The sequence below is a fragment of the Natator depressus genome, chromosome 5, assembly GCF_965152275.1.
Source record: "Natator depressus isolate rNatDep1 chromosome 5, rNatDep2.hap1, whole genome shotgun sequence".
NCBI lineage: Eukaryota > Metazoa > Chordata > Testudines > Cheloniidae > Natator > Natator depressus.
This window is the reverse complement of record NC_134238.1, coordinates 101,507,782-101,629,677: the sequence shown is the minus strand read 5'-3', so window position 1 is coordinate 101,629,677 and position 121,896 is coordinate 101,507,782. Positions and strand designations below refer to the sequence as shown.

At 40.7% G+C, this 121,896-nt stretch overlaps 1 protein-coding gene across 3 annotated transcripts; it reads right to left on the bottom strand.

The window, feature by feature from the left end:
- Nucleotides 1-1,361: 1,361 nt before the first annotated feature.
- RIC1 (RIC1 homolog, RAB6A GEF complex partner 1) lies at nt 1,362-80,858 on the bottom strand. 3 transcript variants are annotated; one of them, XM_074953322.1, is made up of 26 exons: nt 80,658-80,858; nt 74,562-74,669; nt 68,209-68,285; nt 44,589-44,696; nt 40,678-40,820; nt 40,273-40,406; nt 36,518-36,609; nt 33,692-33,780; nt 31,891-32,035; nt 31,297-31,345; nt 28,465-28,617; nt 27,868-28,071; nt 24,715-24,753; nt 24,305-24,415; nt 23,514-23,603; nt 21,296-21,456; nt 18,054-18,192; nt 15,038-15,154; nt 13,119-13,847; nt 12,603-12,761; nt 12,354-12,487; nt 6,791-7,077; nt 5,743-5,937; nt 4,283-4,460; nt 3,959-4,147; nt 1,362-3,298 (listed from the first exon to the last, which is right to left on the bottom strand). In XM_074953322.1, exons 1-26 carry the CDS (start codon nt 80,796-80,798, stop codon nt 3,013-3,015), a joined length of 4,257 nt encoding a protein of 1,418 aa, XP_074809423.1. In that variant the 5' UTR covers nt 80,799-80,858; the 3' UTR covers nt 1,362-3,012. The 3 variants fall into 3 exon arrangements, with proteins under 3 accessions (XP_074809423.1, XP_074809424.1, XP_074809422.1); XM_074953321.1 differs by having other exon boundaries at nt 1,363-3,298; nt 40,273-40,409; XM_074953323.1 differs by lacking the exon at nt 24,715-24,753 and having other exon boundaries at nt 40,273-40,409.
- Between the last annotated feature and the right edge of the window lie 41,038 nt (nt 80,859-121,896).

Sequence of the window (121,896 nt, the reverse complement as noted above, 5' to 3'; positions counted from 1 at the left end):
CTATGTTCATTGGGTATCTACTCTAACTTTTTAAGCCCAGATTTGTAAAACTATTGAGGCACATGAGTCTAAATTCCATTGTCATCTGATGGAATTCAGACTTACTGCTTTAATAGCTTTTGAAAGTAAGATCAATTAAGCATAGCAATGCTTAAGTAGCTTTAAAAATTTAAAAAGCCTTAAAAGTGATGATGTACCACATCACGTGCCTGAGAGAAGCCTACACTCAGCAAGTACTGCAATTTGGCACAAAATTAAGCTCTAGAAGTGGGTCCTCCACTAATAGCATTTAATACTTCCCTCTACAAGATACTATTTGAAATTACATTAAGATCCAATTAATTATTTTGCCTTTCCCTAGCCACATATCGCATTAACCAAGAATACTGTAAGTTTTTAGTATTGCTTTTACTAACAGGACAGCTAACTTGCTCAATTTTACAGTAATTTACTCTGTTCATTTCAGCAAAAGCTATGACATTGGTTAAGAAATAAATGTATGAAGGAAAAAACCTGTATGCTCTATTCCAAAAAAGTGTCCAGGTTGGCTTTTAAGTGTTTAAGATGCTTTGCATTAGTGAGATCACTGCAGATGATTATTGCAAGGCAATTTCTTCTATGTCTGTTCAAACTACATATAGAATAGCAGTTCTGTACATGTTGAAGGGCTTTACAATTTAGTGCTGTGAGGGGAAATCAAAAACTTTAGGAGGCTTATGGCAGTGATTCTCAACCAGGGGTACTTCAACTCAGATATTTGCCTAGTTTTACATAAATACTAGTAAAAAGTCAGTACAATGACTTGTTTGTACTGCTCTATGTATTATTTACACCGAGAGAAGGATAGCCATAGACACTGAAATTTCAGTACAGTATTTTACTATGGTAAACAAGAAAGTGAGGTGTAATTTGGGGGTACACAAGACATATCAGATTGCTGAATGGTTGAGAATCACTGGCTTATGGTGAAAAAAGTTACAGCACAAAGTTCTAATTATAGTAGTAGCTGCCATTTTCCTACAGTAGGAAAAGTCTTGAGTATAGTTTCAAGGGACTTCTGTTCAAACCTAGGGTGACCAGACAGCAAATGTGAAAAATTGGGACAGGGGATAATAGGAGCCTATATAAGACAGACCCAAAAATCAGGACATCTGGTCACCCTGTTCCAAGCTCACTTCAGGTGGGGGCAGATCTACCTTTCACTTCTGAAAAAGTTACAGGAGTAGAGTCTGAACTTCTGTTCAGACTTTTTCCAATCCATTAGTGCAGCACTCAATTTGTCATTTAAAACTGACAATTTATTTCTGGATGGTAAGTTGGATTTTATTTTTCACTTAATGTATACTAGTTCAGCCTGTTTTACTTGCAGCATTAAAGGCTTGCTTTCATTTGATTTTTCTTGCCTATGGAAAGTTTGACTGGCCATAGTCACAAAATTAAATTTGCAAGTTGACTGTATTCTTTAACAGATTTAAAAGTTCACCAAAAGCTTAATACAACTGTTTTAGTTTAATTTGGATGGAAGAACATACTTCAGATAACTGACATTAGTATGCTTTATTTACTAGGCAGGTATCTATCCCCCAAAACAGGATTTGAAGTTTTACTGCATGTAAGACAATTTAAAGCAATCAAAATTACACCTACAGCAGACACCATTATTAAACTCTTTAAAACATAAATAAGCAAGAAGTGCAACCAGCCACTTACTTCACCCTTGTGAAGAATAAATTTTCAGAATTTGAATAGGAACAGCAGCAGTGGGAGACTATTGATTTTTTTTTTACCAAGTGGTAGTTACAGCATAAAAATAAGCTAGTGGAATTTTGTATAAAATAAGTAATGGTGCATTATTTTATTCAGATTGCACAGTACAAACAAGCTAATACCTAAATTGTAATACTGTTACAGGTATTTAATATTACATATATTGGGGGACAGCAGCTAGGAAAATAAGCACCTCAAAGCAGCTATGAGACTTCCGCAGCCAGCTTTCATAACAGTGGCTGAAAGTTATAATAAAATCTTACACATTATAAAATGTTTGAAAAAATGTAAGTATGCACTGCTTACATATTACTAAAATTTAGTAACAGTACATAAGTGATTCTATTTACATAAAAAAATCCATTCTTGTGAAAGGAATTTACACATGAAATAAATAAGACCCTTCAGTAATCTTAAAATTAATTGTAGGTCAGAGTGGCCAAGGGTAAAAAAATCAAGCCACTTTTAAAATGTTACTCTAATGATAGGTCAGAGTAAAAGTATGCCACATCCAGAAGGAAGTGCAACTCTGCTTTAATTTTACCAGTTAGCTATAACCATGCAAAATACACAGGTACCTTAAAATATGGTACAACCCCAAGAGCATGAACAGCACACCCTTGAGAATATTTATACAAGAATATTCACAAAAACATACACTTTACAATTCTTTAATACAAAATATTTAGTGATATCCAACAGCATAAACACTTAGGCCATAACTTTTTAACTACCTTCATCTTACAATTTATATTAAGTCTGACAGGAAAAACAGGCAAGGTGTCGATGATTATAAAACTGAAGTCATCTCTTGCTTTCTCTCATTATATAGGAGATATTCAGAAGGTTGTCCAAATTAGGTGACACATACGGCAAAGGGACCCATGAAACGGATGTTAAAATAAAATAAAATCTGCATTGATGCCTATTGCTGTCCTTCTGCAATCAATATCCAGGACCAGAAGAGCAAGCTCAATTTAGAGAAGAAGGATAGAGGAAGAACAAGTCGTCTTCACAATAAGACCAACTCTTTTCACATAACGATTCTCTTGGTTTCAATTGTAGGTGTTGTGAGCTGCTTATCTGAGATCACCTTATACACATCCATGGATCTGACATTCTCTATTCAATGCTTGTAGAAATCAAACATTAATGTCCAACCCAGGGAAGCATGTCTGAAAGCTGGTTTGCTTCCTTACAATCCTGATAATTTGTGTACTTATCTCTCCAGCAACTAAAATCATGTTAGGATACAGTGCACTCATAACTTCCCTCCTGGAGAGGATCCTCCTCCTCTGCCCCAGACATGTCCTCTTCATGTCGACTCACACTGTTACTTCCACTATCGCTCTGAGGGCTAGTGCTATGGCAGGTCAAACTCCGGCTTTCCTCTGCCCTTGGGCTGGCTTGTTCAGTAACCTTACAAGGGTTCACTGGTTGAAAAGCTTCAGGCTGCACTTGCTCTTCTGACATCTCGCTTAGTTTCTGGAGCTGTGGCTTGATGACATTTAAAAATGGCTTGTACCCAGGGCTAAAGAACAAAGAAGGAAGAGGTAACTATGCAGTGAACTAAAAATAGCACTTCATTCACATTCTGCCCTGTAGGCACACCTATTTGAGCTCTTGCATAAAGCACATGGGGTCAAACAGTGACAGCAATTCAAATAGAGACCACTGTTTCAGGGGACTCTGCATTATAACAGACTGTTACAGAGCTGTCTTCCCTGTGGATTTCTTTAGGGAAGCGGCTAAGGTAAATTCTCTTTTGAGTGCCTAAACTCTTACTGAAGTCAATGTAAATGGAGACCCAAGTAGTGGAACCCTGTCAAAATACCAAATTATATATTGTAATAGGAGGGTCCCTTCATTTATTCAAAAGAATTTTAAAACTTACAAAGTAATAGTGGAAAACACAGCACTGTGTTCTGTAATTAGTAAAAATGGAAAGTGATAAGTTTCTAGTTGCACTGAAAATTTAATCAGTATATTGCAGTGGCACCGAAAAGCCTCAGACAGGATCAAGGCCCCAGTGTTCCAGGTCTTGTACAAACACACAGGAAGAAAAGAGATTGCAATCTAAAAAAAAATTAGTGAAAAACCTCACACTAGTAAATATAAACCCCAAATTGAACTACTTACAAATTCTATATTCAGCCATCTATCAAAACTAATCTGCTGCAATGACACTTACCAATCTGTGGAAGCCCATCTGTCTACAGCATGTAGCCCAGTCTTGATATTCTGCCAGATCTCTCCATCAGCATCAGAGGACTGCATTAAGGTAAAAACCTGGTTGATTATTGAAGATTCTCTGAGAATAAGGCCGATGATAATGCACCAGTCCAGACATCCTGCTTCCATGAAGATGTGTAGCAAATACCTATGAGAACAAAACAGTTCATGCAGTGGCACGCTTTTTCCCCTCAAAATTCAAAACAACGCTAGATCATACACATGCTAAAAGCAAGACTGAACATATTTTAGTCTCAAGTCATCTCATAATGATGTAACTTACCGTAGTTGGACCTGTGACTTGTGTGGCCCTTTACTAGCCAATTCCAGAGAGATATGTTCCAGCTCTGACTGTGTTAAACTTAGAGTGGAGATGTTTTCATCCACCATGGTCCAGTCACCATCCACAATAGAACTGGTTTCCGTCAGGTCTGTTGCTGAACCAATGCTGCATTCATCACCTACCAAAATATATTAAACAGGATATTTGGAAAGCCATCTATTAATTTATCAGCTGTCAATGTTTTCTTTTGCACTGCTTCCTCCAGAAACTGACTGGTGACATTTAATAGTTAAACATTTAAATACTAATGTAACTAGCTTTGCGATTCAGTAAGAGTGTTATTGGGTACTGAACGGCTAGTAGTTAGCCAGGAGCAATCTGAATTTAGGTATATTGTCCTAAGGATTTAAGGGCCTTGTTGGTGCATTGGATTAATATATACTTAAAGATAGACTTGCTTTTCTTGGTGCAAGCTATTTCTTCAGTAGCAATTCTTGTTAGTACCAGGTAAAGACAATCCTGCAGGATAAACTGGGTAGAAAGAGTAATATGTATACAACAGGTTCCCGAGGCACTCATACAGATCATTTGGAAAATAGTGAAGTACTATTGAGCTCTTGGACAGATGTAAAAATCTCCCAAATACTATTAGTAATCAAAATTACTACAGTGAACATCTTAAATTGACCCTAAAACTAAAAAGTCAGTGGAAATAGGTTACAAGGCAGTTCTTAGCATATGCCCCAGGTGGCACATGACCAGCACTCATCACCAAATTTCATCTGCTGGTTGGATCATTAGCTTCCCTGGGCACTGACAGGAAGCACAACATGAACGCTGATTCATGCCCCCAGTTAAAAGTTATTTCCAACAGACCTATAAGCCAAAGTAGTGCGCCTTTGATTCCTGCTCATCTTAGTATAAAAATCTGATCATCAGTATTGTCAGTTTTAGAGCATATAGTGAATGAAATGGGCATGATGGATACAAATAGGTCTGCAGAGCAGGAGTGGATTGGGATGTGTGAAACGGATTTAAAATTGACTAGTCTTTTTCCAAATGAAGCAAGATATAGAAAGGAAACTTTTAGTCAAATTTAGTTATTACAATAATCAGTTTTAATAGTTTCAGGTGCTACCAACACAGGTAAGGACCTTTTCTTTAAAAAAAAAATAGCATGAATTTTTACTTTCAATTCCTTTTAAATACAGCTGTTGCTTGCTTGGTTGTAGTCTTCAAATTTTGACTCAGCCATAAAGTTGTCAATGCACTTTTAAATGTTTTTAGTATACTTTTCCACTGACTGAGCCAATCTTTTCTGCATTAAGGTATCATCAGATAACAGGACAGCACCATACAGCAGTGATGTGCATTCGTGAGAAAGGATGAATACCTAGATGCAGTTTTCTGAGGGTGATGCAGAAAAGGATATGAGAGTGAGAGAATGAGAAATAACCTACCTTTATTAAATAAAGGGGAGAGGAATGCATCTTGCATATGAGGTCCATGGGATGAAACTGTGTCCATCTCTCTCTGGGAGGAATTGATGGTGCTAAGCCAGCTGTGACTCTGAGGTGCACTTGAGACCCCTGTGTCCATTTCCACATTTAAAAAACTGTCTGCAGACTGGGACTTGAGCAGCTGCTCTCCAACAGCTAGAAATAAGGAGGCATTTATAAAAAACAGACCCACCATACAAGTAGCCATTTATCTCCCAAACAACTTTTTACAGTTATAGCCAAGTCAAAATTCAAGTAATTAAGTCGCTGACAAACAAACAAATGCAAGGGAATGCAGATCTTATGGCTATTGCAAGACCCTTTGATCAGCCTCACTGTACCTAGACACTGGCACACAGTGAAAGTGCCATCTAATATGTTGCTGGCATAGCTGAGCTACCATGTAAACTCACTGTCTTGCACTCTTGAGACAGAAATTCAGTCTAGTTTATAGAATTAAAAGATGTTTTAAGATTGCAGTAAGATCCATGTGGTACTCTCTCAAAATAATATATGGAAAGATAACAGCAACATTGTAATACAGGTTTGAAAACTGCAGCACATTCTCACAATTTTAACTCTTCCATCTCACTACCACCACATTGCTAGCAAATTTCATCAGGTCACATGAAAAACAAAGCTTTAAAAATCAGATATAAAACCACATAACGTACTGATTTTAGTCACTTTCTTTGGCTGAAATTGTATAAAAAGTTGTGTCCAGACTGACCTGTAACAGAGATCTAGTTCTCTGATTTAATACAGCTAAAATATAACTTCTGAGAGAAAACAGGAAAACAGGAAACTACAACATAACTACTACAAAGACATGAGGTCTATGCTAAACAGAAGGGGTTCTGAACCCCTTCAAAACCATGCAAAGTAAGGAACTGTGCAGGTGATAAACGTCAACCTGTTCTTTGCTTGGCTGAACTGAGATTCAAACTGATGGAGGCAGGATTGCAGGAGAGAAACCTAGTCCACCAAAATAACTCAGATGGTACATCACCTGTCTTGTACTTTCCATTCTTGAAAGGTGAATTAACAGAGCAAGCTGGTATGACTGGAAACGGCCAGAGAAAATCCTTGTGTAGTCTCTTCAAGGCAATCACAAAATCCTCCACACGGGCAGCTCGGGCTCGCTCCTTACACAGCCAGCCAATCAGCTCAAAGCCTAGTTGTGCAGCAAAGCAGCCAAGGTCTTTAAGCCTGATTTCCTCCAGCAAGCGTCGAGCATGACGCCAGAGCATCATATCAATGTACATGTTCTCAGCACAGTCACTGTCTTTACTCCACCTGTGGACCAACACAAGTGAAGCGGTGATAGTAAGACTGTAGCTTAAAAGTCCTTTACCCAAGAGCCTTCACTATCACGATGATCTATGTGACAACAGGAATGTGGCAGATAGAAACTAGATAAAAAGAAAAGGAGTACTTGTGGCACCTTAGAGACTAACCAATTTATTTGAGCATAAGCTTTCGTGAGCTACAGCCCACTTCAATTTGAGCATAAGCTTTCGGATGCATTCCAATGAAGTGAGCTGTAGCTCACGAAAGCTTTATGCTCAAATAAATTGGTTAGTCTCTAAGGTGCCACAAATACTCCTTTTCTTTTTGCGAATATAGACTAACACAGCTGCTACTCTGAAACCAGAAACTAGATAGGCAGCACCAGCTGCAGGGGCTTAAAGTCTTAGCAGTAAAGGCAAAGCTACACATCACTAGGGAAGCAAGGAGCAGCCCCTCTTTCAAAGTGGCCTCTCAGAGAAAGCAAACTCCAGAAGACTGTAGCACTAGCAATTGCTCTCACAGACAAACACTCCTGCCAGTCTCTAAGCCCTCAGCTGGGGCTCCCCTGTTCAGCAGGGGGATGAGTCCCACCCGCTCTGCATCATCCCACTGAGCCCTAACCATCTTCACCTGGACCCCCCTGCAGAGTCCCATTGCCCCTGCATGCAGAACTTCCCCCCCATAAGCCCCTATGCACCTAGATTGCTCACTAAGCTGCCCACACCTGGACTGCCCCACACCAGGATCCTGCTAGCCTGAGCCTGCCTGCCCACACCTGGTGTGCCTGCCACAGAGGGGCAGAGCCCTGGGGTGTTTCTGGGGCAGCCTCACCACCGAGTCCCTGTCCTGGGGTGGGGGACTGTACGGTAATCTCTGATCTTCATGCAGCCAGTGACCTGTGCTCTCCACTGCCATGGTGGAGCCTCCACATTTATTTACTGAAATTAAAATTTGCAGATTTTTTTGGGGGGGGGGGGGGGGGAAGGGGGATGCAGAATATTTAGGCTTGGAATTCCCTCAGGAGTAGCAATGTCACTGTGCTGTGGCACCAGGAGTTAATTCAGGATAACTAGCTTTCAGCAAATGACTCTTCAGGAGATGGACATACATGAAAAATCATGGTAGTCTTGCAAGTTTTGGGAGAGGTGAGCTTTTCCCTGGGTCAATGTTTCATATAGGTACTGAGTGTCTAACATGAACTTTAAATACTGATCCAGGCAGTCGACTTTGTGCTGGTGGTGGAATAGTAGCAATCTTCAAACAGGAGAGGCCCGTGAAGTCCAAGAACCCACTGAAGAGGATAACAGAGGAAATGTGCTTCATATACAGTCAATGCAGATACCTACTCTGTTCCTTCCTACACCAAGCACCATATCTGCATGGGAGGGGGACACTGCCTTTAAAAACAAAAATGTGCAGTACTCTGGAACATAAATGTCTTACTGGATCAGACCAGGGTCCATCTAGTCCAGTACTTGGTCTCTAACAATGGCCAATACCAGCTGCTTTACAGAAAGGAAGGGAATAGAAGAAAAATAGCATAACCTACTCCCAATAAAGTTTGTCCTAACTTCCAATAGTTAGAGATTTCAGTAAATTCTGAAGCTTAATGTTTTTATCCCTTTATGTGATTGAAAGAGGTTGAACACCGTAATTTTCAAAATAAAAATACCACAAGAACAACTATCAAAACTGATACTTGGGAGAAACATTTAGATGGAATTCTTCTGGCAGATCAACACCAGATTCAGAGAAAGCTGGTCCATTCCACATAAGTATTTAGCACTCCCTGAGAGAGAGTGATTTTCTTCAAGTAGGAGTCTTTTACAAGAATCTTTGATCTGGCAGCTTAGGGAAAAAGATGTTTTCCTGGACAGAATCCTCCCACCAGGAAGACGACAACTGCACACTGAACAGAAGGAAGGGTGACAAATTCCACCTGCTCAGAAGCACAAAGATTTAGGAAATCAATGCTTATGGCTAAAAATTCCATAGGGAATTTCTGTGCTTGGGCTGGGAGGAATTCTTGATCCAACTACTAGAAATATCCTAAATTTAAATGGTACAAACAAGGAAAAAGAAAGTTTTAAAATAGCTTAAGATTGGAGAAAATTCTCCTAAGAACATACCTGAATTCAGTTTGCAGGACATGAATCTGACTTCACTGTAACTAAAATTGATTTGAACTACATGCTTTCACTTGTAATTGCCAGAATTATTGTTCACACCTGTCTGTGTAGTGCTAAGCTCACTTAACTTGCTTTACTATCTGTTGTATTGCTTAAAAGGACTAAACTTGAAACCTTTAGTTTCATGAGTATATAACTAAATCTCAGCATTTGCATGGCACTTTTGTAGCTGGCATTGCAAGGTATTTATGTGCCAGATATGCTAAACATTCATTCCAGAGGACATTCTTCCATACTGATGACGCTCATTAAAAAAATAATGCGTTAATTAAATGTGTGACTGAACTCGTTGGGGAAGAATTGTATAGGTCTGGCTCTATTTTTCCCCACATTCTGCCATATATTTCATGTTATAGTAGTCTCAGAAGATGACTCAGCATATGTTCATTTTAAGAACACTTTCGCTGCAGATTTGACAAAACGCAAAGAAGGTACCAACGTGAGATTTCTAAAGATAGCTACAGCACTGGACACAAGGTTTAAGTCTCTGAAGTGCCTTCCAAAATCTGAGACGGATGAGGTGTGGAGCGTGCTTTGAAAAGTCTTAAAGAGTAATGTACTCCGATGCGGAAACTATAGGACCCGAACCACGAAAAATGAAAATCAACCTTCTGACAGATGATGAAAAGGAATATGCATTGGTCCGCACTGCTTTGGATGGTTATCGAGCAGAACCAGTCATCAGCATGGACTCGTGTCCTCTGGAATGGGGATTGAAGCATGAGGGGACATATGAATCTTTAGCACATCGGAAATGTAAATATCTTGCGACACCGGCTACAACAGTGCCACGAGAACACCTGTTCTCACTTTTGTGAACAAGAAGTGGGCAGCATTATCTCCTGCATATGTAAACAAAACTGGTTTGTCTGAGCAATTGACTGAACAAGAAATAAGACTGATTGGACTGTAGGCTTTTTATATTTTTTACATTGTTTTATTTTTGAATGCAGATTTTTTTTTTTAACAATTCTACATTTGTAAGTTCAACTTTCATGATCGCACTACAGTGCTTGTAGTAGGTGAACTGAAAAGTACTATTTCTTTTGTTTTTTACAGTGCAAATATTTGTAATAAAAATATAAAGTGAGCACTATACACTTTGTATTCTGTTATAACTGAAATCAATATCTGAAAATGTAGAAAACATCCATAAATATTTAAATAAATGGTATTCTATTGTTTAATCGTGCGATTAAAAGCAATTAACTTTTTTAATTGCTTGACAGCTCTAAGAAGTTGAATTATAGTTGTTCCAATCCAGTTACTTCATTAAGTTTATACTTGGCTATTTGATATCCTGTCTCAGTTTAGTTGTTGAATTATGTTAAAAATGTTTAGTTACTAGTTAATTAGTTAATATTGATGCTGTTAGTATCTTAAAGTGACCACCACTGTGGTTAATGCTCAAAGGTTTTTGAATTTTATACTCAGCTTTATAACTAGGCCATTCAGTAAAGTAAATTAAAATATGGTTGGTTAACTATATATTTCAGAATTTCATGTTTTGTTTAGAGGTTATCTTAAGAGTTGCTACATTGTATCATTCATTTTATTTACTTGTTTATGTGGTGTATATCATTTGCATGATTTAATTGTTTATTGGTTTTATAATTTTTAATTACTTAAAAACACTCTATTTCAAAGTCAAGTTAATTGTTTATTTTGGGGCAGCAATGTGTAAAAGAATCTGTGTTAAGTTTTGCGGTGATGCACCCCCCCAGTGCAGTCTCATTAATAACCATAATCAGCTGTTACGAGCAGGACAGTGGGGTGGGAGGAAGTTTTGTTTCATGGTCTCTGTGTGTATATAATGTCTTCTGCAGTTTCCACAATATGCTATGCATCCGATGAAGTGAGCTGTAGCTCACGAAAGCTCATGCTCAAATAAACTGGTTAGTCTCTAAGGTGCCACAAGTACTCCTTTTCTTTTTACATAATCAGTAAGTCCAGCTTTTGATTTGGTTTTCCTGAACTAGTCATGTGAGGAGCAATTAATTAGATAAATAATTCTATCTAATTAATTGTTTCCCCAAAGTATTCATTTTGCTAATTGCTTGTTTCTTTTTGTAATTTTACTGGCATCCAACCCCTACCACACCAGGCCTTCAAAAGCTTTTGTTTCTTAATTTTATAATATTTACTGTAACAACTCTGGATATTCCTGTTATCCATTCCTGTTATCTGGATCCATTCCTGTTATCCATTATCTGGATATTCCTGTTATCCATGATATCCTGTTATCCAGACATTTCTGTTTTATTACATCTGCTAAGTTCTTGACCTTAGTACTATCTTACAGCATTTTATCTGAGTAAAAACACACACCATGGTCTGAAGGGTCGTTTTCCTCATCATTTTAAAAATACAATATTGGACAGTAACTTCCTATGGACAATTCTGGTTTGTGCTCCCTGCATTTTATCTTGTTTACCACTTCTAAGCAGAACAAATAACTTTAATATCAAAGTTACAGCTCATGCACATAAAAAGTTATGATAGATGGAAATCAAAGTAGCCAATATCTGCAGTAGAAGCAAAAGGAGAAATATTTCTTCTGCAGTATTAGGTGAGATGCTCTATTACAGCTGATGGACATGTGAGTGCTCACTGTATTCTGCTCCATCAGAACCTCCAGGGATCTATGGAATCTCACAGCACACAGAACACCTCTAAGGTTGCTGTCAGGGCCAAATTAAGACAATCTAGGGTCCTGGGCACTCCCCGACCCCCCTACCCATGCTATGGCCCAGACCCTTTCAGGACTAACAACAGGTTTCACACTGAAGATGAATGGCCCAGCTCTCACATCCCAGAGGTAGTTTCAGGCAAGCATCAGTTATACTTGGTTCACACTTTTCAACTTGTCTTTGCATCCATAAGGGCTAGAACCTTTTTTTTTTTTTTAATGGAAGCTGAAATCCTGATCTCACATAACTCCAGGAGTCATGAGTGCCCACGCCTTAATATAGCCCCATTGTATAACTTGTTACAATGTAAATAGTTTGGATGAGTGGGGCAGGGACTATTCTCTGTACAGTGGTCCAGCACAGTAGGGATCAATCATGAATTGTACTATGATATAAATGTTACCTTTTCCCAGATGGCCCAGAAGGCATGCTCAGTGTTTTCTGTAGATTAAATTTGTTAGGAGGATTCTCTGCTGATTGGGATAAACTAATGCTGCGATGTCTAAAGAACTCAAAGCCACCAGTTGAGCTGGGTTCCTACAACAAAGAAGCGTATGACCAACTAAAATAAAAACATGTTACATCTTGGGTATAAATGAGATTCATTATGTTTAGTGACTGATACACAAGATTTAGGATTTTCTTAACAAACCTGAGTTGTGGGTGTAGGCGGCGGAGTCTCTGATTCACCAGAACCAATGGCTTTAAGAAATCTGATCATGTGACGACAAAGGTCCCACTTCCCCTGCTCCAGGGCAGTGTTGAACAGAAGAGTGGCATGCTGCCTACTAACTGCTGGAACTTCCATGTTCTACAAGTAACAATGCACAATATAAAAATAATTTGCTTCTGAGACTCAAGAATACTTTTGGAAAAAGTCAAGCCCCTCCCCCAGCAGTACGCTCAAAAAATAGAGTTGTAGGTAAAAGCATATTTCACAGTTTTCCATTTTGTTAAGTGCTATTTTAGGGAGCTAGTCCTATTTAATTTGATCCCTAAACAGATATAATTGAGGTCAGGTGCCCACCAAAAAAAGCGTTAGCTGTTTTAAAAAAATAAATATATGCCAAACAAACATGCAACAAATTGTTTAAATAAAACAAAAAAAAAGGGACACTAAATAGTAACTTCACTTCTTTTTTGTAATCAAGTAGTAGGATACTATTACCTGTAAGATAATAAGGTAAGAGGCAGCTGTGTCTAAGTCCTGGGCCATTAAGCACTCCTCAAATAAGTCTTTTGGGTTTCCAACAGCAGCAAAAAGGTAATTCCACAGGGCATATTCTGTCTTCCTAGCACAATGCACAACTGTCTGCAGGAAAAGGGGGAACTCTGTAATGAACTTAGCCACAGTGGGAAGCAGAGGGTCGGGAATGGGCTCCCGCGAGGTAGCTTCTTCTTCCAGCACTTCATGAAGCATCAGTTCTAGCACATGAGGAAAGTAAGGTAATGTGGCACAGGAGTGGGCCAAAAGCAAGGCTTGTTCTCCTAGGTTCCTAACCAAAAGCTGGCGCAAAATGTGATGGAGGTAGATCTGAGAGGTTCTCTCAACAATACAGAAAGGAAAGAGGACCTCCAAATGTTGTCTAGCACTGCTGTGAGTGTATAAACAGTCATAGAGTACAGTGTCATTGACAGCACCAAGAACCAAGGCATCTTCAAACAGAACAGCCAAGGGGTATATGTTGATGTGGAAAGGCAGCATGATCCGTCTTGACAAAAAGGAATGTGGTTTGCGGTGATCCCTGGGAAACAAAGGAAGCCAGACTTTCATACCTGACCCACCACAGCTGAGCCAGAGTGCCTCCAGTAAGTGGCGCTTTTGTTTGTTTGCCCTGCAGGTAGTCCAAACATTTTCAACCGACTGGGCTAGCACAACTGGAGCACAAAAAGGCAGCTGGGGAAGAAAAGAAAAAAAAAATCTTAATACCCTTTTTATTTATGCCTCATCTCACTAGCATCCTTCCTTCAGCTGAAAGGGGCAACAGCATCTCCCTAGAAGTATATGATAGGAATTCACTATTGTAAAGACTTACGTATTTTTACTAGGCATTTCTAAAACTCTAGTCAGTGCAAGTACTCAAGAAAGCAATTCAACTTGTGTTTCCACCCCCACAAGCCTAAACCTAGCAAAGTACTGTATACCAGAGGTATTTATCAAATACTGCCTCCATCCATTTTAAAGGTTTTTTCACAAACACAGCTTGTCGTCACCCTGGGGTCATTACTTTTCTAAAAGTGAGGACTGCTAAGAAGTGCAATTCCTATGCAACTTAGTCTAGCTGTATTTTGGGCACCCAGAAAAAGCTCCAGTATTAATTAACCCACCAAGAGGGATCTCTTTCATTCCTCATCTACCAGCTGATGCCACTGACAATTCCAGTCAGAAAGCTGTTCAAATTGCCTATTTTTAGCACAGAGTGTAGGCTAGGGCTGATGGATTACTGTAAAAAATAATGTTTGCAAGCATTCATTTGAATCCAACCATGCTCATGCTCACGCTCACACATCTTTCTCTGCAATTTCGGAAGATTCACACACACATCATTACTACCAACGATAGTGAAATTGTTGCTCTTCATATGACTATCTACATATTGTCATAAGAACAAGGATAGTCATACATTAAAGAGTTCATTCATTAATTTCTCTGTTATCTCTTAAGAAGTTGGTCAAAAATGCCAGTATGTGCTCGAAGGGGACGACAAACCACAAGTATTCAGAGTGAACAGTTTAGGAATAGCCCACAGGTCAAAAACTGTTTGCCCAACCTATGTACAGCACCTACCACAGGGGGATCCTGACCTATGGTTGGGACCCCTATGTTACAGCAATACAAGTAGTAAATAATCTGGTTATCACAGATACTTGCAGAAACAAAAACTGGCTTGTAAATGATTTGTGAACAGAAAAGAGGACTGCACTTTTCAGGTAATTTATTCACAACAAATTAATTCAACCAGTTTTAGCACAGGCATTGAAGTGTAGCTAAACACTCGTTTCTAGGCCAAGATCAATCACCTTCACAACTTGCTGTGTCCTCACAACCTTTGAAAAGTCTGTGTAATCCCAAGTATGTTTACTCACAAGTTTCCTTTGGTTGGGACTGCTGTCCTTCTCTCTTATCTGGGGGCCAGACCGATCCCTTTGTACCATGATGAGTTGTCCTGCTAAGTTTAACATAATGCTTTCTGCCTCACAGGCCTGTGGGGAAAAAAGTATAAATTACTTCTCTCTAAACTTTCCTGAATTCATAATTTTTGCTTTGATATGTACAGTACAGTCTCTGTATAAACTCACAGCCAAACTAGTAAATTCAAAACACGGGCGCTCCCACTAAGCACATCTTTACAGGAGGCTAGTAAATACTAGCGTATGAATTCTAGATACAATTCTTTCTTCCAAACCAGCTTGCATATAAAGGAGGACAGATGCAAATGCTCATGGCTTTGATCTGTTTCTTAGGGAGGGACCTACCCAGTAAGCTCCCTAAAAGCTTTGCTCGTCTAGGAGTAAAACGTGTAAACTGGGGATATGTTGGAGGGAGGTGCTGGCCTTTTCCTGCTCTACTTCATTTTAATCAAACAGTTTAATTGTAAGCAGAGGTTTCAGTGTGCAACTTTCCTCAAAAAGCTTCTAAGGGTATGTCTACATTACAATTTAACACTTGCGGCTGGCCCACATCGGCTGACTTGGGCTTGGGCTGCGCTACTGTAAAATTGTAGTGCAGACTTTTGGGCTCAGACTGGAGCCTGGGCTCTGGGACTCTCCCGCCTCATGTTTGGGCTTCAGCACTAGCCCAAACATTTACACAGGAATTTTACAGCCCAATAGCCGAGCCTGAGCCCCAGCCTGGCCTGTGCCCCTTGCTTTTAAATCCACTTATTTGAGCTAGCATTGCTGCCAGTCTGTGCAAGTGCCATGTGGTGGAATTGGTTACGCCAGGGTCAAGCCTCTTAAAGAGCCTATTTAGTATAGGAAACAATCGGAAGGAACAAGCAGGGCTGGGCACCTATGGAAGGAAACATTTAAATGGGTCTACTGTAAAAGTGACTGTAAAAATGCCACCTCGTTCAACAGAACTGCTCCATGTCTATTCGTAGTTCTGCCTCACAACTTTAATTGTAAAGTAAGCTTTTTCTGCTTCTGTTCTGTTGACATTGAAGAGTCAATACTGCTACAGGAGAGGAAGGTGGATTCCATTGTGGCTCAGGCATCATCAATAGAATGGTTAATCAAGATTGATCGCAGGCACTTAATTGTTAATGCTAGGGCCAGAAAAGAACCCAGCTTAACTTTTATATTCAAGGTTGACTCGCAGAGATGGCAATTAGAGTAAACATCTTTTTACCTGTAAACTTCAAAAAATTGGATATGGAATTTCTGTAAAAGCAATCAGGAAACCCAATCTGTAGTGTAAATTTTCCCCTCCCAAATAAAAGTGCACTTAAAAACCTTAAACGTCTAATACTACACTGATACTTGGATCTCTGAAAAATGTTTATTTTGTTTTACATTTAAATCAACTGCCTGACAGCTTATGTGTATAAAGCCCACATCCAGTTTTTCCTATCAGGCTAGAAGGACCCGAATAGTAGATTCTCAACATCTGAGATGGAAGACAATGAATTTGATCCTTTGCTTATGAGCATTTTCTTGCAGCTAGCTAAGAATGGCAAGACTGTGCCCTACAGCTCATGATGATTTAGAGTCTGTAATGTAGCTTCAGCATTGGGCAGAGGAAGAACAGAATGCAAAACGCATCTCAGAACGAAGCAGGAAGTGAATCAATGAAAGCTCCAACCCCCCATCCACTGGATCAATTACACTTCTCACAGGCAACTAATCTCCCTTAAATAACCCAATAGGTAACAGTCCTCAGAAAGGAAGGATGGTCCAGAGGTTAAGGGCACTAGTCGTCCAATTCCCTGCTCCACCACATAATTCTTGTGCAACCTTGCGCAAGATACTGTGCCACTCTAGATACATCTACACTGCAATTGAGAGCATGCCTCCCAGCTCGAGCAGACAGACTTGCGCTAGTTCAAGGAGAGCTAGCATGCTAAACATAGTAATGTGGATGCTGTGGCATGGGCTAGTCACCCAAGTACAAACCCACCTGATCCTCTGGGTCCATACTCTGGTGGCTAGCCCATGCTGCAACATCCACATTGCTGTATTCAGGGTGCTAGCTCAAGCAGAGCTAGTGTCTTCATCTACCTGGGCTGGGAGGCATGCTCTGAGCTGCAATGTAGACATATCGTCTGTGCATCAGTTTCCCATCTGTATAATGGGAATAATAGCTTCCCTGCCTCACAAGGGTATTGTGAGGATAAGTACAGAAAACATTTGAGACACACTCCGGTACTACGGTAACAGGGCAATAAGTACTTAAGACAGAAAAGTTGGTCTAGGCCACAATGTTACATAAACAAATATTGCCCCTTTGCCAGGAATCAGCTGCTCTTTCGATGGATTCACTGCCTAATTGACTTAGGTGGGTAATACCAAAAAGATGCACCTTATGTGCGTCCAGGGGTCCTACATTATAGAAAAGAGTTCTATGCATGTTCTAGAACCGCTTGGAATTTTATGGGAATTGATCCAGAAGATGTATATTTCATACCCACAGCATTTAAATAGTTAAATGTAGCCAGGTCTTTTGTTTGCTTGCTTGCTTGTTTTTGTTTCGATTCTTTGGGCTTTGGCTCACATACTAAACAGAAGCATTTTATAAATATTTGAAAAGCATCTTCAAAAAGAACACTCTCTTGCTGCTGTCTGAGACTAAACCAGTGGTCTCTGAAGTTTTTGGATCGCGCACCCCCCACTGTGCCGCTGAAGAAAGGAGAGGGGAAGGCTTACCGCAGGCGAGCCGCCAAAGAAAGGAGGGAAGACCTGCCGCAGGTGTGCAGAGCTGCCGCCAAAGAAAAAAAAAAAAAACAGTGGAGTGCCGTCCGGCGGTGCTCCTCCTGCCACGCACCCCCTGGGAGCCTCTGGCGCACCCCACTTTGGAGACCACTGGACTAAACTGCCAACTCTAAGATTGTCAGTTACTTTTTATTAAACTTCAACAACTCTAAAGCACTGGATAGACTCATACCTGCTGTGGCATTTTCAAGCTGATACCAGTCTCTGTTCTCACCGACGTCAGAGTTACAGAAACTACAAGGAAAGGATGAGGAATGTAACGAGACATGGATACCTCCTGAAGAACGTGAATACTGGCAGTAGGGTTAGGACTGTAAGGGGAGGGAAAAAAAATAGTTGCTAAACATTTCTCCTCTAACAGTAATTAATGGACAATTACAGCTAGTTTCTAAATGCTTAATGATGCAAAATACTAATTTAACCATAGGAAGCAGAGCTCTTTCAAGAAACCAGAACAATTTCCCCTTAAATTGTGAAACTGTACCCAGGCCACACCTCTGAACTTGATAAAGTTATATTTAATAAACCCATTAGCCTGATTTGTTCCATCTTGATAATTTATGCGAACACAGGAGGAAAGCGCAAAGTGCTCAATGTAGCTCTCAATAGTGGTGATTTCAATCCGGGTTTCTCTGAACAAGGCATTGGAACTATTCTCCTCCAAGTTAGACAACAGCCATCTCCCTCCCTACTGATGAAGGTTCCTTCTCTTTGATTTCAATGCAGGCTACAATATTGTGGATAACTCCATCCATCTAGATTACTTCAATAAATTATGAACCCTCCCTTGTTCTGGTTCTAATCTTCCCCACCAAATGGTTCTGACTTCTGTGCTGGAACCTCCTCTACACTAGACTCCATGTAGGCGGAGTCTTAAAGGTTTACTTTTCACATCCCCTTGCTCTTTTTTACCTCGCTCCTCCTTTTCAGTCATCCTATCCTTCATCTCCCTTTAATCTTAATTTCCACTTTTATGGTTATGATTCTCAAGTGCACATATGTTTCAGTGTCTTTAATGACTCCTGTCCACATTGGTAAGATATAAGGCATTATTTCAAGTTCCTTCAGCTAAGTATCTGAGACAGGGCAGGAAGGGCATTCTCTGACATTTTGCTCTTCAATTTAAAACATACTTTTACTATTCACTTTCTGTAACCTTATCCTTGATTCAGAACTCACCTATTCCTGTTTACTATGCTGTAAATATGACCACCTCTATAACACTGACCACATTTGTTACCACTTTGATGCCATCTCCTCTAAAACCCTCATGGCCTTTTATCTTTTCTTCTCCTGACCGCTACCTTCTTTATGGCCTCCCATTTCTCAGCTTCGCCTGGGGGCATATAAAGAGTAATTCTGAACTCCATTCTCCAGGAGCTCCCATTTGTTTAGCAGAATCCTGAAACACTGAGTTGTTTTTAGAAGTCTCCATGGACCTGTTCTTGCCTGTCACATGGACTCATTATACTGTCTGAGTGCCCCATCCTTTTGCTATCAGGTACCTCATATCTCTCTGCAGCTCCTTCTAACCACGGAAATGCCTCACATATCATCTGGAACAGTCTTCCTGTATCCCTCAGCCACTCCTAGTTCACACTACAAATCTCCGGCAGGACTGGGGAACAGGAGGCACTAGTCCTGACCTCTACTGCTCTGCAGACATCTATCAGGGCCATTTTACATACAAGGCTGCATAAGGAAGGGTGAGAAATTAGAGCGGGAAAAGTAATAATGAACTGGAGCCCAAAGAGTTAGAAAACCTCTTCTCTATGGAAATCTTGTAGTGCCTTAAATATGCCTAACTAATCTTTTTCTGGACCCACTTTTAGGTCATGAATCCTGTATCTGTTGCAGAAACTACAACTCCAGCTGAGCATTCACAAACAGGACAAGTTTTTCTCCTTTACATTTACTTATTGACTCAACAGATGTTCAAGTATGTTCAAGCTTCTAAATAAAAGTCTGCACTGAAGAGAGGGATTCCATGTTATATGAAAAAATACCAAGTGGGCTAAAGTAGCAGCTACATAAGCTCTACAGAGTCTAGATTTTTACATAAGAGTAGGCCACCACTTAAAGCAACCCAGTACTGTGCCCTCAGGGACAAACTATAGAATTCATTGCAAAAATAAATAAAAACTCAATCTGTCTAAAGCCTGTTCTTATTAACAGTGTATGTCCATTCACAAAAAATATTTCATATCCTTCCTTGAGAAACATTTAGAACCCTTAGAATTATATTTCTAGACACACCAGTACTCTAAAGATTTTGTATCACTATTACAGCCTGTAAAGCAAAGTAATGTTGTGAATACAGATATTCACTCACTTAGGCAGTTGCTAGGGAGTGTAGAAGCAAGTTCCATTCTGACAAACTATTAAAAACAAGCACTTAGAATCTCTGATAAGGTATGTAGCTTCAACTTCTGAAGTCTTTATTGCCTTACTTTAGAAAGCTGTATTTAGGTAAGAAAACAAGACAAAAAAATTCCTCTGACTGATCTTTAAGTGCTATACCAATTAGTGACAAACCCTTGCTTCTCCAGCAGCTTACGTGTCAAAATGTACAACAGACTTCTGGCCCTGACCATTTCCTCTAATTTTCCATGGTGAATGGAATATGAAAGCTAAACGGACAGAACTAACTGTGGGTACAGTTAGATTTTTTTAAATTCTCTATTTAGAAAAGAACTTTACAGATTTTGTAAAGTTACTGATACCAGTTTAAATAATCACAGGTCTGCATGCAGGTTTTATAAATTATGGAAGTTGTGCACAGTTTTCACATACAGATTTATGCTAAAAATACAACATTTAAAAGCTACAATTTCAAAATCTAAGAAGTGGACTGGAACCCAACATGTCTGGAGATACAGAATTAGAATCAGCTAAGCAGTAATCATTGCAAATTTAATCAGTCAATCTTCCTCAAGTGTAATCTCCTCAATGTGTGATAAAAGTCCCAAGAGAAAACACCAGAAGCCCAGGTTACTTTCCCTACCAGCTAAAATGGCCCAAGTTTTCAAATGTGCCTCAATTCCGACACCTTTTTCACAAACACAAGTTTGTATGTGCACATTTCAGGCACTGTCACCTGCACACAAATTCTGTGTGAAAGTGACAGTGCTCAAAAAGTTTCTCTGGGTAAGCATGTGTGCATGCAAGCTTCCAAATATGCAAACCCTTGTATCCACATTTTGAGCACTATCATTTGCACACACAGGTGATAGAATGGCTACAAATGGATGCCACATTTTGAAAATTTGTCTCAATAAGTTATCAAAGCCTATGATTAATCTTAAGACTAACAGTTTATCAAAGGAAATTACCCATATAGAGGAGATATTTCTAAGTTAATTACTATCAAAATGTGGTAAAATAATTTCATAGACTTGCTTCAGTCGTACTCACCCATCAGGTTGTCTTTCAATACTATAAAGGCAAATAGAACAATCTGCTCTAAACAATATTACTATATCCCGGAAGACACTGAGTAGTAATGTTTCTGCCTGCACTTTGGTGACATGTGCAAATGCATTGTCCAGATTGGATGTTCGCAGGTAGATTCTTAGCTGTAAGGACAATTAATGGTTTAGACAAGAGTTCTCTTGCTGCAAACATCAATGTAACCTAAAAACTTCAACAGACCCATTAATACCTCATATGGATTTTTGTGTTATGACTATCTTGGATTCCTAGCAAAACATTTTAGGAAGCAATTTTAAATTGTATACTAAACTGACTGAGTGCTTAACTGGTAGTACTATTGTAGTTATCAACAGCAAAAGTAAAACAAAAAAAATTGAGAGAGAGTTCTAAAACTGCAAACCTTGAACAAAGGACAGTTTTTACCTTCCTCAAATATTTTTTAAACTGGGGAAAGTCATTCATCCAAATTCCTATTCACTCTGAGCCCCCTCCCAACTGAAGAGTTATACAAGATTCTCCCGAACTGCCTCTATATTTAGTAGGGCTGTCCAGTGACTAAAAAAAATTAATCGTGCAATAAATCGCACTGTTAAACAATAGAATATTTATTTAAATATTTTTGGATGTTTTCTACATTTTCAAATATACGGATTTCAATTACAACACAGAATACAAAGTGTACAGTGCTCACTTTATATTTAATTTTGATTACAAGTATTTGCTCTGTAAAAAACCAAAATAGTATTTCAATTCACCTAAGTACTGTAGTACAATCTCCATCATGAAAGTTGAACTTACAAATGTAGAATTATGTATAAAAAACTGCATTCAAAAATAAAACAATGTAAAATTTTAGAACCTGCAAGTCCACTCAGACCTACTTCCCGTTCAACCAATCGCTTACACCAACAAGTTTGTTTACATTTGCAGGAGATAATGCTGCCTGCTTCTTGTTTACAATGTCACCTGAAAGTGAGAACAGGCAATCGCATGGCACTGCTGTAGCCGGTGTCACAAGATATTTACATACCTGACGTGCTAAAGATTCATATGTCCCTTCATGCTTCAACCACCATTCCAGGGGACATACGTCCATGCTGAAGACAGGTTCTGCTCGATAACAATCCAAAGCAGTGCAGACTGACACATGTTCATTTTCATTATCTGAGTCAGATGCCACCAGCAGAAAGTTCATTTTCTTTTTGGTGGTTTGGGTTCTGTAGTTTCCACATCGGAGTGTTGCTCTTCTAAGACTTCTCAAAGCACGCTCCACACCTCGTCCCTCTCAGATTTTGGAAGGCACTTCAGATTCTTAAACCTTGGGTCGAGTTCTGTAGCGATCTTTAGAAATCTCACATTGGTACCTTCTTTGTGTTCTGTCAAATCTGCAGTGAAAGTGTTCTTAAAACAGCAGGTGCTGGGTCATCATCTGAGACTGCTATAACATGAAATATATGGCAGAATGCAGGTGTAAAAGAGCAGGGGACATATAATTCTCCCCCAAGGAGTTCAGTCACAAATTTAATTAACACTCATTTAAAGAAAAAAAAAAAAATCATCAGCAGCATGGAAGCATGTCCTCTGGTATGGTGGCCAAAACATGGAAAGGGCATAGGAATGTTTAGCATATCTGGCACGTAAATATCTTGCAATGCGGGCTACAAAAGTGCTATGCAAATGCCTGTTCTAATTTACAATGTCACCAGAAAGCAAGAAGTGGGCAGCATTATCTCCTGTAAATGTAAACAAACTTTTGTCTTAGCGATTGGCTGAACGAGAAGTAGGACTGAGAGGACTTGTAGGCTCTGAAGATTTACATTGTTTTGTTTCTGAGTGCAGTTATGTAACAAAAACTACATTTGTAAGTTGCACTTTCACAACAGTATTTGTGTGAGGTGAATTGAAAAATATAAAAGTCATTTTTACAGTGCAAATATTTGTACTAAAAAATACACACTTTGATGTCAATTACAACACCGAAAATATATGAAAAAGTAGAAAAACATCCAAAATATGTAATAAATTTCAATTGGTATTCTATCATTTAACATTGTGATTAAAACTGGGATTAAATTTTTAAATCACGATTATTTTTGAGTTAATCACATAAGTTAACTATGATTAATCGACAGCCCTAATATTTAGAAAACACAAAGAAGATAGCAACTGATTAGCTTGCTTGAAAAAACAAATGCCTTACCTCTTCTTGGCGGTCACTCAAATTATAACATGCAAGAACAATGAAATCATTCCACCAGGCTATGCCACCTGTTACAATCATATTTTGCTCCTTAAAATAAAATGGAAGATCAATCAAGTCAGCAAGGTTATAAGCTGCTTAGAAGTTTCCACAAATCACATAACTTATACACAAAAATAAAATACACAGAGAATTATACACACACTTAATACATATATAAGCCTCCTGTAGACTACATATAAAACAGCATCACTACTAATAGAGCAATCTTATTTGGGTATGACAATTTTTAAAAAATAAGTCTTCAAGGGTTTTCAGACGGATATGTGATACTCAAACACTATTCAACAAAGCCAAGTTCTACATATGGTTCATCAGTGAACACAGCAAATCTACATCTTTTTAAATTATAGTTGCTTTTTCACTAAAGGCCAAAATTTGCAATTCTGGGTGCCTAAAGTTAGGCTTCATACTTGATTTTCAGAGGTGCTGAGCATCTACAACTCCAATATAAGAGCTGAGACATGGATTTAGGAATCTCACTTTAGGCATCCAGGTTTACAATTTTTTTGCTATAATTCATATATTTTACTGTCAAGTTTGTTCCAAACTACACTACTTTTCATGTGTTTTATGGCAAGACATGCAAAACCAGCTTCCCTAATCTGCCTTCAAGAAATTCATTTGAAAACACATGATTTGGTAGAAAACTAAAAATATGTCCAAAATATTGTGATTATAATAAATCTGTTTGAACTGCACGCAAGCTTATAAAACTAGTCAGCACTCACCTGGGTAATGTTCCCAAACAACTTCCATTTTTTGGTGAGTAAAGAATAATGTGCAAAACCAAACTTGCCAACAACAGCTACATTCTGCCCCAGCTTGTCAATGGCTGAAAACTGTTCAGACGAAAATTGGGGGGGGGGGGGGGGGAAGAGAGAGAAACTATTGTTCAAAAATTGCATACTTCTATTCAAGATCAATACTTTAGCAATATTAATATACTCAACTTAAAACTTGAAAATTGTCTGAGTACGAATGTTCTCTACCATACTTTTAAATAAATGACATTTTTCTTTTAAATACATAAATTGCTTTGATTTAATATAGTGACAATCTCATCCTATACCAAGGACAATTATAAAAACCTAATGCTTGCATTTTTCATCAAGCACCAAGCTATTTTTAAGTAACTCACCCTTATAGGCCAGTTGCTCTCTAGATATGTACTGTGAATCTAAAAAAAGTAATATAATACAGATCACTATACTGAGAACAAATTGAAATGATAAAAATTCACACACTTTAAGGGACACGCACACAGTCAAAACGGTTTCTTTTATCTATTTTTAGTTCCAGAACATTCTGGTTTGTTCACAGCCATTGGAGTTTTTTCACCACCACAATTCTTCCCTCGCTCCACTCTTTCCAATACATTTTAGAATTATATAAACATTAAGTTTCAGTGGACTGGATGTGCTACATTTAACTACCATCTATCCAGAGTGCAACTCACTGGAAGCAGTAAGCTCCCTGATATTCAGAAACTTGCATTCAAAGTCTGATAATTAGAATTATACAATTCTATCATTTTCCTAGAAAACAATTTTAACATATTTTAAGCTTGTTTGCTGTTTTCTTTGCTTTGCTTCAAATATGTAAAAATCTAATAGGGAGTTACAGTGGCAAAATACTATTTTTTTAAGATTTTTTTCCCCCCTTAAAGCAGTTGATTTTTTCCATCAATTGAAGAGTTGTCAAGGGAAGATTCCATTCAGTAAAATCATCGGTTATGCATGGTTTCCTCAGTCCTCAACTCCAGAAATCAAATTTTCTTAGATTTGTACTGACATAACAATTGAGTCAGAAGAGTTTTTTTTTTTTTAAATTTGCCTTTTTTCACTCCTGTTTAATGGTTTTATTTTGCACAGAAGGTATATGCTAAGTTATGTTCTTCTCATGAAATGAACATGGTAAAATTCTATTAGTCTGTATACAAACTGCAGCACAGCAAACTAGTGGCAAGAAGCGTAACTAGAACTATGGCTATAGGGAAGGGAAGGATTTTGTTCTCCAATACAGTTGTCTGAAAATATCCGTAGTTTGATTTATGGTTTCAATGATTACATTTCTTGGTCAGTTACCTAGCTGTTTTAAATTGGCATCAACTTCTGCCACAGACAAAATTAGATTCAGTATGGAATATCAATAAGTTTCTTTTTGCTAAAACTCAAATTATTCTTCTTGGGGAATGAAGAGAAAGAGGAGAAGACTTCCATTCCCATCTGCAATTTATAAGGATATTAACCATAAATTTCAGCCAAATTTAGGATGTTTACTGTAACCCATCAAGTAAACATTTCACAAGACAACTACTTACTCAACCTAGGTTTGAGGTAAATTATAAGTTTCAGGGAACAAGTCTTCCAGACTTAAGATTTTAACTTCTGATTCTTTTGACATGAAAGTCCAAGGGTTTGGAAAGTGGCTGGCATTGAAATGAGAAAAAGGTTGGACTTAGGAAGATACTGAATTGATAACCAATGACAGCGAAAGCTAAAAGACTCAATGCAAGCAATTTATAAAAGCCTCCAGCTCCTTTCCAGATAGAGAGTTTACATACTCAGTATTCTGTTACTTGAATGATCCAAAGCCTTACCAAATTAATTTTTACTGTCCATAAGAAGATATAGTAGCTCTTTAAATAGAAACCAATCAAGGCTATTTTGCAGGACACAGTACTTCAAGGGAACTTTTCTCCTGTAAATTTTCAACTTGGATGAGTTTACGCAAGAGAAAAATGTATTTGGTTGAGGCACCAAATGAGATCATTCAATTGAAAGGAATCAAGGCCTGTATTTTTGTAACAAGTGAAACCATTAAGAGATTTCTCGAATATCAAGTATGCGGTCTGGTCTTCCCTACACTCTTTTCTACTCATTACCAACTGGCAGTTATGCCTCAGCATATAAACTAGGGCAATGGGGTGTAAAGACAGCAGTTGTCTGAGAATTCCTACCATTACCTGTGTGTAAAGGCCTATCAAACAGATCTCAGCCTAGATTGGTATTTATTCTACAGTTCTTCTCCTGTGTAACATTCCTTTTCATTTTTGAGTGCAATGGAGAAACAGAAGAAAAGGTGGGTCCAAATTCCTCTGTGCAAAGTCTGTTAGGACAGTGACTGGCGCTACTGCACATATCATATGAGCAACTAAACCATCAGCCACCATAATTCAAATGAAGCTGCTTGCCTAGATGAGGTAGTTTTCATTAAAGGCAAGCAGATACATTCTAAATTAGAGTCAGATTAGAAACCCACATAAAAAACTCTCCAGGTTCTGTAGATTTGTTTTAAAAGGCATCAGTTTGTAAAATATCATGGGTTAACGACTGTAATTAGTCATAAAAAGCCAAAAAGCCCGGAAAGATGTGAGGGGTGTAGAGGCTTTTTTTAAAATCAGACCTATGCTCTAATCTGTGGAAAGTACTGCATCAAAAACTTTCATAAAGATATTATACAAAATGGCATATGAAACAAAACACTAGGGCTAATGCTGGTATATGGATCTCTAAGGTTTGACAGCACCTGGAGCCTGGTATAGATGCCCGTGCCTAATAATCATGCTGATGCATACGCTGCACGTACAATAAGTTAAATCCTGATGTCTGTTTTACTAAAGTGTCATCCTCAGTTTTAGTGAAATCCATAAAGCAGATATGTAAGCAGGAAACTTTGTCTAAAATTATGGATTCAAAATTATCTACAATGTTCCTCACTGCTGGAATGAGTAAGCATGATGGCTTTGGACTTAACACCTTCTGGAAACACCACCTTCTTGCAAGACATGATACTATAAAGTCGTTTAATCTCCTCATCTAAACAAACAGCTTGCATGTATTGCCAAAACCCTGAAGTTGTCTGCAACAGACAAATCTTTAAATCATCTACATGGGCATTAGAAACTTCATATATTCTACAGAGTATTTCATACCTCCAACATCCCCAATGCTCCTTCCGGCAGGAGGGAAAAATTTGTATGTGGGAAAAAAATAGCTCTCTTGCTCTCTCTCATGAGGTTAGAAAAAGGCATTTAGCCCTATTAATCCCTTGACTGTCTAGGATACGAATCCACAGCTGGAGGAAAAAAGGACAGCCGGAATTCTTTTGGCCCTCAGGGAACAACAAGCTGTACCGTGGGAGCAAGCAATAGGAAACAAGAGGGCACAGATTTCACACTATACGAAACAAATACAATACTTGCAGAAGGGATGAAAAGAAAAACAGACACCACCAGGTTCAGGTGATAGCAAGTGCAAAAATACTATTTGAGTAACAAATGGAGAATTACCTGTACAACATGCCAATGCCTGTGTCCTAATAAAGTGCTTAAACCCTGAGAATCTAAACTGCCCTCCAAAAATGGGCCTCTTTCTCTGATGGGCTTATGATCAGAGTGTGCTGAAGCACTTCTGGGATTCTGGGCCTGTGTTGCATCCCCACAGTTCAAATACAAGCGATCTTCTCCTTGCAGGAGGACCTGCTCCTGGTTACTCTATATTTAAAAAAAAAAAAAAGACAAATAAAGGACGTTACTGCACAGAAAATAAAACAAACACAAAACACTTCATTTCGCAGAGTTCAACTTCAACAGTCAGCACAAAAATATGATTTAAGGCAGTTTTTCCATCTTTGAAGCACCAACATACTGCAGAGATACCAAACAGTGGATGATCATATACAGCAGTATTTTCAAAATATCTTCTATTTGACAAGGAGATTTTGCTTAATTAGAAAGATGCACTTAAGAGAAACATACACAAACATGACAATTTAATTATTGGAAAACACATCAGACTTCAGTTGATAAAGGAAGGAACACAAAAAAAGGTTCTCTGAAAACTGGGGATAATCTCTAAAATAGTAGGATCTATCTATGAACACGTACCATGCAAGTGTTAGCAGTGAGTGCACTCTTGATGAACTGAAATTGCAGAATACCAAGCTGATGAGCTTCATTCTTCGTATCTATATCACACCCTGCATTCAGAGAACAATTCCCATCGATCACCCATAGGTGATAGCCTTCTGAACCCCAGCTCTGAACACATGCAGGACAAAAAAATAAAAAAAAATCACTTAATTGATTTAGACCGTCAGAAAAACAAAAAACATACAGGAACTCTCTTTATAGAGGATCACCCCTTTTGGGCCCAGGGTCTTGGGCCAGCCATAAGACTGGCAGGGAACTCCCATAGCTTGCAGTTTTCAAGTCAGCTGCTCCAGCAGATATATCATAGCTACTCCTGGCAGGGAAGACACTTTAGTGCCCAGTTTAAATTCTTCTCTATGCAAAAGCTAGAAAATATAGAATTTGAAAAAATTAAAAAAGATTAAAGCACCCATAAATTATAACTTTAAGAGGAATATGTAGGTGAATGATTTGTTAAACTTATTCCTGTGAATATGAATTATATATTCATAGGTAAGTAATTTTATTTTGTACACAGTATTAGTTGTAGCAGATCAAGCCTTTCAAAAGCACTAAAAGCACTTCTAGAAAAGTAAAGATTAAAAAAATGGTACTGCAAGAGGCAACTGAAAAGCAGACAGCATAGGAACATACCATGACTCAAGGTCAATAACTGGACAGTCACCACCAGCATTTGATTTTGGGTGTTTTTTTGTTAAAAGTAAACCACCTATCTATCGATCTTTATGATAAAGCATATATAATACAGACAGTGATTAATGTTTGCAGAGCAATCTTTCTTTATTGTTTCCAGGCTCTTGTGTTTGATTTCTCAACCTCAATGCTGCATTAATACTAGTTATTTACATTTAAAATACACGCCGACTTCAAATGTTCTGCAGGAGACAGTAGAAAGACTATACAGAAGACTGGACATTTTCATTGCCCAAGTTAATTAGTAAACATGTGTCTAGACAGAAGGCACAACACAGCAATCAACCAATGGAAGATCTCCCATTATCAGCAGTAACAAAGGAACACTTAGTTGGCAGTGCTAAGAGCTGCTATGGTTTCACTACAGAGATGGTGCATGAAAAAACCTGCTGGACCCAGTGGCTTTAAGACTGAGCAGTGGGTGTTTTCCTGCTTGTGTCATGCTAGGAAGCACAAACCCAAGACTGGAAACCTGTTACAGGTAGGTACTTTTGGAGAAACAAATGTTTATCTCCACTTTAACTACTCTCAAACTCTGAAATGCTTTTTTAAAAATGGGCACCTTGCCAAAAATGGTACCAATATTAAAATTAACAGAAAGTATCTCTTGCATAAGCATCTTTATCCCACTTAGCTTAACCAATAGTCTGCAAAAGTCTGTCTAAGCACTATAAACAGAATGCCCCTTTGCTCTGAATGGCATCTTAGGCACTAGTTATGTTAGGTCCTTTTGAAGCAACGCATTTTCAAGATTTATCATTTTGAATTCTAAAATATATAGACGCCATATGATCTTTGTCAGTGGATCACCTCCATTGACAGGGGATGGAAACAGATGTATAGATCTTTTCCGTGTCTAAGTTCTATATTCCTATTTCATAAATATGAACAGTAAGCTGTAGTTAGAACTTCAAAGAACAAGTATATATGTAACATCTGCTAAATAGAAAACAAATTATTAAAGAAGTCCATATGTTAAAGGTTTCATAGGCAAAAAAAAACAAAACAAAAAACCCCACCCTGTTTAGGCCACTGGTTTAAATCCCTAATAAAAGCTAACGTAAAACTAACGGTAAAAACCTGGACCCATCAGAGTCAATGACAAAACTCCCACTGACTTCAGGATTTCATCCTAGACTTTCAGAAAACCCAGCTAGTATGTTATCTCCTCCTAACAATATATAGACGTTTATACCATTTTGTGATGTCTGCACATATCCCATGACCAACTCAGTTGTAGGGATGGCATTTTTATGAATTTTCAATGGGCAATTTTCATCCTTATGGTGCTGGTCTCCTCTCTAGGACTCCCATTTTATAGATGGGAATGAGGCAGAGAGAGGCTAAGTGACCTGCCCTAGCCACCAGTCATCCTCTTCCCCAACCATTTTGTGGTAAATATTCCAAAGCTACATACAAAAAGGAATATGAATTTTGATGGTGTTAAGACTTTAAACATAACTCAATACTTCAGTTAAATTGTACAAGATGTTCCACAGTTAGGGGAGAGGAGCCTTGCGATTTCATCAGCTCTTTTCTTTTCGCAAATGTTTGACTCAGACTGACAGAATTTCAGACCAATTCACAATACAAATACATCAAGAATTATTTTAACTGCTCTTGTTTTAACACAAACAGAAATTAAAACTACAGAAGTTACCACAGATAGTTTTGTAAAGAGCTTTAACGGAAAAATTAAAGTTATGGCCATGAAGCTTTCAGTCTCAATGTATTCTGACTAGAGAGGCTTATTTATTGTTCCAAGTTGCATGAAATAGCAAAGTTAAGCTACAGAGCTCATCCAGTTATCTTACTCATCCTTAATTTTAAGAGCAATACCAAAAGAAAGCCTTCCCCTTATGGTTAAGCATGCATACCAAAAATAGCCCAGTAATTAGTTTAAAACAAACTGAACAGTTGTGTGTGTTTTTTGGGTTGTGTGTGTGTTTGGTTTTGTTTTTTTTAAACAGTATAGCTACTTGTTACATTTACTGAAAAAACAGTTTAGGTTACCTGAATTTTTTTCTAATCAAAAGTACATAAATGAGACTCAACTAGACTTCTTACTGTGTTGCTATTTACAACTGTACTTACCATAGAACTGATTTTTAGAGGGTCTTTTTTGGTACCATCAGACCGATAACTAAAATAGAACACAATAAGATTGACTTGAAACTAAATTGATTCACAGTAAAAAAAAAAAAAAAAATCTTGCTATGTCAGCACTGTCTTAGTATTTATATTTTTACTCATGGAGCCGTACCGTCTATTTGATTCATGCTATGGCTTACATGCAAAGCCACTGCCACTTGTTTGTAATGCAAGAGCTCTCTAAGTTCATGCTTTGGGTTATACTGGATGCTATTAAAATGTAGCATGCCATTTACAGAAAGTAAAGGGGACTTTTTACTATTTTCCTTATAGTTTCTCTTCAGGGTGATGAGCTTTGCTGGTGACAAAGACTACCTCAAAAAAGGCAGTACTGTTATTTTCAAACCTTCCTCCTTGCTTAAATTGTGTCAGTATTTTCTGGCCTCTAGGGAAGCAAAAATAGCTTGAGAAAATGATCTAAAAACTACTAATTTATCACTTAAAGAATTGTCCAGTGACTGAAGTCAAATACAAAAGAATGCAGAGTTTTTTTTTGTCAAGGTACATCATTCTTGTACCTAGCTAATATTTACTCACGCAAAATCTCCTCCCAAAGTACAGATAAGCTGGGCACCAAAAACACTCCATAAGGACAAGCCTCCACAATCCCAGGTAACCATAACAACACAGTTATCAGGAGACCATCTCATCAGTTTTACAGGTCCTGTTTTGTTCCAAATATCTGTTAATAAACAGACAGGAAAACATACATGAAAAGCGTCAAAATAATGATTTAGCTGCTTTTACCATGTTGTGCACACAGTTTTGTATTAAATACAAGAATGCTGTGCTATTTTTTCTGATCTGCTGAGTTAGAATCTTTTTCTGCTTCACAAATCTCAGTGTGTTAAAAGGAATGAAAAACCTGGTATGAAGAACACAATATGAATTCTTCCCCAAGATTTGATCAAAATCATGGGAGTTCTATTGAAGTACATGACGGGTGGGAATACACCTACCCCCAAAGGAATATATATAATTCCCTACATTCTGACAAAAATATCTTGGGAAGCTAAGTTTACAGCTGCCCTTAGGCATCTTTAGCTTATACAATCAGTACTTAACTCATTAGATCATCCTGACCATGGCAGTATTACAAGGTTCATATCTTCACATGGATGACATGTTCTTGAAACATTTGTACTAGAACCGGTACAAATGTGCTCTTCAACATAAGGCATGCATATTTACCTCTTCATCTATCCCTCACCCCCAGGTCCGTTCATATTTGTTAGGTCTACTGTGAGGAAAATTACAGTGTCTAATATTCAAGTATCACCACAGAGCAGTCAACTAAAGTGCACTGGACTCCTACAGCATTTTTTGCTAGAATTTGGGAGAGCCTGTAAGATTTTCTATAGAACTACATAGAAATGTTGTGAATTGTCTTGAGTCCACTATGCAAATTCTTACCACTTGATTTACTCACTATGCATTTTGACGAAGAGTACTTCATGCCCCGCTTACAATATATCAGAGTAGCAACGGAAAAGAGGATTTTGTTCTGCATTTATATCAAAGGAGAACGAGGGAAGGGAAGTTTGATTCCCGTATTCAAAATCAGCATCCAAATACACTGGTCAAGCAAGACTAGAGTTTGGTATTGTTCAGGCTGTGTATCATGTAGCCAGTGCACCTTGCGCTGTTGTACAGACGATCCATAGGGAAGAATTAAGGAAGACCTAAGAACAGAAAGTAACTTTTCTACTACAATGAGTCCAGTGTTATTTCTCACTTGGCCAGCAGAGGGACTTAAAACCTAAGAAGAAAGTAATATGTAAACCTTGGTACTTTACACCTTTTAAAGGAAAGCACTAAAGCATTCCTATCTAAATTTTACTAAAGTAAGCTATTTAATAAGAGATCCACACCTCATCTGCAAACTTCTGACTTATTTCACAAGACACCTATATCCAAATCAGTCAATTAAAAGCACCCAGGAGACCAATGTAAGCACACAAGTAAAAGCATACTAAGAAAACCACTTGTTACTGTAAACAACAAACAGATGTTTACTAGCATTGGATAGTATGGGAAATATTCTTTAATTCCTGAAAAATGCAATAATGTGTAGATTCAAAACATGCAAGAACAAAATGAGGGTTTTTTTCAGATCACTGTGCCAAAAATCAATGTTCTATTTTAAATTGTGTGTGTTTGGAAATCACAGCATAAAGATCGTTAAAATTATTAATGGGCATCAAGTTGTGTTTTCAGAATATTTACAAGAAACATCATGACACTCAACACACAATTTAACATATTCCATAGAATCAGCACGATCTTCATAAAACACAACTGCAAACTCTGGTAAGAAAGTTAGTATATGAGAACTCACCAGGATATTGTTTTGGTGTCAGCTCCAATTTATGAGACAACTGCATGGCTCCCGTGGAGTTATCTATTGTGTAAACTTGCACAGAGCCGCTGGAAGAGATGAGACACATTTTATGCTCAAGCACTTTCAAAAAACTAAGTAACTCTTACAACACTTTTACAACATAAAAACTGGTATATAGGTAGTATAAAAGGGGTTCCTCAGTTCACAGAAGTGCCTGACTCATAATTCATAAACATCAATGTATTTAAAAGATTAAAAAAAGGCAGTTTCAAGTTTACATTGTATTTAATAGATTAAATTCTTATCACAAAGCAAAAATTATACAATTAAATTAGTAAAAGATTAATGTTTGTTAATACTAAAAATTCTTGATATTTAGAATTAAAATTTATCTTGAAGACTGGAGACTGATACACTGTCAGTTAACATTTAAAACAAGACAGATTTATGAAACTACCACTGCAATGAATACTATTTGGATCAATAAAAGCATCCTATATGTTGTAAATGTTCACATGGATTCCAAGTCCATAATAATCCCCATGGAAGACCTTTGGATTTAATGCACTATTTATTGTGTTGCCAGAAGTCTGTTTTGTACTAAATAAATAAAGGGTGCTTTATTATTCAAAAATAAAATAAAAAATAAGTACAAAATCATAAAAAGGAGTAGAACTAAAAGAATACAACAGTATTTAATTAAATATATGCCCAAAAGCAGACAGATAATTGGAAGACTAAAACACAGATGGCCCAAATTCTTATAATCTGCTCTGAAAATAGCTACCCCATGGGTGAGACAAATTAATAGCCGACAAGGAGAACTGAAATGGAGGGGCGAGAGAGTAGTTTAGCATAACAGAGTTTCTATATCTTCAGCTTTTCAGTGAAAAAAGATGCCCAGTCACCTAGCAAATTTGCTAAGTATCTCTTCCCAGCTTACATTCTATACTATACAACTGAGTATTCTGTCAATAGTAGCGGTAACGTGTGTTCTCTAGTCATGTGTTGCCCCTTTTTAAAATGGGTAGGGCTATCTCATTCCAAACCAACCCTGCTAGTTTGAGATTGGGAAGCCTGCTCCTGAAGCTTATTTAAAAAGTTTTAAAATTGGAAATGAAGTGGGAGTAAAGTGGCAGTTTCAAACATCAGAGTTCAACTGCTAGTTCACTGTCAGTGACTTCTCCTCTTCCCTCACACACTTTTCCTACAAACTGTTGCATTTATAAGTATAGAAGAAAATAGACAAATGTCTATAAATGGTAGGAAAACTACAGGAGTGGCAAAACCCCTTTCGTTTTAAAGAGCATTGTTTAATATTGGTTTAAAAAAGCATCAAAACAGGAGTTCAGATGTGATGGAAAAAGGTTCATACGGTTTCATCTCAGAGTGTTTGTCGAGAGCAAATCTGCACGTACATCCTAATGTCCATTAGCTGCACAGCTCAGAGTGTTACTCTGTGGTAGTTGCCTCAAAGGAAGTGATGTATTTATAGTAATACATGTAAAAATGTAAACTAAAATAATCTAAAAAAATACCAGAAACAAGAACCACATTAGTGAAGACACTTCCTTCGCTCAAAGAAGCTGCCAGTTGGAATAAGTCTCTCTACGGCTCTTTATAGTGGTGTACTTTTCAAAATGATTCAATGTTTACTGGGAGAAAAATAATAGACACAACAACTGTACTGAAACTATCCTGTCATATGTAAAATTGAGCACTTCAGTGGCAGTCCAGGATGCTGGGCATTTAACAAGATCAGATAATAGATCAGTAGAAAAATGGTACACTATAGCTTTCCATGGTATTTTTTCTAGTCGGGGGGGGGGGGGGGGGGACGACAATGAAAATGAATCGTTGGATGTTAAAAAAATGGTATAAAGTCCTTATTGTCCCCTCTAAACCTTGTCTTCACATTATTACATGGATATTCTGTTTCAAGTTTTAGCAGTACAGGCCACAAGGCTAAAAATAAATCAGGTTGGAGAAATTCTCTAAATAGCTTTCATTTGTATATTTGTATTTCCATTGTTAGTAACAAAAGTGCAGTCCCATCATTGGTTATAATTTTTTTAAGCCATAACTAGCTTAAATTTTCTACAACTACACAAAACTGCTTATTTAACTGTAGCAGCCAAAGGTTAAAAAAGCAAAACAGGCAATTGAGTCATTTAAATAAAAGAAAAAAAAAATCTCATCCCAGAAATATGAGGTACTATTTTTATCTTCAAAAACTTTATTGGTAAAAATATGTTTGCTCTTAAGATGCAGGGAGAAAGCAATAGTCACAGTGCACTCTGTTATAAAAACATGCCATGCCACTCAAATCCCAAGGGCAGCTCTGACAAGTGACAACTCAGGACAACAATTTTCTGAGAACAGAGTAAGAACAGAGAAAATGGAGAACCCTGGTGTCTCACCCAAAGTGACAAGAATTCAATTTAAACATTTATATAGCATATTACATTAAAGAAATACCATAACCAGTAACATTTCCCATATTTAGTCTATATCACTGTGGGGTATTTATATTTCAGAGTTTACTTTGTAACACACCCCTGGTATCCTCCTGTAAGCTTACAGCTTCATTTTTATTATAGAAAAAAATTAGCAAAAATACTTCACTTGTGGGGAATTGCTTCATTATATTGCAATTTAAGATATTTTGAAATTTCCTTACAAGCCAGAGCAAAAGTTCCACCTACAATGGAACACCTATTCATTAGTTTACAAGTTCCAGCAAAGCAACTTTATACTCTGTGTTTCATTAAAAAACCCCAAACCTTTCCCATCAGACCTTTGGAGTAGCAATATAGAACTTACTTGGCACATCCAAATGCCATTAATCTGTATTTGTTATTTACTGCCACACAAGTTCCATCAAAAACATCTTGTGCCCAAACACCATGGAGCTGCTGCAAGGGGAATGGGAAAAAAAAAAAGAAGGCTTCAAGAGATGTTATTTACGCAGCACATTAATTCATTTAAGTGGGCCCAACCTGCATCCCTCCATACACAGACCTCCCACTGAATTCACAGATGTGACCAATGACCACAGAAGACCAGGGGTGCTCAGAGTGAAGGAGCGACTGCTGCACCAGGCCAAGAGGAATTAAAACCTACATTTTAAAAAATTTTAAGATGTCCCCTCTTTTTCAAGATAAAAATTATGTTCAGATAAATTTCTTTTCAAGTGTATGCTATATCTTGATAGCCTGAAGCAAAGCATATCTGTCTTTTTCTTTTAAATATAGCAAAAGAACAGTACATACTGAGCCGTCACTCTTGTTAGTTTCTGAGTTACACCACTTGAGAGAGACAATGTTTTGTAACATTTTTTTAAATGTTGGTCTCCATATTTTAATGGAGGCATTCAGACACTTCAGAAAATGAGGATGTTGACAGAAATCCCAACTCAGATCTCTATTATTTTACCACAGCTGTTAGTAAAATAGAATCACACTTCTATAATGGAAGAGCCCAGATTATTTTTGAAGGCACTGATGTTCTAAAAGTTTTTATTTTAAATTACAGGAATCACAAATTATAAAACCACGTTGTGTCATTGCACTCTATATGATTTTATAAAAAATGTGTTAATGAGTGTGAATATAATGTAACTGGAATATGCTTCATGCAAAAGGTCTCTTGTAAGGTATCGTTACAAACCTTATAATTTACTGAATGTGTTCATCCTATTTGTATGAATGTATCGTTCTTGTATCTAAAACTAGAAATATAAAATAACTTTGAGGGCCTATTGTAATTATGCAAAGTGTGGGCCACTAATGGTGGTTCCGAATCTTAATGGCTCCCATAAACCAGGACAATTACCTGTAGATGGCTTTACCTGTGAGTCTTCCTGAGGGCTGGCAAGTGGGTAATGAAGTCTTACAGTGACATGTGATCATGTCACCTAAACTGGAATCCATCTTTAACCTGGTGCTTTTTCACTGAGAAGGAGGGTGGGAACCCAGAGGGACAAAGGATTTCTGCCTTATGCAAAAGATATATAAGTGGGCAGCCATCATGAAAAATCCCCTAGCTACCACCTGAGCTGGAACAAGGGCTGTACCAGGGAAAAGGATTGTGCCCAGACCAGGAAGGCATTCAGTCTGTGAAAGAAACTTATTGAAACATCTCTGAGGGTGAGATTTTATCTGTATTCAGTTTTATTACTGTACTAGACTTAGACTTGTGTGTTTTATTTTATTTTGCTTGGTAATTCACTTTGTTCCGTCTGTTACTCCCTGGAACCACATAAATCCTACTTTCTGTATTTAATAAAATCACTTTTTACTTATTAACCCAGAGTATGTATTAATGGGGGGGACGGACAGCTGTGCATCTCTCTATCAGTGTTATAGAGGGCGAACAATTTATAAGTTTACCCTGTTTAAGCTTTATACAGGGTAAAACTGATTTATTTAGGGTTTGGACCCCATTGGGAGTTAAGCATCTGAGTGTTAAAGGCAGGAACACTTCTTAAGTTGCTTTCAGCTAAGTCTGCAGCTTTGGGGCATGTGGTTCAGACCCTGAGTCTGTGTTGGAGCAGACTGGCGTGTCTGGCTCAGCAAGACAGGGTGCTGGAGTCTCACGTTGGCAGGGAAAGCAGGGGCAGAAGTCGTCTTGGCACATCAGTTGGCAGTTCAAGGGGGTTTCTGTGATCCAACCCACCACACACGTAACAAGTGCAGTTTGCCTCAAAAACAGACGACATTCTCCATTTTTGTAGGTGTCATAAATATAAAGGGAAGGCTAACCACTTTTAAATCCCTCCTGGCCAGAGGAAAAAACCCATTCACCTGTAAAGGGTTAAGAAGCTAAAGATAACCTCACTGGCACCTGACCAAAATTACCAATGAGGAGACAAGATACTTTCAAAGCTGGAGGGGAGGGCAGGGGAGCAAAGGGTTCTCTCTGTCTGTGTGTTGTTTTTGCCCGGACCAGAGCAGGAATGCAGGTTAGAACTCCTGTAAAGGGTTAATAAGCAATCTAGTTAGATATGCATTAGATTCTGTTTTGTTTAAATGGCTGATAAAATAAGCTGTGCTGAATGGAATGTATATTCCGGTTTTTGTGTCTTTTTGTAACTTAAGGTTTTGCCTAGAGGGATTCTCTATGTTTTGAATCGATTACCCTGTAAGGTATTTACCATCCTGATTTTACGGAGGTGATTCTTTTACTTTTTCTTTAATTAAAATTCTTCTTTTAAGAACCTGATTGCTTTTTCATTGTTCTTAAGATCCAAGGGTTTGGGTCTGTGTTCACCTATGCAAATTGGTGAGGACTTTTATCAAGCCTTCCCCAGGAAAGGGGGTGTAGGGTTTGGGAGGATTTTCGGGGGGAAAGACGTTTCCAAGCGGGCTCTTTCCCTGTTATATATTTATTAGACACTTGGTGGCAAAAGGTAAAATAGCGTGTACCTTGGGGAAGTTTTAACCTAAGGTGGCAAAAATAAGCTTAGGGGGTTTCTCATGCAGGTCCCCACATCTGTACCCTAGAGTTCAGAGTGGGGAAGGAACTTTGACAGTAGGGTTGGTGTAAAATTTAGTTAGGGCCATGAAATGTAAAAATGCTTGTGAAATTTTTGGGTTATGGGCTTTAATTTAATGAGAGTTCTGGTTAAGCAAAGTAAAACAGGTTTGTAACATTTATCGTAAATCACGTGCTTTTATGGCACTACAGAAAAATAAGTAGAATGTACCAAAAAAGGACTCAAGCAAATAAAGAGCATTACCAAATCCAAGCTGAAACTGATGGATCTAGGTAATACTAAAAATGTAAGCTATATAAAATCCAGGAAGCTGAAAAAGCCTTTTGTAGAGAATAAAAAAGTCAAGTAAGGAAATCTAACAATACAAAAGTCGAATATATTATTGAATATAGGTAAAAAGCCCCTAAATACCTGAATGTAAAGGAAAATAATTATTTTCCCCTGTATTGGTAGTTTATAGGTTAAATTAAAAGTGAAGAAAACATCTCAGAAGAGACCATAATTCTCTAATAGAAACATTAGAAATCATATCTATAAAAAAAGTGATAGGCACCTCTCAAAGCACTTAAATCAATGAATACCACCTCTGAGGTATTGCACAGCTGGGAAAATCACCCATTTTATTATTCCCTGTTTATAGCTGGTAACAGGAAACCAGTGGCAGAAACAGGAATAAAACCCCAGAACTGGGAACATAAACAAAGGGACAGATCTTGAGCTGTTATAAATTGTAACAGTTCCATCGACTTAAAGAGAAATATGACAATTTTCACCTGTTCTCTATCTGCCCCCAGATCTCTTAGCATCCTGTCCTGTGCTTTCCCACAAGGCCACACTTCCTGCCCTAAAAATAATTATTAATTCAAGTGATTTTTATGGACTACAGTAGCTTTATTTGTCCATATTACTAGCTATGTTAGTGGAAGTGGCTCTACAACTAATATTGAAGAATTCAGATGAACGTAAAGAACTCATTTAAAAATGAAAAATGAACGTCAAGAGACAGGGGAAAAACGAATAGTCGCAAAGACAAACTGTTACAAAGAAAAAATGCGTCATAAAAGCAGTAAGTAAACCGTACCTCAGCAGTGAATCTACTTGATACTGGTGTAATGAAACCAACTCTGCCATCATTAAAAACAGCAGCAAACCCATCAAGTGTGGCACAATATTCCATATCTTTAATGTGTATATCTTCAAAGCCCAAGAATGAACCTACTGATGAAACAAGAGCAATTGTTAAGAACCGTCGTCACAATCATATTGCTAGCCAGAGTTTGCAACCTTTGAAGTATTCTCTCTGTGCGTAATAGGATCTCAGTACAACAGGCTAGATTTTTTTTTTCCCCCTTCGGTAAATATAGACAAACTTCTCTCCTCTTCAGTTGTTAGAGCAGAAAAAGATATCAGACTTAGATTTTTGGCGTAGAAGGTATTTTTTCCATAGTATCTAACCAATAAACAGGGGATGGGGATGGTAAAGTACCTCGAGAAGACTGCAGGTCCACAGAAAATGGTACGGTAGATAGGTTGATGGCCTTCCTTCCATTTGTCATGCCATCCCAGTGAATAAGATGGAGCAATCCATCAGCAGTAGCAACCAGTAGATCCTCCAGCATGGACTGCAAACTGAGGAAAAGCAATTGTTACTCTCCAGAGATGTGTTGTCTAAACCAAACTCTGAGGACTATTCATGTAACAAAAACACTACTTTATAACACTGTAGATAACAGATGTCTGGAAGCAGTTACTCAAGTAAGTTACTCTGTGGACGATGTAGTATGCAGTTAAAAAGTTTATCAAGATATTGAACTAACAAAATATCAGCAGTGTTTCCACTTCTCCAAGAATTCAGAGTTGTTCATGAACACTGAATGGATAAATTAGCAGTGTTACTGATATCTGAACCCCTGATGAAGACTATTTTCTTTGAGAAAGTGAAAAATGTGTAAAATTATTTGCAAAAAGAAAAAGGAGTACTTGTGGCACCTTAGAGACTAACCAATTTGAGCATAAGCTTTCGTGAGCTACAGCTCACTTCATCGGATGCATACTGTGGAAAGTACAGAAGACATTTTTATACACACAAACCATGAAAAAATGGGTGATCATCACTACAAAAGGTTTTCTCTCTCCCCACCCCATTCTCCTGCTGGTAATAGCTTATGTAAAGTGATCACTCTCCTTACAATATGTATGATAATCAAGGTGGGCCATTTCCAGCACAAATCCAGGTTTTCTCCCCCACCCCCCAACACAGAATGGTTTTTGCTGGGGAGGGGTGTTGGGGGGAGGGGGGGGACACCTGGATTTGTGCTGGAAATGGCCCACCTTGATTATCATACACATTGTAAGGAGAGTGATCACTTTACATAAGCTATTACCAGCAGGAGAGTGGGGTGGGGGGAGAGAAAACCTTTTGTAGTGATAATCACCCATTTTTTCATGGTTTGTGTGTATAAAAACGTCTTCTGTACTTTCCACAGTATGCATCCGATGAAGTGAGCTGTAGCTCACAAAAGCTTATGCTCAAATAAATTGGTTAGTCTCTAAGGTGCCACAAGTACTCCTTTTCTTTTTGCAAATACAGACTAACACGGCTGTTACTCTGAAACCTGTAAAATTATTGAAAGTAACAATTACTTAATACCAGATTACTGATATTCAAAATTATAAAACCAGAAGGGACCACTGTGATCATCTCGTCTGAGCTCCTGTATAACAAAGGCCCTAGGACTTCCCTGAATTAATTCCTGTTTGAAGAGGCGTTTATCTTATTAAGGCTTTATGTGACAGCTGCTAATCTGAGACCTATACCTAGTGGCCAGAGTGAAAAATATCTGTTGTTGCTAAACCCCTCCCAAAAGCCAGGCTCCCTACAATTTAAAATGGTTAAGACCTGTATGCTGTATTACACACTGTACTGAATTTTCACTTGCATTTAAAAAAAAAAGTAACTTTTGTTACACTTTCTTTGCTTGTCTGGCTTCAGTTCAGTTTCTTTCCTATAGCAGAACATGGTCTCTTTCTACCCCTCCCCAAGTTATTTTCAGTGTTTTCTTCTTCTCCTTTTCTCACTCCCTATCACTCTAGGAGTGGTGGGTGAAATTCTGTGGCCTGCGTTGTGCAGGAGGTCAGACTAGATGATCATAATGGTCCCTTCTGACCTAAATATCTATGAATCTTCCTCCCAAAATCATGTATCCTATCTCCCTCAATCTTGTATTTCCTCTACAACCTTCTCATTCTTCTACCAATGCACACCCCTTAATTTTCATCCCCCTTCCACAAGGATTTAGGAATTACACCAGATACCTAAATAGCAAGAGGCTACGATGCAAAAGATCACAAAAATCTGGAGGGGTGCTCTTACCCACATCAAACACCCATTCAATGAGAAATCTCCTGCTGGGAAAAGAGACAATACCAGGATTCTGACCCAAGATGCTGTCCATGGACTATTTAGGCACTTGTAGGTGTTTGATAAAGCTGAGTGCCCATCCCTCCCTGCATCCAGAACCTCCTGGCTTTCTATAAAGGTGGGCAAAAGGGTATGTGCTACCCTACATCTCTCAGCCTCCATTCCTAGCCTCCTACACACTGAATGGTTCTCTTTTCTGCTACTGCTCTGTTTTCTTGCACTCCAGCCAAGTGAAGGTGACTAGATTCTTTTCAAATTCACTGCTGCTCACAGGATATCGAATGGCAGCAGCTAAAACTAACAAAACTCTGACCAGTTTGCACTCTGCTTCAGAGTTGCAAAGCTCTGAGGCAGATGTAACAGAACTGTTTGCATGCAGACATAGAAAGACATTTTATCAGTGTATACTCTGATTATGTGTGTTTCACTATCAACAGCCTAGAAACTTAATTTTCTCAAATGAAGTCCTAAAATCTGCAGAAGGTGAGGGTGCCTGGAAAGATTCCTTCTCATTGTGGAATTAACATATCATTCCACCTTATAAAGGCAAAGAATCACTCCAAAGATGTTTATTTTCTCCCAAACAAAATATTTTATATGCCCTCTGAACCCAGTGCCAAATTCTACATAGAAGCACACAAGCCGAATACACAATTTATACTGGAGACACTGAAATAATCTTTTGCTAAATTTATTGTGACTTCTAAGGCTATTTTTGAGTTTTCATAATCATGTGTATCAAAATTACTGTAGGTTTTATATTCAAATGTGTAATACATATACAGAGTTCAAAATTATTAATTTTTACACCTATTGTAAATATTTTTCAAAATTTCCCACAGAATTTTAAGTGGTGAGGGTAAAAACCATTCAAGCTACAACGTGAGAAAATCTGTGGTCAGTTGCTTGCTATAACTGAAGAAAAAAAAAAAACGCATCTGAAGCACCGCTACCTATTTAATTCCACAACACACGATTCATAACTTAGTAAAAATTAACACTGATGTGTTCCTTAAATATTTGCAGAATGAGTCAGAAATAGAGGTTTTCTTTCTACAAAACTATGCATATAGCATACATTATGTATATAGTTAATATATTTATATTTCCTCTCTCCATCTTTTCACTTATCATTTTTGTGCCTTCTTCCATGCCGTCCCTACACTTGGAACTTCCTTTTGCACATCTGTGAATCATGTAACCACTCTTTTCTTTCAAGTCCCATCTGAAAAAAATCACTTCCATAAAACCCACAGACACTACCCCACAGTAGTGCAGCTTTAGAAAAGTCACACCTATTATAAACAATCCAGACTGGATTTCTTTCCGAGTAACCCAGTGCGCTTAAATTTATGATGTTTGTTTAGACTGCGAGCCTCTCAGGGCAGGAAATAGGTTTTTCATCTTGTATTACTGCTGAGCACAGCGTGGACACTTCAATCTAGTACCTTTCAGCGTTTGGGGGGGGCAGGGAGGGAAGTGTGCTCATCAATGGAAGAAGGAAGCTTTCCCTGCACTTCACAGGTCAAGTTCTCCACTCAGCCTTTGTCTCTGCTCTAGCAGGTTTAGCAGATATGAGGAGTGGTACCACCGTTTACATATACCATACTACTCTGTATTTTGCATGAGCCAGATAGAATACAGAAAAGCTATTTGAAAAATAGCTAAGAGTTTCTAAAGGGTGTGCAGATGTGCAGCAGAAGTGCGAGTAATTTTTTTACACCTGTGCAGGATGCCTACATTAGATGTTTGTACTGATGCTGCTACACCAGGGCAAAAAATCCACACCATAGACAAGACCTGTAGACAAGCGCCAAGGCGAAATATTCATGCAAATAAGCTTCTACTTTCCAACTACCAATTAGCAACTTAGATTTTACTTTCTTTGATCTGTTTTTTTTTAATCTATTTTCTGGTTCCACTCTCCCCAACTCCCCCCCCCCTCAAATAGACACATGTATGATTATATACCACACCTGGTGATAGATGCTTGCAAATCCAGCACTTTCTTCATCTCTAGAGTTAAAGAAGGAGCACATTGCTCTTCCTTATAACGTGGTGTCCCTTTCACATGTGGGCTTCCTCTACAAGAAAAATCAAACATTAAATTGAAATAAGCTGCTTGTGTCCCAAGTGGTAATGATTATACAGATCCCCATTTCTCACTCAGTTTTTTCTCTTGAAGTATAACTACAGATGCTTACTTAAGAATAACTGACACCGGCAAAGTTAAATGTTTTGAATGCAGTTTTGATACATTCACACTAGATTTATTCTTAGTCATATGATCCTAGTCCAGCCTGAATATTAGAGATACTTGAGCCTTGATAATTTTCATTAATAACCTGAGTACCTGTCTGAATGCTGTTTATTAGTATGTGACCACACACTTTGTTCATACGTCAATTTTGATTCATCTCACACACAATGTGGTATATTTTAAAAATTAATGGTATCTTTCATACGAAACTTCTCTATAAAGTTTAGTACTAAATCTTTTCTGAGAGGTGAAGAGATTCCAATTCTCATGGAGATTCTGAAGAATGCAGTTTTGCAAACAATGACTTAGCAGGTCTCTGTTGTATTACAGAGGTTAACACATTAACAAGATACAAGCATTTCAACAATGCTTTTCAGAGGACTCAACATTTATCCCAACATTAATTCTGCATCACACCTCATGAGAAGCAGGAAAGCATTTATTCCTTCACACATGGGAAAATGTGAAGCATGCAGGTCCCACAATGAGTCAGTGCCAGAGCTAGTAGAACAAAGCAGTCCAACTACCAGTCCCCTGCTTTAAACAGCAGACCATCAGGTCTAGCACCCTCCAGATGTGAAATACTTCAATATTTTTTTTCAAGTTTCACATCCCCACTTCTTCCCTGCTAGCCATAAACTTGCAGTTATTTTAAACCTCAGCTCAATCCTGATGAAATGCAACACAAAATGCTATAATTTTCATATTGATCTACTACGTTGCAGGAGCACTTCTGCAAACCATCCAAAATCCAGAGTTTTGTGACGCTATCACAACAGAAACTAATTCAAGTACGGCCAAGTGTTAAGTAAATGTATAGTTATGATTCATAAACACAAAATTCTACGCAAAAAATAACCTCAGGTTTCTTTGAAAAAAGTCACAAGAGGAATAAAATTTGTCAGACAAGGTTAACATTACCACAACAGCCTAAACTTTACTCCACTGCTTAAGCATTGCAGAAAACGTTGTCCTTTGGGTGCGATACTCTCTCGATTACCACATTCTCTAGATTCACCTCACAGCTTTTGTTTATAAATATTATGCTGTGTTTTAACAAATGAAGGTAGTAAATACAGCATAGACCATCTCATAATTCACTGTTGTCTACCATTCCATTGGTTGTTCTTGTAATGTTAACTCACAGGAGTGCAGCTCTACATTAGTCTTCCAATGGCAGAGCTACATCTATAGCACAGCACTGGTTTTCAGCCAGGGTTAGCGTACCCCTGGGGTATGCAGAGCTCTTCCTGGGGGTACAACAACTCATCTAGATATCTGCCTAGTTTTACAACAGGCTACAGAAAAAAGCAGTAGTGAAGTCGTACAAGCTAAAGTTTTATACAGAGAATGACTTGCTTATACTGCTCTGTATACTATACACTGGAATGCAAGTTCAATATTTATATTCCAATTGATTTATTTTATAATTATATGGTGTCATAAATATAAAGGAAAGGGTAAACACCTTTAAATCTCTCCTGGCCAGAGGAAAAACCCTTTCACCTGTAAAGGGTTAAGAAGCTAAGACAACCTCACTGGCACCTGACCAAAATGACCAATGAGGAGACAAGATACTTTCAAAGCTGGAGGGGGGGAACAAAGGGTTCTCTGTTTTTTTGTTTGGCCAGGACCAGAGCAGGAATGCAGGTCAGAACTCCTGTAAAGGGTTAATAAGCAATCTAGTTAGATATGCATTAGATTCTGTTTTGTTTAAATGGCTGATAAAATAAGTTGTGCTGAATGGAATGTATATTCCTGTGTGTGTCTTTTTGTAACTTGAGGTTTTGCCTAGAGGGATTCTCTATGTTTTGAATCTGATTACCCTGTAAGGTATCTACCATCCTGATTTTACAGAAGTGATTCTTTTACTTTTTTCTTCAATTAAAATTCTTCTTTTAAGAACCTGATTGCTTTTCATTGTTCTTAAGATCCAAGGGTTTGGGTCTGTGTTCACCTACGCAACTTGGTGAGTATTTTTTTTTAATCAAGTCTTCCCCAGGAAAGGGGGTGTAGGGCTTGGGGGGATCTGGGGGGAAAAGACGTTTCCAAGTGGGCTCTTTCCCTGTTATATTTGTTAGACGCTTGGTGGTGGCAGCAATAAGGTCCAGGGACAAAAAGGTAAAATAGTTTGTACCTTGGGGAAGTTTTAACCTAAGCTGGTAAAAATAAGGTTAGGGGGTTTTTCATGCAGGTCCCCACATCTGTACCCTAGAGTTCAGAGTGGGGAAGGAACCTTGACATATGGTAAAAATGAGAAAGTGAGTGATTTTTCAGTAATAGTGTGCTGTGACTCTTGTATTTTTATGTCTGATTTTGTAATGGGTATTCAAGACAAATCAGAAAGGGGTACAATAGTCTGAAAGGTTGAGAGCCACTGAACTATAGTAAAGAGGAAATTTCAAGAAAAAGCTAGTATACACACAGTTTCTACCTATATAATGTTAACTCTGCTTAGCGAGGAAGTCTTTTGCAGCCCCCATAGAAGTACACAATACAAACACTGACATCTGGAGCCAGTTAATATGAATGCATTGTTTCTGCAGAACAGCAGATCTCTTAGAAGAGAATACAAATGATGCAGATTAAAAGAAAAAACACTGACGACATCATGGCTTGCTGGAAAAGGAACACGAAATCTCAGCTGGTGTTTGCAGACATAGCTCCTTTGAAAAACAAACAAATCTCATAAGCCACAAAGCACCTTTTTCAAAAAGATAAGTGATCATTGGTAAGTGATAATTTTGAACTGTATTTACCACTAATTCCGCTATTCTATTCACCACTAATTACCTCTCATTAATTAACTGCTGATTATAATTTTGCAAATAGAATGCATCTCCTATTATCCAAACACAAAGGGACACACAGATCGCAGTTTGATGAATTAAACAAAAATATTTTATAATGTTTTAAATTAACATTGTAATCTCTTCTTTGTGTTCATTGAAGAAATATTTCTAATTCTTACATGTCAGATTCTCTGTCTTAAAAGATAAATACTCTTTCTTGTGTAATACAAATGCAGTTTAAGGTGGTGTATTAAAATCCAGAAGTATACTGTGTTCAGAAATGACGGACATTTTCATGAGTCGGTTTTACTATTTAAATTACTTTGACCTTTAAACCATGAATGCATGTTGCTGACAGAAGCAGGAAGGAATGTTTCTGTGTTGCCACATCAGCAGCTACTGCACTTCTATTCAAATTCTAAGTAACTGCAATGATTTCATATAAGCTCTGAAGAGGGATGAAAACATTTTCCAAAAGCCAAAGAACTTGATGTCTAAGCGCTTATGAACACATTTTCTGCAGAACTCTACTTGCATTAAAATGTACAGGGAAAAAACTCTTGCTGAAGAAATAGGTTAATGGGGGGTTTTTTGGTTTTTTTTTTTTTTTTTGCTTCTTTATAAGGTAAGCAGAAGGCCCAAAAAGGTTTCTCCATTTGTTCCTCTCCACTGGGAATTCACATCTTGACTAGTGCCCTGGATGACTGAAGGCCTGGCAGAATTATGTCAGATGCCATGAAAGAAACCTAAGAGATAAAAATTGGGTTTTATTCACTATTTAAAACTCTGATTTTGGTTTTGTTAGTTAATTAATATAAGTACAGAATCATAGAAATGTAAGAGCAGAAGGGACCTCCAGAGGTCATCTAGTGAGTCCACCCCCGAGCTGAGCCAGGAACAAGTATATCTAGACCAACCCAGACAACTCATTCTTAAAACCCGCCAAAGCTGGGGACTCCACAACCTCCCCTGGTAATATAGTCAAGTACCTAAGTATACTTATAGTTAGATAGTTTTTCCTAATATCTAATCTAAAACTCCTTTGCAGCAAATAAGATTACTTCTTGCCCTACCTTCAGTGGACATGAAGAACAATTGATCACCATCCTCTTTATAACCACTCTTAACATATTTGAAGACTTATCAGGTCTCTCCCCCATCCCAGTCTTTTCTCAAGACTGAACATTCCCAAATTTCGTTTTTTGTTTTTTTTAAATCTTTCCTCATAGGTCAGATTTTCTAAACCTTTAAATCATTTTTGTTGGTCTCCTCTGGACTCTCTCTAATTTATCCACATCTGTCTTAAAATGTACTGCCTGAAACTGGACACAATACTCCAGCTAAGGACTCACCAACATCAGACAGAATGGGTCAGAATGGGTCCTCTCATGTCTTACATATGACCCTTATGTTAATACACACCATAATGATATTGGGACTTTTTTGCCACTGCATTACACTATTGGCTCATATTCAATTTGTGATTCACTATAACCTCTCGATCCTTTTCTGCAGTACTACCTAGCCATTTATTCCCCATTTTATATTTGTGCACTCAATTTTTCCTTCCTAAGTATAATACTTTGCACTTGTCTTTACCGAATTTCATCCTATTGATTACTGGCCAATTCTCCAATGTACCATGGTTATACTGAATTCTAAGCCTGTCCTCCAAAGTGCTTGCAAACCTTCCCAGTTTGGTGTCCTCTTCAAATTTTATTAGCATTCTCTCCACTCCATTAATGAAAATACTGATCAGTATTGGACCCAGGACAGACTCCTCAGGGACCCCACTAGATTCACCCTCCCAGTCTGACAAGTCATTGATAACTACTCTAAGTATGATTTTTCAACCAGCTGTGCACCCACCTTATAGTAATTCCATTTAGATCACATTTCCCTTGTTTTATTATGAGAATTTAATGTGGGATCGTGTCAAAAACCTCACTAAAAATAAAGATATAGCATGTCTACCACTTCCCCCATTCCTGTCAAAGAAGGAAATTAGGTGGTATTGCCTGATTTATTCTTGACAAATTTATGTTGCAATTATGTGTCACCTAGTATCCTTTAGGAGCTTCTACAAACTGATTGTTTAATAATTTGTTTCAGTATCTTTCCAGGTATCAAAGTTAGGCTGACTAGTTTATAATTCCCTGGGTCCTCATTGTTCCTCCTTCTAAAGGTAAGGATTGTGTTTGCCCTTCTCTAGTACTCCATGAGCTCTTGAAGATAATTGTTACTGGTTCTGAGACTGCTGCTCCAACTAGTTCCTTAAGTACTCTAGGCTGAATTTTGTCAAGCCCTGTCAACTTGAATAAATATAACTCATCTAAATATTCTTTAGCCTGTTCTTTCCCTGTTCTGGCTTGTGTTCCTTTCCTCCTCTTATTAATGCTAAGCTTGTTAAACATCCGCTCACAATTAACCCTCTTATTGAAGACTGAAGGAAAATAGGCATTAAACACCTCTGCCTGTCTGTTAAAGATTTAACATGGCTGATCATCAAAAGTGAAGACCTGAGAATACTCCCATTACATCTGTGTGATTCAAGGAAGGCCCTCAGAAAGACAAAATTTTATGTCCCTCATATTTCTGTGGTAAAATATAAGAATGGGGGAAGGGAACTGCAACTTTCAGGCCTTCTTTAATGCATCATAAAGAATCAAAGAGAGGCACAAATTCTTATCCTGGTAAGATTTCAGACCATAGAATAATTCCTTAAAGATATTTTACTTATAACTCAATCTCATGTCACCTATGATGCATCTATTTCACTGCACAGCTAAGATCATGAGTACTACATGGTTATTATAGAGCTAACAGAAGCACCTTCCAAATTATGACATTCATATTTTCAGTGAAGACTTGGTGTAAAATGACTAAATTGTTTAAAGATAATTCTCATTTAATTGCTGCACCTCTTCTCTCCAAAATCTCACATTGTCTTCATCTTTTCCCATCTCCAACCCCATTCCTTCTTGCAGGTCAGCATCACTGTCCTCCCCAGACCAATACCTTGGTTTCCATTTTGTTTCTGAACAATGCAGGTATATCCTGTAAACAAGGGCAGGAAATCTAAACACACACACAAATTTGTTACAGGACTTGCAAAATTAAGAGGTTTACTTGCATATAAGCAGGGAAAAAGGTATGAGAGGAAGCATGAGATACCACTCCCACTGAAGTCAATGGCTTCCATCAAAAAACTGATGCAGGGATGAAGGGAATAGGTTTTCTTATTTCAACAAAGAATGCTCAGTTTTAGTCAAAGGCAGCAGCAGCACTGGGCAAATATACCGAGTTCCACTTCACTGGAAATGTTTTCACTCCGTTCCTAAAAAATATGCTGAGCAGACTAATGGTATAGTTCAGTGACAAACGTGTGCAATTTGGAGTGGGAGGTGAAGGAGCATGAAGACCTCCATGTCGAAAAAACCTGAATACCTGCCATTTGATACACCTTGCTCCATTCCAAAGGCAAAATAATTCACCCTTCAGAATAATTGTTTAAAATGAGCCTTGTGATAAGTCAATGCTAGCAGAAATGATTAAGCAGTATCCAGAAAAGAGGTAAATTCCAACAGAGTCAGAGAAAGCATACTAACCTTTCTTTCAATTTGGTGTTGCTAAAATGTTAGCAAGGAGTTCCCAGGAATCCCCATCAGTCCAGTACATAAAAGATATTTTATCTTTAAATGAAGACGCAAACACGAATCCAGGGATTCCTTTTCTACTGAAGAGATATGGGTAATGTGTAACTAATATCCAAAAGCCTGTTGCACAAATCTCCCACTACTACTTTAGTCCACCTTACTACAGAAATATACCTCCTTTCCAGCCTTAATCAGGCTGGCACCTGCACCCTGCCAGGACTTTTGTGGTTTACTTTATATTTACAAATTATTGAACATTAAATAGTGCCATTATTAACTAACCAACATCAAGTATTGTGCCACGGGAAGGCATTATATAGAGGTCACACTGCCTGCTTCAGAAGCTACCCAAGGATCCATAAAGGTGAGCTACAAAGTTTTTATTTTTTTTTTTTAAATTAGATGTATTTTTTGCTTCTTTGTAATCTGTGAGACAGGCCTGAAATGGTCCCCTTTCGCTCAATTATTTTCAGCTTACAAATAAGAAAATATAAGGGTGGTCTTCTGTGGTGTTTCTGGAGGACTTCATTTTGGGATTGGTCTCAAATGTTTATTGTGAATTTACACCTTAGTTGAAGAATATTTGAACAACATAAGCAGTACTACCCAGCATTTTAAGAATATCATGGTGTTTGTATCAGAAAGGATAAACACAGAGTGGTGTCTAAGAGGGAGCTTATTGTCCAAGTATCATTTATAATTTACGGCCATGTAGTCAAGTAAAGGGAACGATTAGAAGCTGTATGGAATTCATTATTTTAAAATTAGCTCGCTGTGGCGGGGCGAGGACTCACCAGCACGGCGCCTCCTGCTGGTCTTCTAGGGAATCAGCTCTTTCAGCGCAGAGTGCCCTCTGCAGGCCGGTGTCTCACCCACCGCTGGCCCGTGTCCCTCCCGGACCCTGATGCCTGCTCTACATCTGGGTTCTGCCCCCCAGAAACAACCCACAATGGGGGTCTCCCCACCCAGGGGAATCCCCAACCCTCTATCCCCCACCTTACCTCAGTGGCTACTGCCAGTCACCATCTAGCCCCCACTCCCTGGGGCAGACTGCATTGTATAAACCACTCATTATCGGCAAGGGGGGTTGGACCAGCTGCCTTTGGGCTGCCCGTCTGCAACCCCAGTACCTTTTGTAGGCCTTTAATTAGGCCTGCAGCCTGGGGTTTTGCTAGGCTGGAGCTCCTCAGTTCCCTCTGCCCTTCCCCAGCACTGCTCCACCCTAGGTACCCTTCTCAGCTCCCAGGCAGCCAAGTCCTTCTCCCTCAAGGAAGCTAGACAGTGCATGCCAGCTTCTGGCCCACTGCCCTCTTATAAAGGGCCAGCTGGGCCCTGATTAAGCTGACCACAGCTGTAGCTGCTTTCCTAGGCAGCTTAGCCTTCCCCACTGCAGCCCTCTTCAGGGCTGCTTTATCCCATTCAGGCAGGAGCAGGGTGACCACCCCACTACACTCACACATAATGGACAGACTCCTTTTTAGGAAAGCTGGGAGAGGTGTTGTTATAACCAGAAAATGCACAGAGTGCAAGCATTGCATATAGGCAGATCCAGAGGTCAGTGAAACAAGTGAAAGATGCAAGTTTTAACAATTTAAATTCCATAATTGTCAAATCACTCTTGGTCCACAGATGCTGGAGCCAATTTACACAAGAACATGCAAAGAATTGCCCTCAGAAGGCTAACCAGCAAATACCTGCAGAAAAACAAATTTATCTCCAACATGAAAGACTAAATCTTTGTGATCTTGCCATTCATGGAATGTAAAATCATGCCTGCCAAAACATGTCCTTTCCACAACACCTTTGCAAGGTAGCTTGATGCCTCAGACATTAAAAAATATATCATGCTTGTCTCTGAATACAAAGAAATTGCATCACATAATTTGCTTATGCAATATGTAAAGACAAATCTCCACCAAACCACTTGTGATGCCTCTGCTACTGACAAAAAACTCCAAAAGGCAACTCGTGTGAGACTGATCCTGGCTGCACTGACAAATTAAACCATTTTAGATGAAATGTTTAAACATGGTTCATGCCTACAGTTTAGCCAGTGTTTGGTCAGCATAGACCAGGCATAAGTCTTTTATAAGCCACATTTTAAATCAGTTTTCATTGGTGAGTCTACATGAGAAGAGTAGTCACTGACACTTCATTGTGTAGCATGCTTTCTATGAAGGGTTCTGAAAACTGTTTGGCCTCAACAGGTATAAAAGCAATAAAACAAGTTAAATCCAATTGAAACAATTCCAGATTAGGTCACTGTCTAGTCTTAATTTTCACAAAAGCCATTTTAACACAATGATACCTAGTCCACAATACAGGCAAAACTATGGCTGAAAGCTTTTAAAGTGAATTCTTAGCAGCGTCTTTTCTAGACTAGGTGGCTGCCACAGGATACCACGTGTAACGCTGAATCACTATGAACTGGATTTTACTGTAGATTGAGGGAAATGTACAAGCAAGCATATTTCAGCAACAAATACTGACACAACAACTAGTTTGTTTACTTTGTAGCTTCCATAGGCCAAGCTCACTGCACACACCAAGAGTTCCCTGTATTTCTCCATTCCACTCTACAAGCTCCCTAGAAGCCATGCTCCCATTCCCCTTTATTTCAGGACCTCCCTGAAACTCCCCCACCCGCTCCTTCATGCCTGGAGCTCTGTGCGCGCCTCATTCCTGGGTTTCTGTGCCCCACCCATACCAGGGCGGTGTGTGCACCCCCATTTCTATGCCCTCCGCTCCCCCACCCATGGCAAGGGCTCTATGAGCCCCCACTTTCCCTTCTAGAGTTCTCCTACCCCCCACATGAGGGGCTTTGCATGCTCCCATTTCCCCTCCCATGGCAGGGGTTTGTGTGTGTCCCCATTTACTCCACATGGAAGGGGCTCTGCCTGCCACCTGCTACCTTTCCCCCATGAAATGGGGTCTGTCTTACATTCGCTCCCTATACCAGGGGCTCACAATCTCTCCTTGCCAGGGATTCTGTGTGTCTCCTTACTAGGGTCCCCCATTCCCACCCCCATGTCAGGACTGTGGGCAGACCCCTACTCCCTTCCCACCTTACCTGAATTCAGAGTGTGGACATGTTAAACTCTATTGGGAGAATGAGTAGAGATGAGATGGGGGCAGTATTATGCTGGAAGGTGTTAAAGGGTATTATCAGTCAGTTGCTTGATGTACAGCCAATTGAGAAGCTGCTTGACACTCCAGCTGTGCTAAACAGATGGCAGGAGCTCCATATGTTCCCCATTTTTAATCTTTTGGTAATCTGATTTCCAAATCAGTGGAGTGCTAACCACAGATGCCAAGAACATTCCCTGAAAGTTTGGGATTGATTATATGTCATGTTCAAAAGATCCCACATGGCATACAAACAAATGCCATCAAGTTGAGTACATGGCCTCGCAAGCTCAGGCAACTAGAGTTTCATAGACTAACATGCATGGTATAAAACTTTTTGAACTGTTATGTGCTAGCAAATACTGCCCTAATAGAACTCCTTTGTTGTCAACAAAACAAGGTGTAACCAACCTAGATTTAGTTTTGTACATAGTATAAAACTGGCTAATGAAGAACTACCACCTATCTGAACCATATAGCTAAAGCACAGTCTAGTATCAAACTTATTTCCCTCCAAAGACACTTTGACAAGTTATGTAGTATTCAAGTAACTATATACCACTTCATTCCTTTTATGTAAATGTTGACATTCGAGTTTAATAATCAAACCTCTGACCATATTAACCGTATCCTACTGAAACACAGAAAAAAACCCCTCAATGATAAAGGTAACAATCTCTATACATTTAATCTTGCTAAAAAACAGACAGTGGCAGTGGGTAAAATTTTCCAGGAATACAGGTGACAGGCTCAAGTCCCAATTTTAAAGAGTGATTTTAGGCATATATGTGTGACTTAATGGGTGGGCAAGGGCCTATTCAGGGCAATGGGCCATTAGGAAAAAACAGTAGGCCTTAGGGGAAGCTTATCTCCCACCTGGTGATGAGCCTGCCCGAGAACACTCCAAGCAGCCTGTGAGTAATGTCTGCTATTACTCTACAAGGACATGTGATCAGACCACATGATGCTGGACTCCATCTTGGGATGTCAGTATTTTTCCACAGACTGGTCTGGGAGCCAAGCTTTGAAACAAAGGGTTCCCACCATACGCAAAAGCTATACAAGGCAGGGAGTGACATCATGTAGTGTTCTTCACTCCCTATACAAGACAACTCCTGGAAACACCTGAGGAACAAAGACTGAGCTGGGGGAAGTGCTGGACCCAGGAGCGTGTCTGCAGCTTATCACAGTAGCACAGTGTGAAAGGGAGCCCAGGCTGGTGGGTTGGAGGGCTCAGTGGTACCCCAGTTCCAGGTGGCACCCCGGGGGGAACCCATCACAGAGACAATAGGAAATTCAGAAGGACATAGCCCTGAGTAGTTGGAGAAAATGGGAAGGAAAGTTAAACAGCAATGGCTCTGGTTACTCCTTGGGTGAAGCCTAGGTATTAATGCAACAAATGGTGTTACAAGCGCCTCCCCTGACTACTGCCACATACACACACCCATCAACAAAAAGTTCAGAATTTCTCTTTCAGTGACAGAAATCAGTTCAGCAGCTGTACTTCCTGGGTATGAGATCTTTAATGCCCTGACTCGGGAAGCAGCTCCTGACACACACTTGTCTAAGAAGGAGGACATCTACATGGTTAATGCACTAGTCTGGGATTCAGGAGATGTGGGTTCAATTCCCAGTTCTGCCACAGAATTCCTAAACAAGTTATTCCAATGGAGGCATTTAAGAACAGGTTGAATGAACACCCGTTAGGGATGGTCTAGGTTTACTTGGTCCTGCCTCAGCACAGGGGCTGGGCTTGATGACCTCTGAAGGTCCCTTCCAGCCCTACATTTCTATGATTCTACAGAGGAAGAGTAGGGTTCTTTCTTCACTACCAGGTTCCAGTACAACCTCAGGCCAGACACAACTTCCATCACCCAACAACAAATGGCTCTGATTACATCTAAGTTAAGTTTATACAAGAGCTGTTTAAACTTTAATTCGTCTAAGCTGCACAATAATGCTCATTTTCCTTAAAAATGTTGAAATATCCAACAGTGATCTGCAACAGAGTGAAATACAGGACACAGCTGGTATCCCATAATCCTTGATCCTTTTTACATTGATCTGCTTTACACTACAGAGTTGAAAGTAGCCACTGTACACTTTAATGTTATAAGTAGTATTGTTAGAGAGGATCACAGTTCTGTACCCAACCTGGTAAAACTCTGTTCTAACTACAACTAAACATGCTTAATCTCAACATACTCATGTGCTAGACTATCACTCTGTCAGGGTAGAAAGTTCTTTGAATCTTAATACCATCTTGACAATATTTGACAAATACAGAATCAATAATCCAGAATGCCATCTTTCAACTAGTTATCTGGGACCCACTTGATATCTTAAAAGTCTGCTGGAAAGCCCCGAGGAGCTGGGATTTGTCAATATCAATGTAAACATTTATTTGAAGGACAAAGCCCCTCAAAGGACTGCCAAATCTTTCCAATCTGCCACTGCTCAAGACAAGCTTATCTGACAGTCAGCTGAAGATTTTAGACCTTCTTACTCATACAAGAGGTAAGGACAATCTGCTTCCATAGATCAGAGTCACTTAGCTCTATGTGCCAAAGTAGCTAAAGAAATTTCCTGGCCTTAATCTACACAAGAAACTTCCAGACATTAATGAGTGCATAACACATGGATCACTGGCAGCATGTAGCAACTAATGAATTGGGCTACGGTCCAAACACACGTTTTAAAAACAAGGATCCTCTTGTGCAGGAGGAAGATTAGGACCTTCAGATTCTCTTATGGAGGTAAAATTATCTCCTTTCAAAATCAAGTCAATAAATCCTGCTCTTGGTTATTAAAATAAACTACAAGTCCTAGATTACAGGGGTTTCACAAACATGCCATGGCTTACAGGGAAAAAACCTTCAGTGGCCAGAGTCGAAGCTGAGACCAACCAATTCTTTCTCCCTAAAATTCCATCCAATCACAGCCAGGAACACCTAGCCTCTTCAGAGATTCACAGACTGCAGAGAGAGAGAGTCTCTGCCCAAGTTCTTCTCATGCTCCGTGTGGGTGGGTGGGAAAGAGCCTTCTACCCCCATTCATGGGAACTCTGTTCTCAAGATACAGAGACAGCAAGAATCCCAATTTCTTGCTTCAAACTGAGCCCCCTGACAACTGTCTTCCCCCCCACCCCGCCTCCCCACCCAGAAATGTCTCTTACATTTAACCCTACAGTTTCCATGCTATACTCTATAAAATAGTTTCCCTTCAAAAATAAAGCTCACATGAAGAGAAACTTTCAGTAAGTACCACACTGATCAGGTTTCAGAGTAGCAGCCGTGTTAGTCTGTATCCGTAAAAAGAAAAGGAGTACTTGTGGCACCTTAGAGACTAACAAATGTATTTGAGCATAAGCTTTCCTGAGCTACAACTCACTTCATCAGATGCATGCAGTGGAAAATACAGTGGGGAGATTTTATATACACAGAGAACATGAAACAATGGGTATTACCATACACACTGTAACGAGAGATCAGGTAAGGTGAGCTATTACCAGCAGGAGAGAAAAAAAACCTTTTGTAGTGATATTCAAGGTGGGCCATTTCCAGCAATTGACAAGAACATGTGAGGAACAGGGGGGAGGGGAGAGTGAGAGAATAAACATGGAGAAACAGTTTTACTTTGTGTAATGACCCATCCACTCCCAGTCTTTATTCAAGCCTAATGTAATGGTGTCCAGTTTGCAAATTAATTCCAATTCAGCAGTCTCTCGTTGGAGTCTGTTTTTGAAGTTTTTTTGTTGAAGAATTGCCACTTTTAGGTCTGTAATCGAGTGACCAAAGAGACTGAAGTGTTCTCCGACTGGTTTTTGAATGTTATAATTCTTGACGGCTGATTAGTGACCATTTATTCTTTTACGTAGAGACTGTCCGGTTTGGCCAATGTACATGGCAGAGGGGCATTGATGGCACATGATGGCATATATCACATTGGTAGATGCACAGGTGAACGAGCCTCTGACAGGATGGCTGATGTGATTAGGCCCTATGATGGTGTCCCCTGAATAGATATGTGGACACAGTTGGCAACAGGCTTTGTTGCAAGGATAGGTTCCTGGGTTCTGTTGTGTGGTGGCTGGTGAGTATTTGCTTCAGGTTGGGGGGCTGTCTGTAAGCAAGGACTGGCCTGTCTCCCAAGATCTGTGAGAGCGATGGATCATCCTTCAGGATAGATTGTAGATCCTTGATGATGCGTTGGAGAGGTTTTAGTTGGGGGCTGAAGGTGATAGCTAGTGGCGTTCTGTTATTTTCTTTGTTGGGCCCGTCCTGTAGTAGGTAACTTCTGGGTACTCTTCTGGCTCTGTCAATCTGTTTCTTCACTTCAACAGATGGGTATTGTAGTTGTAAGAATGCTTGATAGAGATCTTGTAGGTGTTTGTCTCTGTCTGAGGGGTTGCAGCAAATGCGGTTGTATCGTAGAGCTTGGCTGTAGACAATGGATTGTGTGGTGTGGTCTGGATGAAAGCTGGAGGCAAGTAAGTATAGTGGTCAGTAGGTTTCTGGTATAGGGTGGTGTTTATGTGACCATCGCTTATTAGCACTGTAGCGTCCAGGAAGTGGATCTCTTGTGTGGACTGGTCCACGCTGAGGTTGATGGTGGGATGGAAATTGTTGAAATCATGGTGGAATTCCTCAAGGGCTTCTTTTCCATGGGTCCAGATGATGAAGATGTCATCAATGTAGCGCAAGTAGAGTAGGGACATTAGGGGACGAGAGCTGAGGAAGCGTTGTTCTAAGTCAGACATAAAAATGTTGGCATACTGTGGGGCCATGCGGGTACCCATAGCAGTGCCGCTGATTTGAAGATATACATTGTCCCCAAATGTGAAACAGTTATGGGTGAGGACAAAGTCACGAAGTGCAGCCACCAGGTTTGCCGTGACATTATTGGGGATAGTGTTCCTGACGGCTTGTAGTCCATCTTTGTGTGGAATGTTGGTGCAGAGGGCTTCTACATCCATAGTGGCTAGGATGGTGTTTTCAGGAAGATCACCAATGGACTGTAGTTTCCTCAGGAAGTCAGTGGTGTCTCGAAGACAGCTGGGAGTGCTGGTAGCGTAGGGCCTGAGGAGGGAGTCTACATAGCCAGACAATCCTGCTGTCAGGGTGCCAATGCCTGAGATGATGGGGGGTCCAGGATTTCCAGGTTTATGGATCTTGGTTAGCAGATAGAATACCCCTGCTCAGGGTTCTAGGGGTGTGTGTCTGTGCAGATTTGTTCTTGAGCTTTTTCAGGGAGTTTCTTGAGCAAATGCTGTAGTTTCTTTTGGTAACCCTCAGTGGGATCAGAGGGTAATGGCTTGTAGAAAGTGGTCTTGGAGAGCTGCAGAGCAGCCTCTTGTTCATATTCCGACGTATTCATGATGACGACAGCACCTCCTTTGTCAGCCTTTTTGATTATGATGTCAGAGTTGTTTCTGAGGCTGTGGATGGCATTGTGTTCTGCACGGCTGAGGTTATGGGGCAAGTGATGCCGCTTTTCCACAATTTCAGCCCGTGCATATCGGCGGAAGCACTCTATATAGAAGTCCAATCTGTTGTTTCGACCTTCAGGAGGAGTCCACACAGAATCCTTCTTTTTGTAGTGTTGGTAGGAAGGTCTCTGTGGGTTAGTATGCTGTTCAAAGGTGTGTTGGAAAATATTCCTTGAGTCAGAGATGTCGAAAATAGGATTCTAGGTCGCCACAGAACTGTATCATGTTCGTGGGGGTGGAGGGGCAGAAGGAGAGGCCCCGAGATAGCCCAGAAGAATCTGTCCTAAGAGGATAGCTGGATAGATTAACAATATTGCTGGGTGGGTTAAGGGAACCACAGTTGTGGCCCCTTGTGACATGTAGTAGTTTAGATAGTTTAGCAAAGAGTGTGTTGTAAATGGCTTGTTTAGTTTTTGTAAAATCCAACCATGAGGAAATTTGTGTGGAGAGCTGTTTTTTTTATGAGAGTATCCAGTTTTGAGAGCTCATTCTTAATCTTTCCCTGTTTGCTGTATAGGATGTTGATCAGTAGTTAGCAATTTCAGACGGACTTCCTTCGTGTTGATCTACTTGTACACTGGAATGGCTGGAAAACCAAGTACCATCTGATGACACCGGCATTTTCTTTCATTTGATTTAGCTAATCTAAGAGACCAACATGAATTCAGTTCCCAGAAAATCGGATCTTTAAAGCCTCCCATGCTCATTTAATAAGAAGACTTTTTCCTGTAACTGCATGCAATGCCTGAGAGAATGATTATAATTAGTCTACAAAACTGGGTGTTCCTCTCCATGTTTGTAATTCAACACCATTCCAACTACGACTAAATATTCACACCTCCAAAGTAGGAGATGGCTGAAAAATTAAAAGGAAACATGGGGATGAAGCAATTACGCCCAAACTCCTTCCAGCAGGGGCTGTATTCTCAAGAAAAGTCTGCCTTGGAAAATCTGGGGGTAAAAAACCCATAATGGGAAAAAAGTGAGTGGAGAAGTAAGAGCACCTTAATAGCAGAATTTGATCGATTAAACTCATTCTTCAGTCTGGGCAAAGATACCAAAATTAATACTTCAATGAAAACAATATGCTTTAGCAGATATGCTGTCATCTGTCTGGACCCAGTTTTCTGTAAAGCTTGGCTACCATGTAGCAGTTAATATCAATTTATAAAAGTTGTATCTACTCAACTGAGAGAGTTTCTTTTAAAAAGGTTAGATTTTGTGGAATAAGTAACAAAGTAACAGAATCCATAATTTTATGCACCTATTACTTTCTATTTAGCTATCTAATTCTCCAAGTGTATTCAATTGCATTTTGAAAGATATGGGATGCGCTTATCCAGGCACTTGGCTTCTCCAATTCAAGGCTTTAACAGGGGGCTTCAATTGAGCTATGGTCAGCCTAGTTTTCTATTAAGACACTTCCACAAAAACTATCGGCTTTGGATAAAATCAGAAACCAGTACTTTAGGGCCCATTGCATAAGGGTCAAATAGGGATGTCATATCTTTATGTTGAAGTTTATGAAATTGTACTTTTAAATGCAAGATTCTCTAAACTACTGTAAGCTCTCAATTATCACTCCAAAGACTGAAATTAAAGAAACTTTATTAAAGTTGAGTCAACTGCTCTGGTCTTTGATGGCCGTTAGCAAGTGTTTGTTTCCCAAATGGAGGCAGAAATACATGTTGCAACAGTGTCCAAATCCTCTGTAGTTGCTGACAATTTAGCAGGAGCTGGCACAGACCACGAAGTATGAGGATGTAAGGACTTACCTGATGCAAATGAAGACCTGATACAAACATTCTAACTTATTACTGCAAGTGTTCGTATAATTTTTCCTTTAATGCAGCTATAAGAGGCTTTTGAAGATGTAAGTTGTTTAGACAGCTTTTCTGATATTTCAAGAAATTTACAGATTAGTAAATTCTTTTTATAACAGAGGTTTCCCCAGAGACCTGAGATTGGGTGGGAATCTGGTCTGAATCCATAGATCTAGGTGGCTTCAGGGCTAAGACGGGGTTATCTGCATTGCTCAGACTACTGAAAATAAAATCCTAGTAATTTGGTGAAGTCATATTTAACTAGAATCTATTTAAACACACGCTAATTAAATCTCAACAGGAAAAAGAAAACTGATCTTGGAAATAAACTCATTTTAAAGATTAAAAATACAGCGTAAACGTGTAGAATAGCACTATGAGCCAACCCACCAGCAAGCTGTTATTAGCAGGTATTCAAGCTGCTGCACATAAAAGATTGTGTTCCTAGGAAGCACCACATTGTTTCTAATCCCAGAGAGCTAATTTGTGGATAGTTGATTCATGTGAGGGAAAAGGGGAGATGGAAAAGGCGCTCCTCTTATGACAACCCTACAATATAATTAGGTGTTTCCACCAAGTTGTTTCTTGTTATAAACCCAAAAGATCTAGGTGTGGGCATCCTATAAAATTATTCCTCTTAGGAAAATAAGCACATCACAGAGAGGCATTCAAGTTTTGATCTCTATCTCCATCCTTCAAGGAACAGAATCCTGACCAACTATACAGGAGAACCAGAAAGCGACTCTAGATAAGGCACTGCCAAGCACAACCAAAAAAATAATAAGAAAACAGAAAAATGTTGATCACATTCATGATAATTAAGTTCTAGAAGTAGTTTAAGTGCTTCTCATAAATCAGATTCTCAGAAATATATTAAGCTGATGGACTTTTAATAACCTAATACAAAAACTTCAGTACACTACTATTTAATTATAAATGAAATACTGGCACGTGTTCGCAAAAATCGAGGGTTAAGTTTAAACACACAAATGGTCTCACTGATCTCAAACTACTCATCTGATTAAAAGTTAAGCATGTGCTAAATCTTAGCAGGATTGGGAAATAGGTTGCAGGCCCCAAGACAGACAGCATCTCTTGTATTTGACCACAGACGTATCATGCACACGCTATGGGGCCACATAAATAAATATTTAAAATCTCAATTCCTCAGCATAACGCCCTCCTGTTGATCAAAGAAAAAAAAAGTCTTTCACCAATTTACCTTCTGAATGTCTATTAGAAGAACTAAGTCAAACAATCACTAAAATTTTGTATAAAATTACTCAGGGCAGCTCTCTACACCTTAAAACGCTGTATTGTTGCAGCGATGCCGCTACAGTAATTAAGCGAAGGCGCTCCTATGCCGACAGGAGAGCTCTCCCGTCAGTGTAGTTAATCCACCTCCGAGAGGCCATAGATATGTCAGCAGGAGAAGCCCTCCTGTTGACATAGCACTATCTACACAGGGGATTTATGCTGATATAACTGCGTTGCAGAGGGGTATGGATTTTTCTCACCCCCGAGCAAAGTAGTTATACCAATACTGTATAGGTCTGCAATGTAGACCAGACCTAAATTATATAGTCACTAACAACTTGACTAGAACAGTTGATTTTACAGAGTCTACCACATACTGTACCTTTAAACAAATTGTCCCTCTGGTTTTAGCTTTACTAGTACAGACATATTTAAAAATAAAAATTCCTACAAGATAAAACAGAACACAGTCTCAATTCCTGATTAGTCTCATGTACTGTATACAAGATACAATGCCCCTTCAGTATATTTATATATTTCAAAAAGTATGTGCCCTCAGCATTTTGGGCTGTTTCATTCCATTTTTCTGGCAATAAAATAGGTGTACAATAAATTTCCTGAGATCTTGCTAGCGTGGAGCTTCTTGTTCTGTTTTATAAAAAGGGAAGTCATGTAACTACATAAACCTGACATTTATTTATGGTGTATAAATAGCTCTAACAAACTGTAGAAAAATATACAATTAGTCGTAAAAGTAAATTCAGTTTTATTCTTTACATCTGATAAAGGGCTGTCTGAAGGGCTGATAATTGCACCACATGGTAAACTTTCCACTCAACCAAGCAAAAATTCATTTGGAAATCATTTAACATACTTGCAGCTCTGCTCCTTTTCCTACTGGCACTGATCATACTGCACATCAGTCCAATATGTTGGGTGCTTGAAAAAAGGCAAACACCTGGCCTCCATGTTGCGTTCAAAACTCAAAAGGCCATGGAATTTTAACAATACTTTCAGAACAGCTTCCAAAATCATTCTACCACCAAAGAATCATCATCATAGAGTGCATCTCCATTTAATCCCCACCTACACCACCTTCTAAAATCTTACAAGTGAATTGCAATAAACTATTAGAGTAGTCAAATGTCAATTTCATTCGACATACAACAGACCCTGCATCTTCTTTCACAGGTGACACTTCTGTAGATTCCTTCCCACAGGTAGGGTATAATGGGGCAGAGAAACCTCTTGGTGCTACTGAGGAAGAAGTCAGATGTTTACATCACTCCCTTTCTAAAAGCTGCAGTGCCAGCATATTAGTGGCTGAGCTCCCACAACCCCATGCCATCTCTGCCACTTCTACACCCAGCAACCACAAAGTTTAGGAGTACTCCTCAACACCCTTATAACAATTCCCTCCCCTCTGCCAGTCATGACGGATCTTCAATGGAATAAGAAGCAGAGGATACTTCCTATCAATGCTTAAAATGCTGTTAGCTGCTCTAGTCTGCGACATATCAAAGCAGCATTCAAGTAGACCAGGCATCCAGGAGGAAGCAGAAGAAAACATCTCAAAACAGAATTTGAATCAAACTTGTCTCTCTCTTGACTGTCTTTTATGACTTAAAAGGTTTGGGGGTTTTTTTGTTTTTTTTTTGTTTGTTTTTTTAAGAGGTTCTTATGTTTGTGTCACACAAGGAATATCAGGTCCCTAAATCATTTTGGGTAAGGACCTAAGCAAGATCTTTTCCAGGCCCACAGGGTGGTATAACAGAAGGCTTTATCCAAGAGGCAGTCTGATTCAAAATCTCCCTTCCCCGCCTTAACTGGAGGTTAAGAGAGCTGCAGCTCAGTCTTCAGACTGGATGTTGTGAAGATCTTCTAATATTTACAAAGCTAAATTTGTAAAGATATCCATGATTTAAAACTTCATGGCTAACCTCACATCTGGTTAAAGCACAGACAGAGGTCCAAACAAGGACAACATTTCTCATTTGCTTTTGCTATTACATACAAGATTCTAGATACCGAATTTATGCAATTATATGAGTACATATATAATCACCACACCATCAGCTTTGCTTCTTATAAAGAGCTACTATTAGTAAAGCGAGAATGACAGAAGTGGGCAAAATGAGACAGCCGGTTACTTGAAATGGAATCAATCCAAAACAAATCCATGCCACCTTTGGCAGAAGGTTGAACCAGGCAGGAACAAGTGACCAGGCTTTCATTAAATGAGGCTAGGAAATGGGGTATATCATTAGAGGGACAGAAAATTACAGAAGGAGAATCGAAAAGTGGAAACTCCAAATCCAGGTCTAAAATTGACCCAAAAGAGAAAATGTATAAAAAAAAAATATACAATATCTATCCTGTTTTCTAACCTGGGTTATTTGAAAGAGAAAACACTCTTGAAATGAAACATGCTACCACAACACAAGATGCGCAACACAAAAAAAGCAGCTGCTGTCTATAGAACCGAAGCTGGAATAATAAAAAGGGGAGGAAAACTCTTTCCTGGGTATCTGGCTGGTGAGTCTTGCCCACATGCTCAGGGTTCAGCTGATCGCCATATTTGGGGTCGGGAAGGAATTTTCCTTCAGGGCAGACTGGAAGAGGCCCTGGGGGGTTTTCGCCTTCCTCTGTAGCATGGGGCACGGGTCACTTGCTGGAGGATTCTCTGCACCTTGAAGTGTTTAAACTATGATTTGAGGACTTCAATAGCTCAGACATAGGTGAGGGGTTTATCGCAGGAGTGGGTGGGTGAGATTCTGTGGCCTGCATTATGCAGGAGGTCAGACTAGATGATCATAATGGTCCCTTCTGACCTTAATATCTAAGGATCTATGAAAAAGGAACAGCACTTGCTGAGGTTCAAAATGAAGAGCTGGGAAATGTTTCATACATATCTTAGGGTATAACAAATACATTACCGTATAATTTTGTACATTTTAAACAAATCTTCATTATTGCCTCTATTTATACAGTCTTTTAAGGGAAACAGCCCTGGCTCGACAGCTGTACAAGTAGCAGTGCCACTAGGGCAGACGTCCCCAAACTGTAGGGCATGAAGGAACATACAGAGGGACATGGCTGGGGGCGGGCAGGCAGGTAGCATCATCCAGCTCTACTCCTGGCCATGGCCCCCTTCCCCCAAGCTGTGGCCCCAGCCTCAGCTCCCTTACCCCTGTCCACATCCTCCCATCCTGGAGCCATGATCCTGACCCCGGCTCAGAGGGACGGGGGGCAGACAGGCGTGAGGGAGGGCGTGAGATAAAAAGTTTGGGGACCACTGCACTAGGGGACAGTGCAGCAGTAGGCATCTTAGGGCTGGTCTACACTACCACTTAAGTGGATGTAACTTACGTTGCTCAGGGGTGTGAAAAAGACCTCTCCGATTGACGTAAGTCACATCGACTTAAGCTCTCTCCACACCATGCTGTGACGGCGGAAGACGCTCCTCCGCAGACATAGCTTCTGCCTCTCGCAGAGATGGAGTTGTTATGCCGATGGGAAAGCGCTCTCCCGTCAGCATTGTGCATCTTCACGAGATGTGCTACAGTGGCACGGCTGCACTGGTGCAGCTACGCTGACACAGCGCAGTAGTGCAGACTTGCCCTCAGATTCACATCTCAGGAGTTGCTCAAGACAGTCATCAAAATAGTAATTTCATCAGGTTCCCTCTCCTTATTTGGTCTGGCCAGAAAACCACAGGATCAAGAGAAATGAAGCCAAGTAGTGTGGATGGTCTCAGCAGACAGCAGTGATTATGATGGCAATGCTGGTCAATGATGCTCCAAAGCACCCTCCCACACTTTCTACTGACTGTCATACTGAACTATTTAGCTTGCCCAGAGCACCTGAGAAGCGTTCATAGGTGAACATATGAACCTATGAACATATGAACACATAGGTGAACTGTCTCATCAAAACTATTAATTCACATTAGTTTTATTTATATATTGCCACTTCATTTTATGGTAGAAATGGTCTGCTGATATAAAAATTCTGGGATATCATCAGAAGCCTTGAAACTATGTACTCACATCTGTTTATACAATCTCAGTTTACATCAGAATATTTTTAACTGTTCTGCAATTTCTTTTAAGGATTTTATCTAATAAGATTATAGGTTAAGATGACACATCCTGCCACATTTCACCAGCTTTTGAACAAAAAAATTTAACCAAGGTTTGAGCAAAACCATGAAGGCTACATGTTTTAAAATGGAAGCTTAGATTCTAGAGTAGGGGGAAGAAGGGGTAATCCATGGCAAATTTTGTGACTATGGAGTCAAGAGGCCCCAAATATGTATGTTTTCTTTCTTCAGAAAGAATAGGGAACCAAAGCTCGTCATAGTTTTAAGGAAGTGCCATTTTTCTCACATGTAAAAAGGAGCCTCTGACCACTCAAGCATAGTTATTACTCTGTTGTCTTAAACTGTTTATGATTTAAAAGACTGCAGATTCTGCCTCCATAAAATTTATCCCTACAGTTTTAAATGTAATCTTCAGCTTCTGTACCAAACCTTTTAGTAACATTGCAGTGCACTGTTAAAAGTTCAGCATATTTCATTGGCAGCATTTCAAAAGAGTGAAGTATATTCTGTAGTCTGTAACAATTTGGAAATAAGAAGCATTACATAAATACCAGACATTAAAAATAAATTATGTACAGTAACATATGCATTTTACTTTCAAACCTGTTTAAAGATAGTATAGAAATGTTTTTAAACAGTTTTAATTTTTTGGCACAAATGTAAAAAATTACATACTGGGTTTCTTTCAGGCATGGTTTGTTCCACTGATCTGGACCAAACTAAGAACTGAGGCTTATATCATTAGGTTTCATGAAACTGAACAGGTTTTTTTAAATGAGTTTTAAAATTAGAACATTTTATTGCTGTAAGTTGGAACTCTTCTGGTGGCAAAACTGAGATACAGTGCCTTATCTATGAATAGAAAACCCAAGGGTTCCATCAAGTATATATCACTTTTCCACTAAACAGCCCTTCAAAAGTTTTAGGAATTGTTTTCAGTGATCATTAAAATATCTCTGAACACATTTTTGCATTATATGAATCTAGTTTTATAACATTTTTTAAAGAATTTCTTTGCAAAGAAGTACATTCAACTAAGTAAAACTATTTACTGTAGTGTATATTGCAAAGAATAAAGTTTAGACTACTTACTTGGGATACACGGGCTCATAAAGATACTTGTCCCTTGAAGATGGAATATCAAAAAATAAGATGTATCCATTTGCAGTCTGAAAAAGATAGATGTTGTAGCTTTCACAAATGTTGTATTTGTGTGCGTATATGTAAAACTTACAGGAAGTCCAATAAAAACCATTACAGAAATCTCAAACATTTTACAAATTAAATAGACTATCCAGTAAAAAAATCCTTAATTTCATATACCAGTTTCATTAGCGCGGATACCACACCATGCATACTTAAGACAAAATATGGTTGATCATAAACTAGATGTTTCAATTAAACCTTACATCAGCCAATGATATGAAAATGTTACACAAGGAAGTTATAATGAACAACCTGGAAATCAAGATGCATTTCTGGTAAAAAAAAAAAAAAAAAAAAAAAACATACTACCCCTTAAAATCCACCATAGGGATCACTTGTACAGTAAAAGACAATATGAAAAGCATACCACTGGTAGGTATTTTTCTCCTTAAATAGGGAGATCAGAGTTCAGACTGTAGGAGTATGGGCCTGATTTTTAAAAAGCTATTTAGGCACCTAGTGGGATTTTCATTTAAATGAATGGGAGTTAGAGACCTAAGCACTTTTGAAAATCCCACTTGGTGCCTATGTGAATCTTTAACATCTAAATACCTTTAAAAATTTGGCCTGAAGTGCCCACAAAATTGTGCAGTAAAGCCAAGCTGCTGCAGTAAACACTAGTGTAGCATATCCTCAGCACCTCCGAGATGGGAAAGAGGTGGCAATGGGCTTAGGCATACCATAGCACCATAACTGAAACAAATCTGCATTTCAAAATAACATAAGTAGTTTCAAACTTTTAAAATATTTTATTAATCTAGCAGACATATTTATTCAGTCATTAACAAGAACAGTTAAGACTAAGAATTCATCCAATGCCTGCACAAATACAGCAGAGGCAAATGACCAAGAAGGTCCCAAGTCAGCCAGCCAGTAGTTTCTTACCAAATGTTTAGCAATATCATCTAGACAATTGGGCAAATGCATTTAAACTAAACTATGTCTCATTCGTTTTAAAACTGGATGGGCATGCACTCAAAGCAAAAAAGACTGAAGGCAAGAAGCAAAGGAATATGAAAGGTTTCAAATTTCTTTCCAGAGCTGGTTTCCTGTTTTTCAGCTAAGGAACCGAAAGGGAAACATGCTCATTCGCTTATTTCATCAGCTTGAATAGAGTTTTTGCATCAAAAACTTAGTGCTTTTTAATATATTCAATTTGAGTTTCAGCTTCAAACTAAAAAAACAAGAATATAAAAAATAAATGGGATTCTTCAAGGCAAATACCTTTCTTCCTTCGAGATGACAAAAAAAGTGCCACTCTGACCTTGAGAGTTAAGTTTCCATTTATTTCCAGCCACTGTGCAACAAAATTAACTTAAATGCATAATACATAGTACTGAAACTTAACATGCACCTATTTCTTACATCTGTATAAGTTCTTTCAATTGTTTAGCACCTGTTCAAATATTTAAACTCATAAGAATCCTATCCAGATAGGAAAAGTAAAACAATACTGTAAAGTATCTTCCTACTGACATTAACATACAAAAGGCCTTCTTGAATTCCATCCTCAGTACAAGCGACTATCCTTAGAAGGTTTACTTCTGAACAGGACATCAAATGCTAACAATGAAGCTACTTGAACAGTAAAGGAACTGAACATTTTATTACAAGTTTGTTTCAAGATCACTATAATCATTCAACTGCACAATTACTTTACACTAGGTAGGACTGCATTTCAGTGTAAAACTATTATTTCAATGTCACATTCTACAGCTCCCCAATGCCCTGGTCACTCTGTGTCAACAGACTGCCCGGACAGCCACCTTCCTTGCTTTGAGAGATCTGAGATACATATGCTTATAAATCAAGGAGTGTATTCACTGCATTGCAAAGGATTCATCCATATGATTTCCCTTTGACAGTGCGTGACTAATTAACTCTGTTCCTACAGCTTTTTATTAACAGCAGAATCCCACTGCATACGCTGGGAATTAAGTCCTGAACAGAAAAACATATTAGAAGACTTGTGGAGGACAGGCAGCAGGAGGGGAAATATAGGAAAAGGGGAGGGACTGGAAATACATTTGAGACACTGGTTTAATCTAAACCAGCGGTTCTCAAACTGTGGGTCAGGACCCCAAAGTAGGTGGCGATCCCATTTTAATGGGGTCACCAGGGCGGGTATTAGACTTGCTGGGGCCCGAGGCCAAAGCCGACCCCAGGCAGTAGGGCTTGGAAGCCCGAGGGCTTAATCCCGGGATGGTGGGGCTCAGGTTACAGGCCACTTGTCTGGGGTGGAAGTCCTTGGGCTTTGGCCCCCTCGCCCGGGGCAGTAGGGCTCGGGCTTTGGCTTTGTCCCCGCCTGCCCAGGGTGGTGGGACTCAGATGGGCTCAGGCTTCAGTCCCCCTCCTGGGGTCATGTAGTAATTTTTGTCCGAAGGGGTCGCAGTGCAATGAAGTTTGAGAACTCCTGATCTAGACTAAATCTTTTTGGTCCTGTTGTAATAATGTAATTGACTGGCAATTGAACAGAACTAACATGATTATAAATGTTAATCTAGACACCATACAAACATTTGTTCCTACTCCTGATTCAGCCTAGAGCACAGCCTGAGGCAGGGTCAAAAAAGGAAGAGGAAAATAACAGCAAGATGAAGTGGAAGCGTTTTGTGCCCATTATAGATGTAAGTAACAATAATGTCCCTAGAGAAGTAGCTTTTGCTACCTACTGTAATTTCAATTTATTTCTGCATTTGACATCCCTGTGGTCATCTGGGGAACAGTAAAACTCAGTACATGCAGTCAATTTCTCTCTTGCTGAAAAAACAAACAAGGGTATACAGCTTTCTTCCCCCTCCCCCCACAAGCAATTTTATATATTATTAGGGCAACAGATTTATCTTCCAATTCAAGAATGTATATAGCTCTGGCTGTCTAATTGAGAGCTAGTGCTATCACTTTTCTTGAGCAGGAAGTAATTAAGCCTCTGAAGCTGCACCTTATTCACCTGAATAAGACTCTGAAGCTGCACCCTGAATTCACACATCTGCTAACCCTTCTAAGATTCACTAATGCCAGTTATCTGACTGAAGTTTAATTTCAGGCACAAGGCACAAGTTATCCAAAGGCTGATCACCCCACTTTTTTTTTTTTTTTTTTTTAAACTACAGTACGTTCATTTGTGTCTTGCAAATTTGCTTGTGTTTATAACATGAAACATATTAGAAACCTCATGACTAGCTACGTTTCAACAACGGTTTGACCTTCATTATGAATGTAGGTTATTTTAGTTTATGAAACTGAAACTCGCATGAACTCAGTCTTGAAGACATGGGAGTTTAGAATTTCCACCACCTTGCATCAGCAATATATTAAGCACTGTCCTATAAAAACATTCTAAAGTACTGTAACTTATCCAGACGATTACTAAAAAAATCAACTCTGAGTCACAATACAGCACATCTATCTCACATCAAAAGTGTCCTAACACTTTTCAACACCCCAAAAATATATTTGTTAATATTATGCAGCATATTTAAGCAGTTTAGCTTAATTTAAACATTCATGAAGCTAGCTTTTTCAATCCTAATTGCAGCAACACATTTGGCAGTTTGAAACTGAAATGATTTTGGAAGACCATGGTTTGTGTGAGAAAAACCACTTCAGGTATTAATACATGACCTGTAGCATATGCATATGTACTTCATCTTAATACCCGATATCCCTTTTAGGTACAAACATGAGCACGTACATCATTTGATGAACACAGACTCTTCCCTGTTACATTGCTTAGACACTCCCTGGGAGTGTCATTGGACCATATTCTGCTGTTACACTTCGGCAAGATCACTGGCTAATGTGCTGCTTTGGAATAGAGGTGGCCAGTAGAGTAAAGCCCTTAGGCTCAAACTCTGCCATAATATACACAGGGGGAAAAAATGAAGAGATAAATGTTTACTGTATATATTTTATTGAACCATTTTGTATTTTTACTCACAAGAGTTCAGTAGGTTAAAATAGTGGTTTTTAAGGAGTTTGAGCACCATGATAGCAATTTACCAGATACTTTAGTTAAGTCCAGGAAAGACTGCAGCAGAGAAAGAAGCACAAAAGACTGATTTAGTCAAATGATGCCTGGCCATTCACCTGATTTCCAGAAGTGTAATGCTAGAATATGGATGAACTAAAGATCCTTCTTTCTCTAGCAGTGAAGCTAGAAAAATGCTACATAGCATTATTGCAAAGTTATACTTGGCCAGTCAATCTGGGAGAATAATGGTTTTGATAAGTAAATAATTATTAGCCTTCCATATTAGCCTTCAGAGAGTAGATTTTCTTGACAGTTTTGTAAGGCTACTATAGTACATAGACAAAAACAGGACTTACTAAAGAAAGCAAAAGTGACTACATGGTAAACAATCAGATTTGTACAATATTTGATGAGTTTCTACTAAAAAATCTTACACAGATTTGTGTTTTTAATATGGTAGGTCAACTACTAATGAAAATGCTAAAGACAATTTATATTTTAAGAATTTATACCTAACATATTTGTGTATGTGGTTCAGATGCAGTATACCTGATGAACAGCTAAGCTTTCAGTACTTAAAGCCTTCCAACCATCTGAAAATTAATGTACTGGTCTCTCACTGCAGCTGAGGCATACAAGCAACACCACTCCTGAGAACAGCAAAACCAGAACTCACTGTCCTTATACAAAAATTGGAGAGGAAGACAGAATCTCTTTCCATATGGACTGGTGACTCTGCAGTTCTCTTCCAGTTTCCTTTCTATCCCACTCCATACCTCAAATATTTATGTTCTTGCAATCTTGTCCTCCCTTGGCTTTTGCGACTTCAACATCTCCCTCTCCAATCACTCTTCAGTGGGTCCTCCTCATCTCCAAATTTTGGTGGGGGTCCTACATGACTAAACCTGGGCTCCTTCTTTTGTGCCCCTCTTTATCATCACTGGATAACCTCACACACCTACAACTTCAGGCAACTTTATGCTGATGACCCAAAAACCTACCTCTACATACCATTTGAACCTACTTCTTCGCTGGTCTTTAACATCTCATGGATGTCAAGTGACAAAACTCAACATGGCCAAAACTGAACTCATGATAACCATCCTTCTTAAACCTTCCTCTAGAATATTTAGTCCTGCCTTGAGTGCAGGGGACTGGACTAGATGACCTCTTGAGATCCCTTCCAGTTCTATGATTCCCACCCACCCACACACCATCTTCCTCAGCCTCCCAGTCACTCAGGCCCATAATCTAGATGTCATCTTCAATTTGGCCTTCTCTCTAGACCCATACATCCAGGCCATATCCAAATCTTGATGTTTCTTCCTTTACAATTAAGATACAGCCTTCCTCCTCTTCACACTACCAAAACTCATCTTACATCTTGACTACTGAAATCTACTCTCTAGCCTTTATTGCTGCAACCTTGTCTCTCAAATCCACGCAATATGCTGCTGCTAAGATAGTGTGATCAAGCAAATTGCTAGGAAAACTGCCAGCTTCTTTCTACTGGCCTTTTCCATTCATAAGATACAAGCTTCTTGTCTTTAAAGTTCTTCACAAATGAATCTGATTTAGTAGCTATGCAGCATGAAGCCATAATGTTGAAAGCTGCCCTTGCTCCAGTGTTCCCAGCGTTTATTACCTATCGCTCAGATTCTCTCTCAAAGCACTCCATTGCTCAGTCTCATGCCATTACCTATGCACAGGAAAAACCTCCCTCAAAATATCCATAAAGCCATTACTTTATCCTCTAAGATTCACTCCTACTGTGATGTCTATACAGCTGAAAAGCTATGGCTACTACTTACCAAGCAAGATGTTCTTTTTTTAAACACTCTTACTTATCCTTCCTTTTCCCTCTCCACACCTGTTTGTTTTACCATCTATTAAGTCTTGTCTGTAGACTCTGGGGCAAGGACTGTCTTTGTACTTCACGTCTGTAAAACGCCTAGGACCAAGAGGTATTGATTCCTAACTGGAGCCCCTAAGCACTACTGTAATACAAATAATGAACATCCACAATATTCCTCTGTGCAAAATTCAAAACTAGCTTTCCTGTAAGTTTTTATTATGCATATCATGCATGAGAGAACTGGGTGCTATACCAATGATCAATATTGATTACGGTTTGTATAGTTGGTCTTTATATGGGACTTGTTACCTATGGCACAGAAGGCCTTTTGGCATTAGTTAAGATTGATATATACACTCACTCTCTCACACACAAACATCACAATTTCAAAGAAAACAATTCTCTACTTACTGAAACAGCTATCATGGTGCTGTCAGGCCTCCATTCTGCTTGCTTATAGGGTCCAAACTGAGAAGCTGGTTTTGATAATTCCTTGTAGCTTACAATTAATACACTGGGCTGAGGAAAGAGTAAAAAACTGCAGTTACATTTCATGTCCGAATGGTAAAGGAATATGGCTTTTTCGTTTTTTTTTTACTGCAGTATCATTGTGCCACAAAATAAAATCAAGTTATTCTGATGCTAAGAAACAGAATTTCAGGGACATCATTACTGTACAGTTGATAAAGAATAGCATACTGCTTTTGAAAGGGATTACGTACATTGCAACAGATGTTCAATATACTTACTAAACCTACTTCACAACTTTTAAAACTAGACCACTTCCTATATAAATGAGCTTCAGACACCAGATCAAGTGCTATTATATAATACACAGGCAATGAATATTATAGGTGGGGCTGGTATTACCACTTATTAAGAGTGCCTGACACTGCTCACTGTAAGACTACAGTATCTTTGGTTCTTATAATTTTGCCAAAAAACATTTGGGCTGAAATTTTTCTATACCAGGTGTCTGTCTCAGGCTAAATTTTATGGAGAAAAATTCAGCCAAAATTTCTGAGAACAAGGCTTAGGAAAAATGTTTTGCTCCTGCGCTTTGGTCAGAAACTTGGAATTTAGCAAGGGGTAACTTCTGTAGCAAGGATGTATTTCTTGCCTTCCGCGTGAAAATCCACATAAATCTGGCCAAGTTTTTAAAAAAAAAAAAACCTTTCAAAAATTGCAGTTTGCACATCACAGTAGACATGCTAAAACTTTGCTGCTTGATTCCACGAAGTTTGAGCAGAACTTTCCCTGCTGCAGGACAAGCTGGGGCTAAGCACTGAAACAGAATAAGACGACTGTCTCTTCTGTAACTAAGAGCCAGAGGGTGAGACTAGAACTTGCTGGGCAAATAGACTGGGAATGATTAGGTGAGGAGAACAGCACTGGAATAAAGAGCCAAAGGCTGGGAAGAGACAGGACAGAGACAGTTTGGACAGCATGGGGCAGAAGTGGTGAAACTTGGGGTAATGAAAACAAAAAGTCTGTGCCCACTAGAGCCCTCCATTGTCTGAAATGCAACCCAAGACTCCTGTGAAATCCAGTGACAAAGTGTCCCACTGCCCTCTACTGGTGGTCCATACAGAGGATGACAACCTACCACCATCAGTTACTCTATGAGCTCAAATGACAGAGGTCTGTGCAGTAGATCTAAAAGTCCAAACTCTCATGAAGAATCATGTAGGCATCAATACGATGCCACATGATGGAATTTGTATATTCAGTTTTATTTAAAAAATACCTAGGAAGCTAAAAACAAGATAACTATATGTTAAAGAAAAAATAGTATGTGCTCATGCAGGATGGAATTGATTTAAATCAGGATTTAAATCACTAGTCAGGAAGACTATTTAATCATAGATTTCTACATAAAAGTGTATTCTTGTTGGTTGTTATAACCTTAATACATATTCTTCACAACCCAGAGACAGATATAGGTTTCATTTTTAGAAGGTACACACGATACATTGTTAAAGTGATTTATTTTGAAAACTTTTCAGATTAGTTTTACAGCTATATCAGAAAATGAATGATTGTTTGATTATTTCATTTACCAAAGGTAATTGAAGCAGATATTTATGAAGCCACTGGGAAGTGAACTATCTCCAATTCAACATGTTAATTAATATTTGGAGGATTTTCTTGCCATGCTAGGAGGAGATCACCACCAGACAGACATTTAAATTGTTTTATTTAACTCTCTCTCACCTCTATGTATTATTAATTTTAAAACATTTTTTTGCCGTTATCAAGCATGTTATCTCTGGAGACACAAATCCACAGTTTAAGAACTGCAAAACTAAGCATCTCTAATGGTATCTTCTAGACTGAGCACTGAGTCCCACTGGGTAGATGGGAAGATTAACCTGAATAATCTATACAGAAGCCCCTAGAACCCCATAAAATTGGGTCCCTAGTCCATAAACTATTGGAACTCATTTACAAAACATTTCTTAAACATTACATGAATATATTGTCTCATACTATAGAATTAGAATTTATAATCCCTATTCCATGATGAGATATCTTTGAGCTATAATGCATCTTAATTAAAACTCTCTTTAGATTGCTTTTTGAGGAAAAAACCTATAAAAGAATCCGATATAAAGTTTGAAAATCCAATTTTTGATTTTTTTAAAAAGATCATTGCTTTTTATCCACCCTATGCTCACGTAATTAAAGACAGTATCATAATGCATACACACAAGGTATCAAGATTCAACACGAGATCAGGAATGCTTCTGAATTCAAGCTACCCATACACTAGTCTACTTAAAAGCAACCATTTTGACCAAACTTATGAAATGTCACGTTAGTTGTAAGCCAAGATCAAATGAATTTAAAATGGCGTTATTTCCTTAATTTGTACCTTACCAGCATGCTTTTTGTGTTTTCTGTATCTTCATTAGAATTTCAGTAATTTCCACTAGTGACTAGACCAATTACCAGCTACTTGATTTTGAGCATTTCAGTAGCAAGTGGAAAAAAGTCTCATTAATATATTCCAGCTTAGCTTTAATTATTTGTTCATATGTGATTACTTTTACATTATTTATTAATACTATGAAGTCTTTGTAATATTGTACATTTCTTTATGAGAACACTATGAAAACTTGAAATAAACTGTTCTATGCATGTAAGTCACAGGATGCATAAATTAATAAAGTTTGACTATACTGATTTACAAAATAATTTTACTTCATAGCATTGCTGCAATTCAAAGGCATGTCTAAAAAGATTCATAGCCAGCAGAGTACATTTTATTTGGGCAAAATTTGTGGTGTTTCTGGAAGTGAAGATACTGTTTTCCTTACTAGAATATTTAGTTCCAAATTAATGGGTGATCAAGTTAGCCTACCTAGACACAGAATTTAGCAGTGCAATGGCTACTGTTACAACCTGGTTTCATGTGCTGAAATTAGTAGCGTGCCTCCACTGATGATGAAAAGAGGTGCAAGTTATAGGAACGGTTCACACTAGTGGACAGACTTGCAAAGATGAAACTAAGCTAGATTGTTTTCTATTGACATCTGAACCAAGCAAGGTGAAGTAGCTGGCAAGGCTACCACAACAGAAACTTGAATGGACACTCTGGGTTGTAATACAAACCCCGATATATAAATATTTACACTAATTAGTTTTACAGGTTGCTCAGAAAAACAACATCTCTGAACATACCACAGAAAACAAACAGCTGGCTTCCCTATTCTGCTCTCGGAACAAACAGAACATTCCATTTGATCTCCAAAGCAACCTAAGACCCCAATACAGCTTTTAGGAACTGTGTGAGTATCCTTGCAAAGTCCCACTGATGTCAACAGAAGTACATGTGTGGTTACCAATGCAGAACTGGGCCTTATCTACAAACTGTGGAACATACTGTTGCTAAAAAGCATTTGCCTAGAACGATGCATAGTAACAGAAAAGTTGGCTTGTTTACTGTAAGAGTAACCCAATAGTCCTTTTTGTCAGATGCCCCCTCCCTTTTATTACAATTTGTACCTGTGCTTATTTAAAACTACGTCCTAGAGCCTATACAGAAAGAGCCTAAAAATCCTACTGTAACTCACAGAACTTGCTCCTTCAACACCAAGCAGCACAAATTTTACACACACACCTTTAAACCTTTCATTTCTGCTTGTGAAAAGACAACACTAAAGCTCCAGACTAGCATGTCTTCAGAAGCTGGCTTGATGATGTTTTCTTTTTCTAAAATGCAGCAAATTCTAAAGGAAGTTGCATCAACTTCACAAAGGCTACTTTATGCATGTGGCAAAAGTTGGAGTGACAATACTATAGGAAAAATACTACAAGATTTTTTTCCCTTCACACTTTTGTAGGCATAGTGATGAATGCCCACAAACAAATCTAGTCATGTGCAACTGCAATGAGACATACGGGTTGCAGTTCTCTCAGAATCAGATGTGTTGATTCACCTTACTCTTGATTTTGTAGTACAGAAAAACAGCTCACACTTTCTATGCAAGCTGTGATTCTACCATTGAGACTCTGCTGTTGATAACAGAAAGCTTTTTATAAAGTGATCTAAACTAGTGCATAATATTTCAGACCATGATTAGATTATGCAATAAAAGTTGAACATCCACAAATCATGAGCAAAAATCCAAATAAATTTGTTAGTCTTTAAGGTGCCACAAGTAACCCTAAGAAAGTTACTCTTTTTCTCCAAAACGTTTTATTTGGCATTAAACAGGTGTTAACAAAAGTAAGTTTTAAACAGTAAAAGTATCTTTCCCTCAGTTGCTCAGCTTTCATTATCTTGTGAAATCCACAAATTCTCTGTAATGCGATTATAACTACAGTTAATATTTCAAAACAAACTTAGAATTACCAATTAAAAATATGTATTTGTGACTGCTCATAGTAATACCTGCCAACAAAACTACCAACAATAGCTTCACTAGCTTCAGCCCACCTCTTCCCAAATGTGCATGGGGTAAAGTGATTACAGTTATACCACATCCATAACATTAACAAATCTGGGCTTTGATGCGCCAGAGAGAAACATTCTAAAGATATGGACATTTCAAATAAAGCACCCTACAAGCAGCCTTTTCCCATTAAACTGGGAAAGTGAGACTTTAGACTCAGTATCCCAGTAGCAGAGATGCAGCCCCAAGTACAGCTACGTAGGGCTTTATAGGTTAAAAACCAACACCTGCACTCCACCCAGAAGCTAATGCATAGACAATGCAGATCGCCCAGTACCAGCAAGACCTGATGAAATTTCATTGGCATCATTGATGAAGATATTAAGGACTTTACTACTTTTAAAAACTAAGGCTCCTTAGAATGCCAGTCTAGTATAATTGCTTAAATTCGGCTTTTAAAGAATAGCATTCCCTGCAATGTTTCCAATCCCAACACTGCAGTTGTGTGTCAGAGAAATGACAACCAGATGGTGAAGTTAACAGTAAGGGCTTGTCTGTATGGGGAAGAGCCTGGAATAACTATTCCACACTAACTTCCTATGTGGACACTCCTAATCTGCACTAAAAGTGCTTTTTTCAGTTTAATCTACTTTGGAAATGGATGAACCTAAACTGAAAAAAGGCACTCTCCATGCAGAATAAGCTTCCACAAGGGGAACTAGTGCTGAACAGCTGTTACAATTTAAATTCAGAACCAATTATTTCACACTAACTTCCCCATTCATTCTGCGTAGATAAATCTTATGTGACACCGATTATACAATTTTCATTGCCCAAACTGAGTGAGGTACAGAAAGTAAACAACAGAACTGCATGATTTTAGTTTTCAGTTTCAATATAAGGTGTTAAGTAGCAAACGTTTCAAAAGTTAATTTTTATGAGCCTTGTTACTCTTGAATAAAAGTCTGCATAAAATCCCCCATCACAGAAATGATTGCAAGCGGACAACAGCATTCAGTCCACTGTAGGATTGGGACCTAATTGATTTTCATTTGATGTGCATTTCAGGACTCCCTCAGATTTCCAATTCTGAGTTCAAAGAAGCTCAAGAAAGAGACTTGAAGTAGGTTCGGCCTAACCTTCTACTTTTGGGAGGGAATTATGAACAGCCATTACAAAGTGCTAAGAGGCATCGTTGGAAGTTTCAGTAAACAAATGCTTGGAAACATTCCCATACAGGGTATCCACAACTCAAGATTGCAACACTGTACTGGTGAGCAAAGAAAGTAGACTTCCCAATATTTCTTGCCCAAGACAAGTGAAGAACAAGAAGCTTAATGGGGGGTTTTTCGCATTTAAGTAACTGAAGCTGTTAAACCAAAGGGCCTGGTTTCAAAAAGTTGCATGGTAGCGACTCGTTACAAATAACTAGGGAAGCATTGTGCAACTGGTCTGACTTACAAGACTGCTTTGCAAACACAGAAGTACATGCACAGGAGCTAGTCCTGCAGCTCCACAGCGCTGAGTGGGCAGGAAGGGGAGGAACACACGCTCCCTACAGGTGAGGCTGCACACGGAGCGGGGGCTGGGCTGGCAGGGCGATACTCACCCTGCTATACCAGATGCTGAGCTGGGACGGGGCCAGCACTGCGAAGAAAGCCCTCTGGGGGTCGGTCTGGATGTGCAGCGGCTGCTCCAGGGTCTCCAGAGGGCACCGCAGCCTCTTGGGCCAGCCGCTCAGGAAATACATGGCCGGAGACTCCCTTCTTTCCGGGGGGGCGACGAGGGGGCTCAGTACGCACTGGGCCGGGCCGGCACCAGCCCGGGCGACGCCGCTCAGACTCCCGGCCCGGTCCCGTCTCGCGAGCCGCGTGGGGAAGGCACCCGGGGGGCAGCGGGGAAGGCGGGCATACTAACGGCGCCAGCCGCCGGGATGGGGGAGCCCGGGACTCCGGAGCGCCTCCGGCCGCCGCCCCGGGCAGCTCAAGGGGGCACTAGGGAGGAAGGGGCTCGGGCCAGGCCGGCGGGGCTCAGGAGGGTCCCGGAAGCTGGCGGCGGGCAGGGGTCGGGTCCGGGAGCTCGGTCCTGGCCAGCGTCGCCGGGACACGGCGGTGGTTACTGCTCCGAGCGGCGGGATGGCGGGCTCTGCTGTGGCGGCGGCGCCTGCTCCGACCTCCGATCTCCGCGCGCGCCAGTCGCCCCTGCGGCCGCCTCCATGGCTCTCTCCGGCGCCACGGCCTCGGGACCAGAGCCACGGCGCGTCGGCAGCTCCGCCCACTGCTGGGGAGGGGGGAGAAGAGACGAGCTCGTGGATTGGCCTGACGGCAGAACACTCCGGAAGTGATGCTGCGCGGCAGCCGTAACGCCCTCAATCTCCTCGCGTCAGCGATCGGGGGGGGGGGGGGGGAGTGCGCAGGCGCACGAGAAAGGAGGGTGCTGTAGATCCGTCCCCTGCCCTGTCCCGGAGCTCGGGAAACTACCCCCTGAGATTACTCAGGGGCGAGTTCGTGCGCTCGCGCCGTCGCTGCCGTTAACTGCAGCCGCTCTGGGACTAGCCTGACCCTGTCCCCATAGCAGATGCCACTGACTGTGGACCTTGGAGCGACACATAGGCTTCCAATAGGAACGTCTCCTGCACGCGGCTTAAGGTTCCTATGGCGGGGGGGGGGAGGGATGCACCTGGGGGCCCCTAGCACCAAGTGCCCAAACCATCGTAACTCTAAGGTGAGAGAGCCCTATGCATACCAACCCTAAATCAGTTCGACTGCCCTACGCTTTGAAACCATAATCTTATGTCCAAGTGCCCCTATAGATATCCTAACCTTCGGTCCAAGTGCATTACCCATAGGAATCCTAATGCTAGCTGCAAGTACCCTACCAATAGAAACCCTAACCCTAGTGCCAGTCATGCTACCCATATGATCCCTAACCGTAGGGCAAGAAACCTACCCATAGGAACCATAAACCTAACTCCATGTGCCCTACCCACATGAACCCTAACACTAGGGTAGGGAGCCCTACCCAGGGGAACCCTAACCTTAGCTCCACGCGCCGTTCCCATAGGAGCCCTGTCCCTAGGACAGGAAGCCCTACCCACAGGAACCATAACCCTAGGTCAGGGAGCCCTACCCACAGGAACCCTAATCCTAGCTCCATGTACCCTTCCCACAGGAACCCTAACCCTAAGGTGTGGAGCGCTACCCACAGGAACCCTAAGCCCAGCTCCATGTGCCCTACCCACAGGAACCTAACCCTAGGGCAGGGAGCCTTAGCCATATGAACCCTAACCCTAGCTCACCACGCCTTTCCCATAGGAACCTTAGGAAGCCCTACCCATAGGAACCTTAACCTTAGGTTGGGGAGCCCTACCCACAGGAACCCTAACCCTAGCTCCAAGTGCCCTAGCCATACAAACCCTAACCCTAGTTCTAAGTGCCCTACCCATAGGAACCCTAAACCTAACTCCAACTGCTCTAAACATAGGAACCCAATCCCTAGCACCAAGCACCTTACACATAGTAACTCTGACCTTATAGCGGAAAGCCCTACCCATGGGAATCCTAACCCTACCACAAAGTGCCCTACCCATAGCAACCCTAAACCTAACTCCACATGCCCTACTTAGATGAACCCTAATCCTAGGGTGGGGAGCTCTACCCAAGACTCCAAGTGCCCTAGCCATACAAACCCTAAACCTAGCTCCAAGTGCCTTTGCCACAGAAACCTTTACCCTAGGGCGGGGAGTCTTACCCATAGGAACCCTAATCCTAGCTCCAAGTGCCCTACGCAAAAGAATCCTAAGCCTAGCTCCAAGTTTCCTACTCATAGGATCCGTAACCCTAGGGCAGGGTGCTCTACCTATATGAACCATAACCCTAGCTGACCATGCCAAACCCATAGGAACCCTAACCTTAGGGGTGGGAGCCCTACTCATGGTAATCCTAACCCTAGGGTGTGAAGCCTTACCCATAGGAACCCTAACCCTAGGTCCAAGTGCCCTACCAATAGAAACCATAACCCCTAGTCCAAGAAAGCATTGCAAACCATCCAGGATTGTCCTGGAGTCTCCAGAAATTAAAAATTAATCTTTAATTAAAGGTTATGTCATGTGATGAACTCTCCAGGAATGCATCCAATCTAAATGCACAACACTACTGTAGCGTCCTGATCCTGCATTTCAGCCCAGGGCCAGTTTTGTAATATAAGCCCCTTTTCTTGGAGCATCTAAGCTATCCCAGTGCTTTCTATGACCAGGGTTGGGCAGAGAGCAAAAGACTTTATGGAGCCCTCCCCAGGGAAATCTGATTTAGCTAGGCAATGCACAGTGTGATGGGTGCTGAGCAAAACCCTGCCAGATAAAGCAGCACTAAACAAGGAAGTTAAAAAAGGGAAGAAAGCAGAGAATGGATGAAAGAAATCAGGGAGTAGCACAACTGAAGTGATGCTGTACAATGAAAATCCTTACACACTTTTCACAAATTTCTCAATTATTGATATGGGAAGCACAAGTATTCGAATCTCACAGGGGAAAGGATTATTTTCGGAGAGAAGCTACAAGTATTACGTTAATTACAATAAGTCTTCCCAATAGGTCCTCCAGTTGCAATAAATACAGGCTTAGTTTAAATTTGACTATTTCAAAATTAACAAATCGTGTTCCCTTGTTCATGCCAACCTTTATTTATATGGAAAATTTCATCTGAGTGAATTACTGTTTGTTTTTCTTTGTCATTGAAAAAAAAAAGTGAAAAGATCAAGACTATAGAGAAGCAGAGTAATAATTCCCTTACGCTATCAGGGCAATACCCATGCTAGCAAGATACAGCCAACATGGCACCCAGACACATCAGACAAGTTTCCTAAACTATTTTCCCTCTGCTGCCTGTCTGCCACAAGAATCTTATTAGCCTACAGCAACACAAAACATATCCTATAGTACATTAACTATAGCACAACAGAGCCCTTCTAAGCATGTGGTGCATCACCACATCTAAGAAAGCAGAGCTGGATATTTGGGTCTTCATAAGATAATACTTTGATGTATTATACAAGGATCTCAAGGCACTTTACCAACACGTGGTGCAATGCTGGTAAACTAAGAGCAGTAAGTAGCTGATAGTAAAATTGCATTTGAGTTTTGTTTACAGCAAACATTTTTAAACTGACCAGCAGATGCCTGTTGGTCCACAAAGCATTAGCTGGTCTTATCATACTGATTTTTCCTCTGTATTTCCACATGTTAAATTGCAATAAATGACAAGTAAAATACATATAAAATAGTTTCCTAATATTACCTTTCCTTGTAAGAAATTTCTATAGTTACCCACAGGGACATTGTGATGGACTGGGAGGGGAGGGGATCTGTTGAACACAAAGGAGTTTTTAAAGTTTTTTTAAGAATCTCTGTGTTAGAACATAGTTGAAACTATGATAAAGTTTGAAACCACCTATATTATAGAAACAAAATATCAAGGAGGAGACAGCTATTTCCTACACTAGGTACTCCTGGGGGAATTCTGCATTACTGTGTGTGTGTGCATAATTAATGAGCCATGCATATTTTTAATTTTTTGCACAGAAAAAAGTTTCTGCTGAAATGTTGCTGCAGTTCCTCCTTTTGCCCACCAAAGGGCGCTGTGGCAATAAAACAAAGCAGCAGCTCCGGGCCAGCTAGGGAGGAGAAAGAGCCTGCCATCTTCACAGTGCCTGTTAGGCCAGGTTGGAAGACAGACAATATGGGGTGCCGGGGGGTGGGTGTCAGACAGGGGCTCATAAGGGCTAGTGGGTAGGACAGACGGACTCATAAGGGCTAGTGGGGGAGGACAGACTAGGGCAGAGCTGAATGGGAGTGGAGGCACAGGGCCACAGGTGGGAGAGAGGTGCAGGGACAGAGGGTGGCTGGGTGGGGGCACAGAGCCACATAGGGACAGGGGGTGGGGGTGCAGGGACACATGGGGATGTGGGGGAGTGGGTGTCTGAGTGGGGGTGGAGGAATACATGGGGACGGGGCAGATGTGCCTGACTGAATGGGAGAAGCGAGGGGTCAGCCAGGGTCTGCATGGGGGAAGCTCCCTAACAATCCCTCCCCTCCCCCCAAAAAAACCTGTTCCATACTTTTCCCACCCATACCCAAAAACCCTCCAAGTTCATATCCAGGCTCCTTCCCAGCAATTTACTTCCCTCTCCGTCAGTTCCTCTGTTACTCCTGACTCCCCCAAGCTTTTACACTGCTTCTGAGAGGTGTGGAAAATATGGTTCTGTATTGTACTTTTAATTAATTACTCCTCAGAGTGCTGTATTAATATACCTAGTAAGGAATCTATTTGTCAAAAAACATTTCCTGAATCTTTGTTGTTGTTTGTATTGTTACAGACATACTTGCTAGCAGGTATTTTGAAATAAATGACCAAAAATAATTTAAACTGGTGTGATTATATTGTGTTATTTTGACAAATAAAATATACAGAATTTTGCAAAATTTTAAAATGTGGTGCGCAGAATTTAAAATTTTTTTGCGCAGATTTCCCCCAAGAGTAACTAGGTTCCAGCAGAGTAAACCTGAGAAGTCTTCCTGCCAGATTCCTTGCCCTCAAAATGTGGAAGTTCAATCCCACCCGTACAAAGATCTTTCCTTACAACTACCCGGCCATGACTTCCTTCTCTTTTATAGGTACAACCCTAAAGTAGTCGGGTGGCTACTGCTTGAGGTACCTCCCTTCCCCCTTATCATGCAATAGATAGTACACCTACTCAAAATTAGTGAATTTTAGACTAATACACTGTGTCTGAGGTAGGTAGGTATTCACCTTGTTTTTCAGAGGAGGAAAATAAATTAGATTTTGTTAGAAGAAGGAGTAGGTTGACCCAGAGGCAGATTTGAGTATAGGCTTTTTTATTGCGATACTTGTTCCCCTCGACCCACTTGTCGAGTAAGCACTGAATTAGTTACAGCACACTCTTTTTATCTGAGTTAGTATGTAAAGGCCTACATCCGCTACAATACCCCAAAAACCCTTATTAATAAATACTCCCATACTATGATCATACCCACCCCTCTTGAGTGATTACAACATTATGCATATTATACACACATCTTTACCTTGAAAATACATTTCTTTACAGTAATTTGTTGCTACAAGTTCCCTCAATCAGCAGTTCTCAGGGGAGGGAGGGAGAGGCCATGAGCAGTTCTCAGGGGAGGAGGAAGGGGCCATGACCCAGGGCTCTGTTATGTAGCTGGGAAAAAAGGGAGGAGGAGATAGCACTTCTTTTACACAAAGGGTATTCTTTAGACAACTAAATTTCTCATGCAGCTGCAATGCTTATCAATTCTCAACAAGCAACAGGAAAGGGAAAAAGATGGCAACTTATTTATGAAACAAAGAAACACTGCTTGCCTGTGCCTCATTCCCTAATGCCATGTCAGCACACTAGCAACTTCCCAGGTCTTTACTTAACTCTAACATCTCCCAACACTCCCCCACTCTCTTCAAAGAAGGATCCAGGTGCCCTTCCTTCTCATTCACTGAATGGCAGGGCATTCAGGCTGGAAGCCCTGGCTCCAGTTAGCCCAATACCTTGATCCACTGATCATGCTACCAGGAGAGAGAGAAGGCGGGTCATAAAAAGGGGTAAGCCACTGAATTTACAAACATGGCCTTTGGGGAGAGGCTAAGGCAGCACATAATTTCAAACACCCCATGAATATAATTAATAATACAATTAATAGGAATAACATCCCTACAACATGAGTAATATGACCAAGAAGCAAATGAGTGTCCATTAGGCCTGTTCGAAGGGCACAGGCTACATCAGTCCAAGTACAATCAGCAGGCAGTTCAGTAGCCAGTTGGAACACATTCGTTCCTCGAAGGGCCTGGGCTTCCAAGTCTTGAGTCCAATATCCCAGCCACCACCAGAAACATTGCTTCTTCTTCTTCTCTGAAATCCTGTAACACCATTCTGGAGTGTATATTTTAAATGTGTCCAGTTGTTGGCAGTTGCAGCAAGCTGCCCTTAAAGTGTTCATGTGCTCTTGTCCATATCATGAGTTCATTGAATATTTACAGAGAAACGGGGTATTGTCCAAACCAGCTCGACCATTTGGTATGGAATCAGGTAATGCACTGGTTTGATTGTCCACAGCAATGAGTTCCACAGATCCATTTATGCACCAAAGTCCCAATGGCAGCATGCAGATGTGTGTAATTGTGTCAGATACTGGTACACTTGTACTCCCAAGTGTTATATTACAGAATTGTGCACACTCCCAGCAGAACACTTTATACCCCATATACATTACACCCAATTGTCCACCCCTGGCACAGGCCATTGAATCTGCTCCTTTATAGCCATCAGGGAGGCACATATTTAAGTAATTAATTGTCCAAAAAATATTTAACTGAATTATAGTTTATTTTATTTTTCCTATTTATTTCTCCAGTGGTTCCCAGTGAGCTTCTTTCTTTTTTTATTATTCCGATAGGGCTCATGGGGGACCACTTTAGTTGACATCTCATTTCAAGGTACCACTGCAATTACCACCCAGGTGCTAGCCCTCCTAGTTGAGCATTTTGCATTCCCATACACACTTTTTCCCTCACAGATTCTATATACCCAACCCTGTGGTTCCTACTGCCCACAGATTCGTTTTGCAGCGACAATTTCATGTGTATTCCCTCACCCACCAATTAAATTGTTGCTTCAACCCTTCTGTGTATGTGCTGCAGTTGGGGTGTACCCAGTCCATCCCCCATTCTCTGGGGTGTACCACCCATTCATGTAATGGACTGAAAGGACACACTGACAAGCTCTGGTTGCACCTGCTCCCACACGTTCGCCCATAAGGAAGTATTTCCAGCTCCAGGCTGCGGCCAGCTCATATCAGGATCCTTCCAGCTTGGCATCCATATTACCTGTAGGGTTACATTTTGCAAAGCGGTTAAATTGTCATATTCCCAGCATCCTAGGGGAGACTTCATGCCCAGTCTGGTACGTACATAGCTACAAGCCTAAGGATTGTCCTCTATGGAGGTACCATTATGATTACACATGGTAACACCACACCCCAGTTGTGGTACCCCAGAACCCAAACACCCCAGGAGGCCAGAGAGTTATATTTTTGGGCCCTTTGTTATAAACATGTCTGGATGACTGTTTTTCCCACTGTCATTGATCATGACATATCCTAAGGAATACCATGCAATATTTCCTGATAAATTTGATATTCTCCACTGGGTTAGGACCCCTCCCCCTTCCAATCAGTATACCACATACTGAAATTGCCAAATTCCCATGGGGGGATTAGTAGTACAGTTTTCCACAGGTAAATCCTTGAAGTTCTCATCTGCTTCATTTCCACCACTTGGGGGTGTAATAGTCCACGTGTTTCCTCCCTTTGCCACTTCACCTTGCAGGATTTGGGCAGATTATGCTCTAATAAATTTGTTAGTCTTTAAGGTGCCACAAGTACTCCTGTTCTTTTTGCGGATACAGGCTAACACGGCTGCTACTCTGAAACCAATAGTAACAATTGTGATTAGCAACAACTGTTGTTCCATTCCAGGCCAGGGAATCCTTGGTTTCCCCTTTGTAGGTCCACCTGAAATATGCATGTATCAATTTATACGTTTCCCTTTTTAACCCCTGTTTTGTGCCTTTTTATTTGCACTTGATTTTCCAACTTGGATAGACTGCCCTACCTAGGTAAGTCACACCATGCATTGATCTTTGCTTTTATATGTGTTAACCTCCTTGTATAATATTCACTAAAATAATAGTAATAAGACAAACAACACACAACACAATCTTCATCACGACAGTAGACCCACAGTGTTCTGGGTTGTTCTTCCACTGGTGCCAGCTTGCCCACTGTATCTGAAAAACAAAATAAACATTTTCCAGACCCTTGGTGGGGACAGATAATTGCTTAAAAATACCTTTTCCTTTTACAAAAAAAAAAAATATTTTTTGTTTTTTGCTGACTGCAGGAAAAATCAGAAGAATTACCTTAATTCTTTTCTTGTTTTATAGGCAGGCTAGGGAATTATTTTACTGTTCATTTATGAAGTGGTGTATCTCAGTTTCCCCTCTTATTTTTAGGCTTGACTTGTTTCCCTTTCCTGCAGGGCCATAATCTGAGTCCTCTTGCTTACAAGTAGCTTGTTTGCTGACCAGGTAAATTTATTATTTGCAGCTCCTTTGTGCTGCCATTTATGGGCAATTCTCTTCTTCCCCTATTAGCTAGGTAATTTGCATTTACACAGACGTTTTCTGGCTTGCTTTTGGATTCAAAACTATTAGCAGCTCAAAGACACTGTTTTAAAAGGGACACAATTAACTTCCATCAGAGTTCTGATTACTTTTAACTTTTGCTTTTAAAACACAACCATTTGAAAGAGAAAACACAACCTATTGGGGCTCCTTTTGGAGCTCCAATAGGATTTTAATTATGTAGCATGTTTTGTTTGCATTTTTTTTTACCCCTTCTACAATATACACTGCACATGCTTTGGGAAAATGCACACCGTCTTCATAGTTCAACTCTACAACATTATATTAGCCACATTAACTTTCACACAAGGTGTAACTGCCTCCCTCGTGCCCAGTTCTCATGCATCTACACCAAAGTGACAGTCCGATTACCCAGAGCCACTCCAAGGCTCAGTGTTTCTGACATTCTTTGTACATTTTACCCCTGCCTCTCCTTCACAGGTACACTGTTTTTTTAATTTTTTGTTCCCCTTCTGCAGTTTTTAGCTGCTATTTTATTTTTCGTAATAAAAAGGATTCAGAATCTCTTCCCATTCTCCCAGTTCTGGCTGTCCTTATTTAAAAAGATATTAAACTTTATAAAAAACATGGAAGTACCCAAAGGGTTAAATGCTAAATACCAAAGCCACATCACACTAGCTGCCTGTGTCTAGCACAAGGGTCTGTCACTGTTGCAACTCTGAATGACAGATTCAAATGGAATTTTAGTGGAATTGGTTTCTTTTTATTTAAAAAATAAAACCAAACCAATTTATTTTAAACCTACAAACAGGATTTTACAAACCATGAGTGCTGGTTTAGGGCCTTAAAACATTACATAATTACTCCAAAAAAAATTTACAAAAAATTGACACAAAAATTCTTCTCCTCCCCCCCCCCCAAGACAATATTTCTATGTCTTATCCCATCTGGAAAGCGTGAAGTGCCTATTAACAGCAGATTGGCTAACTCACATTCCCATTCAGTAATACATAGGGAAGATTGATATGCTTAGTCCATTAGCACAGCTGTACTGTTCACATCGTGCTTTGCTGGCCCATATACTGATCAGCACAGGCAGCTGTGTTAACACATTCATTAATTCTTTGATTACATATTTATACTGGGGTTTTTTTGAGTTATTTCTTTCAAAATGTTTTGTCAGGAAAACCTCACTTCTTTCCAAGGCTGCCTTGGGACAAAACAAAGAATGTAATAGTACAAATCCACTTTATTACAAAGAGCCATACAAGCAAATGAAAAAAAATATAAAATCATACATAGTTCAAACAGTTTCTAGCTACTTATATGATACAGGTTGGAGTCCTGAATGGCTAGAGAAGAACTTTTTACACAGCGAGAGAAAGAGCTTCAAGAAAATAAAGTACAGTTTTTATGACACTGTTCGCATGCAAAGCATAAAGGGACAAACTTAATAAGGTAAAGAAAATAGCCTATGTTGTGAGGTAAGATTTAAAAAGGTGATGTGACTCAAGATAGCTTGTAGCTCAGCTATATAGATAAAATACTGTTATGTAACTGCTAACATGGGAGGCATCAATGGATTGAATGAGATAGGGAATGGGAGACTTCCACCTCCAGGGGTGAAATCCAGACCCTATTGGAGTCACTGGCAAAACTCCCATTGTTTACAAGGGGCCAGAATTTTACCCCACGTCTTCAGTCCATGAGCAAAAATCACTACTGAGTTGATGGCTGAGCAGGTGTCTGTGAAATTGGGGCGGGGGGGGGAGTCTCATTTCAGTTCCTTGGGGGTAGGTGGCCACATCACTAAAAGAACTCACTATCATTATGGATACTTTGTGGTAGCCTTAGCCAAGAGATCCAGGAATCAGTGAGTACAGTGAATGAACTGTCCTAGCATGCACATATAGGAGAGGGTTTGAAGCATACTGATGGGACAGGTATGAAGGTTTACATTGTTGTTCTGTAGATAACTGAAGACAGTAATTTTCTAAGGCAGTGTCAAGCCAGCATTTTTCCTCAGCACTAAATCCACGAAAAAGTAGAATAAAGCACGCAGGCTGCCTTTGTCTATTTGTAAATGATCTATTTAAGGCTTTAGGTATTTCCCAATTGCTGGAACAATTGCTGGAATGCAGAAGTCATTTCCTATGTGGCCAGTTATAAAAATTCATTCTCATCCCCCAGCCACCATTGATTAAAGTGTTACTTGTCCCTGAAGATAACATCAGAAGATGACAAGTTGTTACCTGTATGGATGTTCTTCAGTTAAAAGTAAAGCTTTTTATTTGCCATGTTCATCTGTGGGTTACTCTTCTTCTAGTGTACTCACTGATGAAGCAAAATGTGTTTGATAATGAGGCTGAGAGGCAATAGCACAAGGTTAGGGGCCAAAAACTCCTTAGTTCTGATTCTAGATCATAAAATGACTTGTGTGGCCTTTGGCAAACACTTAACTATCTGCTTCACAGGGGTGCAACACAGATAAATTAGTTAATGAGCCTGACCTTACATTCCTCAAAACACCTGTTTATTTCAATTGAAGTTTTGAGCAAATAAAAGATACAGGATCAGGTGAAACTTTTTACAGAGTGCTGTAAATGTACAGAGTATTATATACATATAACATTTATATTCTCACGTGTATCAGCATAATCACTATTTTCTAATCAGAGAGGAAGTTATCATTGTAATTTATGTAATCAGTTATCATTGTGTGTGTAGACACACACATACACAATAAGCAGAGGACTGGGCAAGTGGTCTAGGTTGTGCAAAGTCCAGTCAAAAGACAGCAGATACAACATTAGTCTGTCCTTTTGGAGAGAGGTTTGAAGTTCAGATATAAACACTGGGTGGAGCCATAGAACTTGATTTTCTGGAGACAGAAAATGAAAATAGAACTCGCTGATACTGTGATGCTAAAGAGAAGAGCTATCTGAACTTCTGTTTTGAGATACCCACTACACTCCAATAGTCACAATTTGTGTTAATCACTAAACCATGCCAAGTTTCTGACAGTTCCTTGACAGAGTTAAACAAATATTCTCCTGCACATAATCAGGGCAGTTTGCCGTCTGGAATATGATTTTAATATAAGAGAGAAAAAAACATTTCAAATCTTGCTTGTACCAAACCCAGAAATCTGTTTATTGGGAAGGACTCTGGATAAAGATATAGCAAAACAGAAATATATATATATATATATATATATATATATATACACACACATACACACATATACATACACACACACACACTTCTTGTATTTTTGCTAAGAAATGTGTTATGTATCAATAGACTACAGAGCACAGATTTTACTTTAGGACTTGTTTACTCCAATTACAAAACTAACAGGCCAACTGATGTAAGATAAGGACTTGCTCAAACAGAAATGGTTCTCACAGTTGATCTTTTTTTGGTAACATACAAATGTTTCACATCTGTTTCATGTGGTCCTAAAAAATACAGCAATGGGACCATTAAAAGTTCCTAAGAAATTAGATTTTGAAATTAATCTTATTTCAAAATTATTCCTATGTATTGCTCCCATTCCTTCTATATGTCAACTTTATATGTCAAAAAAAAAGATGTTTAAAAGATTCAGTATGAGAGAAAATTTAGGTGTCTAACATAAGGTATCTTCAGCAAAGGTTTAACTCATATAGGCCCAAGTTAAAAAAAAACGTGCTTTAATTTTAAGTGCCTCCTTAAGTTTTGTTGACTTCATTTTTTTGAAGTGTTTAGCTGAATAGGAATGGGATTATTATGAACATGCTTAAAATTAAGCATATGTGTAAATGCTTTGTTGAATTAGGGTTACCATACAGACTCTTCAAGCACTTATTTAGGGTTAATCACTGATTATTTTTTCTAATAAATGGCAACTCAATACTTCCTTAATGATTAGAGATTAGCCTCCTTTGTTGATTATTAAACCTTGAGGTTCAAATTCTGTTCTTGATTATGTCCAGACAACCACATTAAAGCAAGAGGAGTCTCATCTGTGAACAACAGAATCTGGCCCTTATTTGCCATAGATTTTAGGATTAGGTTGTTTTTTGATCGTTTTGTGCATTTGTTTCTGAATCTGTCATCATGGTGTTTATCATCTGGAAAGAGCCTGTAGCCAAGTTTAAGAGAGTCTCCATCAAGTCTCCGTCTTGCATTTGAAGTAAATGTCAGACACGTCACACAAGGCTCTCAAACTCTGCAGCATAGAGACAAGCTTACAGGCAACCATGTGTCGAGGTTGCTCTCAGCTCCAGACAAGTTTGCTAGAATGAGAAGCAACAAACTCAGAAGCGTAACTGAGGTTTGGTCTGACATGAGTAATTAACATATGAAGGGAGGCCTCATTTCTTAGAGGACAGAATTAGGGAGATAAACAGATTAGATTATAGTAAATAGGTCAGTAGGCTAAAAGACAGACTGACTATCTGAGTCAGCTAAGATAGAGGGAGAACACCCAGGGAATGAGGAGTACTTGTGGCACCTTAGAGACTAACAAATTTATTTGAGCATAAGCTTTCGTGAGCTAAAGCCCACTTCATCAGATGTATGCAGTGGAAAATACAGTAGGAATACAGTACTGTATTTTCCACTGCATGCATCTGATGAAGTGGGCTTTAGCCCACGAAAGCTTATGCTCAAATAAATTTGTTAGTCTCTAAGGTGCCACAAGTACTCCTTGTTCTTTTTGCTGATACAGACTAACACGACTACCACTCTGAAACCCAGGGAACTGTTTGCTAACAGTGAACAAGATAAGTTAGGAATGTAACGAGGAGGTGGAGTATGGGCAATGCTTGGGCAGAGCATGCTGCACAGGGATTGGTTCCTGCAAAGTAACCAAGCCAATCGAAAAATGTGTGATGTAGTGTATAGTAAATGCAACAAGATGTGTAAATGTATATGAATGGAGAGGGTTTCTGTGTAACTTTGGATGCGTGGTACGCCCTATACCCATCCCCAGGGCAGTCCTTATCCACATGCAAAGTACTCAGCTGTGTAGGGCACCAGGAAATTTGGGGCACCACATTTCCTGATGCCCTGCGCAGCTGCATGCTGCTCCAGCCCCTACTCTGCCTCTTCCCCATGGCCCCTGCCCCTGCTCCTGCTCTGCCCCAGCCCCACCCCCACCCCCACCCCTTCCTCAAGCCCCTGCCCCACCCCAGCCCTGCCTCTTCCCACCCCTGCTCCGCCACAGCCCTGCCCCTACTCCACCCCTTCCCCAATTCCCCACCCCTGATCTGCCCCGCCTCTTCCTGCCCCTGCCCCGCCCCCACTCCCTTGAGGATTGCTGCAGGAGTTGGGCCTGCACTCACCCCATGGTAAGTGGAGCCACCTGGCCCCAGCCTGCTCCACTCCCCTGGCTCCCAGCTGTGCTGCCAGTGAGTGCTGGGGGATGGTTCTCCCTGCCCCCCAAGACTGGGAGCCAGGGGAGCAGAGCAGAGCAGGCTGGGGCAGGGTTACCCCCCTGCTCCCCCCCCCCGGAGGCCTGGGGCCAGCCTCCCCAAGCAGAGGCCTGGGGGGGCTGCGTAGGGCACCAAAATGGCTAGGGACAGCCCTGCCCATCCCCTACACTAAAGTATGATCAACTCAGTGTATCTTTACTGTATGCCAAGTAAAAGAACCTGAGTGACAAAATTTGGAGTCCAGTTGAGTTTTTTGGATCTCAGAAACCTGGATGAAGTGTTCTCCCAGAACTGAACAAGTTGTTCCGGATAAGCCAAGTGGAAAAGGACTCAGAAGAAATCCCAACAAGAGGTCTTTTCAACTCATTTAGAAGTCTCAGTGTATCAGTTAGAAAACCTTGAAAAGGATTACAGCAATTGTCCTAGAACTACTGAACAACAAATAGTAAATACTTTGCATTTACATGGCTCGTTTCATCTGAGGATCTCTGAACGTTTTACATATACACCAAGGTACTCGAATTCAAACCTCTTCTCATACATACAGTTTCATATAAGTTACAGGACCCTAGTCCCCCACTCAGGGTGAATAAACATCAATTTAAATAAATAAATAAATAAATATATGCTATTTTATTTAAATACGATTTTTATTTAAATTGCATTTTGAGGGAAAAAACCCTATCTAAAGAGTTTTAATTAAGATACATTATAGCTCAAAGATATCTCATAATGGAATAGGGATTATAAATTCTAATTCTATAGTATGAGACATTAGTGATATAATGTTTAAGAAAAGTTTTGTAAATGAGTTCCAATAGTTCATGGATTAGGGACCCAATCTTATGGGGTTCCAGGGGCTTCTGTATAGATTTAGGTTAGTCTTTCTATCTACCCAATGGGACTCAGTTATCAGTCTAGAAGATACCATCAAAGCTGCTTAGTTTTGCAGTTCTCCAACTGTGGATTTGTGTTTCTAGAGAGAACATGCTTGTTAACAGCAAAAATGTTTTTAAATAAATAAACATAGAGGTGAGAAATAACAGACCTCAACCCTATTGTCCATCTGCAAATTTGTGTACACAGAGTCAATCCCTTACCTCTTTCTAAAAGTGCAAAGTTTCAAAAAGTTCAGTGAATAGAAGATTGTCGGGGGTGGAATAGATCCGGACAAGGAGAAGAAGTCTGGAGATAAATGTGAGAAGGGAGGGGGACAGGCAGTAGAAACAAAAGTGGAACTGTTTGAGCAGCATATTCCAGAAGTCTTCAGGTCTTTGAGTGTAGCATTCGTTGATTTGAGATCTACCATACCATTCTCTCACTAGGAGGGAAAACCATTAATGGCAGCAGGCCATAAAAAAGACCCACTCTGGGAATATTTTAATGAAGTTCCTCTACCTGTGGGTAAGACAAGCATGTGTGCAAAATGCAAACAGTGCAAAAAAAAAACGCAAGGCCTGGTTGCCCAAATGAAACATCATGAGACGTGTTCCCTCTCAGGAGCAAGCTGCGTCAAATATGATGAAAGGAATGTGTCTGAACATGCAGGATCTTCAGGTCGGTAAACTTTATTTCATACTTCTTTCTTAAGGACTGCCTGTCTTTCTGGAATATTCTTGAATTCTCATGTTTGAGCAAAAAATATAGTTGTACTTCATAGTACTATAATTTTAGATGCAGTTGTGATAAAAATAAATAGCGGAAATAGGCCTTTTACAATTTCACCTTTAAAGGAGTACTGAGTGTCAGTGAATGCAATGAGTAATACTAAATGAGCAGTATGGTAATAATTAAATAACTGCATTGATTTGTTTTGTTTAGGAGAATCCATCCTCAACATACAGGATTCGGAAGACTATCCACCTTCAAGATCACCATCATTTTCTATAGTTTCAGAGTTATCTGCCAATGATAGTGTTTCAGTCACATCATGTATGTCACATATACTGTGGTTATCACCTGTAGAAAAAAGAAAAAATATTCATCATCCAGAAACAATCATAGATAAGTTTGTTATAAGAACCAGCATATTACAAAACGAGGTAATTGATGAAAGAATTGCCCTGTTTGTTTATGCAACAAACTCTCCTTTCCGTATGATTGAGAACCCACACTTCATTAACATGGTTCAGTCATTAAGACCAGGATACAGTTCACCCAACAGAGCAGATGTCGCAGGCAAATTGCTGGATAAAGTGTATGAAAGAGAAATTGAGCAGTGTGCAAAAGGTCTAGAGGGTAAAATTGTTAACCCGAGTCTTGATGGGGAGAGCAATGTCCACAATGATCCTGTTGTATGTGCTTGTGTGACAACAGAAGAAGGGAATGTCTTCCTTACAGAAACAATTGATACATCAGGAAAATGCACAGACAGCAGAATACTTACAAGAAATAGCAGTAAAAGCCATAACTGAAAAAAAATTCAAACGTTTAGTATGCAGCTTGGTCACAGACAATGCTGCAAATGTATTCAAGACGAGAAGAAATTTAGAAGAAAGTGAAGAGTCACAAGCTAACATACAGTTGCAGTGCTCATTTGATGCACCTCCTAACCAAAGACTTCAGTGTTCCAGAAATAAAGGCTAATGTTGCTGAAATTTCAAAATACTTCCATAACAACCACTTTGCAGCAGCTGCTCTGAAAAAAGGGAACCAAGCTAACACTCCCACAAGATGTACGATGGAACTCAGTAGTGGACGGTTTTGAGCACGATATCAAGAACTGGCCTAATCTGATGACAGTTTGTGAACAAAACCATGAAAAAAATAGATGCCCCTGTCACAGCCAAAGTTCTCAACATTGGGCGTAAGAGAAATGTTGAACACATGCTGAGTACCCTGAAGCCTAGTTCTGCAGCCTTGAACAAAATGCAGGGAAATAGCTGTTTTATTGCTGACACTGTTGAAATCTGGAAGGAACTCAGTGAGATCTTAAAAAGAGAAATATGCAATGACAGTTAAATTACAAGCATTAAAAAACTGAATGGGACAAGCACTGTCACCAGCTCATTTTCTTACAATGATTCTCAATACTCGGTACCAGGGTCAAACCTTAACTGCTGAAGAAGAGGAGTGGACTATGACATGGACATCCAGCAGTCATCCCTCCATAATGCCAACTATAAACTTCAGAGCTAAGGGTGAACCATTCAAGAAATATATGTTTGCGGATGATGTTTTAAAGAAAGTCACAATGAACTGGTGGAAGTCACTTAAGCACTTGGATTCAGAGACTGTTGAAGTGACAATCTCACTTTTAACAGCAGTAGCTTCTTGTGCTGGTGTAGAAAGAATATTTTCTTCCTTTGGGCTAATTCATTCCAAACTGAGAAATTGCTTGGGACCTGAAAAAGCAGGAAAGCTTGTTTCTCTTTTCCAGATTATGAAAACAGGAAAATGAAGGTGAAGACGACTGAGTTAGCTGCAGAAGCCAATATTTTAAGTTTCTCGTGTTGACCTGGTTGACATAGTTGATTTCTGTTGTTGTTTTTTTAAATATTTCATTTAACTATTTTAGTTAACAATTTTACAAAATGTGAATGTTTAACTAAATTCAAAAATTCATGTTTGGTTTGTTAAGATATGTTTGCTGTTGAAGAAAAAGGTCAGAATACATAACGTTGCTTTAGTTAAATAAAACAATTTAATGTTTGTCTGTTGATGTTCTCCTCCTAATACAGCATGGCAAGAAAATCCACCAAATATTAATGATTAACCTGTTGAATTGGAGATAGTTCACCTCCCAATGACTTAATAAATATCTGCTTCAAATACCTTTGGTAAATGAAATAACCAAACAAGCATTCATTTTCTGACATAACTGTAAAACTAATCTGAAAAGTTTTCAAAAAAACCAATCACTTTAAAAATGTATAATGTTTACCGTCTAAAAATGAAACCTACATCTCTGAATTGTGAAGAATATGTATTAAGGTTATAACAACCAATAAGAACGCACTTTTATATAGAAATCCATGATTAAATAGTCTTCCTGAGTAGTGATTTAAAATCAATTTGATTTAAATCAAATCCACCCTACCTCCACTTAAGTCCCTGCTGCTCTCACACAATTGAGATCACAGGGCCAAATTTTGCTTGTCTGAATGTGAAATATCAGATATTTAGATGAAGTTACAGTGGTGTAATCTAGAGCAAATAAGAGGAAAAATGTGTCCCATTGTTGGTTTTTGTTTTGTTATTTATCGTATCATATTGCAATGCATCCACTCCTATAGTGGGTCAGGAGGCACATCAGAAAACCTTGTAAGAGTCCCATATAATCTCAAGTCTAATGGGTAGCCAGCAAGGCTGCCAGTTAGTGGCAATCATGGTAATGTTTATGACGCAGGCACTTGTTCACTAGGAACTTATTTCAGTCCAAACATCAGATGGACAGCTTGTGTCAGAGATTCCCTGAGAGGAGCAGAGAGGGTACTTCAGAAGAGGAAAAAAGTAAAAACACCAAGAGTAAAAGGCAGCCATTTCAGGAACTCCTCCAATTGGTAAGGACAGCACACATCACATAAAACCAGCCCACAGCATTAAACTAAGTAGGAAAATCCAACAATTTTCCTACAGTTTGTTGCTCAAACTCCAGATTTCAAGGGCAAATAATTTCTCTTCCTTGTTTGAACATCCTTTTATCCCATCAGCTATGTCCAAACACTAGACAGAACGATAATAACTTCCTCAGAGGCAGGTGTGACGGGTTGGACCCCTTGGGAAGTCATCGGATGTGCTAAGATACCACCGAGTCTATCTGTTCTGCCAGCATTGGCCCCCTTTAACCTGTCTTGCTGAGCCAGGCTCTTAAAACCTCCTAACACACACACACACACACACACACAGGCAGGGCCACACCCAGCTGCAAATCAGTTTTGGGAAGACTCAGCTAAAGGGACTTGCTCCAGAACTCAGATGTCCACCTCCCTTGGAGTGCAGACCCAAAGATATAATATATTCGCCTCTTCCCTCAATGTGGAAGAGGGTATGCGCAATTTCCTCCCCCCATTAGAAATCACACCAAATGGCTTGTACTGTAAACCAGAAATATAAATCTATAACAGGTGTATTTTAAGTAGTTAAGGAGGTAGCAGACAGAACAAGGCAGATTACTAAGGGCTTGGTTACACTTGCGAGTTAAGAGTGCATTAAAGCAGCCCCGGGCACCCTCCGTCATGACGCGTCAACACTGGCAAGGCACGTAGAGCGCACTGACTCCACGGCTACAGCCCTACTGGTACTCCACCGCGGCAAGTGGAATAACGTTTGATGCGACCCTGCTGGAGCGCTGCAGCGCTAGTGTGGACACCCTGGCCTGTTAGTGCGCTCAGATCAGCCTCCAGAAGTGTCCCACAATGCCTGTTCTAGCCACTCTGGTCATCACTTTGAACTCTACTGCCCTGCCCTCAGATGACCAACCATCAGACCTGCCCTTTAAATTCTCTGGGAATTTTAAAAATCCCCTTCCTGTTTGCTAAGCCAGGCGTGGAGTGCTCTCAGCGAATCTTTCCAGGTGACCATGCCTCCACGCGCCAGGTGATCCTCAGTATGGAGCAATGGGGAGGTGCTGGAGCTCAGTGTTTGGGGGGAGGAAGCTGTCCAGTCCCAGCTGCACTCCAGCTGTAGGAATTATGATACCTACGGGCAGATATCAAGGGACATGATGGAAAGGGGCCATGACTGGGACGCACTGCAGTGCAGGGTTAAAGTGAAGGAGCTGCAGAATGCCTACTGCAAAGCCTGCGAGGCAAACAGCCGCTCCGGTGCTGCTCCTGCAACCTGCCATTTCTACAAAGAGCTGGACGCAATATTGGGCGGTGACCCCACCACCATTCCAAGTACCACCATGGACACATCAGAGCCCAGTTCAACAAGGCAGGAGGAGGAAAGCGGGAGCGAGGGTGCTGAGGAGGAGGGAGACACCCCGGCATCCCTAGATGCATGCAGCCAGGAGCTGTTCTCAAGCCAGGAGGAAGGTAACCTGTCACAGCAGCCGGTGCTTGGGGGAAGGACAAACGCCAGAGGAGGTTCCCAGTAAGTGGCTTTTATTTTGGGAATGAAGTTTTTGGTGCGAGCTCTTGGGTCGAGGAGGGTTAGGGCTGCATGCATGCTTAGATGCAGAATAGGATGTTGATGTGCTCTCACATCGCAGTAATCGGCCTCAGTGATCTCTTCAAAGGTCTCATCCAGAAGTTGGGCAATGAGCTTGCGCAGGTTTCTTGGGAGAGCCACTGTGGTCCTTGTCCCACTCAGGCTAACTTGTCCACGCCACTGTGCCGTCAGGGGTGGGGGAACCATTGCTGCACACAGGCAAGCTGCACATGGGCCAGGGCAGAAGCTGCATTGTATTAGAAGACCCTCCCTTGCTTCCCAGGTCACCCTCAGCAGCGAGATATCTTCCAGGACGAACTCTTGTGGAAAATGTGGGGACAGTGTTCAGTAGAGGGGCCCCCTGCAGCTGTTGGCTCTCCTCAAGGCACAAATCTAGTGGACGGTATGGCTGTGAAACAATCAGTCTCCCTTGACCCAGTGCTTACTCACCATTTTGGGGCTCCTGTGGGTTATGTGCGCTCGTTTTGAGATGGGCAAATTATGCTATTGTGTAGATTGTGCTTGCCTTAAGTATGGGGGAATCATTGCTCTGTCTGGTGTGAACAAAGCCACCTCTGTTAAGTGTTGCATTTTTCCTTTACAGATGCAACCTTGAGATGTCAGCCATCCGTGCTATCACCAGCCGAAAAAATTCAATGAATTAGGAAGAGGCCACGTAAAAGCAAAAAAAAACATGCTACATGAAGTCATGCAGCAGTCCCTTAATGAGAATCAAAAACTGCAGGAGTGGAGGGAGAATGAAAGGAGGATCCGCCAGCAGAATGGGGAGCGCTGACACAAAAGCGCAGAGCTCCAGCAGCAAAGCATGGAGCGGCTGACAAGCATCACGGGGCACCAAGCGGACTCGATCCAGGCACTTGTAGCCATGCAGGTGGAGCACAACTGTGCCCACCCCACCCACCTGCAGCCCTTGTCCCAAAACTTTCCCTTGTGCCCCCATGTCACTTCCAACCCACTTTCTCCAATATCCAGGTTCTTATCGCCACCAGCTGCCACCTGTAGCATCACCATCCAGCCCTGAAAACTACGACCCTTACCCACTGCACTCAACCCCCATCACCATGCATTTTAGTCAGCCTGAAGTGCAGCACTCATTGCACAGCACTCCAGACAGGAAAGCTGAGTATGATAACAGGACATACACAAATCTGTGATTGTAGTGTTCCCCACCCCACCCTCTTGCCCTTTCTGTTTCCCAAGCAGCTGTGTTTCTTTTCAATAAATGGATTTTTTGGCTTTGAAAACATTCATTATTGCATAAAGTAAAAGATCTTAGCCCAGGAATGCAACAGGCACTGCAAGTCAGCATAGCAAACAGATTCCTGCTAACATTGGAACCAGTGCACTTTACTCCTGTGCAGGACACCAAACATTATTGGTGGCTTTCAGCCTCAAATTGCTCCCTCAAGGCATCCCTAATCCTTGCAGCCCTGCGCTGGGCCCCTCTAATAGCCCTGCTTTCTGGCTGTTCAAATTCAGCCTCCAGGTGTTGAACCTCTGAGTTCCATGCCTGAGTGAATGGTTCACCCTTCCCTTCACAAATGTTATGGAGGGTACAGCACGCAGCTATAACCACAGGGATGCTGTCATCGGCCAGGTCCAGCTTCCCTTACAGAGAGCACCAGCAGCCCTTTAAAAGGCCAGAAGCACACTCCACAGTCATTCTGCACTGGTTCAGCCATTGTTGAACCACTCCTTGCTGCTGTCAAGGCTCCCTGCGTAGGGTTTCATGAGCCACAGCATTAAAGGGTAAGCGGGGTCTCCAAGGATCACAATGGGCATTTCGACTTTCCCTATGGTGATCTTCTGGTCTGGGAAGAAAGTCCCGGTTTGCAGCTTCCTGAACAGGCCAGTGTTCCGAAAGATGCTTGCGTCATGCACCTTTCCAGGCCAGCCTGGTTAATGTCAATGAAACGCCCATGGTGATCCACAAGCGCCTGGAGAACCATAGAGAAATACCCCTTCCAATTAACGTACTCGGAGGCTAGGTGGGCTGGTGCCAGAATTGGAATGTGTGTGCCATCTATTGCCCCTCAGCAGTTAGGGAAACCCATTTGTGCAAAGCCATCTACAATGTCATGAAAGTTACCCAGAGTCACGGTTCTTCTGAGCAGGATGCAATTAATGGCCCTGCAAACTTGCATCAACAAGATTCCAAAGGTCGATTTTCCCCACTCCAAACTGGTTAGTGACTGATCGGTAGCTGTCTGGAGTTGCCAGCTTCCAGACTGGCATCTGTAGCCTGCAAAGTCTTGGAAAAAATTTTGAAGGAGAAAGTAGTTAAGGACATTGAGGTCAATGGCAAATGGGACAAAATACAACATGGTTTTACAAAAGGTAGATCATGCCAAACCAACCTGATCTCATTCTTTGAGAAAGTAACAGATTTTTTAGACAAAGGAAATTCAGTGGATCTAATTTACCTAGATTTCAGTAAGGTGTTTGATATGGTGCCACATGGGGAATTATTAAATTGGAAAAGATGGGGATCAATATGAAAATAAAAAGGTGGATAAGGAATTGGTTAAAAGGGAGACTACAGCAGGTCATACTGAAAGGTGACCTGTCAGGCTGGAGGGAGGTTATCAGTGGAGTTCCTCAGGGATCGGTTTGGGGACCAATCTTTTTATTACTGACCTCGGCACAAAAAGTGGAAATGTGCTAATAAAGTTCGCAGATGATACAAAGCTGGAAGGTATTGCCAATTTAGAGAAGCACTGGGATATCATACAGGAGGATCTGGATGACCTTGTAAACTGGATTAATAGTAATAGGATGAAATTTAATAGTGAGAAGTGTAAGGTCATGCATTTAGGGATTAACAACAAGAATTTTAGTTATAAACTGGGCGCATCAATTAGAAGTAACGGAGGAGGAGAAGGACCTTGGAGTATTGGTTGACCACAGGATGACTATGAGCCGCCAATATGATATGGCCAAGAAAAAAGCTAATGCAATCTTGGGATGCATCAGGTGAGGTATTTCCAGGAGAGATAAGGAGGTGTTAGTATCGTTATACAAGGCACTGGTGAGACCTCACCTGGAATACTGTGTGCAGTTCTGGTCTCCCATGCTTAAGAAAGATGAATTCAAACTGGAATAGGTACAGAGAAGGGCTACTAGGATGATTTGAGGAATGGAAGTTTTGTCTTATGAAAGGACTCAAGGAGCTTGGCTTGTTTAGCCTAAGCTAAAGAAGGTTGAGGGGAGATATGATTGCTCTCTATCAATATATCAGAGGGATAAATACCGGAGAGGGAGAGGAATTATCTAAGCTCAGTACCAATGTGGACACAAGAACAAATGGATATAAACTGGCCATTGGGAAGTTTAGACTTGAAATTAGATGAAGGTTTCTAACCAGAGGAGTGAAGTTCTGGAATAGCCTTCCAAGGGAAGCAGTGGGGACAAAAGACCTATCTGGTTTCAAGATTAAACTCGATAAGTTTATGGAGGAGATGGTATGATGGGATAACATGATTTTGGCAATTAATTGATCTTTAACTATTCATGATAAATAGGCCCAATGAATCTATGGCTGTCATAAATATAAAGGGAAGGGTAAACCCCTTTAAAATCCCTCCTGGCCAGAGGAAAACTCCTCTCACCTGTAAAGGGTTAAGAAGCTAAAGGTAACCTCGCTGGCAGCTGACCAAAATGACCAATGAGGAGACAAGATACTTTCAAAAGCTGGGAGGAGGGAGAGAAACAAAGGGTCTCTGTCTATCTATATGCTGCTTTTGCTGGGGATAGACCAGGAATGGAGTCTTAGAACTTTTAGTAAGTAATCTAGCTAGGTATGTGTTAGATTATGATTTCTTTAAATGGCTGAGAAAAGAATTGTGCTGAATAGAATAACTATTTCTGTCTGTATCTTTTTTTGTAACTTAAGGTTTTGCCTAGAGGGATTCTCTGTGTTTTGAATCTAATTACCCTGTAAGGTATCTACCATCCTGATTTTACAGAGGGGATTTCTTTACTTCTATTTACTCCTATTTCTATTAAAAGTCTTCTTGTAAGAAAACTGAATGCTTTTTCATTGTTCTCAGATCCAAGGGTTTGGGTCTGTTGTCACCTATGCAAATTGGTGAGGCTTTTTATCCAACATTTCCCAGGAAAGGGGGGGGTGCAAGTGTTGGGAGGATTGTTCATTGTTCTTAAGATCCAAGGGTCTGGGTCTGTAGTCACCTAGGCAAACTGGTGAGGCTTTTTACCAAACCTTGTCCAGGAAGTGGCGTGCAAGGTTTTGGGAAGTATTCTGGGGGGAAAGACGTTTCCAAACAGCTCTTCCCCAGTAACCAGTATTTGTTTGGTGGTGGTAGCGGCCAATCCAAGGACAAAGGGTGGAATATTTTGTACCTTGGGGAAGTTTTTGACCTAAGCTGGTAAAGATAAGCTTAGGAGGTTTTCATGCAGGTCCCCACATCTGTACCCTAGCGTTCAGAGTGGGGGAGGAACCTTGACAGGCTGCAATAGCCACCCGCTTCTCCACTGTCAGGGCAGCTGTCAATCTCGTGTCCTTGTGCCGCAAGGTGGGGACAAGCTCAGCACACAGTCCCATGAAAGTGGTTTTTCTCATCCGAAAGTTCTGCAGCCACTGCTCATCATCCCAGACTTGCATGACGATGTAATCCCACCACTTGATGCTTGTTTTCCGAGTCCAAAAGCAGCGTTCCACAGTGGTGAGCATGTCCGTGAATGCGATCTCATGTCGTAGGCGTTACTCGAGTCGATATCGTCGGAGTTCTCACTGTCAGTTTGGATCTTAAGGAGTAACTCGACTGCCAAATGTGACGTGCTGGTGAGACTCGTCAGCATATTCCTCAGCAGTTCAGGCTCCATTCCCACAGACCGAAAGGGAAGACAGAGCGCACAATACAAAAGACGTTGAAAGATGGCGCCAAGTGTGGACAGAAGCACAGGGATTGCTGGGATGCGAACTGATGCATCACAGGGTGTTGGGACAGGACCCAGAATGCCCCACACCACCCATCCCCTTCCCACAAGGGACAGTGCCAGAATGGGAAGAGGTGCTCTGTGGAATAGCTGCCCATAATGCACCGCTCCCAATGCCGCTGTAAGTGCCGCAAATGTGGCCATGTCAGTGTGCTTGTTGCTGTCAGTGTGGACAGACTGCAGTGCTTTCCCTACTGCGCTCTCCAAGGACTGGTTTAACTCAAAGCACTCTACATCTGCAAGTGTAGCCATGCCCCAAGAAAATAAAACAAAGCATACAAACTAAGCTTAATACACTAAAGAAACTGGTTACATGTGTGTTCTCACCCTAAATGTGGTTCCAATCTTCTTCACAGGCCAGACAACTTTCCAGCCTGGGCCGAGTTTTTCCTCCCGTTCAGTCTTAGTTGTTTCCAGCAGTCATCCTGAGTGAGGTAGCAGGGGAGAACTGACGACCAGGATTATGTCACTCCCCACCCTTAAATAGGATTTGCATAGGGCAGGAGTCCTTTGTTTCCTCATTTGACTCCCCTTCCCTTACAGTGGAAAGTTACAAGAAGTCCCAGGTAATGTTTTAATACCAAGTGACAAGACCACCTGACTCTGTAGGGCCCCTGTAGCCATTCTTCACCGGCTGACCCACAGGTTCACAGGAAGACTAAGCTTTTTTATAGTCCATTGTCCTTGTTGATGGGCCATTCACCCTGTCTGGCTTTTCCACTGTTGTACCTGAAGTGTTGGCAGTGGGCATCACCCAAAGTAGCATAGTTGAAATACAGATACATAGTCAATATTCCTAATTTCAAATACAGAAATGATACATGCATACAAATAGGATAATCACATTCAGTAAATCATAATCTTTCCAATTATCTCACATGAGCCATCTTGCATAAAGTATCTCAGTTGTCATATTGATATCATAAGCATGTTTTCATAAAGAATATAGAATGACATGTCACAACAGGAACCTAAAGACTCACTAAACTAAAAATTCATTCTGAACAGGTGGCATTGCACAGTTTTCTCTTAATCAGCCTGCTAGAGTTTTTATCATTAGCTAGAGATGTGAGAGCTAGTGGGGTAGGGGTCAGAAGAAACCCAGCTGGCATTGGCAAGCTTGCTCTTCCCTAACAGAGAAATGCTCTAAACTGGCAAGCTCAGGGTGAGTATAACAAAAGTTTCTGGAGAAATTAAGTGTATGGACCCAGTCCCAAGAATTATGCAACACCTGCAGCTTCCATTGCAGGTGCTCAGCACCTCTCAGGATTTAGCCTTGTATATGTGCAGGGAAAATAAGCACATAATGAAAAAAAACCAGAAACTACAGAAGAGGAGGAGTGTATGTTCCTGTCCACCAAACTGCCTTCTCCATTTTTAAATCCCCCTTAAAATTCACTTCTTCTATTACAATAACCTGCCAAGGGCCTGACCTGGCATTCCTGGCTCCACCCAAATTCCCATTAAGGGCTGTGACGGGGTTGGGACTCACCACCGCAGCACCTCCTGCTGTTGACTCCGGGAATTAGCTCAGATCATGTAGAGCACCCTCTGCCAGTGGTGTCCCATTCATCTCTCGCCCTAGATTGGCACCTTGACCCACACTGCTCCCAGCTCGTGGGACCCTCTTCAGGACACTGCCCTCCAGCAGTGCCCACTGCTCCGGTCTCACCCCCTTCCAGGGGTTTGATGTTATCAGCAGTCCTTGTCTTTGCCCCAGCCACAATGGCCAACCGCACCCCAAAGTCTAACCCCTTTTGGCAGGGGTCTGGTGCAGGTGATGACCACTCTAACAGCCAGGTGGAAGTGCAAGGGGGGACCCAGGCCCACGCTCTACTCTGGGTCCTGACCCAGGGACCCTTTGGTGGCAGCCTTCCTGCCTGCCCTCCTTCTCTCCCTTTGTCCATCTCTCTCCCTGGGCCGTTTCCCCTTCGGCCCCTTTGCACCAGCTAGGCCCTTTTTCGCCGGCATGGCACGGCACGGCACGGCACGGCACGGCACGGCACGGCACGGCACGGCACCAGTGCTAGTCTCCTCACACAGGAGACAGACCTTTACCCTCTGAAGGCCTGGGAGAAACTGCCTGCTCCCTTCCTGGGCAGCCTTTATATAGGGCCTAGCCTAACCCTGATGGGCTGGCTCCAATACTGGCCCTGATTGGCTCTCTAACAGGCCCTCCCTGATTGGCTGCCACCTTGCGCAGCCGCTCTGGCCTGTTGTAGCCCAATCTGGCATGGGGGTGGGGCACCGCCCCAACACAGGGCTGATTTTTTAAAGGAAGTCAGCTCCCACTGATGCAACTAAATAAGTGTCCAGATTTTCAAGAGAATTCAGCACAATGGATACTGAGCTTTCTTGAAAATCTGCCCATGTGTGTCCTGGTGGGAGCTGCTGGGGGAATATTTGAAGCATATTGAGTTGGTGCCTACATAGGAGCTGAGCTCTTTTGAAAACTTGCCCCAAGGCAATGGGTGTAGAGGAAAGCACAAAGAATACAGGATTGGGCTCCAAGGATAAAAATACTAGTAATATTATAAAAGAAAAACAAACTAGAATCACCTGACGTTGAGTTTTTTAACCTATGAATCATGGGTGACATTCTGGCCCCACTGAAGTCAACAGCAAAACTCTCATTGACTTCAATAAGGTCAAGATTTCACCTTTCAGGAACAGGTTTGTAGGTCTAATTTAGACTGTAAGGCCTGTGGGGTTGGGCCCCATGTCTGACTGTACAACACCATGCATGCTTTTGACACTCAGTGAATAACAAAACATGGGGAGAAAAACAGCTTTCTCAGCTGTGTTGTGGATTTCCCCCAACAGAAAAGCAACTCAGATATTACTGTGATGAGTGCAGCCTAAGAACCAATATAGAATAGAATTGTGTCTACTTGCCCAATTTGGTAGGTGCTGTTGGTGGATGCACAGTGGGTTCAAAATCTAAACCTTCAGTTCAGGAGCAGACATCGGTTTAAAAATCACAAGAACGTATGAACTTGGAATCCTAATTTTTCTATTTTATTACGAATATCTGCTTTTCAACAGCATAGAAATACACCATATGGAATATCTTAACATTCAGAAATGTGCATCCCTCAGTTGTGCACTCTGCTAAGCTACCATGTACTCTGTGTTCTAATCCCAGCTCTGACAGTCTCCTTCTGTGAGCCCTACAAACTGCTTAACCCCTCCAAGCGTGTCCAGCTGTAAAATGGGGATAACAGACTTACCAGCCCCACAGGGGTACTGAGGGTTAGTTAATGTTTGCAGAGCAAGTTGAAAATGTAAGTGCTATGTCATAATATTATTTTTTCTTTTTCTGACACAGTTGGCAGACTCTGCTCAAGAGAAGCCCAGGGCTGGAATAGCAGTTGGTGCTGAAAGTCAGGACTGAGGACCATAGATCAAGCTGTGCAGATGAAATTTTGGTGACATGCTGACAATATTTTAACAGGTGGCTCCCACAAAAATCCTCCTTAGGGGAATAAGAGATCCTATTTAGCGACGGGGGGGGCGGGCGGGGAGGGGGACACATTGTTTTTCCTGTGCATCACAAGCAGTTGAACAGTCATGTCATTCAGCTACCAGAAGCTGCTCTCAGAGGGCCTGTCAGAGGGGCTTACAAGGTTTTGCTTCTTATCCAAAAGAGACCATATTTGTTCATATAACGGAGGTTACCAAAAGCGTAACCAACCTGCATAAGCCTGAGACATCAAGATGGATAACATGTGGCTATGGGCACTGCAATGGTGTCACAGTGACACTGCTGTCAGGAAGATTGCACCTTTTGGCAACTGCCATGTTTTGAGGGGGAACAGCATGTGTGAATGTGTCTGCTCTTCTCCACATAAAAATAAGCCTTTGAAATAGCTCTGTATTAGCAACTCCTACTACCATCTTGAGTGTTATTCTCTCCTAAGGCAATGACCATACTACCAGGATTATTATAAATACCTAACACAGAATGGACAGTTAGTCCATTCACACTTAAAACTTTTTTAAAAATAATCATATTTGAACAAGAGCACAAGAGTTTCTATGTGCTTTTTAGTTTGAAACCCCAAATATTTTAAAATGGCAATTGGCAGGCCTGAAGTCAAAACTCTGCCACCATTTTGAATGCAGGCTTCATATGGTTCCTATAGATGCCTGCGAACTCTGTATTCAACCCAGCGGGAAAGGAAAGGCTGTATGGGCCAAGAGACCATTGCACTCTCCCTCTCTCTCACTGTGTCATCTTGACTAAGGGTATGTCTATATTACAAAATTAGGTTGATTTTATTTGTCGACTTTGAGCCTCTGATTTAAGCAAGTCGATTCTGCATGTCCCCACTATGCACATTGTGTCGGCAGAGTGCATCCTCACTAGCAGGGTGACTCATGGAGTGCTGCAATGTGGGTAACTATTCAGAGGTGCGCATTAAGTCATTGAATATGTCCTCCCGTGTCTTCTTTTTCCGCCTTCTAATCTGGGAAAGTCTCTGTCCTGGTGTGGAGGATGCAGTGATGGACAAGGTTTCAGCTGCAAAGAATACAAAGCACAAGGGTAGCACTGACAGTGCCCCCAACTAAAACCTCTCCAGTGCATCATCAAGGATCTACAACCTATCCTGAAGGACGATCCCTAACTCTCACAGACCTTGGGAGATAGGCCAGTCCTCGCTTACAAACAGCCCCCCAACCTGAAACAAATACTGACCAGCAACTACACACCACACAACAGAAACACTAACCCAGGAAACAAACCCTGCAACAAACCCTGGTGCCAACTCTGTCCGCATATCTATTCAAGGGACACCATCATAGGACCTAACCACATCAGCCACACCATCAGGGGCTCATTGACCTGCACATCTACCAATGTGATATATGCCATCATGTGCCAGCAATGCCCCTCTGCCATGTACATTGGCCAAACCGGACAGTCTCTATGCAAAAGAATAAATGGACACAAATCTGACATCAGGAATTATAACATTCAAAAACCAGTAGGAGAACACTTCAATCTCCCTGGCCACTCGATTACAGACCTAAAGGTGGCAATTCTTCAACAAAAAAACTTCAAAAAACAGACTCCAATGAGAAACTGCAGAACTGGAATTAATTTGCAAACTGGACACCATCAAATTAGGCCTGAATAAAGACTGGGAGTGGATGGGTCACTACAAAAACTACATCAATTTGTTAGTCTCTAAGGTGCCACAAGTACTCCTTGTTGTTTTTCAAAAACTAATTTCCCCTTGCTAAATACTCACACCATCTCATCAACTGTTTGAAATGGGCCACCTTATTTACATTGGCCTCATTAACACTACAAAAGTAATTTCCACTCCTTCTTGTCAACTGTTGAGAATAGCCTACTTCCAACTTAATTGAATTGGCTCGTTAGCACTGACCCCGCACTTGGATGAAACTCCCATCTTTTCATATGCTGTGTATTTATAACTCCCTACTGTATGTTCGACTCCATGCATCTGATGAAGTGGATTTTATCCCACGAAAACTTATGCCCAAATAAATTTATTAGTCTCTAAAGTGCCACAAGGACTCCTCGTTGTTTTTGCTGATACAGACTAACACGGCCACCACTCTGAAACCTGTCCCAGTGCATACATTGTTTCTGGTGCAAGCTTAATCCTTTTTATAAAAGAAACACCCCACAATGCACTTCCCTGCAAGCCACAACTTAAGCAGAAGCGCTGGCTATTGCAAGAGTCGGTTTGCTGCTACAGCCATGGTGAGTAAGGCTACGAGGCATGGGTGAGAGGTCTTGTGCTGCAGCTTTTGTTAAGACATCCTTGGGATTAATTGTTGTAACCTCAAAATAGCACCCTTTTCCCTAGCAACCTGGATGGTGCTTGAGGACAGGCACCAGCATAAAGACCCACAAATAATTTGATTGTTACAAAAGCAGCACCGGGTTGAGGTGGAAGGGAGACGAACAGGAAGTATCCCCCATCCCCCTTTTAAATGCTGGCTGCAATACGCAGTGATCCCTTCCAACCATAACCAGGCACACTTGGGAAAGTGTGGTTGTGTGACCCAGAATTCACCAAACGGGGTGGATTACTTATCGACTTGCTTGAGATTTAAGGGCCAGCATTTAAAACTTCTCCCATTTCCCCTAGGTGACCATATGCGATATCGCTCTCCTGAGGGTAACAGAGGCGGAAGGGAGCAGATGCTGCAAGCGTCTGGGTACAGACCTGGTCCTTATGCTGCAGTGTTGAGTGCCACAATGATGCCAGAAGTGTTAATACTGGAGGGGCGTGGGAAAGTGTCTTACCATGGTGGACGAAATAAGGCAGCCCTTCCCAGAAACCTTCTGCAAAGGATTGCAGAGTACCTCCATGAAAGCTTCCTAGGGATTTCAAGGAAGGATTCCTGGACCATCTCCGGGCACATAAACCGTCTTTTTCAGAGAGCACCCGCTGCGTAGCTGGAGTGGCAGCTGATAACTTCTATCCCAATTTTTTTATTCAGATTCAACATTAAAAATAATAGCTTGTAACCCCTACAGTTTGATTGGAAATGTGTACTTACCAGATGTGTCTTCCCTAGTATCACACTCCACTGACAATTGGTCCTGTGAGGGGACAGGTTCCAGAGTTTAAAAAAGTTCATGTTTGTCAGGGAGAATGGATCCTCCGCTTGCCTGCCGCACATTCTCCTCCTCCTCCTCCTCTTTCTCGGCAACAATGTCCTCCTCGTTGTTGCTCGAGGTCACCTGGGGCTCCTGGAAGGTATCCACGAAGTGTTTTCAGGTAGTGGACCAGTGGTGGGGTTGCCGTCTAGAATCGCATGCAGCTCCTCATAGAAGCGGCATGTCTGTGGCTCAGAACCAGAGCGACTGTTCGCCTCCCTTGTCTTCTGGTACACTTGCCGAAGCTCCTTTATTTTCACATGGCACTGCTGTGTGTCTCTAGTGTAGCCCTTCTCCCCCATGCCCTGCATGATTTTGGCACAGATGTTAGCATTTCTTCTGGTGGTTCGGAGCTCTGCCTTCACAGACTCTTCTCCCTACACAGCAATAAGATCTAGTGTCTCCTGTGTGCTCCATGCTGGAGCACATTTGCAGCCTTGAGCATCCATTGTCAGCTGTGTTGACAAGCTCTCCACACCAATCAAACAGGGAATGAAAATTCAAAAGTTCCCCGGGCTTTCACAGGGGGGTGGCTGTTTCCTGTCTAGCTGGCTGAAGTGCAGTGGAGTTGAAAGTATTCTCCAGAGTGGTTACAGCTGAGCACTGTGGGACACCTCCTGGAGGCCAATTCATTTGAATTACACAGCACAGTGTCTACACTATCCCCATGTCGACACATGGATGTTGACTGAAGCGCTACACCTCTCGCGGAGGTGGAGTACAGAAGTCGACTTTACAAGCCCTTTAGTTCGGCAGAAAGGACTTGGTAGTGTAGTGTGACAAAGCTCTGTCCTTGCCTCTGTGGGTCCCACGTTTCCTGGCGGATTTCGCTAGCCTCAGAGGCTCACTGTGACCCTCCACGTAACCCTTCTCTCCCCAGGGGAATCCTCACCACCACCCATGTTCCCTGGCTGTATCATTCTGTCACAATATTATTTGAAAGTGACAGCACTATACATTGGGCACTTGATTCAGGTTGATAGTATATAAAAGCTATTAATAACCATCTATTAAATGTGCATTTGGAAATATTTTTCTGTAACAGTATCAAGGGAGCAAGCAATAAGGCCCCAGTCCTGCAAGATCTCCCCCAAGTTTGCATGCTGACTTCAGTAGGGATCCACCTGGGTGTAGGGCAGCTTGCAGAACTGGACCCTTAGTTTCAAAATTCTGCAAGGATGTAATTATAATAAACAATCTATGGTCTTGACTCTCCTACAGCCAGAGGGGAAAACTTTCTTTTTCTTGAATAAAAATAGATGATAAAAGACACCACCAAATAAACTAACACAGAGATAAGTTAAAGCAACAACCTAGAGTAGTGTCTAACTTAAATCCACCAAAGCCACAAAATTCAAAGTATTAGACTGAAAAAGCAGCCTGATGCACTGTCTATAACTCATTCCCTTAACATTTCACACCGGGTTGGGGTTTTTTTGTTTGTTTGTTGTTGTTTTTTGTGGTTTATTTAACAGCTTAAATTTCAGGGAAGTGTGATTGTTATATAGCTACACACTCAAAGGGGATTTAAGGCTGTATTTACATTTGTCTTTTTTCCTATTATTGCTACAATATATGGCTACTGGTGTTTTTAAGAATATATGCCATTATTTTATACTTACCAGAGCAGATCTAGATAGAGTAAGTCTTGCAAACACTTATACACACACCTAACTTTACATTCATCACATGAGCTTTCGTCCCATTGGATTCAAAAAGTGTATTCATGTGCACGAAGGTAAGCACTTGCATAAGTGTAGTGCAGAATTCAACCGATACTTATTATTACGGTAGCCACAAATATCTTGTCTATACAAGTGCTCCCAATGTAGGAAAACTGCAGGGAAAAAAGGCTAGTGTAGACCAAGCCTAAAATAGCTAACTATACATGCCATACTTCTGTTGTTCCTCATAGCTGCTGAGAGAGTTTCAATTCTTGTAAACAGCCTTCTTGCTGGTTTAGTGCAGCATTTACTGGCATGACACTGCAACAAGTGATCTATTTTTCAAGAAATTTTCCCAATAGGTTTTTCATGTCAACCGGGCCAGTGAGCACTTCATATGCTTTTGTTTATTTTGGGAAAACCCCAAGCAAGTGAATACCAGCTGATCAAAGCCCCAGGGGAAACTTCTGCATGTAAACAACAATCTTCTTCTCATGGGTCTAAAATGTCTGTTTAGCATCTTCAGAATGTAAGTGCAGTCATTCTGTAATGGAGGATAGCTCGTTATTTTGCATGTTTCTTTGGAGCAGAGTTTCCTAGGGAGCTCTTCATTTCCCTATCTTTTGCTCTCACATGCTATAGAAATTGGACAAGTCTTCCTCCAGCTATGGAAAGATGAAAGCAACTCCCTCCCTTTACAGACTCAGGTTTGTTTCAGGTGCTGGCCAGACAGTCACTACACTCACCCCTCTGAGTAGGTTGGGAGCCCTGGCTTCATGAACTGAGATTCAAAGAATTTTCTTGCTCCTCTGCAGGAATAACAATATGTACTTAATGTATTTAATCCACCCCAAAAGTTTGTGTAATATGTACCATATTCTGGCTTGTTTGCTTCTCTGTGTTAAGAAATTTTTAAGATACTGTTTGTTGTATTGTTGTTACTTTTCTGAAGGGAAGACTCTTCAGCTGGCACAACAAGGACGTTTCATTTCCCAGTTGGAAAGCCCAGTAGGGAAAGTATATTACTGAGTCTAAGATGCAGAGAAGAGACTAGTAAATATGAAAACAAAAGCAAAGTCCAGTGCAGAACATATAATTACTATAGCATTATTATTATGCTTCAATTATATCACAGTCTAATGAGAGCAAATTCCAAGTGAGGTGGGGTTACCTTCTGAGGGCATAAATACATTATGCTGCACTTTAATTATTTACTTGAGTTGAACTATATGGTTTGTTATGCTTTTTCCCCACACTATTTCAAGAACTAGTGACCTTTTTTGTTTTGTTTTTGTTGGCAAGAAGCAGGTTTCTGACAGTGACATGAGTCATTTAATATGGGAGGTGACAGGTTGCAGAGTAACAGCCGTGTTAGTCTGTATTCACAAAAAGAAAAGGAGTACTTGTGGCACCTTAGAGACTAACCAATTTATTTGAGCATAAGCTTTTGTGAGCTACAGCTTACTTCATCGGATGCATCCGATGAAGTGAGCTGTAGCTCACGAAGCTTATGCTCAAATAAATTGGTTAGTCTCTAAGGTGCCACAAGTCCTCCTTTTCTTTTTGTTAATATGGGAGAGAGCTGAATCTGCAATGCTGAAGAATAGTTTTGCTTTTGTTTGTTACCTGTGCAAGTCTTTAGATGGTATCTCCAAATGTTCACACCCAGCCATCTCCAGGAAGGGAGAGAAGCTGTGGGGCTACTTTTCCAGGAAGGTAAGTTTCAAGCTTCAAGGCCGGATCCCAGTCCCTTTGAGGTCAATAGGATTTCTACTGTTGACTTTAATGAGATCAGGATATGGCCCATAGAGTGTCCTCCTTTACAGTGCAAGAATTCACTGGTTTAAGCAGTTTCACTAACTTTGCATGTTTGCAAAAATTTAATGTTTGTGTCTATATAAAATAAAGTTCAGGCCATTCCAAATTCAAAGTTATCAACTGATCTACAGAGATTTAGCAGTTAGGGTATATCTCAGGGAGAAAAAATATTCCACTCTAGGTATTTAGGCCTCTCAATTAGCAGATTTTAGATATATATTGTTTTCCTTTACTGTGGAGGCTCCATACATCAAAGTGAATATCTGAAATCTCTCTCCTACCTTCAATCCAGATGCAATAGATGTTTTCACACATACTGCTGTTTTGAGCAGCCTTTCTTCATCTTCTCACTCATCATTATAGCAGATTGTCTTCACTGGGGATGATGGTTTTCTTCAAAGACATTAACCTTCTGGGAGCTGAAAATTGCTTTCAGTTATACCAATGTAAATCCAGAGTAACTCCACTAATAGGATTACTCTAGATTCACTCTAGTATGGGAAAGAATTAGATTGAGCTGGTATGCTAATATGCTGAGCCAACACCCCCTTTATTTTTCTCTTTTTTTTGACCAGCTACCATTTTATTTTTCTCTCTCTTGTTCCTAAGTAAAGTTTCAGTAAAGTCAAAATGCTGTTGTGCAATGTTCCCTCTAATTTTTGACAGGCCATGTGTGCAAAAAATTTCTTCTGTGCAAATCTTTGAAGCAGAGTTCAAATGTGTGCGCCATGAGGCAAATGCGCCCAAGCAAGTAAAATGCTTATACATTTAAACAGTTTTAATTTGCAATTTGTGATAATAATAGTATTACACCATGTTATTTTATAAATGTCATTTTTAAATACTTAGAAAAAGGAAATTTAACCATTCTTCATGAAGCAGAAGTTAGTTTTAAGCATTACGCTTTATGATCTTTTTATAGACAATCACGAGCATATATCAAGCACATATTAATCATGATAATTATCAGTCCATAGGCTTCTGCCCATTGGTGTTCTCTTTCACCTTTCATTCTATACACGTCTGTAAAGATTTTGATAAACATACAATAAAGACAATTTAATAAGTATGCCATTATGTCAATTTATATGGGTTTTCAGATAGAGACATCATAAGTAAAAAAAGAAAAGCAAGAGTTTGTGTTTTAAATTTAAAATTTTCCAAAAACATATCAATAAATGATTATCAGTCAAGAATAAGTAATTAAAAATGCATTTTAATTTCCTTATTGGTCGAAATGTCAAAGACTGCTAAACTAACCTTACTGTTTTTCCCTGCAATCTTTTTCATTTGCCCATTCAACATAAACTCTGTCCAGATCTATCAGTCCTCCATCCAGCTGGTAACTCTTAATACACTTCAGCATGTCCAAATGATCTACTTGTAAACGATTCCGTAGTTTGTTTTTTAGAGTGTTCATTAAGCTAAAGTCACGCTCACAGTCTGCACTTGATGCTAGGAATGTTCCTCCAATATCCATCAACTTTGTAAGATCCTGAAACTGTTCATTCTGGTGAGCAAATGTCACCATATCCGGGAAACTTAAAACCAATTGGCTTTTGATTCTTTTGCTACTGCAAAGTTGAAGTCATTGTACTGACTGACTATAACAATCTCTTCAGCAAGAAATCTTTATATTTTGAACATAGGGATTTGACAGATGATGCTTTAAGAAATCCAACTTCCATACGTTGTTCCACATTCTTCCTGTTGAAAATTCTCCCGAAGCTCTGGCATCTCGACAATATACACAAACCACTCCGTTGTCCTCATCATATGTGAATATTTCATGAAGTTTAACAAGCATTACACTATGTGACTTCAGTGTAACCGTCTCTATAGTCTCATCCAGCCATCCAGATTTAAATGAAGTCGCTGTTCTTTTATGCTTTAGACCTCTAAACAGTGACATTTTGGGATTGATTTTTTACCAGATTGGTTTATTTAAAATTAATACTTTTATTATATGGCTACTATTTCAATGCGCTTAACAGCGTGACTCGACAAAAGGGCAAACAGGGGATCATTCAGATTAGGATACCGGAAGTTTGTGCATAGGTCCGATCACGTCCATGCATCTGCGGCAAAAAAACGTGGGAAAATGGAGATGTTTGGGTCCTGACCGTCTCCCGACGTGATCAGTGTTCCACTTTCGAAATGCTGGCGGGGAGGGGTACGATTCATTGCCCTCCTTTCCCTTTCCCCCCCGCTTGCCAGTAGAATCTGGCTGTGTTGATAGATGGCGGGTGAACAATGTCAAAAGTCACCTGTAAATGATATTTCGGCCTGGCTCTGATGTAATATTTCATTTTTTATGTGTGCAGTGTTTCGCCGTGTGCGTGGGGTTTAGGATCTGTGTGCGCGCGCACAGCTTAGAGGGAACAGTGCTGCTGTGGCAGAAAAGCTGAAACTGCAGCTAGGCCTTTAAGTCAGCAGCAGAAACCTGAAGGCAACACAAGTGGAAGAGTGAACAGAGAAAGCAACCACCTGACCCACAGTTCAACTGCAAATATCAGATTTCTTTGGTTACTGACAAGCAGCAGGTACACAAGAGTGCCCCCAACCAGATAGGAGGAGTGGAAGATTATATATACAAACACTTCATGAATTTCAAAATTTCAAGAATAATCTGCATTTTGGGGAGTGCAAAATCACAGTAAGTGAACTGGTGAAAAATGTTGCCTGGATTTTCACAAAAATATTTTCACCAGCTTTAATTAAATCCCCAAACCTAATACGGTGCCCTAGCATATAGTGATATAGTATATCGGGGTGGGCAAACGTTTTGGCCTGAGGGCCACATCGGGGTTCCGAAACTGTATGGATGGCTGGGTAGGGAAGGCTGTGCCTCCCCAAACAGCCTGGCCCCCGCCCCCTATCCACCCCATCTGCCCCCTCCCACTTCCTGCCCCACTCAGAACTCCCGACCCATCCAACCCCCGCTGCTTCTTGTACCCTGACCACCCTCTCCCGGCATCCCCCGCCTCTAGCCGCCCCCCCCTGGACCCCACCCCCTCCCTGTTCCCTGTCCCCTGACCACCCTGACCCCCCCCCGTACCTCCGCCTCATCCAACTGCCCCCAGCTCCCTGTCCCCTGACTGCCCCGACCCCTATCCACACCCCTTCCCCCTGACAGGCCCCCTGGGACTCCCACACCTATCCAATCCCCCCCAGTTCCCCATCCCCTGACTGCATCCCCCCAGAAACTCTGCCCCATCCAACCGCCCCCTGCTCCTTGTCCCCTGACTGCCCCGCCCCCTATCCACACCCCCGCCCCCTGACAGGCCCCCCAGGACTCCCACACCTATCCAACCCCCACTGTTCCCCGTCCCCTGACCACCCCCCGCCCCCAGAACCTCTGCCTAATCCAACCACCCCCTGCTCCCTGTCCCATGACCCCCTGCCCCTTATCCAACCCCCACGCCCCACGCCCCCTTGCCATGCTGCTCATAGCACCAGAACTGGCAGCCGTGCTGCCCGACCGGAGCCAGCCACGCCGCTGCACAGTCTAGAGCATCGGGGCAGGCCAACAGCTCTTGTAGCTGCACTGCCTGGCAGGAGCTCGCAGCCCCGCCGCCCAGAGGGCTGGCGGCATGGCGAGCTGAGGCTGCAGGGGAGGGGGAAACTATGGCGGAGGGGCCGGGGCAGCCTCCCCAGCCAGGAGCTCAAGGGCTGGGCAGGACGGTCCCGTGGGCCAGATGTCGGCCGCGGGCCGTAGTTGGCCCACCTCTGTAGTATACCCTCACAGTGGTCATCTGGAATGTATTTATGCAGATGAATAGAGGTTGTTCGTATCAGAAGAAATCATGGGAGCCTACAATGGGAGGTATCCAATGTGCCAGCCTGTGATGCCAACCTGGGTTGATAGTCTGAAAGTCTGTAAATACAGACTTCCCTTTGCATGCCATTTTAAAACTTTACAGTGTTTGATTTCCAGCATAAGAGCAGCTTTTAATCCACTGTACTTTGGAAACTGCTCATAAAATCTTTGATCTCTCACCATTCTAAACCAGAATATTCCTGCGTTAGCTGCTCCAAAATAACAGCTTGTGAGAAGCAGTAGATGAAGCAGAAAGTATAAAGACTCATCATATCACACACATATCATATACTCAGGGGATTACAGAAAAAAAAGCCAACTCATGCATGAGTGCATAGGCAAATACAGATTAGCCAAGCAGCTGACATGCTAACTTTCATTTGCTGCAATTTCAGAGCTGTTTTGGTTTCCCTTCTTTCCACTGAATGCATCCGATGAAGTGAGCTGTAGCCCACAAAAGCTTATGCTCAAATAAATTTATTAGTCTCTAAGGTGCCACAAGTACTTCTTTTCTTTTTGCGAATACAGACTAACACGGCTGCTATTCTGAAACTTCTCTTCACTGTGGCACAGACAGGATCCATTCCACGTAGGTTAAGGTGCAAAAATGCAGACCAGGATACATTTATGATTCTGACAGAAAAATACTAAGGAGAATTGTGGTCTTGCTCATCTCTGGCATCTGAAGGTAGAGAGCTGTCGTTTCCAAGATGAGGTGCTCTGAGGCATTCTGCCTCTGAAGGTCAGATGGAGGCAGCATGTTTCACGGAGCACTAGGGGGAGCATTGGGGGAGCGTGCTGTATAGTGCTTTTTACACCTGATGGTGAAATGTACAATATATGCTCCTCCACAGGACCAGCTTCCCCGCTATTGAACCTACACACGACAAGTCAAAACTGAATCTCCAGCGTAAGATAATAATGTCAGGCAGAACACCCTCAGTCTGTTCATTTGAATAAGGAGGGAACATCAATGCACATGTATTATGTTTTTCCAGACACAAAGAGCAAACATGTGCTTCCAGCTTGAATTACTTTTATTTTATGATTATGGAAAACAAAAGAATAAGAAGGAACAAAAATAAAGTCTCCATGTGAGAGCACAATGGACCAGATTCTCTGCACTGGTCAGGTAGCACAAAAAGAATGCAAAAAGGAGATAGCCCATAACTTCCAGTTTAGTATACCCCTGACATGAGGGGAGTCCCCAATGAGTATGGGGCCAACTCCCATGTCTCTCTCTCTCTACAGCCCCCAGCTCAGCAGATGTGTCAAAGCACAGATAAGGAGTGGCTGAAGCATGATACTTTGGCTATCCTCCACTGGTGATGCAAGTTGAAGTAGTCCCCAGGCTTCTCTACTCTCCACGAGGCCTGGCAGGGAGTCATAACTAGAGCCCTGCAAATCTGCAGAGATCTGCTTTGTATCTGTGCACCATTTTTGCGCATCTCAGATCAGATGTGGATACAAATTTTGTATCCACACAGGCAGGGCCGGCTCCAGCTTTTTGCCGCCCCAAGCGGCAAAGGAAAAAAAAAGAAAAAAAGAAGAAGCAGGACCCGCCGCCGAATTGCCACCGAAGAGGGAGAGAGGGAGTGACGGGCCTGCCGCCAAATTGCCACCGAAGACACGGACGTGCCGCCCCAATCACAGACAGAGTGCCGCCCCTTTCTATTGGCCTCCCCAGGCACCTGCTTCCTTCACTGGTGCCTGGAGCCGGCCCTGCACACAGGGCTCTAGCCATAACTGACTCTCTGACATCCCAACTGATTTGCTAAACTCAGCAGAAAATCTGGGCCAGTGTGATCTGGGTCAGTGTGTCTCTCCTCTGCAGCAGGCTACATCTGAACTGAACAGAAAACGGCAGATGCTTCCAGCAAACAACAGGCACCTGGACATTTAAAAGTGCAATACATGGAAACCAAAGTCACGACTCTTAAATTTGTTCTTTCCCCATCAACCAGTGATTATTCATAAAATCAGTACAACTGCTGAATCTGTAAGTCAGCTCCTGCCACACATCAGGGACCTAATTTTCTATTACTCTGCACCTTGTGTAGTCATTTACACCAGGGCAAAATGAGTGCAAAGTGGGTGTAAATGCTATCATTCTGATTAAGTAGTGTTGTACACCCATTTTGCCCTGGTGTAAATAACTGCACAAGATGCGGGCAATTGGA

Bases quoted from the DNA above. Each gene is read 5' to 3' on its own strand.
- RIC1 (XM_074953321.1), bottom strand. From the start codon at position 80,798: ATGTATTTCCTGAGCGGCTGGCCCAAGAGGCTGCGGTGCCCTCTGGAG. The intron at 23,604-24,304 runs GTGAGTGCTGAC...TTTTATTTTAAG, and splicing joins TGTTTGGGAACATTACCCAG to GAGCAAAATATGATTGTAAC. The intron at 3,299-3,958 runs GTAAGTGTCATT...TTTGTTCTTTAG, and splicing joins AGATGGGCTTCCACAGATTG to CCCTGGGTACAAGCCATTTT.